The 113,734-nt window shown below is 32.2% G+C and overlaps 6 protein-coding genes across 7 annotated transcripts; 5 read left to right on the top strand and 1 right to left on the bottom strand.

Annotated features, from left to right (window-relative positions):
* The first annotated feature begins 21,880 nt into the window (after nt 1-21,880).
* On the top strand, nt 21,881-28,880 carry LOC109804478 (PLATZ transcription factor family protein). Its single transcript, XM_020366310.3, has 4 exons — nt 21,881-22,414; nt 23,941-24,015; nt 24,248-24,388; nt 28,158-28,880. The coding sequence occupies exons 1-4, from the start codon at nt 22,202-22,204 to the stop codon at nt 28,458-28,460; spliced, it is 732 nt and encodes a 243-aa protein (XP_020221899.1). The 5' UTR covers nt 21,881-22,201; the 3' UTR covers nt 28,461-28,880.
* A 9,713-nt stretch (nt 28,881-38,593) lies between these two features.
* On the bottom strand, nt 38,594-43,363 carry EIF4A-III (eukaryotic initiation factor 4A-III). The gene is made up of 8 exons (XM_020365737.3): nt 42,920-43,363; nt 41,855-42,095; nt 41,678-41,758; nt 40,694-40,801; nt 40,496-40,615; nt 40,191-40,358; nt 39,490-39,576; nt 38,594-39,045 (listed from the first exon to the last, which is right to left on the bottom strand). Exons 1-8 carry the CDS (start codon nt 43,219-43,221, stop codon nt 38,932-38,934), a joined length of 1,221 nt encoding a protein of 406 aa, XP_020221326.1. The 5' UTR covers nt 43,222-43,363; the 3' UTR covers nt 38,594-38,931.
* A 4,531-nt stretch (nt 43,364-47,894) lies between these two features.
* On the top strand, nt 47,895-51,928 carry LOC109804008 (ATP-dependent zinc metalloprotease FTSH 2, chloroplastic). The gene is made up of 5 exons (XM_083062525.1): nt 47,895-48,154; nt 49,042-50,238; nt 50,307-50,620; nt 50,821-51,061; nt 51,363-51,928. Exons 2-5 carry the CDS (start codon nt 49,057-49,059, stop codon nt 51,702-51,704), a joined length of 2,079 nt encoding a protein of 692 aa, XP_082918651.1. The 5' UTR covers nt 47,895-48,154; nt 49,042-49,056; the 3' UTR covers nt 51,705-51,928.
* Nucleotides 51,929-58,497: 6,569 nt separating this feature from the next.
* Nucleotides 58,498-71,903, top strand: LOC109803322 (potassium transporter 10). 2 transcript variants are annotated; one of them, XM_020364842.3, is made up of 9 exons: nt 58,498-58,732; nt 59,420-59,575; nt 60,369-60,594; nt 61,024-61,269; nt 61,937-61,987; nt 62,108-62,368; nt 68,985-69,152; nt 69,892-70,146; nt 70,711-71,903. In XM_020364842.3, the coding sequence occupies exons 2-9, from the start codon at nt 59,453-59,455 to the stop codon at nt 71,757-71,759; spliced, it is 2,379 nt and encodes a 792-aa protein (XP_020220431.1). In that variant the 5' UTR covers nt 58,498-58,732; nt 59,420-59,452; the 3' UTR covers nt 71,760-71,903. The 2 variants fall into 2 exon arrangements, with proteins under 2 accessions (XP_020220431.1, XP_020220430.1); XM_020364841.3 differs by having other exon boundaries at nt 58,499-58,732; nt 59,415-59,575.
* Nucleotides 71,904-78,061: 6,158 nt separating this feature from the next.
* On the top strand, nt 78,062-78,448 carry LOC145955560 (uncharacterized). The gene has a single exon (XM_083070456.1). The coding sequence runs from the start codon at nt 78,062-78,064 to the stop codon at nt 78,446-78,448; it is 387 nt and encodes a 128-aa protein (XP_082926582.1).
* Nucleotides 78,449-98,034: 19,586 nt separating this feature from the next.
* LOC145955557 (uncharacterized) lies at nt 98,035-98,700 on the top strand. Its single transcript, XM_083070446.1, has one exon. The coding sequence runs from the start codon at nt 98,035-98,037 to the stop codon at nt 98,698-98,700; it is 666 nt and encodes a 221-aa protein (XP_082926572.1).
* The last annotated feature ends 15,034 nt before the right edge of the window (nt 98,701-113,734 follow it).

Below are 113,734 nucleotides of genomic sequence, written 5' to 3'. Positions count from 1 at the left end.
TTTTGCAACTGTACCTGGGAACTAAGCATATTAGTGAAAGGCGTAATATAGTTAATAGGTAACTTTGTCTTTTTAAGACTTAATAATTATTGAAAGAGGTTAACCGCTTAAAAATTTGTCTTTAGGAGATAACTTATTTAAAAAAAAAAAACATATTAATCTAGTTTAACATTTTTAATTCTTAGTGAAAGTGAAAACTTTTAAGATACTTAATTAACATTTATAAAGTACTCAATCATTTTAAAATTTTAATTTCTATGGATTCTTGATCCACCTCTAACGGCTTTATATTTAACACACTTTAATACATTATAATTACATATAAGATAAAATGTTAAATGTAAATTTTACAATATGTATTATATTAATACATATATTATAATATATTATTATATAAATTAATATTATATAATATATATTGTTATAAATAATATTATATATCATATATCATATATATATATATATATATAGAGAGAGAGAGAGAGAGAGAGAAGTGATGAATGTTTATTTATTAGTACAATAAATACTGAATTATAACAAGATAAAATAATTATCATATCTATTTTCTAATATTCTACCAAAAACCCTTAGTTTAAAAAAAAAAATGTACATTGTCAGCATTGCCTATCTTTTTAGATATTGTGTTTGTGTGTATGTAAAATGGGCAACTGATTCCTTTGGCGACGACAATTTAAGAAAATGTATAAAATATAACTCTAAATTTGTGGCATCAGTTGTCCACGAGCTCAACTTAAGCGCACTTGACTCAACTTTTATAAAAGTTATTTCTTTTAATATTTTCAAAGGTTGAACAACATAAGTTTTTAGCCGGGGAATTCAATTTATTTTATCTCCTTTATTTAGCATTAATTATATTGAAGTTTCTCTAAATAAAACTTTATGCTAGTTTTTAATTATCGATCTTAAAATAATACGTGTAGATCAATCTATACCATATATTATGAAAAGCATAATAATATACTTACAAATTAAATAAATTACATTTAAAATGTATTCGTAATTTAATTTATGGCAATTATCTATGATGCTTTTTTCTTTGTTTTAAGTTTGTTGAGGTAATTATATATGATGCACATTTTATATGATTAATTTATGTCAATGGAATCATCACTTGAATTCATGAATATCTATATGTTGGTTACTTCCTTAAAGATAGGAGCATACATGTCTTTCTTTTAAGGAGGATATTTTAGTTTGAAAACACTCTTATTTTCATGCGGAAGTTACTTCTAATGTGATCCACTTTTCAGTCTAGGTTCAACCTCCAACCAATGCTATCTACTATGAGCTTAGTTCTATCTTGTGTCAATATTCTCTTTAGAACAGTTTCAAATCCTCACTCTTAATACACAATGTTGTATACTATAGATAAAAGTAGATTCAGTGACTCAAAGGAAGAGTAACACACTCTTTATATAGAGTTTTGATCATCACAAAGCTCAACAAAAAAATCTCCATATATGAGATAGTGAGTATGTCCAAATAGTTGTTGACAAAGATAATGGGTTGAACCTAGATTGATAATAAATCACATTAGAAGTAACTTCCACATGAAAATAGGTGTTTTCAAACTGAAAATATTTTCATTAGAAGAAGGGCACGCCTGCTCCTATCTTTAAGGAAGTAATTAACATTCACTCACTTGGTCCATTAATATTATCTAGTAGAACAAGAAACAAAAATATATGAATCATGGCTACAAGTCCTCTAAAAGTGAGTATTATCTCCCATATATCACAATATATCAAGTCTCATATATTAGCTCTTCAACTTATTGAATAAACCATATGTTTACTCTAGGTCATAAGTAAAGGATATTTTTCAAAAACATATGTGCACAAAATAAATGAGAAAACATCAAACTGAATAAGAGTTTCATCAAAAATAATAAATGTACTTACCATAATGTCACTTCATGGAACCAAGTCCCATACATGCTACATGATCCTTAAAATTCTTTGGTGGCATGCCTTTGGTCAAAGAATCAACAACCATCAACTCAATGTTAATGTGTTCAATGACCACTTTATTTTCTTTAAAATGTTCTCTTACAACTAAATATTTGATGTCGATATACTTACTTCAACTTTCACTCTTGTTGTTCTTAGCCATAAATAGTACAATAGAGTTATCACGATACAACTTCAATGGTATAGAAATAAAACTCGCAACTCTAAGCCTAGATTTAAAACTCTTCAACAATACATCATGTGAGGTAGCCTCAAAATAAGAAACGAACTCAACCTCCATAATAGAATTAGCAATCAAGGTCTGCTTTACACTTCTCCAAGATATAGCTCCATTAGCTAGCATAAAAACGTACCTAAATGTTGATTTCCTAGTATCAATGCAACAAATATAGTCTAAATCAGAGTAGTCAATCACCTCCAAATTATTACTTCATTTGTACATAAGCACGTAATCTTTTGTTCCTTGAAGATATCTCGTTACTTTCTTTATAGTTTTCCAATGGTCAACACCTGGATTACTTTTGTTCCTTGAAGAAACACTTTGAACCCTTCTTAATCACTAGTTAAGCATGAATCTTTCTCTTGTGGTCAACTTGATGCTTCTTTTTCTTCATAAAAGTAGTTAAGTTTACCTTCTCACCCTCTTTCGTTGCCAACCTCTCTCCTCTTGAACACACATGATCAATAAATCATCAATATAGACCACTTATTTTTGTGTGTTATAGGAGATTTTGAATGGGGTGTATTGGTGAGGCAAGATGCATAAAATATAGTGCACACGCACACAAACAAACATACAGACACACATATACCAGCATGACAATGTGTCTTTAACTAAGTTGTTTAGAGTTCACATCCTAATCTATGGTATGAATTTAATACACTATGTTGGGAGGAGAATATAAACACACTTTGTGTATAACTATTATTAACTTGTTAATTTTAGTATTATTATTAACACAATCATTAGGAAAAAAAAAGTATAAGTATTTTATCTTATGCAATTTATTAAGAATACACATATTATAATTTATAATATAATTTGAAAAGGTTCTACCAATTAATTCTTTATTAAATACTTCTTTTTAATCTTTATTATAAGATATTTTTAATCAAATCACACTTGCTAATGTAAGTAGTTATATTAGTTGATCTTATTAGATTTATAAAACAAAATTCATGATATATCAATTTTACTCTTCTTACTTAATATTAAATTATCATGGAAAAGGTGAAAATTTTACTCTATATCAAATATTATGCATCAATAACAATAAAATTGATAAATGTCATTTGGAGAGCTTAAGAAGTAAGAGAGAGAATATTTACTTTTCAAATTCTCTTTTCATTATCCAACAATAAAAAACACATATTTTCATAATATTTAATATATACAACAAATAAAAAATAAAATCACTATTTTATAAAAACTATAAAATATCTTATAAAAAGGATCATCATTTTCTTTTAAATTATGTCTCATAATAAGGACCAAAAGAAATATTTAATTAAATGATTAATCTTTCGATGCCAATTATTTTCTAAAAGTCTAAAATCAAAGTATTTTAAATTTTCTATGTTACTAAAATAATTTATATTATTCTAATAAAATTTTCTTGACTTCAAAACTTTATTCCAGAAGAGTAGTTAGAAGGTTTTTAATTTAATTATTTTATTAAAATTCTAAAATATGTTATTATCACTATCGCCCTAAATTTTCTAAGTGTTTTTGAGGTAAATTTAGCTTTCCGAAACTTACTAGCTAGTTTATTAAGAAAGACTTTTATAAATTTTTAATTACTGAATCTCACTGTATTAATGTTTAATTATAATTTAAAAGTTCTGCAGTCGTCTTTAATTTAAGAATAGAGTACTTGTGTTCTGATGCCATAATGACCTAACGTGCATACAAAGCTAGGGTAGCTTTGTAAGCATGTAAATAAACCACATTATGGAACACAATTTGAAACTAAGCGAAGAACTTATTGCATTTCAGCTAATTAAACCTCATTGAATCAATGTTAACAACCAAAACATTATAATGGCAATCATGCAGCAGCAAAAGCTGAAACAATTTTCTCTTATTCGAAACAAACAAAATGAAAGTAGCCTAAAATGAGATTCTTATTAGAGCCTTACAATGAAATATTCATCGGTCCAAACACATGACATAACTTGACATGCATAAAAGAATTTCCCTCAGACTTGCTTTGCTGATAGAGCTAAACATAATTGTGTCAATATATATATATATATAATTACAAAGAAAAAATAAAATATGGAAAGACAACACAAATGACATTGTTAAAATAATATCTATCAAGTACAGATGCAACTATAATGAAAGCAACATTCTGATACCGATATGAACACAAGTTGATGGCTTTTTATAATCTGTCACAAAAATGCTTTATTAGGAAACACAGGCCTGTGCAACATCATCAATTACTAATAGAGAGTTCCAATACATGTCGCCATCATTTATATAAATTAAAACTATAGCATTGCAATAACTACCTAATTCAAAAGGAAGCAAAACAGCAGATTTTCAAATTATATTTTTCTTTGGACTCTTGTCGTAATTGCAATCATGCAAATGCTAATACTTTTTCTAAATGTATTAAGTTTACTCTAAGTGAGTAGGGTAGTTAGGATAATAAAAATAAAAAAAAACTCACGGCCACATATCACATATTGCTACTTTTTGAATGTAAAATCGATACAATTAGCACAATTCATCGTGGTTAATGATTGATGACTCGATGATTTTTGGAATTAAACAACTGGAGTTTGCAAGTACAAGTATTGCTTGTCACTATCTCCAATCGATTACATGAAAAATGGGTATTCTTGATACAATATTTAATGCATAACCAAATGGTATTCACTGAGATGTAACACAAGTGACCATAGTGAGCCTATCAAAAAGGACTTTTAATTTGGCTCATTTTGACTGAACATAAGATAGCAACAGAGCCTTTTGTACTTTCTGATTTAACTGTATAGTAGAACCAGGGGTTTCCCAAAGTGTTATTGTAGGCTAGCAGGGCTATTTATTCATCAGAAAATAAACCATACACCCACTGCATTGTTGTTTAATTACAACGATCGAGGATTTTTATAATAATTAATTAAAAACTACATTAATTATAATTTTTTATTCAAAAAATTATTTTACATTGCCAATAAATAATCATTAAAGTTTATTTATGTGTTATTTTAATTTTGGTAAAAATTATATAGAAGTAATTCAGAGACATTAAGACAAAACACAAGACAAATCAAACAAGTTAAAGCCTAACAAGGAACCAGTAGACAGCGTCTGCCAAAATAAGATGAAACAATGTTGTAAGAGAAGAATGCAAAAACCAAAGAGAAAAGGAAGACTTTGCTGCAGACTTGGTCAACTAATCTGCACAAGCATTGCCCTTGTCTCGATGTATGCTTAAAGGTAAGATTCCATGAACTCTGAATGAGTGATAAAGAAAAATATACAACAAATAAGAAAATATATGCCATGCAAGAAATTTACTATGACAAATACAAAAAGATAACAGGCAAATGTTATTTATTTTTGTTAACATTTAAGAAAATGAACAAATTTAGTACAATTAGTCAAGTAATTTTTTTTATCCATAATACGCGCGTTGTTATGCAAAAGCAACACAATTGATTAAGAGTATAGTTTTCGTTCATCAAATGTTATTTTATTACATTCAAGAATCGAGTCTGGATTATGTTATAACACAGTATATACGTCGTAACATATAACCCATGACATATGGGAACATCTTAATTGGATAAGTTACAAGGCATTAACTATAATAAATAGGTTAAATTGCTTTTATCTTCTTAAGCGAGATTCCAAATCATCACCATTTAGATATGTCATTTTGGAAAAGTAGCAAATTAATGTATAGTTTGAGTTGCTAAATAATTGGGTTAGCCTGGCCATTTGAGTTGCAAGTTTATTCTGACTCTCTGTGTCTTGGTCCAAATTAATTACTTTAAATATCTGTGCAATTGTAATTCAAAAAATCCCAATTGGTAAATAGTTTATTTGATTAATTGGTATTAAAAAGCTCAATTCTTTTACGTTAAAATATGTAATGTTGTTACTTATTACTTAAACAAGACAAAATTTTCACTTTAGAATGACATCTAGGTTAAATTAGAAGCTAGTAGTTATGGGCTTACAATACAAGTTAGCCTAAACTTTTTGCCAAGGTAGGCCCAATTGGGATAGACCATGCTGGGGGATTATTTTTGTGTTTTTTTAAAAATAAATTAGTTTAAAAGTCTGTTTGGATAAATTCTTTTAAAAATATTTTTTAAAAATGTAAAATATTTTTCATAAATTAAAATTAATTTATATGTAAACTACAATTAATAATTTATGTACAATTATTATAGAAGTTATCCTCAATTAGTTTCTCCTACCTAACATACAAATCAAATAGAGAGGAGAAAGAGAATAAGATATGCCCATATGTATATATATAGTCATTTGATCTTTTCTATTTTTATTTTAGTTCATATTTTATATTTAGACCGAAGTATAGCTTGCTTTGAATTATTAGGATATTTTAGTAGTGAGGAGTTGGTATAATATATACATAAAATCTTAGATTTAAATTTTGATGTCATTATAATTATTATAGATAAAAAAATTGTTCTCATATTTTTGGCAAGGAAATGTGCTTGACACTATTATATTTATTTTAAGTTGATCCATTCATGACTAGCAGCAACTTGTTCATGTTGTGGTGGTTATCAATCTTTCATCTCTTTCGCTTTCAATATTTTCCTCTCTTGAAAGATGTGGAACATTTTTTCAGGCTTGTGTCTTGGGTGCTTCACAAATTATTATTATTTTATTTAACAAAAACAAAATCCTACCAATTATGTGATAGATGTAATTCTCTTAATTCACGCTACGTTTTGTGTTAGAGTGTTGATTAACGTACATCTTTGAGTTTATATTCGGTGAACTCTTCTTAATGAAGGTGATTAATTGAGTGTAAATATAATTAACTTTATTTTATAAGTGATTAAAAGTAAATAACTGTTACAATATACGATTATTGACGCGGTAAGTATTAATCATGTTTAGGACATTGCTAATCATTATGAAACATTTTAACAATTTTGTGATACTAATAATAAAATAACTATAAAATAAATATTTCAATAACTCATAGTTAACCACATTATTGATAGGAGTATTTTTTAAGTTCATAAATATAATTCATACAATAAATGAAAGTTTCATCTTTAACTCGAAAATGAAATTATGGTCAGAGGCATCAATTTAACCTATAACTGCTTTGATGATAAAGAGTTATATCATCTTATTAAAAAAAATATAATAATAACTGACCTTAATTTTTATTTTTTAGAGAGGAAAAGAAGACAGTAACTTTTTCATTTGTTCATCAAACTTAAATTAATTATTGTCTCGGAACAGACAATACTTGTTGTTAGGTAGGTATCTGCAATAATTTGCACATATGCATGAAACGTAAGTGTTGGGCTAATGGCGTCAACTATTAAACTACGTACAGTAGTAGTTTTTGTGCTTAAATCTTGAAACCAACATTCCAATTTCCAACCAACGGTTTTATGCAATTTACACATAAAATGATTAATAAGTGAACCACGTGTTAACGTGGCATGACATACAAAAGCATTATAATAAGCACTTTGAAAACTCACCGTCAAAGGCAAATTTTCTAGTCAGCATCGGATTCTTGCAATCCATTACTCTTTTGTCACATTCCTCTGTGGCCCTGCTTGATCAACATTACAAAACCTCACTATAATTAATTTTTTCTAAGCTCGACACTCGCATTAGTTTAGCGAATGTTCTCCACCTGAAACTCTGCCATATGCAAATTTCACAATTGTCAGCAGCATTAAGACGAATTTGGAAATTGAAAATGAGACACAGCTCCCAAAATTAGTAGACAGCAAGACTACAATTGGGTGTTTTGAGACATTCGATAAATACAATATTACCCATTTCAGCATCTCGATGAAATTAGAAAACAAAAGCAAGTATACATAGCTCCAGCATTTGCAATTATATATGTGTCTTCTCTACTGAAGATCCACAATAAACAAATGGAGGGGTGAGGAACACACCATGCATACTACTGTTCTGGATAGATACAAATGAAGGAGGCTTTGGTCATATGACCAGCCTAGAAACCGAGGTGCAGCATTCACGTACAGACAAACACAACCCTAACCTCCAACACTGTTTATGTGTCTTCATGATGCCATTCCTTACAATAATAAAGATTTTTATAAATAAAAAAATGTGTGATTTTCAGTTGTTTGGCCATCTACATAATCTGGGCAATCCTAAGTTTGTAATCTAATGTAATATCTACAATTTTAGTGAAATCATGAATTTGTAGTATGTCTAAATATATTTGAGCAAATTAATAGTTGTACTCGCACACATATATAAAGAAATAAACAGCATTCGTACATATAGCAGTTGTATTTTGTTGAATAAATGGGTATGTAATTCTCCAAGATATTTTTAGAAAATCAAAATAATGCATTACTATTTAGTATAAATGGGTTTCTTGTAATTAGGGCATGTTATGCTATGTGATGAGCGATGACCAACAACTGTCAAATTTACCATGTGTTTGGAATGAGAGAAAAGTTTAAAATTTGAATCGGAAAGAAAGTGAGAAGAAAGATAATTTTATAATTTTGTTTTTTAAAGTCAATATTTTTTATTTATTTTCCCTTTAACCAAATAAAAGCATATATGATATATGTGTTATCTTTTTTCTGTATTTTTCCCATAGTTAACATACTATAGTGTATCAATAAAGTATATGACATCAAAGGTAAATAATTTTGTCACTTAAGTATATAGTTAATAATTTAATTTTCTTAATTAAAAAGTATATAGAAAAATAATTTAAGAGAAATCAATTTCTTAAATAAATTTCATTATTATTCTAAGAAATTAATCATTCACGCATATAGTAAAATTAGTTAGATTTATTGCGCAATTTTTATAGGATAGTTTATACATAATACTATTTGTGCTTTGGATTCTTGAATATTAGTAATAAAAAAAATTAATTCTCAAGAAAATTAATTCATGTTGTTTAATTCTATTAATTTATTTTAAAATAAGTTAAACAAGATAAAAAAAATTAATTAAATAAAAAATTAAAATAATAATATTAAATAAATGAAAATTTACATATATTTAAAATAAAAAAGACGTTAACTTTTTAACCAGAAAAAATAAGAATGATGAATATTTTTCTTTAAATTCTAAGTGTGTAGTTCAGCGATAGGGTTGATTCACGCTTAAACAAGGTTAGAGATTCGAATCTTACTTTATGTATACAGCTGTGTTAAATCTTGGAATCAGCTATCTTATTTTTTAAGATGTCTTTTTTATAGCGAGAAAATTAGTTACTGCATTAATATTATTAGAAAAAAAGATGAATATTTTTCTTGAACTTTACATGAAAAGCATTAACTATTGTTATTCCCCACGTATACCCATTGGTATGATTTTTTGAATGATATAGAACTACTGTTGCATGATAACAGCGGAGAGGAATGAGAACTTTTGACGGAAGTGAATAAATATGATTTAAATTTGACCAACATGATTGATTGGACAGTACAGGCCATATTTTTCGAAGAGCTTTTGAAAGATCGAACACAATTTTACTGTATATTGGTAAAAAAGAAACTGTACTTGTTTCTTTTCTATTTTCTAAATTCAATTCAGTCTCAAAACCCAATCATTACAATACTGCTCAATAAGGTTTTCACTGTTTGGTTTGCATTGTTTCAGTTATACCATTTCACTTTTGAAACCCATTGCTTCTGTCAAAGGACAACTCAATTTCTTTTAATATGTTCAGATTTTACTTCTTGATTGAATAAAATGTAAGAATTTATTCAATAGAACGAGTTATTATAATCTCTTTAATACTAATTTTTATTTTTATAAATAAATAAAATATCAAATTTTTTTAGGTTTAAAATAAATTTTTTATTTTATTATATATGTTTTTCTTAATTATTCAAAAATGTTGATTTGAATTTCTTAAATATTACATTAATGTTTCTTATTTATTTAAAAATATTACAATATGTCCTATAAGAAATTAATATAATTATAAAAGTTAAAAAGAAAAAGAATTATATTGTTAACGATAATGAAATAGTAATTTACTCCTTAGAATATCAAAATCATGCAATTTTGCTGCACCACAGAAGTAATGTTATTAACGAGGAATTATATTGATATAATTAATTTATATACTTTTCATGCAATTAATAGAAAAATAACTAGAGAAAAAGACAAATATCAAATTTTAAAAGATGTATAAAGTAAAATAAATAAATAATAATGTTATATATTTTTATGAATTTTTATTAAATGGAAACTATTGAATAAAAATATTTAATATACCAAAAATATAAAAATAAATTAATACTTATCGTAAAAATTAAAATAATGTTATATAAAAATTTAGATTTACTCCTTTCGATGTCGGTTCATGATAATTAAATTCATTCTTAACGGTCAATTTTAAAACCGACTTCCACACATCTCAGGTCTACAGATATAATAAATTCACTTATTAATTTATGCATGATATACTGTATGTTAAAATATTTTAATATATTTATTAAAAAAATTTGAACATCTTATATTTGAATTAGAAAATTAAACGGCAAGGTATCTTATTATAAATTTTAGCGTCTTTTTACGATAAAATATTTGTCAAGAAAAATTATGAAAATATGTGTACTATAAATTATAATAAATATTTAAATATTATAAAAAAATCATTCAAATTATCTAACCAAAATTTATATCCTTTTAAAGAATAGATAAACAATTTATTTTTCTTCAAAATTAAATAATAATTTAATTAAATGTTCTTTAATCAAATTGTTTAGATTTTAAATTGACATTGTGAATGGAATAGACTATAATGAGATGTATCACTTACCTTTACGTGTCCTTATAGTTTCTAACAAGGACAAGTTACTATTTTTGTTGATGAATATTTTTTATTATGACGATCTAGCAAGTTATTACACTTTATAGGTCAATCAACTAAGTAATGAAAATTAATAAATAAGTTAATTACATTAGGGTGATCATGCAACAATACTTGAACATTTATGAGTAGTTTAGGGTAATAAAATGGTCATCGCAGTCTAATAATAAAGAAAAATAAGAATAAACTTGTAAACAAGAAAACAACATAATATAAAAGTAATAAACTAACTATACAAACAACTTCAACCACAACTTAAATTCAACTCAACAACACATATCATCATTTCAGTATAACTATACAACTTGACAACATGATAACTTCCCAACTTACAACACATGTTATCAACACAATTCATTATCAACCCAACAACTAAACATCACTACAACAATACAACACAATTATCATAACACAACAATAATATGTGTTGTCACATATTTCAACCAAGAAATCTCTTACAATACAGATGAGTAATTTAAGTGACTTAACCATATGAAACTAACTTAACAATGCGATCTTTTTGGCTTGCTAGATCAACAAAAAAATTTGGATATCAATTAATAATACAACATGATTTCTTAGATTTTTCCATTTAAACTAAGAAAGATCATTATCCTTATAAGGAATAAAAAAACTTGGGTATGAATCTATCACAACATTAGTATGCATCAACTAAGCATATATGGAATTAACTCATTGACTACCCTCTATATATTACACACCTTTCCAATAATTAGTTAAGAATTTTATCCTTCGATTTCATAGCTTACTCAATTGGCCGCTTCTAAACCAGTATGGCTCGACTTGGCCCCGTACAATATCAACTAAGGACTTAGATGAGACTTAACACTCCACTTTAAAAGACAATTATACTCAAAAAGGATTTTCAACAATTGGCTCTTAGAGCACCATAACACATATATACAATGAGATATTTCATAACACAACTACAAACATCATGCATCTCACAAACATAATTCAACACTATAACATGTCTCATGCTTATCACAGCACAATACTACATAACAACACACTTCTCATACATTCACAACACAACACACAACTACACATTACTCATATTCATTTTAGCATACTCATGCCTTTCATGATCAGCTTGTGCCCAACGTCAACGCTCGATGTCATTCACCTTGCGCCATGTGCCAATAAGGCATAAAGCCTCTAGCTCACTCATGTTGACACCAATCCTTTTGTACTCAATGAAAATGAGACAAAAAAGTCTTTGTGTAATCCACGTTTGAAGTCAAAAATCCCACACTAGGCGTCATTCATCTTGCTCCCAACATTACCAAGTTAGAGAGCTCCTAATGCAATCATGTATGACACCTCTTATTCCACTCCTTGTATAACCAAGTCGGATAGCTCCTAACTAACTCACCAAGGTTTTCACTTCTCAATTCAACAATAAAGTCACAATTTGGTGAATCTAGGGAAGATACAACACATGCAACACAATAAGATTAAACTACAAGCTTCCCTTACCTTGAATCTATGATTCTTAGCTCCAAAGTCTCGAATCTCAACTCAACTCCTACTAATGATGCTCCAAGGAAGGATTAAAACAAATTTGTGAAGTCAAAAGGAAGAACGGTTTTCCTTTGGCTCTAAAGTTTATTTCTCTAACTTCTCTCTAAGATTCTTTAAGGAAATGTATTTATGAAATTCAAGTCTTAAGAAAATCTTATTTATATTTTTCCTAAACTTGGTCAATTTTGATCTCAACTCAAAATAATTCCCTAACAACTATAAGGATTCATTAACTCTTAAAGTTTTTAAGAAATAAAACAACATATCAACAATTATTTAATTAAATAAACAACAAATTACAACACAATGTTACACTTACCAATATTACAATTACCCAATAAATCTAATAAACGTGTGGGTTAAGGAAAAAAAAAACTGACATTTAAAGTACTCGCACTTCACTATGTAAAATTTATCAATATTATAATTAGCAAAAAAAATCTAATAAACATGTGGATTAAGGAAAAAAAAAATAGCATCACTTTTTTTTAAAGTACTTGTACCTCACTATGTAAAATTAAATCAATTAGTCAATTTTTTTTCTTCATAATTGACACTAAGGGAATAACTTTAGCATAGTACATATTATTTCAACCTCAGTACTAAGTTGCCTCTAGTGATTATAATTAGTAAGTGATACACTAAATATATATATGTATGTTATTATCATGCTTTGATTTTAGTATAGTTATGGAGGCCACACTAACTGGCATTTGACCTTACTTACAAAACTACAATTAGCCCAGTTTTACATACAAAAATATTACAATAATTGGCACCTGACACCTGACACAGGCATAACGTAAGAAACTTTCTTTGTAGAATGTCTTTATATACAAGGAAAACTATTTCACTAAGGTACGCATCCAATGTCATTCTTACATACACATAAAAAAGGTACTCACTTAAGCATGTGCCACCACCAAAGCTTGAGACTAACACTGTAGAAGGCGCCACTTCATCGCTAGAAACCTATTTCTTCGCTCAACCTCACAATAGAAATCAAGAAAAGCATTAAGCAAAAATCTAACAACTCAACATGTAAAGAGAAGAAATTTAGATAATTAATATATATATATACATACATATATATATATATACAAAAGGTTTACATGAATTTCATTTTAATCTAACCCAAGAAAACTATAAATTTATGAGAAGAGATAGAAAAACAAAATAAAGAGGGGATAAATGGATGGAAAAAAAAGTCATTGAATATCTTTAACAATTGTTTCAATTGCCTTGAATCTTCAATAATGGTGAGTGTTTCATGTAATCTTCTTCACTTCTATTAAATAGAGTTAAAAGAACTCCTTATTAGTAATTTTTTTATATTGGACTTTGAAACTCATGAAAATAAGTCAAGGTTGTTGATGTTTTTAGTGCAACCATTAATATTTTTTAGTAAAGTGCATCTCTCTTATTTGATCTAGTAGGCTACTTATGATCATGTCTTTCTAAAATGAGCATAACAGAAGTAATGGCAATGCAGAGCAATTCTTTACAGAGCCTTTTTCCTACTTTTTCGTGATATCCATGATTTTGCCTTTTGCTTCTGATGAATAATTTAATTTTTCATTTTTTAACAGATTTTGAGAGTTTCAAGACATCTTTCTTGTTCAATTTGTTAAGGAATAAATCATTTAATTTGTTAGTCTCACTTAAAAGTATACATTTAATGCATAATGAGACAGGCTTATGCTTCATTTAATTTTTTTCATCTTACAAACGATATATATATTTTACACTTCGTCTGATATAAAATACTTTGTAGTTAATCCATTTTTGTTTAAAAGAAAATCTTTTGTTTGCTATCATTAAAACTTGAGGGACCCAAGATCATTTTTTGACTTAACATACACTATATTGGTCATACCACTAGTCCATGTGAGATCCCTAACACACACCCACACGTTGAGGACTAAACATCTTGAGTATGAAGTTTATAAAATTAAACATTTCTAGTTGGTCCAATAACAAACTGATAGCAGGTTACCTGATAAGCCTAACAATACTCACTAAGAAAAAAAGGGAACTCATAAGAAGATATATACCAAGATACATTGGGATAATGGTGTTGGATAAGTTACACCCTATGCACACAATTGGCAGAATTAGGGTTTCCAAACCTAGTTATCCTCAAAGTCATGAATCTCTACGCATATTCATACTCGACACATTCATCATAAAATACTCAGTTTTAAACAACACAACAATGCAAGTACAACCAGCTAGGCAATCTTGCCTAGACTTTCACACGCCTAAGTTAAAGTTAGACTTCATATTGTATGACCATCATATGGTTTGAACACAATACATCACATGTTCAATAACATCATCAACAAATTAATCTTAGAGATGAATTCATTCAAGTAATATTACTCAATACATTTGTTCGATTATCATATTCTTCATCAATAGGGCATGGGCACCTTACGTCCGATGCAATTTAGGCAGAGAGCACACTTCACTCTCTATAAAGGTCTCGTTAGGTGCACCCCATTAACGCCTAGCAAATTTACAACATGGAGCCCTTGGAGCTCTCATGCCTAACGTAACACTATCCACACTTGGCGTAAACATCACAAGGAGCAACCTATGCTCTCTGCCACGTTCGCACCTATCGGCCACTCATGGCACCTAAAGTTGAGTCAATGCAGACGCATCTGCATAAAATGTGAATTTTGCACATCTCAACCAATATACATTTTAACAAATCTAATTAGTAAAATTACACATCAAACACAAATAAACAATTCTAATCAATTAATTTACTACTCATGTTCTTTACTTTTATTAATTTAGTTTACTTCATTTTTAAGGTTCTTCAAGAATCCACGTGTACTTATAGATTCACAAATATAGACAATTATATCAATTATAAACATGACTACTCATCAATTATTATAACTAAAGCACATAAGAATGACATAGAATACAAAATCATGAAGTGCAATTAAAAATTGAGATTTCTCCCTTAAACATCATACACAAATAAAACTAGATTAGGGTTAATCTCGTTACCTCATAGATAACTCACATCCTAAAATGAGATTACTCACTCTTTCCTTATCTTGATAGATACCAAACATATGTTGAATTTTCTAAAGTCATCTCTAGCTACCTCCGATTCTCTAAGGTTTTTAGAGAATAAAAGCATGTATTAAAATTATGAGACACGTACGACAACCTTAGCATAACTTTTCTTTATATAGGATACTCTAAAACTCTAATCCACGTTTAACTCATTGATAAAAATAAATTAATCATAATTAATTATGCTTCTCTCATAATTTAAATTATAACAAACAATTTAAAGTATTTTTCATTGAATAACACTCATGATTATAGAATAGTCTAATTAATTATTTAAAACTCTTATTAATTTATTTCAAAAATTTGGAGTGTTATAATTATTTTTTATTCACACATCTCAACTTATATAAATTATCCATGTAGGTGACATCATAATAGATATTATTATGTGAAGAGTTTTAATACTGATATGATATATATATATATATATATATATATATATATATTCTTTATTATTGATTAAAATTTATTAATAATTTTTAGTTATAAGTAAAATTTATTGACTAAGAAAGCCAAATTTATAGAATTTTATATTTTTAATAAAATTTAATTAATAATACTAAATGTAATTAAAAATATATTATTGAGTTATTAGAGTGTGTTATTAACAATTCTTTTTTTTTGTTGCAATAAATACGTGATTGATACGTGAAATTTTTTTTATAATTTTAATGGATCTTTTGTTTGAAAGACCATTTAACATGGATTAAGAAGTTCATAAATAAAATTGCAACTTTATGGTTTAAAAACACAAGTGTTAAATGCCTAAATCAACTATCATTATAAAAAAAGAAATCATGTAGCGACACATGATATAATATTTGTAACTAAAAATTATTTTTATCTATATTATATATATATATATATATATATATATATATATATATATTATATGTCACTGTAGTCTATAATTATAATTTTTAACAATATACCATCATATATATATATATATATATATATATATATATATTTGAATCTTATTAAAAATAAACACTAAATTTATGTATAAATATATGTGAAATAGATTTATACATACATATATTATATTTATAATGACACTTTTTGTATGTCATTATAGTTTATATGTAACATTTCTTAATGAGTATTGTCACTCCAAATAATACCATCAGTTATATTCGCATAACGTTTTTTTATTCAATAAAGGTATAATACATCAAATTCCTAAACTTTTTTTTATAAAAATAATAATTAAGTTGATCTCTTAAATTTAAAAAAATGTATTAGATACTACATCTATTATATTTTTATAATTTAATCTTTAGGGTTTGAGATTTGTTTATAATTTATGAAATTTTACAAAATATTCTTAATAATTACATATATAGATAAACATATTAGACTATTACTCAGAATCATAATTTATATATAACAATAATATTTTGTGAAATTTTATAAATTGTAAATAAATTTTTACCTTTAGAGATTAAATTACAAAAATATAAAAGATGAATGACTGAATTATAATTTTTTTAGTTAAATGACCAGCTTAAAAATTTATAAAAATGTTAGTAATCAAATAATATATTAGACCTTAAATATAAGAGTTAAACTACTATATAGTATTCTATTTTCAGTTTTTCACTATTAAACTAATTTTGAAATTTGCGATTAATAAATATAAGAGTTGATTCTGATTATAAAAGTCATATGCTAATTAATACACTACAATAAATATTACATATAGTGACATACAAAAAGTGTCACTATAAGTATAATATATGTAGGTATATATCTATTTGGTATATAGTTATACACAATTTTAGTGTTGATTTTGAATGAGATTTAACAATATATTTGTGTGTCACCATAGCTTATACACACATTTTTTTAACAATATACCAACATATATATTATATTTATTGTGTAGGTAAAAATAATTTTTAGTGACGTTTATTGTATCACTATAGGATGTGTGTCACTATACGACAATTTCCTTGTAGTGACGGTACTATTTATTATATTTTATATTTTAGGATTCAAGGTCATTTACAAAAAAAAAAAAAAAACTAAGCAGCTTAAAATATTAGCTAACAAAATAACAATTAGAATTAAATAATGTACCCGTTCATCTCACGAGTAAATAAATTGACCTATAAACGATTATATAAAATAGTATAATAATTGGTTATTAGTATAATACTTTTGGTAATGAAAAGAAAACTTGTTTGAACTATTGTATCATTGCATATTCTCAAATCAAACAAATCAATTAATGAAATTATTTAAGAGAAAATTGTCAAAGAGACTTCACAAATCAATAAATTTATTAAAGATATTCCTTCCATTTTTATTTCATAGTCATTTTGCACGAACTTAAGGAAATAATTGATATTTTAGTTTTTAAAAATATTTATTACTTATTTTCCTGTTATACCTTTTTTTTTGTATATATTCAAGTCTTGAAATTGTTGATTTGTGTATACTTATTATTGTTATGCACCTCTTGAGAAATCCATGAATTAATGCATTGATTATTAGAATACACATGTGAACTACAACCTACTCCATTTAATCACATTTGTCCATGAATTAATGCATTAATTATTAGAATACACATGTGAACAGTAACCTATTTCATTTAATCACATAGGTGGTTGGAGAAAAAATAGGTAGACATTATAAATAAATAGACACATTGTTTAGTAAACATACATTAATTATCAACGGTAAAAATGAGAAAAAAATTTTAATAAGTCATTAATTTTAGTAAAATGACAATGAAAAATAAAATAAAATACTAACAAAACAATTATAAAAAATAAATGAAAAGAGTACTATTAAGAGAAAGTTATTAATGAGACTTTACAAATTCTAAAAACTACACAAAACTATGTTACTAATTATTATAATTCTTGAACAAATCTGCCTTTACAAATTCTTAACCAATAAATTCATTAATGAGATTATACAAGAGAAAATTATTAATGATACTTTATAAATTTTGAACAACAAATTACACAAAATCATGTTACTAATTATTATATAATTAATGAACAAATGTCTTTCGGAATTTTCAAGTCAATAAACTCATTAAAAAGATTATTAAAAAAAAGTCATTAATGAGACTTTACAAATTTCAAACTATAAATTATAAAATGAAACCACATGCTACTAATTCTATATATAGTTCATAAGTAAATGTGTCTTTACAATTTCCTAAATCAATCAACTTAATTTTGGAGTAGTATAAGACTATTTGTAACTCTTTTTTTATTTCTCAACATTTTTGTATTTGGGTTTGGCACCCCTAATGCCTCCTTAATACATTTCTTTTAACTGATAAAAAAAATCAACTTATCAAATAGAATTTTTAAGAAAAAGAAATTAATGATACTTTACAAATCCTAAACAATAAGTTACATAAATAAGTGTTTAGGGTAGTGTGCTAGTTTATAATGCAGTATTAATGTTTTCTTTTCATTCATACTTATTATAATATTCTTTAGAATTTGGTAAAAAATATTAATTATTAATATAAGATTAATTTTATAAAATTATTACTCTTTTTGTTCTCTATTATAAGAAGAAAATTTTTTTGACTCTACACATATTAAAAAAATTAATAATCTACATTAAATTTTACTAATTCTATAACATTTTTTGTTAAATTGTCTTTATTATAAATGTTAAAAGAAGTAGTGTAACAAAAAATTCATACATTAAATAAGATATATTTTAAGTATAGTATTATTAAATGAAATAAAAATAGTTGAAATTTATTTATATTTAAGAAAAAATTTGTTTCTTTTTTGTTTAGATTAAAATACTATTTTAGTCCTTGACGTTATTTTTATTTTTATTATAATCTCTTTTGTGTTGACGTGACATAAATATATTATTAATTCAACTGTGCTTGATGTCAAGTTTATTCTAATGTAGTTACTTTAAATTAGGTCTTTTAACGTTTTATGTCTCTTTTATATTTTCACCCATGATGCCCATTATTGAGATACATTTTTCTATCATTGCGAACTCGAAGACCTACCACATTAACACAAAATAGACAATGTTACCAAAAAATTAACGTTAAGGGCTAAAAAATTAAAAAAAATTGCAAGTATAAAAACTAAAAAGGTGTATATTAAATTATATGGACTAAAAAGGATTAAAAAGATAAGTATAATGAGTAAAAATATTTCTTTTAGACTATAGAGACTAAAAGGTAAAATAATTGAAACTATAAATACTAAAAAATATTTTAACCTTTTGTTTATAATAGTGAACAGAGGAAGTATTTTCTTTCATCTATTTATTGATTTTCCATGATATATGTAAAATAACCTAAAATGACACTTATTATGAGATTGAAGGAAATAATCGTTATGTTTTATGGATAAAGGTATTTTTACATATTCCCAATTCAATATATTTATTACCAAACTATTTATATAATGACCTGTCATGATCTTTACACTTAATGGCAAACAAATAGCAGCAAAAAAAATAACCAATAACTTAGAATTGTATACATACAAACATGTAAATATGTACACTATATCATACATATTAAGGTAAAACAACTATACAAATATATACTATATAGATATAGTAATTCAGTAAAAGCAAATTATACAACTTAGATTGCGGATCGATCAAACAACTCTTATACAAAGTACTACAGTGTAGTAGCACCAAAGTATAAACAACATCGTCATACTCGATCTTGTTAGTCACCTCAATATAACACCTCATACCTAATCGTATTCTACTATCATATCATGTATGATCATCGCAATTCAAGCCACATGAAAATATGTAATGGTAAGTTAGAGTTCAAAGAAACAACATATACAACAAGGAATATTAGCAGCATGATACATCATCATGTCTTATTATTAACAACATTAACATCACCACACATTCAACACTATCGACATACACCATTACAACACAATCAACACCAAAACATGAACAACTCAGTCTACTACAATGCAAACTCAACTTGAACATCATTATGACAATAACTAAGATTTTTTAACACAAAAACACAATATATACAACACAACAACTACATGTGTCGTCACGTATTTTAACTAGGAGATCTGCTACTACACAACAACTAACATGGTTTGTTGATTTGATGAATTGTTTGTTGTTGTTTTCATCAAATGTGAACATCTATATAGCTAAAATCGAGTTGAATGGTGAAGGATAAGAGTTTTTGGTATTCATGGTGAGGTTGAGGGAAATTGATGACATTGGAGTGTGTTGGTGTTGCATGCTTCAATTGCTTTGATTTCTGAGTTGATGTTTGTCCATAAAAGCTTGATTCCCAGTTGCATGTGCAATTGGTTGAGTGGTATGGGTGGATTCTTGAAAGGATTGAGATGTTGAGATGCAATGTTCATTCTTGAACTCGTGCATGTTTACTGGCTTGCTTGCTTAGAGCGCCCATAGGGGTCGCTCAAAGTGAGTGAGTGAGACCATTTTAGGGAGAATCTCTAACTTGGCTTGGTTAGAGAAAATTATGATTGCTCAAAGCGAATTTTGATCGCTAAGAGCGAGGACAACATAACTTAAAGTGACCGGATCGAAGCTCCCAAGGGTGCTCTTTATTTGGGCTTACTCCAAGCGAATTTCTCAATGCTCAGAGCAAATTGTTATCCCTCAATGCGAGATCATGGACACTTTCCTTCTTTATTGTATAAGTTTTTATATGATTTGAACTACAATAATCATGAATTTCATAAGAATAGAGCATGATTAGCTAGAATAGATTTATGGAACTGTTATAGAACCATATTGTTAATGATATTTAGTTGTTATACACACACATACACATACATACATACATATATATATATATATATATATATATATATATATATATATATATATATATATATATATATATATATATATCTAAGTTACATAAACATATTAATCTCAAGTATTTATTTATTTGTATGATGATCAAAACAGATCATTATAATTATTATTGGACTGATTCTAATAACTTTACTTATTTTAGTAATAATTAAATTAATAAAAAAAAAAAACTAGTAACATTTATTTGAATGCATGAAAAAATTTGTATTTTATGGAAACATGCTATTTAGTATTTAGTTGTAAAGTGGTAAGGACATTTGGTCAAATATAAAAGTGGGAGAGCTTAATAAATGAGGAGAAAAATTGTTAGTATGCAGAGACAGTACAGACTGGTGGGCTGTCTTCCCGCCATTAAAACCACTCTGCTCTTTCCACCACACCATTCATTTCTGTCACTGTTTCCTTCTCTCTCCTTTCATTTTTCTTTTGGATTCTTCTCCTCTCTTCTATAAATAGACAGAATAATATGTGTAATTGTTGTGTATGTGTTTAGGCTAGGGTTTAAAAAATAATACTAAAAAAAAAAAAGAAAATCAACATCAAGCAGTTGACATATGCAATAGGCAGAGAGGCTTCTCAACTCATAAATAACATCATCATCATCCATCAGAGTAGAGAGAGAGAGAAGGTAGTAAGTAGCTAAGAAAAAAGAAAATGGTGAGAGACATGATGGGCACATACTCATCATCAGGAGACATGAATGAGAAACCTGCATGGCTAGAGAGGTTGATGGCTGAGACATTCTTTGGTGGTTGTGGGGTCCACGAGGATCGCAGGAAGAACGAGAAGAACGTCTTTTGCTTGCACTGTTGCCTTAGCATCTGCCCCCACTGCCTCTCTTCTCACCGTTCTCACCCTCTCCTCCAGGTACTATATGCTATGCACAATTCCATCCAAAGCTCACATTTTTACTCATGCCCTCTTCTCAAATCTCAAAAGGGCATGTCAAAATTCAATTCACATGTTTCCTTGCACCTTCTTTTTGGCTACTTCAATTGTTTTTTGGGTATTTCCAAACCACCTGGACTTTTCATTGTTCCTACCTAGCTACTTTCTCCTTTTTCTAGAGCTTGCTTTCGCTGCTTATTCTTTCTTTACTCTTTCCTATTTTTGGATTTTCTTTTGCTTTTCAACTTTTTCAATTCAGATGCAGCTCAGCTTGCTGGATCTCTCAGGATTTCTATCAAAATTCTCTTTTTCAAGATCACTCTCTTGTCACCTTATTTCTTTGTGTTTTCTCTCACATGCAACTTTGGAGGACATGTTTGTACACACCTAGCAGCTTCTAGTCTTCTTTTCTTCCTTTTTTTCTTTGAACAGCGCTGAAGTTGGTTCAATCAGCTGCTCATTTCAGATTACCAATTTCCCATGAAATATGTCCCTATGGGCTATGTATTTTCTTCTTCTTCACATAGTTGATACCTGTCAACACTGAAATCCCTTTTCAGGAATCTTGTAACAATGATCTGAGAAAAAAAAAAAAAGAGTGAGCTTAAATTTTCTTTCCCACAGATGAGGGGTATGAAGGAGTCGTACTAAAAAAAATATCAAATTGATGAAATTGTTAGTTTAACCTTGTTCATGCAATTTCTCTTTTGAAAGTCTTCCAAAATTTGGTCAATGGGGTTTCAGGGTTCTTCCTGCTAGATTCTTTTCCCTATTTTCACAAGTTAAAAACAAATAATTGAGTTTTGTTTTGTAAACTTAAAGAAGCCTAGGCTTGTGTATGGTTGAGTAATTGCCTGGTTGAACTCACCAATATTGTCTCATTGTATTTGGTGTTTCTCCATATCTATGTTTATGCATATTTATATATGGTTTCCGAAAGGGTTCACCATGTCTTCCTTGATTCCCCTTTTTTGTTTTGGTTTCTTTCCCATTAATGGAAGATCTCTTTTTTATCCATTTCTCCCTGCAAAGGTTTATCAGCTGTTCCTTTCATTGAAAGCGAAAAGTTTGACCCACTGCTTCCCAATCCATGCTATGTCCTTTTATTTAATTATTTGCACAGGAACCCACCACTTCTCCTAAATTATTCCCCACTTCACACTTCATTTAATTTCCCTAACCCCCCTTGAATTGATGGAAGCTTTACACCACCAAGGTTGGTTTGGTTGCCTACCTCTTCTTACAATAAGACTCATTTAACTCCCCACAATTTACCCTTCTCCTCCCAAAAAATATCACATTTCATTAATTGTGCTATTAACTGATGACAGTTATGTTTACCCCCCTCAGAAAAAAAAAGGATGAGACTAGAAACTTGAGCTTACTTTGTTGATACATATATGGAAAGAAGTAGCTTTTTTTCTTTCTTTCTTTCTTCTTAATTTTAATTTTTACTTGTTCAAGTTATACTAACCTCATTTCTTATACCATCTCATCACACACAGGTGCGAAGGTATGTTTACCACGACGTGATTCGATTAGATGATCTGGAAAAACTCATTGATTGTTCCAATATTCAGGTCAGACAAAATTCTGCCCAGGAACACCATGAAAATTTTTGCAGATTTTACACATATTTGAGTTGTCCAATATGTTTTAATTATTTAATTTTCATCGAGAAAGTAAATGGTAGTATTAAATTAGTATGGTAATAATTCCAGGTTATAATAACTAGATCGGAAAAATGATAATTTATTTTCATAGTTATGAGACTGAAATGGACATTCCTTGTTTGTATTGGATACATGGCAGCCCTATACTATAAACAGCGCCAAGGTAATATTCTTAAATCAGAGGCCACAATCAAGGACATGCAAAGGTCCTGCCAACGCTTGCTTCACTTGTGACAGGATTCTTCAGGAGCCATTTCATTTCTGCTCTCTATCATGCAAGGTTTTTTCTCTCATTTCTCAGTCTTTATCTTTGTTGTTTTGGTCTTAATTAATTTACAGGTCAATATATAATTAAGTAATACTTTTTTTGACAACATTGATTTTGGTGAAATGTTTCGGTACTAATCATGCTAAGTTTAAAGGTTAATAATACGTAGGTTTTATGAGGGAATCTATAAGTGTTTTAAGGGTTCAAATCTTACATTCTCTCTTTGTCCTCTATTTTGTTTCACAGTTAATATCAATTATTAGTAGTTGACAGTTTTATGGTAAAAAGGAAACACAAGTTTAATTCTATTTGTTGAGTGCTAACAATTTAGAATATTGTCTTTGGGAAATGAAAAGGATATTTCATTTTAATTTTTTCTTGGCAAAGAAACATCAATTGGGGGGACATGGATCATTTGATGTGAAGGAAAAAAAGTATGAAAGAGAAAAAAATATAGTAGAAAACTATTGACAGGATATAATGTATATGAAATTTGCAAGTTTACTTATTTGGGTAGATGAAGTTACCCTATTCGTTATTGGTATTTATGAAACTGATAAATAAAAGTATTTTCTTTCCAAATATTCAGCTCACTTTTTAGGTATTTTATTTTGCTGGTATTAATTAGAAAAAGGATTTTGATTTTCTCGCACTCGCATTTCCTTACTTCTGTATTGCTTCTTTTTATTACTTTATTTTTTTTTATTACTACATCATCATCATCATTAGATACATTTTTCATTTTCCTTCCCTTTTTCCTTTTTTTCCTTCCTCACTTTTCTCACACTGCATCACCAACATTATTAGGGTATTCAAAACTGAAATAACCTAAATAAAATATTGCAAACTAATTAAAAAACTGAAAAATGATAAAAAAATAATTTATAATGGTTTGGTTTGATTTTTAAAATTTTAAAATCATGTGATTTGGTTTGATTATTTTATTTGTAAATATTTTCTTACCAAATGCATTATATATGTATTCTAAATTGAGATATAACATAAAAGATGTTTTATAAAATTATAAATTAAAAGATATTTTTCTCTTCAAATATTTTATAATATTTAAAAGTATTTTATAAAACTGTAAGTATTAAATTGAATTTTAGAATAAAAATTAGTTCGAAAATGCTTTTTTACATGATAAATTATATATGTGAAAAAAATTAATATGATATTTAAAATTGTATTAAAGAAATATTTACTTAAATAAACTAATAGAATAAAAAGTATTAAATACATTAATTAACCAAAATATTTTAATATTTGTATATTTTTTAATTTCATTTTTGATGTGTAATCTTAAATAAATAAAATGGTATTATATATTTTTAATTAGTTTTTAAATAAAAAATAAAAAATTACAAAATTTGAATCAAATCAAATTTCAAAAAATTGATTTAATTTGATTTAAATTTTATTTCATTCAAATTGGAATGCACTTAAATTTTTTGATTAGATTCAAATGACTTTTATGACAAAAATCAAATTAACCTACACCACCAACATCCCTGAACATTACCCTTAGAAGAAAACGAGGTAATTTAAGCTCCCCTATGCAAGACTAAATTATGCTTCATTTGATGTTTTTATAAAGTTTAATTACTTAATGTAATTCATTAATATATAAAAAATAATTAACTTAATTTATATTTTTATGAAATTATTTTTAAGATTAATTAATGATACTTTTATTCTATTAATTACTTCTTAAATAAAAAAAATTAATTAAAATGTATTTTTTGAATAGATTTAATCAATACTTTTTTCTTTCTAGTTAATGTAATTTTACATCAATATTTTTTAATTTAATTATTTTTTTACATAAATGAAATAGTTTTTTTAATCCAAAAATCAAATGAGGAAAATATACTAAAATTATGTTATCTAATAGTGATATTGTATTATATTATATTAGCCTTCGTGGAAACTTGATGTAGCATTTATCTAATAAAATTAGACTATTAATATATGATTAAAAAATTATATTTTAGTGACACATTTATCGCGATATATACTCTATAATTATACAATACTATAATTAAAAATTATTTTTATTTATATTATAAGTATAATATATATTAATATATTATTAAAAAATATAAGTATAAATTATAGTAACACAATATATTGAATATTATTCAAATTTCACATTAAAGCTATATGAATATATATATATATATATATATATATTCAATAAAATTATTTTTACATATATTTGTAAAAATATATTACTATATAATATTTTTTTAAAAGATAAATGTTGTTAATTTATACTAATTTAAACTATTAATATAAATGTTATCGGTCTATATTAATATAATATAGTGTAGATATACTCATATTAAGTAATAATGTTATAATATATTAATAAAAATATATTTTTATAGAGGATTAATATATATCTGATCGGTATGTCAAGAGTTGGTATAATTTTAAAATATTATATTAATTTTTTTTTGTTTAATTAGTAAATGAATCATTTTTTAGTAAAATAATAAAGCCCGCCGTTATCATAAAAAAAAAAAAAAAATAAAGCCCGCCGTACCTGGTGCAAAATATATATATCCTTAATTAGTAGCTGAAGTTCATCCAATATTGAACTAATTTCATATAACTACTTTGAACATTATTTTTCATATAATTTACTTTAATTAATAAGGTGTATCATAATCCATACATCAATCACAATTCTTTATAACGTCAATACGGATCCTAGGATTGATTAACCAATGAACAAAAGAAGAAAAAAAAGAACACTTGACTCTACTCTATAACAATAACCCATGTGTAATAAGTTCCAAGACCTTTTTCCCATCCCTGATAACATTATGAAAAATCATTTTGTGTCCAAACCCAAACAAAGCATAACACTATCCTAAAATCCTAGCCCTACCTCTCTAGTCCTATGCTTGCCTCCAATATAGCTTGCATGTTGCAGAAAGTGTTTCTCAGCTATCTTCTGACAGAGAAATGTCAAACCATTAGTATATAACATTACATGCATGTCAATACACGATTATAAAACACTATATGACATTTAAATTCATCATTTAATCATCCAAGCACATGATTGAAATAACTTATTTATGACTTACTTTGTTCATATTCATAATAAAAGTAAAGTGAAACTTAAAAAATAACATAATACATATATAGAAAGGAAGGATTTAATGATTATATACTTTTTTTATATGGTAAACTAATCAAAAATTAATGTTATTATAATTTAAAGTAATCATAAAAATTAATAAATTTATCATATATGATGAATTATGATTAGATAACGATATAAAATTATTATTTTTTAGATTAAATTTTTATTTAAAAAATGTTTACGTATTTTAAGTAATATTAATTACTTTTATATATTAATTTAAAAATTATTATTCATATTTCATGATTGTTCTTATTTCACATATTTCAAAATGTTTCTTAAAATGTGTGCAAAAATTTTAAATATCTGAATTTATGTTCTGAATGAAACACTTTACACTGATAGTGCATAACTTTTTTCTTCTCGGGAATGTTGATGGTATTTTTTCAAAAAAAAAATTTTTGATTGGTTAAAATTTATTGAAATTACAAATTTTGTGGACCTCACATTTCATCTTCATTTAATGAATCTCTTATTAAAAATTTATAAACTAATTAAAAATAAAAGAATAATATTGGAAATGTGTTTAGTATTTCTCCTACATATTATAATTTCTTGAATGTGTGTGTATTTAAGGTATTATTAGATAAAATGTTTGTTTGATGTAAGTACAAAAAAGTGCAGGTGGATTACATGGTGTATGGGGGTCAAAGCTTGTCGAGCATTTTGCATCGATTTGATGAATCTGATTTTGCAATTTCGCAATTCGAGGGCCTAAGAGTGGATGGGTCAGAGGTAACCGATGAAGATACCCAAATTGCCCCTAGCTCTTCTTACTCCAACACTGAGGCCACCAGCAATTCGGTAATTTCACGTGAACCAAATAGCAGCGTGAAGAAGGGCAAGACCAATAGGTTCCTCCCTGGTATCGTCCTATCTCTTGGCAGCAGAAGAAAGGGTGCCCCTCACAGGGCTCCTCTCTCCTAGATCCATCCATATCATTATTATTATTATTATTATTATTATTATTATTATTATTATTATTATTATTATTATTATTATTATTATAATAATAATAAAAATGCTATATTTTAATTAATTATTAATGTTGTTAATTATGGTCAAAATAAAAATATTTTAGTTTTAATTATTATTTATGTCATATATGTGTATGAGAAAAAACTATGTGTTTTCCTTTTAGGTCTTATTTAAGGGTTTGGTTAGTTTTAAGATTGGCTCTTTTATGATGGAGTTATGATATGCATAGTTAGGATTTTTCCATTGGCGTCTTGGGCGGTTCTTCTAACCACCGATTTTGTATTGGATGCTATGGAAATTTGGCCTATGCATTGTTTCTGACATGTGTTGTTGTGTAAATGGAAAATACAATTTTCCCCTTATCTTTTATGCTGTGTTTAGTTTCCAGTCTTGGAATTTGGATCAAATTATAAGAGATAAGCTTTTGCTCAATTTTATTATTCATGTTTAAATATATTTTTTATTATTATTTACAATGCTTAAAACTAGATCCTACCTATATACTTGAGTGGGTGACTTAACTTGTAAAGAAATCCTATTGCATCTATAAGGTAAAAGGATGTTTAGAAGGAATTGATGTAGTGTATGTGTGTTCTAAATTTGATTTTTTTTTTTGGTGAAATTAATCTTAAATTATTGAATATAATTGAAATGCAAATATGTTTGAATTGATTTTATTCACATATTTTATAATAATATATGTATGAAACTGAATTTGCTCGTGAAGTAAACATGCCTATGAGATAATCACAACAAAATGTTTTTTTTTTCTTTGACAAACAAACAAAACTTTGTTTTAACTTATACATAAAATAACTTTTATGAAAACAATATTTTTGGGGAAGAGTTATTTTAGAATAGGATCTCAGGCTCGAACGTTCTAGGTCACAGTTACATACCTCTACCTTTTTGTTATTTTACCTCGTGATTCCTAGAAAAAAGACAATAATAATATAAAAAAGAAGCCGTAAAACTAAATCCTCAAGACCAAAAGATTGACCTATAGAAGTGTTAAAAAACACCTAAATAAATGATAGATCAAACTCAAGTATATAAAAATGTTAGATGATGTTTTATCCTAATGAAATAATTCATATTTCTTTCATAAACATCTCTGGAATGTTCTTCACAATTACTTGTGCACTAACAGACCCTCCCGAAGTTCACTTCATATTTCATAGACTAAACTATTATGTTACAAGTATTTTATATTTAAACAATTTTTTTTTACAAGATTCAATTTACATAATACAAAGATCATCTTAAATTTAAGTTTCGTATTTTATATAACACGCCATACTCTGAATAAAAAATTACTTTTACATCATTAACTTTTATTTGTTAAGAATCAAATTAAAAAAAAACAGTAAATCACTATCATAATAAATATATATAATAGAATTATAAATAAAAGAAATAATTTTTTTAATGAATTTTTTTACTATTTTTAATTATATAATGTTATTAATTTATCATTGTTTTTAACTATGATAAAAATTAATTAATATTTTAAAATATTCATATTATTTAATTTTTTTATATAATTTAATTAAAATATTTTAATTTCGTACAAAATTAAGTACGAGTAAACAAATATTTAAAAAATATGAATATCTTAAGGATTGTATAAAATTTTTATCATTGGAATAAAGATATAATAAATGTCTTATTTTTGCTTAGAAGTGATGAAACAATGTGGGATTTAGTAAAGGAAAATATTTAAGATACATCGTTAAATATCACTTGTATTGTAATTGTTTAATTATTTTATATGACTTCCATATTCCCACTTTTTTTCTTATTATATAATAACTATCATCTTAGCTTATTTTAAATAAATATAAACAATTAATAAATATATGAAATAAAGTAGTAATTTTATAAATTTAATTTTATGATTAACCATTTTCTATAAAAAAAATTAGGATATAAATAAAAAAGAATTAATTAATACTATATTAAAAACTAACATGACACTTAATTTGCGTCTTATTTTTCATTCTAACACAATACTTATTATGAGATAGGGGGATTACTATCTACTCCCTCCATTCTATTTTGTTGGACATTTAAAGTTTTGACAAAGCTTAAAAAATGTAATTAATGTGCTTGATTTTACAAAATAAATTATCTAACTTTCCGATATACACTTAAACATTTGAATTCATGTCTACTAATAATAAGTAAAGAATATATTAATAATGATTAAGTTTCTAATGAAAAAAAAACATATTTAATATTACATTGACATTAAAGAACAATAATCAAATTGAAATCGATAAAAATGCAAAAACATAAATAAAGAAAAAAAATGAATCGGGTGGAGTATTATTTATAGCTTTAAGATTGAAAGGCCATTGAAGAGGCGTATTATATGAGTTAGTTATGAACATTCATTATTCATTAAGATGTTGAACTTGTGAAATAACTGTTCAATTTGTGCTTCTCCTCAAGTGACAAGAGTTGGTTTTCAAGTGCATAGTCCTATGCATAGAGATGAAAGTAGGTTTGGGTAGTCGTAAGAAATGTATGGCTTGATCTATTAGGCTTAGGTTAAGTTTTGGGGCATGAAGAAAATCTTAGACCTAACAAGTCACTTTATTTAAATAAAACAAATCACGTAATAGAGACAATTAAAAAACCCTTGAATGTTCTAGCCTTTTAGGTATACATTTATATTGGTGAAGAGTATATAAAGAAATAAAAGAAAATGAGAAAAATGAAATGAATGAATGAAGCTTTTAATGGAGACGTGTTGGTATGGTGCATGGAGGATTGAGTGCAAGGTATGTGTAGAAGAATCTTCTCGAGAGAGAAATATAGAATAGAAAAAAGTACTAATGAATAAGAAGATTTAAATTCCTTCATGCTAGGATCGTACGTACATATGCTAGGTAGTTATGCACTTATGCTATAACGTCATAACAATTCCACCTAGCTTTTACTCATCTTATGAAATTTACTGTGCAATGCTATAGTAGGGTATTATTCATGACCAAGTAATAGAACCGCAACATGCACATTATTTAATATATATGACATTATTTTATATGTATCAAAAAATGACATGTTTCCTCTTTTGCATGCATGTAATTTACTAACCGATCACCATAAAGATGGTAACTTTAAAATAATCATTTATAGTTAACTTTGATTATTTAAGTTTACACATTGGTTTTTCATATTAAAATAAAAATATTATGTCATAAATTTAATTTTTCAACAATCACTATTTTTCATTTTAGTTCCTACTTAAAAAAAATTCTAATTTTAACCTCTAAATCAAAAACTATTTACAAAACGATACTAATTGTCCATTAAAATTATAACGGTGTCATATTTTTTTTATATAGACAAAAAAAAAGGTCAAGTGTACGTAGGGATTAAAAATATAGTTATTTTTTTAACGACCAAATGCGGTGTTAAATTATTTCATGTAGGGATCAAAATGTTAAAAAAAAACATATACGGACTAAAACAATAATTAATGTGTCAAAAGTTAAACTGAATAGAAATAATAGTATTCATGTTATTTATTTTAACGCACTACATAAAATGTCATATACTAAAAAAAAATTGTTAGCATATGTTAGTTGATGATTTTTTTCCCTCCATAATTAAATTATTAAAAAGTTTAATTGGAGAAGATTGATTATGCAACTGTCATTGAATGACACAACACAGGGAGATTGTGTGTAGCCCGATCTTGTATGGATTTTGGGGTGGGATTTATATTAAAATGAAACTATTGTGTAAGCTACATTCTAGAAAACCTTGTGCTAGGCTTAGCTTTCAATTATTCAATAGGCACTACAATGAAAAATTAAATTGTAGTATCAGACCAAAACTGTTACTACAAGTTATAAATTTGTAAGTATATGTTAATTAGATATTATTGTCTAAAAGACATATAACGACAATTTTTTGACTATCATATAAGAATTTTAGTTGTTACTATAATCTTTAAGTATCACTATATAATGTTTTAATTATCACTATAACCTTATTTGTAATTTAGTTCAACATGTCTTTAGGTAAAAGTTATTGACTTGTAACTATGATTCCTAGTCATAAAAGTATATATTAATAATAAATAAATAAATCTTATATTAGGGTAATCATTTTTTAATTAATTATATTTTTTTTAATTTTTAATACATTTTAATATTATTATTAATGTATTTTACTTTTAATGAAATTTAATATCATTTTAATTTAATTTAAATTTAAACCTTGTTCTATATAATTAACTATTTGGAATACATAACAATGTGTTACATCATAGTACAAACTGTATTATATATATAAACATTTATACTTCTAATCAAATCAAACATTCCCTCCAAATACAAGGATTGACTAATCCAAATTCACAAAGAGAAGAGGTATTTAATTAAAAATATAAGGGTCAACAAATTATATTGTGCACACAAGCAAATGAAATTCCGATAAATGAAAATTATTACAACAATAATTACATTGACCACAAATAAAAAAAAAAAAAAAAACTAGACCAAAATTAAGAGAAAGTTGAATTACTCTCAATTAGAAAGAAACTTCATCACCATTTCCTTTTCCTGTAAACAAATTTAAAATATAAATCAATAATGTGTGAAACCAATAAAAGAAACAAATAATGAATATTTATATCACCATAGAAACCAACACTAGAAGCCAACTTCAAAAGCATTATCACCAAGAAGTTGCAATGATGTATAGACTAGCACCCTCAAAAAATTCCTAATTAATATTTGTTTGGTATTTATACATCATGACAAATATTGTACATTAATCCATAAAATTACTTTTAATCTTAAATTTTTTCTCCCATTAACATTTTGATCATTGACGTCATTTTTTTTACAAAAAAAATTCTTAGAGACAAATCAAATAAACACTACAAAAAAGTGGTATTTAGCAATAAAAAATCAAATTGCAACTCAAAAAATATATTTGCGATCAATTTAGCAACTAAAAAATGATATCTAAACCACAAGTCATTAATTAATTAGCAACCAAATTAGTGTGTAAGTTGAGAAATGAAATTATTTAGCAATTGAATATATTGGTTGCTAAGCTAGGTTCATTATGTGAAGAAGGCAAATGCATTATTTAGTTGCTAAAGTTAAAATATAGTGACTAATTTTTGTGGTTGCTAAGTAGTAGATTTGATATATGGTCACTAATTTAGTGGTAAACTTGAGTTTTAAATAGCAACTTTTTTATTTGTAAAACTAGATCTCATAATTTGGGTTCCTAAATTGGTGGCTAAATTGACAAAACAAATTTGAAGTTATTGTTTGTAGATGATGATTTAGCGATCAATATATATTATAACCATTTTAGTCAAAAAAAATTCGATTACTAAATTAGTTGTACAATGCATAATTTTTATTTTTTTTGCATTTATATATTTCAATTCTATAAATCATGTTTATATTATATTCAATTACAACCACCAATAACATAATCATCAAGCATACATCAACAAAAATTTAATAGATGACATCAAAGCCTTAAAAATACAATGAAAGTTAACCAAAAGTTTATCCATAAGATTAAAGTATTCAAAATCTTCAAAATAAAACTAAATAAATCTAAAAGATGAAAGTACTTAAAGTCTTAAAAATACAAGTAAATTAATGTATCAACAATATCACATCCTAAATCAAGTTGGTGAGTTAGTGGATGGATGGTGAGACTCACCATGATCATCAATGGAAGGACAAATGTCATCATTACCATCTTGAGGTGACAATCCCAAGTGACAAACAACTTGTTGAAGAATGTTTTAGGTCATAGCTAAATCTAATTGAATGGACTGTATTGTTGTATTATTTTGTGCCAACTTTGCATTGAGGTTAACAATTACCTCATGATAGTTAAAGTTAGAATTAAGACCAGATTGAGTGCATTGAGTTCATTCCAATAACTTATCACCTTTTCCCAATCCATACACATTACACTTTTTGCTTCTTTTAACAACATCAAAATAAAATGACATTGTCGTAAGCCATAGACTATTCACCAAAACCATCTTGTGGGTCATCGATCGGATAGGTGTCTACTTAACAACGAATAAACTCATCTTACACAATATAACTAAACATGAGTATTTACAATTACTAGAAATAATGCAAAATTCTTCACGTTAAATTAAGGTTGAAAGGCATATATTTACTTACAGCCATCTCCTTTGCCTTATCATTTACCCATTGTCCGTCCTTATGTTTTTTCGTCCCTACCATTAGATCAAATGTTGTGGGATCTTAGTTAAGTTCATGAACTTGCATGTATAAATTACAAGTTAAAGAGTTTATATTTAAAATTGAAAAAGGTAAGATGAACTACAATTTTATTTACCATTCTTTTACCATATACAATAATAGAAACAAACCCACTTGTATGTATATAATAAGACTCCACTATCAATAACCCAATTTTTCTTGCTAGTAACGAGAATTCACACCTTTCCCAATTGACTACCAGGCTTGTGTATTATATATGTCAATTTTCACGAGAAAGAGTAAATGTCACCGGGGATTCTTATAGTTCCAATCCATGTATGCTTCTTGCTATCATTTGGCATGTGTCCACCCATAATATTCATTTGTATAAGTATATACAAAGGAGTATTTTGTTATCATTAAAACATAAATTTTGAGAAGTCTTAAATCATCCTCTGATCTTACATGTACCTTAATTATAAACTCCATTTGACATAATCAAGTTTGTAATGAGGATCTAGAACAACACATAACTATGCATTGATTTTTTTTTTAACATTTACCTGATACTTATTAAGCTTTTTTGACAATTAAACATGTGATAAACCCTAGTAGTTCATAATGGTTGTGACTCTATGTTTTCAACTTATATTGTATTGTTGTCATTTCATAGAAGTATTTATCTGCTGACACATTTAAAGAATTGGATATGGTCAAAGTCACTTCATAGAAAATTTTCAAAAACTAAATAAATAACATAGCATGTATGTTGTTAGTCAATGCCAATAGGTGGAACATCCCTTCCTCCCTTTCTTTTCACAAAACCATTTCTAAAAGTCTAGTCCATATCATATAGTCAGTCAAATAGTTTGTCATACTTTTCACAATGTTTTAACATAATATATGTTGAATTTCAATTGGTTGGAAAATGTAGGCGTACAAGATTTTGATAACTAATCAATGCATTATTTAAAATTCTTAAGCCTTTGAGGACAAGACCTAATGAAGTACACAACATTTCTAATGCTTTTAATGAATAATTATTGTTCCTTTGTATCTTCATCTACAATCAAATTTAGAATATAAATACAATCTCTCAAGTGCAAATATTTCGTCATCACACACTAGTTCACCCCTTGTATTTATTTTTTTAATGTATGAAATTGTCCTATCATTAGAACTAATATTATCAACAATGATTATAAACACACTTTTAATTGGTCATTCTCTTAAATATTTTTTAAATTTCATTCCATGATTTCACTTTTATAGATTTTAATTGGTCTAAAATTAAGGATGTCTTTTTTTTTTTTTTAATCTCTACTCATCATCAATGAAATGTGTAGTTAAACACATGTCGAACAAATTTTGGTTTGAAGTCCAACATTTAGTTGACATAAAAACATGAATGCTGGATTTCCTAATCCAAGATTTTAGCCTTTTCCTTTCATCTAAAAACATTAAGTTACAATCCATTGCAATTGTGATCCTAGATGGCACTATTAAACTAGTTCCAATCATATCCTATACATCTAGGTTTTTGTAATCCTTATTCTAACTTTTTGATATTATGAGCTACTAAATTATTGATCAAAATTTAATATTTTTTTAACATCTTTCTCTACTAAATTCCTCATAGATTACTCAAACATATCAATATATTAAGACTTGAAGAGAAAGACGTTAAAAATACTATATTTAAAATTTTTATCGATAATGAATACCAAAACCTTAGGATAAGGATTTATAAGTTAAATTACACGAACCCTCAAATATAATTTTTTTCTTTAAATTAAACCTTGAACTTCAAAACATGAAACTACTTGCATGCAGTTACCATCTTGCGGAAAAGAAAATCCATTCCATAATGGATGTACAACATACAAAACTCGACATAGTTTGTATTTGATGCATTGCTTATGATTGTCAGATTTTCTCCTGAAATTAAATGATTTCTTTTCTACTCACGGGATGCTTGCTTAAGGATGATAATGATGTTTGATCCAATCTAACAGGATTATTTAGGTTGTTGACAGATCCAAAATCCTGCATCAATCAAGCTCAGAGATATCAAAAGAATGTTTTATTAGAAAAAAAATATTTTTATTTTTTTTCATAATTAAAGAATGCCACTTTATTTTCATTTTTAAAAACTCGTATAGAAAACAAAAAAAAAATGCTAAATACTTGGATAAACATAAAATAAAATATTTATATTAGTGGTGAAAAATATTTTGTCAAACTTGTAATAACACTCTAATGCAATGTCCCTTTGTTTAGAGGGCTGGGGAGAAGGTAACAACGGTTTGGGGATGGTGGGCCTGTCAATTGTCATGCTTTTGGGGCTTAGTTGGCCTGTCTATGTTAAGTGAGCAATTAGTTATTCGACCCAAAAATTCCTATTTGAGAATAGAAGTTCTGAAGTTGTTGCTTCTTTCTTCGACTCCATTACTTATTATGGAAGAACAAAATAGAAAGTATTATCTTATATTTTTTAGTTTAGACATAGGTCAATCCCAAAAATTATTTCATAAGGTGAACATTATCTCTCTACATACAATACAATTGGGTTTGAACGTAGTTGGCCGTCAATGAATGTAGTATTGTTGAATATCAAAAACTTATTACACGAAATCCTATTTTTTCAGAACGGGTTGAGGGAATAGGTGTTGTTGATGGAAAGGAAGTAATAAATTGGAATTTGTCGAGACCGATGCTTCAAGCTTCTGGAATATAATGGGATCTGCGTAAAGTTAATAATAAAGTTAATTCAAGATGAGAATTGTTCATATTTATATATACTAATTTATTCCTATCAGTAATCTATGTCAGACTTAAGTTTGTTTCATTATATAAAATTAAACATTTTTGTGGTTCTAATATGCTAAATATTTTTGTATTCATTTATTACTTTTCATTCCCAATTGGTAATTAATATCTTAAAGCACTCGTTGACAATTTTTCTCTATATATATGGGCACTTACACTTGCAAGTCTCATGATAGAAAAGAAATTTAAAGATGGGAAAAGGATAGACTAGTCAAGCATTTGCTCACTTTATTTCAAAATAATTGTCACTTGTAAATCTGCTTATTTTCAACAATTTGGAAGCTGCTCTTAAGCTGGGGTATAATACGATGTTGAAGTATCAACGGCCATGTTCTTACGGTAATTAAAACCAGGCCTGGAAGTGAAACTCGTACGTTGAAGAACATTTGAAACACCTGAAAATATTCCCTTACAGTTACAGCCTACTTTTGTCTCGACCTTGTTGGGTCTTATGTTGAATGATCCATGATCATTTTCTTATATTTTAGATAAATGTTTGCATGCTTGGTAGATCATTAAAATATTGATTTTAAGTTATAATAACTTTATATAACTTTTATGTTGAATAAAAAAATAATGCTAAATTTTATTACCAGCTTTAGAATAAAAATATTTTTTAAACATAACCCACATCAATTTTAACCATTTTTAAAAAATAAAAAAAAATTCATTCAAAATCAATTTTGAGGGCGATGATGAAGAAATAGGGATTGCGGGGAATAAAACTAATGAACTTATTATAACAACATGATAAGTACGCTAGTTCGATATGATTGTTACATGGGCAAGGTAGAGGGGAAGGATATCACTTTGTGAAACCAGGTGCAAGGGAAATATCTAAAGGCTCTCGAAAATCCAAAAACTCACCTCATAAATACATAGCTGATAAATTCTATTCTAAACATTGCTTTATTCATGCAACTGACAACTGAGATCATTCAGTACGAAATTCAGCACTTTCAGGCATACAAAATGTGTCCAAGGTTTCCTTGAACCCCCAGTTCTTACCGGCTAGAATAAGACAACTGCAGCAAAACCGTATGTGCCCATTAATTAGTTAAATAAACAAACCAAGTCAAGATATCACCCGTCATTTGAAGCATAAAATTACATATTCAATAAAGAGTGATACATTTGGAAAAATAAACACAATTTACACATTAATCGCAATTCTCAACCTCATCAGCAACGAAAAACACTACCTCTGGTACAGTCAATCAGTATGGTAAAAAATCTAGTTTGACCAATTGTCAAAGTTAACAAGAGCATCACGAATGTATTCCATAGCAAGAAACAACATTCAAACACTACTCCCTACTTCAAGGTATGACAAACCCACTCCACCCAGCAAACCACGCGACATTTTATATAAGATCAGCAACATTCATTGGCATTTCATCAATCTGCGTACTGTAGTATTGCTCAATGTCTCTCAATATTTTGATATCGTCACTCTTCACAAAATTTATTGCAACACCCTGCAAACAATGATTTGGCCCATAAGTAAAAGAAAAATAATGGTGACACTCACTTTGACACTCTTAAACGCTACTATTGGTTGAAAATCACAAATTTTATGAAATCCTATACTAAATCATGAGAGACTCGCTAAATGAGATGAGACCCACAAAATTTGTGATTTCTAATAAGCATCAACCAATGATAAAGAGATTGTTATAAAGAAAGCATTAGAGAAAATGTCCCTAGCATTCCAAGTAAAATATAATACAGCTAATAGTCAACAGCCAACAGAGCATGAAACCAAGTGGAAGCATGGGAGTACTACTAGAATAGAAGGATGATGAATCAGCAGAAAATATCTCAAAATTGTCCTAAAGAGCAAAGCCAGGTTACCGATATGAAAATCAGTGATTCCTCTCTTCAATAAACATTAGTTCAACTAGTTTAGACATTCCCAATACCTTTCGTCCAAAACGTCCAGAACGGCCAATTCGATGAATGTAAAGCTCACGATTGTTTGGAAGGTCATAATTGATAACTAGAGAAACCTGGTAACAAAATCAAATCCATAATCAAAACCAGCTATTAACAGAAGAATTTCTAAATAAATTTTACTTGATATCCAAGTCAAATGATTTACAAAAAAGTCCATTAGTTTGCGTTGCTTAAGAACCAAAAACAAATTGCTATTATATTATAACTAGTAGGAAAAGAGGCACTCTGCCTCCACTGAAAAATAAAATTAAAAAGTAAAATAATGGGTGGTTATTATATTCACTTATTTCTTATTTCCTGCATTAAAAAACAAAAAAAAAACAATTATTATTTTCACGAGCAGTTATATTTCAGTTCTACAGTAAAATGAAAAAAATTATATAAATAAAGGGTTAAAAAGTCTATTAAAATGGAAACCAAAAGGCGGGCGGTTACCAATAGAAGTATCCTCTTAAATGGTGATGATGCGGTATAGATTAGCACATACTTTTGCTTCCTATATTTTCAACTAAGCAGAAACACAAACTAAACCACTAAGAGCAGAGTTATGATGCATGACATTATCACATACTCAACATTGTATGGGATATTAAAGATGCAAATTCATCATAATCTACAGGTACAATTAAAAGCAAAGTAAAAGACACAGACTGGTGCCACAACTTGCCTGCTGTACATCAAGACCACGGGCCCAAACATCAGTTGTGATTAGTACACGGGTCGTTCCAGCACGAAATTCTCCCATAATAGCATCCCTTTCTTTCTGAGGCATGTCACCATGCATAGATGAGACAGTGAAATTATTGTTACGCATTTTTTCAGTTAACCAATCCACCTGTACCAAGAGGATATAAATATCAACATGACTGAAATGATCAGAATGAACTATCATTAATCAACTATTTACCATGTTCAAAGTGAGATGAAATCGATGGCCTACCCTACTAGGAATATTTGATAGTTTTAATTTACCTTTCGCTTGGTGTTACAGAATATAACAGCCTGAGTGATAGTGAGAGTATCATAAAGATCACAGAGGGTATCAAACTTCCATTCTTCCCTTTCAACAGCAACAAAAAATTGCTTGATGCCCTGTCATTGGAGGGTGGAGCAACTGCATTAATATACATTTAAAAATTAACCAATAAGAATATGAAAACAATACCTTACCTCCAATGTCAATTCATCACGTTTTACAAGGATCCTTACAGGATCTGTCATAAACTTGTTTGTCATCTCCAGTATTTCATGAGGAAGGGTAGCAGAAATCAAGACAACCTACACAGTAAAAATTAATGATTCAGAGACTACAATATGGTTCATAATATTAATCAGGCTTCAAAAGAATACAAACAAGATTGATCCACAAGTCTGCAACAAGAGCATTATGAATACACATCACTTCATTAACCTGAACTAGGGATCCTGAAGATGCATCCAGTTAACTTACAAAATAAACCTCAAGAAAATTTGAGTAATTGGGTCAAAATGTTGCAACAGCTCCTCACCTAGATACTTCATTTAAGAAAGGTGAATCAATCAAATGATTAGTGCTGGCCACCAATTGTGATGAAATGCAGCAGCTCCATTATTTGATCATTTATGTCACTCGTTTTACACCCTTAGTTTTTAATGATTGAAAATTTGAACCTACCAAAAATCTTAAACAAACAAAAACATCAAAGACCTTGAAGAGGCTTTGAAACCCCATTCTCCTTGAATTTTGGCTTTTTTCATTGCAACAGTTCCTCTCCCCCATCATTGTCACACCATCAGACAATGTCAAGCCATTAATTTCAGTTTTCAAACAGGCATGCACCCTCACTCTTCCCTACTTGTTAGCAACGTTCTTCTGAACTGGAATTCTAGTTTTTGGTTTCAATGTCATTTTTGTTTATTCTCAATGTCATTCCTTGAGCTACAGTCAAGCCACTTAGGCCATGTGTTTGAGTAAACATATGCTCTTCTTCAAGTTTTATAACATTAGAGCTTATATGATAAATTTTATCATGAACTCATAATCAGTAGTCTTTATTCTTGGCCAAACTTAATTTACTATCAATATACACCTTAACATACAAGTTCTCAAATTGCAAAATTCATTCCAACATTCAAACACATTTACAGCAATGAGGACAACAACAGAAATGGTACCTGAAGGTCGGGTGGGAGATATCTATACACATCATAAATTTGATCTTTAAACCCTCTGCTCAACATTTCATCAGATTCGTCCTGTTATCAAAAAGAAAAATATAAGCCAGTCCTAACACATGAAAATAAAACAGAAAAATGCAATCAACTATTGGCAAGTGGAAGCAATGAACTCACAAGAACTAGCATCTTAATAGCTCTAGTCCGCAATGTCCTCCTTTTGATCATGTCACAGACCCGACCAGGAGTTCCAGAGACCACATGGACTCCATACTCAAGTTTCCTTATATCTTCACCCACACTTTTACCTCCAATGCATGCATGTGCTTGTATGTTAATGAAATCCCCAATAGCCAATATAACCTTCTCAGTCTGTGAGGCCAGTTCTCTTGTTGGGGACAAGATCAAAACCTGGACCCTGTCAAAATTTACAAAACAAACACCCCGAGTAAACACCTAGACAACAAAACATGAAAGATAGACAATGCACTCAGAAGCAAAACACACACACACCATTAACAATACATCCTTACATTCTTAAGTATGCTTAGGTAAAGGGTTCCCAAGGGAAATTGCAAAAACAATAAAGTATTCACTTTCAAAATTAGAGTTATTCAAGGCTTTCAAAAATGAACAATCCAAAAGTTCCTTGATAATATATTATTTCATCCCTTTCATGCTTAAAAACATATCTTAATTTACAGAATATTCACTTAAAATACAAATTAACCCTCTCTCAACACAGGTTTGCCACCCCAATCTCAGCTACAGCGTCAAGACTTTTGAGGTCAATGACCACAATTGTGGCCACATACCCCCCATTTGTCTACAATATCAAGGAACTAAACAGTAACCACAGTTTAAAACCTCGGGCCCCGAGTTTCTTAAATCCACCCAGTACATCTGAAAAAACCTAACCTAGAAATCCAGCCAAAAACAAAGTCATTCAATGCACTCAATAACGACTAATCCAAACGCTACCTGATAATCCATCACTTCATTAATTCAACTCTCAAAAACAAATCCTAATCTCCAAAATATCCACTCAAAATAAAAAATTTAAATTTAAAATTTAAAATTAACCCTCTGAACACCTTACTAAAATTTCTCGTTTGCCCTATGCAACGCTTCGAGGAATCTCACGGAACACAACCGCACCATACCGTCAAAAAAAACCCTAACCTAGAACCTCAACATCTCCGAAAACCGAATAAGAGAAAAGAAACAAACGAAGCTACTCACTCTCTGACGGAGGTATCAACGACCTGGCAAACCGTCAGGGCAATCATGGAGGTCTTGCCGGTGCCAGATTGGGCCTGGGCTATGACGTCACGGCCCTGAATAATGGGCGTGACGGCCCGTTGCTGAATCGCAGAGGGTTTCTCGAAGCCGTATTGGTAGATTCCTCGGAGCAGATCGTCCTTTATTCCCATCTCCTCGAAGCTGGCGATCGCCTTCACGCCCTCCGTCGTCTCGAAGTCCATCTCCTCCGCCGCGTTCGGCGCCCTCCGCCGGTTCGCCGGCACCACCGAGGTTGCCGCCATCGCCGCGCTCAGATTAGGGTGAAAGAGCTGAAGGAGGGGTTTCGATTTGGGAGGCGAAGGTTACAGTGGTGCGAGATACGATACAAGCCCTAGAAAAGGTGACAGCGTCATAATATAGGCGTGAGGACGTGATGTAACATTTTTTGTGTTAGCACTTAGCACCATCCTCACTTCGAGATTTTAACCTAATCCTTTCTTACGCCAATTTAGAACTGTGTTTGGGTAAATTTAAATTTGGAGGGATAGTTTCTTATTTTTCAAATATTTTTTATGTGTAAATTATGTGCTTATTTTTAACGTAATTAAATTCAATGGGTACTTTTTTCAAAATTAAATTAAAAAATTCTTTAATATAAATTCTTTAATTTTTACCATGTGAATCGATAAAAATTAATTTTATATAATTTTTAAGATGACTATTATAAAAACTAATAAAATTAACATTTATCATAAATAGCTTGATTATAATTGAATGAAAGTACAAAAAAATGGCTCATAGATATTTAAGAACAGGTGATTTAGATTTTAAAATAAAATATAATGTAATAAAGATAATTTGTATTTATTCATGTGATAAAAGAAAATAATCTTATCTAAAAATATTTTATATTTTAATTAAAATATTATAAATAATTAATCATGAAATTAATATAAAAGGATGGATAAAGATATAGTTATTACACTTTTTATCTTCTATTTCTTGATTTCATATGAAAAGAATATACATCATTTAAGTGTAGTTCAAATATAAAAAATAGTGATTTAATTTTTGTATTACAAATTTATTTAATTAATTATATTTTTAATAAGTTAATATGTATATTTTTTTTGTTTGAATATGTTTTGAATTTCTCAAATTTAAGGTAAATTTTTTTTTTTAATTTTAAAAAATCTCATTTTAGTTATTATATTTAAATTTTGTTACAAAATTTATCAAATATTATTACATAAAATCTACCTACTAGTATCTTATTAGTGAAAATATTACAGTAAATTCAACTAATTCTGCATAATTGTCTCAATCGACCACTTTTAGATATATCCCTAGTGATTTGAGAGACTAAAACAAGATTTTTGAAAATTATAGAGACTTAAAATAATAATTTTAAATTTTAGAGATAAAAACAAATTTATCCTAAATTTAAGGCCTTACTTTTTAATTGTATTTTTAGATAAATAGACTAGTCTATTAGCCTTTTTATTAAACTTAAATTCAACATTTATAAAAAAAATAGAATTTTTTTTTAAATTTTAAAGTATAAACCAAACCTATTTTTTAATAAATTGGTCAATAATACAAACTAAACTTGAAAGTAGGTTAGGTCACACGCCTAGTTTAAGGTTTGGATTATTATCACATTTTATAAGTAGCTTTTGAAAATGATAGTTGCAAATATTTCAAGGTGTATTTACATAGTTACTTCATTTTTTTATTATTATTTACAATAAATTTCTGTTGGTATCATAAATGTTTACATTAAATAAGTTTTCACTTTTTTATTTTTATTTTAATGAAGTGGTGTTTATCAATTTTTTTGTTCAAGAAAATGGAACATTTCATGTGTCTTTCTAAAACAACTTTTGTGTTGAACATAGCCTTCCCAATCAGTATTTTTTTTCATTTGAAAAACAAAATGTTGCCTTAAAGGTGTTTGTTGTCTAAGAAGATTGTTTATTTTGTTAAAAAAGATAATAAAGACATAAAGGAATGTCCAAAAACATTTAAAATAGTCTTATTAAGAGAAATGATGGGTGTTATTTTTTTTTGTTTCTTGTATAAAACATAATATTTATATATTGAGGAGAGATTCATTTATTCTAGGAGTAACTCTATTTAAACTTACTTCATTTAATAACTTATGTTTTACATCAAATTTCAACGATCTAACCATTGAATTTAAAATTATTAATACATAAATTAAGTTTGAAATTTTTTTTAAAATTTTGAAAATCATTTAATATTTCGTTTTATTAATTCAAATTGACAGATAATCATAAAAATATTTTATACGTTGATTTGAATTAATGAAATGAAGTATTAAATAGTTTTCAACTTTTTTAAAAAAAATTCAGATTCTATAAATTAATAACTTTAAATTCAATGATTGGATTGTTAAGATTTGATGTAGAATATGAATTATTGAATGGAGTAAGTTTAGGTAGACTTACTCCTAGAATAAACGAATTCATCCTCTTATATATTTGTGATAAAATAGTGAAGTTTCTTCTAGGAAGGTTTGGTCTATCTTTTTTCAAAAAGATGTTTAAAAATAACCATTGAAAGGGTTTTAATTCTTCCTTTATTCTAGCATGATATTTAACCCAAATTAAAAATCCTTCACTACACCATTGTGAACCTTCTATTTTTTTTCCTTCAACTAGAAAATGCTTGTCATTTAACAATAATAATGTTGGCAACATGTTGCATTCTTCTATGTGACATGTTGTGACAGTTACCATAGAAAAAAATCATTTTTGTTGTGGCATGATCGAGCGAATAAGGAGAAGAAAGAAAATGTCATGATGTCTCTCCTCCCTATCCTTTAGAAAGCTTCAAAAAACATTTATCAATTTCTTGTGACTTTACAATTGAAAGATGATAGATTTAATTATAATTAACATCAATGGAAATGTAGAGAACTTTGTCACCCTTACATTCGTCGTGATGGGTACTTGGATTTTGTAGAAGAAAATAGCAAAGTAGGACACAAGCAAAGGCATAACTAGGGATGGAACTAGACTTGGAATTAGGCGGGGGTGGGGGGAAATTGTAAGAAAAAAAATTGGCTAAAAACACCACTTAAGTCCTTGTAAGTGTATGACACTAACACTTAAACCCTAAAAGTTAAAAATTCAAAAAAAAAAATTCAATCTTCAAAGTAGGACAAAATTGAGAAACAAAAGTCCAATCTTCTGTAGAAATTATCCTATAACATGAAACCAAATAAGGAATAAGAAGGAGAACATTATAAGGAAAATAAAATCTATCTACAGTATACCCTCAGACAAAAATATGAGTAAAACTTATTATAATAACTTTTCAAAATTCAGATACCCCATAAAAGCATAAGAAGAAAGATTAACTACAAATATTTTTCTTCGTCCATGGTAAAAGTATAACCTTTTCATAACATGCAACCCTTTTTTGTACTATTCTTTAGTGAAAATGTAATAAAAGGATGAAAAATAAAATTAAAGGTTGAGAAAAATGACTTTACCTTTTCAATCTATAACCATATAGAATTGTAACACCACTAAGACCCAATTTGCAAAAAGAAACATTTTGTTTTATTTGTTTACATAAATCTAGTAAAATTGAAGGGGGATGAATATTTGATGGCCAGGAGAAGAGATGAACAAAATTGTCCGAGATTAAGAATGAGAGTAAAAAATAAAAATAATATTGATCGATAGAAATAAAAGGGAAATGATTGAGCCACAAAGACTAGAGAAAACAATAAATTTAGGGTTTGTTTATGTGAAACAACAAAAGACTAGAAAATAATAAGAGATATTTATATTTCTTTATGAACATAAGTAATGAATGAGCATGTGTCATTTTTGTTTAATGGACTTGTGTTAGACGATTAAATCTTTAAGCAACTACTAATATCTAACTTATAATTTAATTAGACTCAATTTTTGATAATTTAAAATGGTCAAAATTGAACATGATCGAGATAACTCATTCTAACATAATTTTACAACTTGGCATACCAGTAAACCCATTTGAATCCACCTAAATGTCATTTTTTTTGCTTGTTTGCTTTCGAGATAGATTCGACTTGTCTACTCACCCCTACTTTAGATTATGTTTGCCTTGGTTAATGTGATAATTTTTATGATTAGAATGGTAAGAGTAAACAAATGGTGAAATGAGAACACAAAATATTTACAACAATAGTGATGAATGATTTTTTTTTAATTTTAATTTGGTTTAAATAGTTTTTAGTTCTTATATTTTTGATATTTTACTTTTTAGTTTTCATAAAATTATTTTATTTAGACTTAAATCCATTTTTGATTTTTATAGTTTCTCAAACATGCAAATTTTGTCTCCTAAAATTTTTTATTACAAATTTAATCCCTTTAATTTTTAAAATTAAACAATTTTAATTTATTATAAACATGTGATCCAAAATTAAATAGAGAATTAATGTTGATGTGAGACGTGTTGAATAGTTAGCAATGTAAGAAAATGATAATATCAACAATAAAATTATTTGAATAGATTATAGATTTTAATTAAAATAAAAGAAATAATATATTTATAGTAAAAAAATAATATTTCTCCTTATGTAAAAAATAATATTATTCTTTATTGTAGTAAAAAATAATTTTATACTAATTTTTTTGTTTAATTTTTGATAATATATCGATGATGGACTAACATTATTTAATTTTAAAAATTAGAGAGATCAAATTTATAATAAAAATATTTTAAAATTAATATTCAATATTCGTAAAATTATAAGAACAAAAATATATACTTAAGCTTGACTGTACTACATGTACGACAGGCGAAGTGGTGAGTTGCGTCTTATAATATAGTTTCTCTAACGACGGAAATTAAAAAAAAAACGTTTGAAGAACTAAAATAAGTAAACAACTAGAGTTCTTGGTTGTCGATTTATCACACTACGTAGATCTTCTCTATGTAGATCATCTCTATTGAAAATAGAAATTTTACCCGAGTCATAGGAAAAAAAATAATATTTAAGCCTAATAAATTTTGATAAGGAACAAAAATCCAAGTTCTCCCCTGAAAGAATCAAGCTAAGATCACGCAAATAGTAACATTTCCCAGTCAGTCACATCCCACGCAGCCATCCCAAACACGTCTCTTGCAACTCATAGCTTCTTCTACTGTCTCACTTCTCTTTTTCTTCTTCTCTCTCACTTCATATCCTTCTCTAAGATTCTTTGTTTTCAGGTATGTCGGTTCTTCTTCTGCCCTCCACTTTTCATGGGTCTGTGCCATCATTCCAGTTGCTGGGCTCTTCTTGTCTAATTAACAATTTTATTTACTTGTTAGTTTTGTTAATTTCTCTTTTTCGTTGCGACAATTTGATTGTTGGAGTTGTTAATGGTGGACCCTTTGAGCCAAAGTGTTCATATTTGAAGTTCTATCTTTCCACCGATTGATCAGAGACTTGCTTATGATTTCAGAAATGGTCGGAAAAAGCTTGTGCCGATCGCGTATTTGTTCTTGTACATGTGTGTTATGTGCGGTTACTTCACTCTTGTAGATATATTAATGAATGGTTTTATAGAAGAATAATTGACAAAGGATAGTATGTTTAAGTCATTAGATACCATTAGATTAAAGGTTGCCTTTAAGGTTATTAATAAAGCGGTAAATAGATATTTCTTAGCAATAACATAGTTAGAAAAAAAAAATTGATTAATTAGTATATATTTGATTCACCAGGAAAGCAGAAAAGCAAAGAATTTATAGTTTAAAACATAACTTTCAACTTGTTGTATATATACTCTTATGAATATATTCATGTCAAATTTTGTAGTGTAAGAACTTAGACTGACATTGGCTTCCTGCGTGATTTGTTCATCTGATCATTCTGCTGAAATTTTCTTCTTTTGTAGCTTGTTACTTTTCATGTCTAGAATTTTCCAAGGGCACAATTTATGTAGATGAGATTATTTATTTATTTTTTGTTTCTCTCTGGGTATGTAGAGTGAATTTACTGTTCTGGTGTTACGTAAGAAGAAATTACATGACAATCCCGAATGGTATTCATGTAATATGGCTTTTTCCTGCTAATCATGGAAATAATCAGTGTTTAATAACCCATATTTTAGGTACTCTTGATACAAATGGCAGCATCATTGGCATGTCTTGTTGGGAGTAGTTTATCTACAAAGAGTAACAAAATAACTCTAGGCAAGGACGTCAATGGAAGATGTTTCTTCTCATTTCAGAGGCTTTCATCATTGAGTAAGAAATCAAAGTCAATATCTGTAAAGGCATCATTGGATCAAAGAAAGCATGAAGGGAGAAGAGGATTTCTGAAATTGTTGAATGTGGGAGTTGGCTTACCTGTATTATTAGGAAGTGGGAAAGCTTATGCTGATGAACAAGGGGCTTCCTCCTCAAGAATGTCTTATTCTAGGTTTCTTGAGTACTTGGACAAGGATAGAGTTAAAAAAGTGGATCTGTATGAGAATGGAACAACTGCTATTGTGGAGGCTGTTTCTCCTGAGTTGGGTAATAGGGTGCAGCGAGTACGTGTGCAACTTCCTGGACTTAGCCAAGAGCTCCTTCAGAAATTCAGGGAAAAGGACATTGACTTTGCAGCTCATAATGGCCAAGAAGAGTCGGGTTCTCCGTTAGCTAACCTGATTGGGAACCTGGCTTTCCCTGTAATTTTGATTGGAGGATTATTCCTTCTCTCAAGACGATCATCAGGAGGAATGGGAGGTCCTGGTGGGTCAGGCTTTCCTCTTGCTTTTGGTCAATCTAAAGCCAAGTTTCAAATGGAGCCTAATACTGGAGTGACATTTGATGATGTTGCTGGAGTGGATGAAGCCAAGCAGGATTTTATGGAGGTGGTGGAGTTTCTAAAGAAGCCTGAGAGGTACACTGCTGTTGGGGCACGTATACCAAAAGGTGTTCTTCTTGTTGGTCCTCCTGGAACTGGGAAGACACTTTTAGCAAAGGCTATTGCAGGTGAAGCAGGTGTCCCGTTTTTCTCAATCTCAGGTTCTGAGTTTGTTGAGATGTTTGTTGGTATTGGTGCTTCTCGAGTCCGTGATTTATTCAAGAAGGCCAAAGAGAATGCTCCGTGCATTATTTTTGTGGATGAAATTGATGCTGTTGGAAGGCAAAGAGGTACTGGAATTGGTGGAGGGAATGATGAAAGAGAACAGACCCTCAACCAACTTTTGACAGAAATGGATGGATTTGAGGGTAATACCGGTATCATTGTCGTTGCAGCTACTAACAGGGCTGACATTCTTGATTCTGCATTGTTGAGGCCAGGACGGTTTGATAGACAGGTAAAATTACATTAGCAAATGCTTGATGCATTTATAATGAGCAAGTCTCTGACATAGTGCTTTTGCAGGTAACAGTTGATGTTCCAGATATACGTGGAAGGACTGAAATTCTAAAGGTTCATGGTAGCAATAAGAAGTTTGATGCTGATGTTTCACTTGAGGTAATTGCGATGAGAACACCTGGTTTTAGTGGGGCTGATCTTGCAAACCTCTTGAATGAAGCTGCTATATTAGCTGGTCGACGTGGAAAGACAGCAATATCATCCAAAGAGATTGATGATTCTATTGATAGAATTGTGGCTGGAATGGAAGGAACAGTGATGACAGATGGGAAGAGCAAAAGCTTAGTGGCATATCATGAAGTTGGGCATGCAATCTGTGGGTAAGCCAGAAATAAGGGTGTAGTTTTGTGTTTTGGGTAAATGTGTATGATTGTTATGGAAGCAAGGTTTTACTACCTATATAAATTCATGTTACACTTGTATATAAGCCCAATACAGAAAAAATAATGGTTCTCCTACAGAAGCTGGTTTTGCAAACAATTCCAAAAAGTTGTACTTAAATATCTATCTGTACTTGCAGAACTTTGACTCCTGGTCATGATCCTGTACAAAAAGTAACTTTAGTTCCTCGCGGGCAAGCTCGGGGTCTTACTTGGTTCATTCCTGCTGATGACCCAACTCTGATCTCCAAACAACAACTCTTTGCAAGAATTGTTGGTGGACTGGGTGGCAGAGCAGCAGAGGAGATTATTTTTGGTGAGCCTGAGGTTACAACTGGAGCAGCTAGTGATTTGCAGCAAATAACCGGTTTGGCCAAACAGGTTGGTGTTCTCCTATTCTCTTTCTTTCTATTCTATTTTTGGTGGAGATGAATGTGAGTAATTTAGACTCTAGAGAATTGGGTTATTTTATCAGTATTTTTAGAATTTTATTGGTTAGCTCTAGTTAATTGGAGAGCCTGAAGTGAGGTTATTTCAAAAGATTTATTTAATACTTAAAACTATAAATTTTTGGCTTTAACCGAAAGAATGATATTTTCTCTCATTTTGAAGGATGAACTTCTAATACTTATTTTCCAGCCTTATCCTTCTGATTACAGCTTTGTCAATGATACTCTTGCAGATGGTAACCACATTGGGAATGTCTGATATTGGTCCTTGGTCACTCACGGACTCATCAGCTCAAAGTGCAGATGTCATCATGAGAATGATGGCAAGAAACTCAATGTCAGAAAAGCTTGCTGAAGACATTGATGCTGCTGTCAAGAGGATCTCAGATGAAGCATATGAAATTGCATTGAGCCAAATACGGAACAACCGTGAGGCGATTGACAAGATTGTGGAAGTTCTACTGGAGAAGGAGACAATGCCTGGAGATGAATTCCGGGCTCTCCTGTCCGAATTTGTTGAAATTCCTGCTGAAAACCGGGTTCCTCCTTCAACTCCCTCGCCACTGGCTGTTTGAATAGCCTATATAACATGCCACTGCAATGTAGTGTAGCATTTTTCAGGAATTTGTGAAATATTTGTAATACACCCTGTACTTCTATTTTTCTAATGACAAAACATCCTAGCTTGCTTCTTTATTTCTTTTTTCTTGCGTTGGCAACAGAAAATGTATGTCTCTTCACAATTAGTACATAATGTAACCATAGTGAATAGCAATGATATTAATACCCTTTTTATCAATCTATCATTGTAACCGATGTGATGTAATGAGTTCTCTCGTTTTGGGTCCACAATGAACAACGGCATACTTGCTAATCTTGTTGGATATCCATGTCACGAAATGGTAGTAAAAATAAACTTGGGTACCATGATGGTATTTCAAGTGATCAGGATTTAATCAAGCAAATAAGTGAATGATTGTCATCTAAGTAAAGTGTGGTGTAGCTGTTGTTTTTTAATCAAGTAAATGGTCCTTTTGGTCTTTAAAGTGGTGAGTATCGTCGGATTAGTATCTAAAATCAAGAAAATATTAAATAAAAATTTAAATTTAATTTCTTATTTTTATTTTAATCTCTAAATATATATTATTATGAGTTAATCACCTATACACTATTAGTGTAAAAAAATTTTACATTGGCAACCAATCATATTTTTTAATAGTGACATGTCAGTTGCTTATTTAATGAAATAATAATAAAATAAACAATTTTAAAATATATGATTGGTTGCCAGTGTAAAAAATTTTACACTGGCAGTGTAGGGATGATTAACTCTATTAATATTATCATTTTATTTATATATTTTTTAATTTTGAACAAAATGATTGTTAATTTATACTTTTAAAAACTTATTAATTTTAAGGATTGATATGATAGTGTCATTTTTTTTTTAAATTTTAAGGACTAATATAATAGTATTTTGTATTTTTGAGAACAAAATAGTCATTTATTCGTTTTTTTTTGTCCCCTCCATAATCTTGTTGGATATCCATGTCATGAAATGGTGGTAAACATAAGGTTGGGTACCATCTCGATATTTCAAGCAATCAAGGTTTAGTCAATAAAATAATTGAATGGTTTTCATCAAAGTCAAATGTGTGGTGTAGCTGTGATTTTTTTGGCTCCCTCCATAACACTTGGATTGATACAGTTAATATTTCATGAATGGACAAGAACAAGGACAATGTTAAGTGTTGTACAAGTTTTGGACTGATCCCACATTGATGTTTCATGATTGGACCAAAGGCAGAGCAATGTTGGGTGATAGATAAAGTTTTTTTTAGAGAGTTAACAAATTTTATAAAGGCGTCTAGTTAGTCAAGGGACTCACTCATTGGGATGAATAACACTTAGAAGGTGGTATGGCAAGGCATCATATAGGATTTTGACAATTAGCACACCTTTTGAGCTGTGTAGGGTGTGGGAGAATTGGTTGTTAGGGTGAATGAACACTGAAGCCTAGATCACAATTTTAACACTGAAATCTCAACTCTAATGATTAATTAATTGAATGAGAAATGATACAACAACACATAGAATATAATTATTGATGAAAATTTATTAGAAATTATAATTTTTTTTTGTGGGTTTCACTTCTTATTTAGTGAGATCTAATTATGATTTTGTAATTTTTTTTTGATAAATTTTAACTAATAATAAAATATATATAATTCATATAGGTTATTTTTGAAAAAAGTAGTTGAAAAGTTAGCTGAATGCTGAAAAGCTAATTAGAAAGTTAGAAGCTAGTTGATAATAAAAAAATCTTAAGCTGGTTTATTAAATTAAAAGTGTTTAACAAAATTAACTTTTAAACTACAGATAAATATAAAACGACAAATGAATATGTTTATTAGTTAATGTGGATTTTTAAATAAATTTTATTTTTTTATTGATAAATTGTATTTTGATATATTTATAGTTTTACTTTTTTAATTAGTTTTAAACTCAACTTTTTTTTATCAGTTGTTTTAATTATATTTTTTTTATATTAGGCATCCCACCTTAATCTTATATTATATATCTTAAAATATTTTGAACTGTATTTAAAATAAATTAAATTAATTGATGCATTGCATTTTGTAGATATTTAGGAAATATTTCTACTTTAATTTATTTTCATAAATGTTTGTCTTTGTTCTCTTTGTTGCTTATTTTTATTTATTTGTTGAACTTATTACACTGGAGTAGTTTTTATAAATACAAGGGTTAAAATGTTTGGATCTAATGGAAAAAGAGGAATTCCATAATTACATGGATTATTGAATCATGATTAATCATCACGAATCGAAGATGAGCAAATTTGAGAGGTTTTAACTCTTTACCTAATGTTGAATCACGAGGCAACAAATGACATTTGCAAACCATCTTATATTACAAAAATTCATGGGGCAACAAATGGCATGCCTATATAGTATTTTGCACGCCCGTGCAACTAGAGCCAAAATGAGACCCCTTGCAGAAAAACAATTGGCATGAGTATGCAACAAATTGCACGCTTGTGCAAACGTTCATGATTTCTTTAGGATTAATTTCTTTTTTTTTTTGGCTTTGATTTATTTATTTATTTTTTTTGAAAAAAGGTAGATATGCTAAGGTATTATTAATTAAGAATAAGATAAGATTAATATTTCAATTTTAAAATACTAGAAATCTATTTATACATGGTCTATTAATTAATATAAAAAATATAGAATATATAATTAATATAAAAATTTAAAATTTATAAAATTCAATTTATTATTAATTAGAACTTTTTTCTTAAAAAAGTAAATAAAAATATTCTATATATATTATAGAATCATAATTTTAATTCGATTTTATAGATATATAAAAAATAGAATATATAATAATAATAGAAATCGGAATTCTTAATTACTAATCATATATGAAAGACAAGTACAAAAGATATCCACAACTCACCCTATGAGAATCTAAAGTGTGGAACCACACCTTTCCTTAGAGAAAGAAATACAATATAAGAGGGAATAATAGTTCACCAAGAAGAATTGGGATGTCTAAGACCAATGCCTGCTAAGCTATCAACATAACCATTTCCCTCCCTATATACATAAGAGAAACAAAATCTCATACTCCTAATAGAATCAAGCATGTTCAGCCACTTAACACTAAGATGTCAGGGCACTAACAAAGGATCATAGAAAGCTTTGCTGACAAGCAAAGCGTCGAACTCTAGACAGAAAGACATCCAACCATGATCACGAGCAAGTTGATATGCATGAATGACTTCCAAAACTTCTGTTTCCAAAGCTTATCTGACCATAACTGACTCAACTAAACATCCAAGTAAATTTGTTGAGCTATCTTTGAATATAATCCCACAAGCACTTGAAGCAATGTATGCAAAGAAAAGCTCCATCTATATTGCACTTGATCTAGCAAAGAGAGGGAGGGATCCAACGAACTTCTACAATGGACACAACTTTTCTTGACCTACAAGACAATTAGAAAACTTTCAAAAGATTAAATTCCTTAATGTTAGATTTCATAGAAAAAGAAGTAAAGGAAACACTGAGAAATAACTAAAGTTAAAATCTTATTTTTCAGAAAATCAATTTTGAAAATAGTTTTAAAATTTTATTTGATTTTGGCTATACCAAATTTTAGCAACAATAAAAGTAACAACAGTTAAAAGTACAAAATTAGCTAATTTACTCCATGATTTATTAAGAATATCCAAAATATTTGAAATATTCAATCTATTATCAACTATCTTTTATAACCAGTCCCAAAAGACTTAGGGCAAAAGGACATTCAAAAAATAAATGAGTAGTAGTTTCATGCATTATAGCAATGTGAACATATAGAGGTGATAACAACCCTTTTTTTTTACGAAGAAGGTCCTCATAGGGAAGTTTATCATGCATAAGCCTCCATAGAATAAAAGATTTGGAAGGGGGAGATGATGATTCCAAATCTGTTCAGCCCAGTTAAGCTTAGGCTTAGGTTGTCTAATAAAAGAAAAAGTCCCTTTAAAAGATAAATCTCCATTAGAGGAGAGAGACAACTTAAGAGAGTCTTCATGCTCAAAGGAAGGAAGGACAATGCTAGTGATTTGGTTACCAATCCTACTTTAAAGAAAGGAAGGAAGATGCCAAGATTGGTTATGAATGAAACAATCGACAATGGATGTCAACTTGGAGCGTAAGAAGGCATCAACATTAAGAATATCAACAATAGGCATTGAAAACCACCTATCTGTCTATAAACTAACCTTCTTACCATTTCCAATAAGCCATGTAGAATTAACCTTAACAAATGGATACATATCTCATATAATAGCCAAATACTGGATGCCAAATAGTGAACAACTTCACCATTTCTCTTATAAACTCTACTGGCTAGGACAGAAGCTGAATCCTTATTTTTTTTTTTGACAAAATTCCAATATAGTTTTAACATATATGCATTATTGATATCAGCAAGGGATATGATACCAAGGCCGCCTTCATCTATATTAGAACAAACAATGTGTCATGGTACAATTTTTTTTTTTGGCTTTTAAATAGAATGTGAGTTGAGAGAGTAAACATCTTTAGCTCTACTACCTTCTAGAATTGAAGATTCTAAGTCTTGATCTATTAACCTTTAAGCTTGTTTTTATGTTTTTTTGATTATTTTCTTAGGGAGAACTATTATGAAATGTGTGAATAATCCTTTTTTTTTTTTTTTTTTTTTTAGAATTGGATATTGATGTTCATCAAGCCATACTGTTGGCGTATAGCTCAGTGCTACTTTTGGAGGAATCTTGTTAAATGTCGCTTGACCAATAATCTATTCTTAATCTTTTATAGTTTTTGAATTACCGTATAACTCATATATATATATATATATATATATATATATATATATTATTGAGTTATATTTATGTGAGGTTTAGTAACTTTTATTTTTATTTATTTTAATTTTTTTTAATGAAGTCAACACGAAATAATTAAGTTCTCAACAATGAAAAGTTTGTAATTTTTTTATACTAACTTGTACTAAGTACATGATTGATTATTTAATGATATGAGATTAAATATCTCACCAATACCTTAAACTCGTTTTTTTTCTTCATCTTTATATATAAGATTAAGATTACCAGAATAAGTACTTTATCATAATTATTTTTCCTAGACATCTAAATTAATATTATTATTGATAAAATAAGTTTAATAAAATAATTGTTAACTAACTCTTCCTTTTTCTTATAGTATATTCCCTTCATTTTAAATTGATCGATATTTAAGAGTTTTTCATACATATTAAGAAAAAAAAAAGATAATTTAACTATTGAAACAATTATATTAAAATATTATTATTATTTTTCTCAATTTTTATATGTACATTATTAATTATTAGCTAAAAGACAATAGTATTTATTTGGTGTCAAAATTAAGATAATTGATTTTAGAATTTCTTTAAAAATTAAAAACGTCACTCAATAAAAATTTTAAAATATTAAAACGTGTATCAATTTAAAATGGAGAAAATGTTGATAATAATATAAAATAAAATTATGTCAAAGATCGCAAAAAGTCAATAGAACAAGTATTCAATTCATTTAACCTAAAACAGTTTTTAAAAAATTAACAGAGAATCTGTCCAAAACTAATAATGAACCAAATTGACTATTATTCTATTGTTTTATTTTTAATTAAACAAAAAAAGTAAGAAAGAAATTCTAAAGTCAAGTTGTAAAAGTCTACGTACGAGATTTACGTGTAAATTATTATTATTGTTATTTAACATCTTATCATTAATTTTTTTTTAATTTTACAAAGCATATGCCGAGAAAAAGAGCATTGTGTAAAAAAAAGAAGAGAATATGCTGTTATTATTTTACTTAATTTAATTCGTATAATTAATTAATTAGTTATATATATTAAATACAAACAAAAGAGCATTTTTAATTTTTTTTTATTGAAAACATTTTAAAATTTCTCTTAACTTAAAAAAATTTAATTTTAATTTATTATACTTATTTATGAGTTAAATTATAATATTTTAAAAATAAATTATTAATAAATAAAATAATCTTATGTTACAATATATTATTTATAATAAATTCAAAATATAATTTATATATTTTAAAAAAATTATTTTTACAAATTTTAAATATAATTTATATATTCGAACAAAATATTTATTTGTATGTATAATTTATTGTAAAATTTAATTACATAATAAATATTTTACAAACTAAAATACTAATTTTATATATACTTGTAATTAATAAATTACCCAATAAAAAATATATTAAATTATTAACAAGTCAACTCTATCTAAATTAATGAATGATAAATGAATATTAATTTTTAAATATTGGTACCAATGATTTTATAGGAATGTTTCTCTTTTTATACTTTTATTACCATTCATATAACATTATCACTTTTATTAATCAAGCATATACTTTTATTCACAAACAAATACTTAAAAAATAAAATAAAAATAACAATAAATACGTTGAAATGACAACAACACTTGGGGTATGATATCATTGACATGCCACAATATGCTCCAGACAACACTAATTGTTTAATGATTCATATTTATGTTTTTGGTCATATAAGGCGTCATCAATAAAATAGATATACATAGACAATGATAAATCCAGGTTGGAATCGAACTTATCCTATGCAGGTCGTTTTCATTTTCAGGAAATAATATACCACAAGAAATTGCAATAATACGTGAAATTAATAAAAAGTAGAGCCAGTGCATTAAAACACAAACATGTGGTTGAATGGGTCCCACCTCTCTCTCTAACATGTATTTTTCTCTCTCTTTGTCAGATATTACTTTGTCTGTTCTAGCAGTAGTATTTTGTCTGCGCTCCCAAGCATTCATTCAGTGTACAGAATTAACGTTACCCTTTTGGTTTTGTCTTCCTCACCAACTGGATTTGTCTAGTGTTCATGTTTGGATATCTGATGAGCCTATGTTTGGTTTTTGGTTCTGTGGCTGACACCAAACTGATACTTCTGATTCTGCTGAATACACTTTTGGGTGATAAGTACCAGGTTTTGTGACCGTTAAGGTGAGGCTTGGTTTTCAATTTCATTCAGAAGTTCTTGAATTTGTATTTTTCAATTTTAAGTTTGAGATCATTGTATGAGTTGAACATTTTTCTAATCTTATGTGGTACTGGTTTTGCATTCAAATATTGATTTTATGCAAAAGCTTTGCCTTGACCATTTTGAACCATTGTTTGAGTTTGGCTGAAAAGCAATAGGCTCGATTGCATCCGTTAAAGATGGGATGAGATAAGGATGAATGACCATCAAGGTCTAACATAATTGATAATGATTCAATTCGATTCCCCCATTCATGTAGAAGATTTTGTTGGGAGAGACAAAATCTACTTCAGTGATTTATCCTTCACTTTAAAAGGAATTAGTCTCTGAATTGTAAATAGTTGGATTTCTTAAGCACCAAGATGGGATTCGATTCGATTCCCTAGTCATGCAAAAGACTTTGTTGGGAGAGACTAAATCTGCTTCATAAATTTTTGCTACACTTTAAAAGGAATTAGTCTCTGAATTGTAAATATCTGGTTTCTTTAGCATGCTGATAAGGATTCAATTCAATTCCCTAGTTATGCAGAAGACTTTGTTGGGAGTAGGCATGAATTTCATGAGATTTAGTTTCAACTTTTGTGTGTGTTCTGGTAATTACACAATTTCACGTTATGTTGCATGCGTTTCCTGGTGTTTTTCAAGGGTAGAGTAACCGAGGAGGTTATTGAACTGAGCAATAAATGGCTTCAACTGGGTTTGATGAAGATGGTGATAACAGAGTCGGTATTTGGGATTTGGATAAGAAGATTGACCAGCCAATGGATGAAGAAGGTGAAAGGCTCAAAAATATGTTCAGAGAAAAAGTATGATGCAACTCCAAGCACTCTTTCTCATTTCTTGATGAATGCAGTTCTGTTTATTTGGGGAACTGCAATTTGTTATGTATCAATATCATATTCAATTAAAAAGAAATTGTGATTAATGTAGCTATTTCTAGTCTTTTTCTGCAGCCTACTACTCCTTGAATGTAGATATCATATTTTTATCTTGAATAACAAGGCATTCAGTACTCAATTCATTGTTGGAAATTGTGAATGTTGCTTAGAATTTTGAATGTAGAATGTACAATTTTGATTTACCACTTTTTCTGGTCAATTATTTTTCAAGCACTTAATTTATATTCTGAGTTTTAGCAGTAGTGCTGGACCAAGTCTCCCAAATGTTTAAAGCTTAGATGGAAGCAAGTAAAATTGTGAATGGCTTTATATCTTTAACAAAATTCCTTATGTAAGAGCCATTTGAACTTGGTGCGTGGACAAAACTCGGGCTATTAGGTGCACTTGAATGGTTTTACATTTTTAACAACAGTTGTATTTTATTTGCACAAGGAAAACCTTTTACTTTAAGTTACATTCTGGAGCATGGATTTGAAACTGTTAATCTCATTTCAAATTTAAATACTTACAAGAAATTCAAGTCCATATCTAAATGCTGAGTAGACTAAGAAATCCATACTTTTTCATGTCTGTTAAGTCGCTATATTTTGAATTTTCAACTGGGATTTCTTCATTCTCTAATTCTCATATACAGGTTCGAAATATATTATATTAGCTCTTGAATTTGGTGAATAATTTCTTGTTGTTTTGATTTATTCAGAAGCTTTCTACACTGTTGCTTTTGCGGCTTGCATATCAGAGTCTTGGTGTAGTTTATGGAGATTTGGGCACTTCCCCCTTGTACGTTTTCTATAACACGTTTCCTCACCGAGTTAAAGAGCAGGAGGATGTGATCGGAGCTCTTTCTTTGATTATATACTCTCTTACGCTGGTGCCACTGCTCAAATATGTTGTCATTGTATTAAGAGCAAATGACAATGGTCAAGGTATTTACTTTATTTTGGTAATTAAGATATTTATAGTTGGACTGAATATATCCTAAGTAATGATGTATTATAACTTTAAGCTGTCTCAAATAGCTTCATTTACTATCTTAGTGATATTTTCTGGAGATTCCCACACAATACATTCTGTATAGCTCATCCAAATCTGAATAGGGATGTATATCTTAATATCAGAAAATTTCCCCTTCCTTTATGCCTTTCCCGGATAAGTGATAGAATTTTGTTGTGCACAATTACAATATCTTGTTGGTATATCTGTTACATAGTTTAGTCTAGAGTGAATTGTACTTGTACTTGAGATTTTATGAGAAAAGCACCCTGCTATTTCCACATATGGCATAATTGATAGATGTATCTGTTGACACTGTTGAGTTGCTACTGAATTTTACTAGACTAACATCTGTGGTGCAGGTGGAACATTGGCTCTTTATTCCTTGCTCTGTCGACATGCAAACATTAAAACCATTCCCAATCAGCATCATACAGATGAACATCTAACAACATATAGTCGATCAACCTTCCATGAGAAGTCATTTGCTGCTAAAACCAAGAGATGGTTAGAGGAGCAAGCTTATATTAAAAATGTCATTCTTATTCTTGCACTTGTTGGTACCTGCATGGTGATTGGAGATGGTATTCTTACACCAGCTATATCTGGTATGCCTTCTGTCAAAACCTGATCCTGTTCCTATTTATTTTATTTTATTTTTATGTTTCTGTAAGTGTATATTTTTTTTTCTGTTTACTCAAGTACTAGGTCGGTCAACTGATTTATGTGCTTCATTATTTTTATATGCCAAAACGTGCGTTTACCAAACTGTGAAGGGAAACCATAAAATCATTTTATGTGGTGAGATAAAAGGACGGTGATTTTAATATAATTTGATTCGATAGTAATTTGAATGACTTTATTAGATTATCTGGTCGTGAGAATCTAATATAGGTGGTCAGTTAAGTTTTTCAACAGAGATTAAAGTTATTAAATATCTTGTGTCAATAATATGATTAGAAATAGATTACTTGGCCTTGAATGACTTAAGCAACAAAGATGTATTTAAATGAAACTTGGAATGACATAGGATACATGATCTTAGTACATTATTTATTAAGATTGTTTTTTCCTTTCCCTTTGAATTTAGATGGTTAAATGATTTAGAAATTAATTTCATTTAGTTCATATACTTATTAGCTTCATGTATGTTGTATTGCCTATGGCTACAAATAAAATGATTCAGCTTCAATTCACTTTCTTTTGTTGCTTTAGTATCATCTTAAATACACCTCTAAGAATTCAAGATATTAATTACAAGATCTTCTATTGTAGTTTTATCTGCTGTTGGCGGCATCAAGGTTAATCATGCTGATTTGAGTAACGGTATAGTCCTACACCTGTGACAGTGCATTTTTCTACCATTATGTGTTTAAGTAATATAGTTTCCACTTCAACCATTTTATGATCTTGATCTTGAAAAGATTTTTTTCCCCCGAGTTACAGGAGTAGTTGTGCTGGTTGCTGTTGTAATATTAATTGGGTTATTCAGCATGCAACATTATGGCACAGATAGAGTTGGTTGGCTCTTTGCTCCAATTGTACTTCTTTGGTTTCTCCTAATTGGAGGTATAGGTATATTCAACATCTGTAAATATGGCAGCAGCGTTCTGAAAGCTTTTTCACCTGTGTACATATACCGGTATCTAAAACGAGGAGGTAAAGAAGGTTGGACTTCCCTTGGTGGAATTTTGCTCAGCATAACAGGTATCTTTAGTTTTGTAACTGTTTATTTATTCCATGTTTTTCATAATTGTTAATTAATAGAAGTGAAAGTTGGAATCTTAATGATCTTTGATAAAATACCAAATAAGCACAAAACCCATTACATTAGATTATCAAGCTTCATAAGTGTTAAGGAATACTTGGATCAATTGCTGTTAATCAAGAATTGCAGCGTAATTAATCATGAACAATTATCACGAACTATTGGTTTAATAGTTTTCCTCAACCAAATCAATAGAGTTCTCCAAGTAGGATTTAATGTTTCTCTTCCAATGGGGGAGAATGAGAGACATAACAATATCTTAGATTTTAATATATTATGGTTCTCATTATTTCCTATGGAACCACATTGGGTTTCCAATTATTAATCCCATATCAATTTTTTTGTTAACAGTCTAATGAACTCATTAAATCACTTATATTGAGTCCATCTAAATATAAATAAATGGTATAATATGTCACTCTTATTAATTAATTACAAATATAAATTTTTTTAATAATCTCTCCACTTGAACTTAATATTAACGTTGAACACAATTTCTTAAGTGGGCAACAATATAGTATTTACTTTTAGATTTCCATTAAACAACTTGGTCCATCGCATAACTACAGGTAACCATTGCAACTTTCATCAAATTTCAATGTGACTAGACCATAATAATTGCCATAGTAACATATACTTAATAACAAATAAAATATGGATAAATGACGTGAAAATTACATGTAATGTGATTTTAAGCATGCCTATTTCTAATGAGTTCAAACTTTAGTCTTTTTTATAAAGATCAATCTAAAATACTTTGTAAACACTGTGCAAAACAAGCTATAAAATGATAAACATCAACTTTATTTATGTAGAAAATTTAAAATACTATGCAATTATTGCAAAAACAAGCTATAAAATAATAATATACTGCATCTTGAATAATAAATAGCTATGAGGACTTGAACACTATCAATGAAGTAGTCTTTCTCAAAGACAACATTTCTTATATTCTCTTCCTTTCCAAACTCAACTTCGTAAGAAGTCTTGCATTTCTATTTATCTCGAAAAAAAGATCCTCAAGTGAGATTGTAAAGCTTATAGCCTAGAGAGCATTCAACAAGCCAACAATTCTTGAATCCAACTTTCTTTCATGTGGCCTATAAGGTTGTGCCTTGGTTGGACATCCCAAATGTTTAAAGGCTTGAGACTTGACTTCCTATGAGGTTTCGTTAATTGCTTTACTTGTACCCTATTAAAGATGTAATTTACAGTTTTTATAGTTTCTCTCCAAAGTATCTCTGACAAAGAAAAATGACTAATCATATTTTTCACAATATCCTTAAGAGCCCAATTTCTTTGTTCTCCTACACCATATATGTTATAATGTATTGTAGAACAATTTCACACTGAGGTAAAGTGCAAAAAGTCTTGAATGTTATTCTCTTTACCTATCATATCTACCATAGTATTTATCACCATGGTTCAAGTTGATAACCTTAATTTTTTTTTTTCCAAGTTGACGTTCAACCTCAACCTTGAAAAACATAAAAATGTTTAAGGATTGAGGCTTCTCGAGTACCAAATATAGGTACTTGTATCTAGAGGACTCATTTATGAACATAATGAAATATTGTTTTCCATTTCAAGAAACCATATGGAAATGAAACATGTCTATGTATTAGTTTTAAGATGTCTTTAACTCTTTCAGCATCTAATTTCTTTGTGTTTGTTCGTTTTCCCTTAATGCATTTAATATAGAATTTAAAGTTTAGTAAATTTAAGGGTTCAAAATTTCACGCAACACAAGTCTTTGAATTCTTTGTTTAAAGATATGACATAAATGCTTGTGCTTCAAGGTGACTGGACTCTCATTTAATTTTTGGTTTGTACCACGTGAACTTGTGTTTAGTATTTCATTACAGGACCTAACAACATCACACACACACATATAATATATATATATATATATATATATATATATATATATTGTCAATTAAAAAACCAGAATCAACACACACACATATATATATATTGTCAATTAAAAAATTAAAACTAACAACATTTGAATTTTGGTAGAGACTAACTTTATAATTTCTAAATATACAAGAAAACCAAATTTGTCCAAAATAGAAATATAAATTTGTCTAAAAGAAGATACAACAAAAATCTCAAATAAATATAGTTTTATAGTTGGAATCTATAATTCCAATAATCTCCACTATAGCCCTGCACATTTATGTGAGTAGTAGCACCATAAATCATCCACCAAGTGTCCTTAGGTACAAAAGCCAAATTAACTTAAAAACAAACTAGTGCAAGAAATTTACAATGCTTTACGTGCCATTTGGCGTACATGAGACACTATCTTTTCATGTTTGTCGACTTGTGAATTAATTTCTTTGTTCAAAGACCAGAAATTAATGTTCTACTAGGTATCTTGTGATGAGTTTATTATGTTAATTATTTTCACACGTCTTATTATATACTATCTTTGTTCTATTATAATAGTCATTTAAGGTTGTTTTATACAAATCAAGAAACATAATAAATTTTTCTATTTTTCATAGAATGATTTTAATGTTTTCTATTATACCCTCTTTCATTTTTTTAATAATAAATGTATATTAGTTGTCACGTGTAAATTAGTTAAAACTTAAGTGAGATGTAACGGTATAATTAATAACATGACAATTAATGTTGTCTTGAAGTTTGAAAATGATAAGTAGAAACAAAATTTTACTAAAAATTTGACAAATAAAAAAGAATGTAGGAAATACTTGATATAACTTGCTTATTGAAATTTTGAACATAATTTTAATTTTCGTTCTTTTAGTTTCTATTGCTAGTGTTGTAAATAATTATGCTCAAGTAAACAATACCCCAATGGTGAATGAGACAGGTTTTAAGGTTTGGAAGGAAGTCGTAGAAATAATTCTTGGCAGGTCCAACACTTCTCAAACCGAGAAACCCACTCCTAATCTAGGAAACTTTGATTAAGTTAAAATTGAGAAGTAGAAACACTCACTACAACAAAATTTATTATTAACAACAATTATTTAATGGTAATAATTTAATTGCCGTTATATATAAAAATATTAATGGTTAATATATAATAGTCACTAAAAATGTATTTATATTACACTAAAGTTTACTATTAGCGACAATTATTTATTAGAAAAAACTTAAATCTCACATCGATTAGAGATAAGATAATTAAATAGTATATAAGTGAGTAATAACTATCACTTTACAGGTTCATTTTATAGGGTTGACTCCTAATTCACTATTCTAAATTGGTATCAAATTACCCATTATTACCAAATTCAATAGTGTTATAAAATAATTAGATAGCAACTTTCACCTTATAAATCTCACATTCTTAAGAGACAAGACAATTAAAAAAAAAATTAAAAAATATATAAATAAAAGACAATCCTCATCTTATAAATTTCACATCGAATAGAGATAAAAAAAAGTATATAAGTTATGAATTTAGAAAAGGAAAATATAGGAATAAATTATTTAAAGTAAAGGAGACAATTGAAAAAAATAACTTTTAATAGCTTTTAAAATAGCTACTAGAATTGCCACTAAAAAAATAAGTTTTTCCGACAATTTAGTAAATCTTTACCAGCATTTTATATAAATGCCGGTAATGATATTAGCGACACTGGATATACCAGCCTTTATTTAAATGCTGGTAAAAAAAAATAATGACTATTTATATAGCCGGTAAATAATAAATTAATTACCACAAAAAAATAATTTTGGTGTAGTAACTTTAGCCAAATGTATACGATGATCATGAAAAACTATTTTCCAAAAGAGTTTTGGGCCCTATTTTTGAGAGTCTGTGTGGAAATTGAGAACATTAAGCAATACTTTGCCAAAAATGAAAAGGTAGAGACAAGTAACCTCTTTTGCTAAACTCATCTCTCCATGAAGTACAAAGGCAACATAAGAAAGTATATTATGGAGATGTCTAATTTTATGTCAAAACTCAAGTTATTTAAGTTAGAACTTGGTGAGAACTTGCTTCTGCACTTGATTTGATCTCATTTCCTTCACACTTTGGACAAATGACCCCTCAATGAACTTATCTCACTAAGTGCGAGAGAAAGAGAAGCTTCAAAGAGATAAAATTAAAAGTGCTTACTTGGCTTTGATCTCTTAGAATAACAAAAGGAATGAAACCCTTCCTCAAAACGTTATTTTTATTCATTTTCTTATTGTACGAGGCCAAAGCCAAGTAAACACATTCAGTCTTATATCTATGCAACCTTTCTTCCTTTTACTCACAATGAGATATAAGCTCGTTGAGGGACCATTTGTTCTTCTATGTGTTATAACTCACTTTGAATTGTTCAAAGTGTGCAGGAAGTGAGATCAAAACCAAGTGTACGAGTAGGTCTTTACCAAGTTCTAAGTTAAATGACTTGAGTTTTGTTGTAAGAGTAGACATCCCCATAATGTACTTCCTTATGTTCTCTTTGTCTTTGTACTTCATGGAGATGAATTTAGCCAAAAGGTTACCTGTCTCTTTGCCTTTTCATTTTGGGAACATATTGCTCAATTTTCTCAAGAATCCTCCTTGCACGATGACTCTTAGCAATAAAGCCTCGAAACACTTTAGGAAAAGAGTGCTTCATGATCGTCAAGCACATTGAATTAATGTGTTTACACTTTTTTTTATTTTAATTTTGAAAGAATTTTCAAGAGTAATAGTTAGTTTCTCTATCTAAAATGTCAAATTCAAATCCATACAATAAGGAATTATTTATACAACTTCCTTGTAGTCATTAAAATCTGTCCCATTAAATATTGAGATATTGTTCAATTGTGTAGAAACATTGACATCACTATCAATGGAAACTAAAAAGAACATTTGTTCACAAATGAACAAGTAAGTCATATAAAATATATAACGACATGTGCAAATAATTAACATAATAGGCTACTTAGAAGATACCTAACAATAATAATTTTGTCTTTGGGTGAAAATTAGTTTGAAGTGTTACACTGCTCAATAACTTTATATTAAATGTAAATTTTGTAAATCTAACCGTTAGATTGAAAGTTCATATCACTTCATATGTGTATATCAATTTTTTTTAAAATTGAACAACAACTTGAAGGTAATCAAAATATTCATATTTTAGTATATTTTGAAATGAATATATTACGTTAATTTTATTTTATAAGAATGAAATATCAAATCATCTTAAATTAATATAAAATTTTGTATATATGAACTAAGAGTAAAGAACTTTTAATTTAATGGTTGAATTTACAAAATTCATATTTAATATAAAGTTATTGAGCGATATAATACTTGGTAAAAGTTACACTAGTATTATTATAACCTCCTCTATATATAAATATAATACACAATAAAGTAACGCCACGTACATAGTATTATATAAAAAAAAAATCTACTGATTTATATGAAAAGGGATGGCCAATAATTCTTTTACGGGGAAAGAATTAAACCAAAGGTCCTATAAGACAAAAGATATTGAAGGTTAAAAATTCAGAATGCTTTTGTCCTTTTATCAATTCAAGTATAAGAAATTCACTTTCAAAATCGTAGACCATATTCACGAATATTTGCAATCTCCAATAATCAATGTTTAATACACTGGATCTATGTGTATCTAGAGCGATACATAAACGCAAATGACGCAAATCAGAGAAGCAATGTTCAGATCCATAAATCGAATGCAACATGTATTTGAAAGGGAAAAATACAACAAAACTATAAGACTATAATATAAAGGATTACTGGTTTAGTGGGCAAATATTAGTTTATTTATCAATACAATAATTTCCCAAAATTAAATTAAGGTACCAAATTGAAAATATAATCTAAATCGACCCAGACATCATATGAATAAAAAAGTACCACTTTTTAGAATTCGAATGATCTTCAATAAAATATCAAATAAGCACAAAGCCCATTACATCATATTAATATCAGGGTTCATAAGTTATAAGAAATACCTGGATCTAAATGGCAGTAGAATCACAAACAATTGTATATAATGGTCACGGTCATGGTCTTCCTCGTCCAAATCATCGGAATTCCTTAAATAAAACTTGATGTTTCCCTTCCCATGAAGAGAATGAGAGACATAATTCTGATTTAGTGTTTTGGGAACGTAGAAGGTTTCAACCTATTAGATTTCTTGTTATCCTCACAAATACATCACTTATCTGAGCCCATCTAAAATTAAGTATCTACTATATAAATGTTATAATAATATGTAACACACGTTAATAATGATAAAAAAATGGAACCCGTGTGAATTAATTTGGAAGTATAAAATTCGTAACAGTGAATATATAACTTAAACTTAGTGGTCCATCAAGAGTTTCCTATTAGATAAGACCTGAAATCGATTCTGACTTTTCTTGTTTAGTGAATATATAACTTAAACTTAGTGGTCCCACAAGAGTTTCTAATTAGATAAGACCTGAAATTGAATCCGACTTTTCTTATTTTATATTTTTTCATTTGAACTTGTGTCGGAGATTTTACCCTTATCTTAGCTTTTATGTACCAAAAAAAAGAGTTAAACATGGGCAAATGTGATGATTAATGATTTATTACAGGGACAGAGGCTCTTTTTGCGGACCTAGCACACTTTCCAGTCTCTTCTGTACAGCTTGCATTTACTCTGTTAGTGTTTCCTTGCCTTCTTTTAGCATACTCTGGACAGGCTGCTTACCTTATGCATAACTTGGAGCATTCAAGTGATGCCTTTTATCGTTCTATTCCAGGTTTGTTGCATTTGTCACACACTATGTTGAAATTTCCATTTCTGATACATCTGTGGTTTTTTAGAATGTGATCACCAACCATATTGCTATATTCTTATTACAAACTTCGTGGTGGAACTTTCACTTTTCTTCTCTTTTGGATATTTTATGTTGACTAATGTTAAGATGTTATAAGAATATAAAAATTCGCAAAAATTATTTTTTCAGTTCAAATTTCTTGAAGACTTGCTTTGGTCTAGATATACTAAGCTACATGTTATAGGTCTGTTTGAATAAATTATCTAGAAACACTTCTTGGAGAAAAAAATGAGAAAAAAATTTGAAATAAATTTTTCTATAAGTGCTAAAACTAGTTTATACATAAGTTAAAAATAAGATTTTAGAGAAGCTAATAGAAGAAAATTATTACAAATTAGTTTAAGCTTAAGTTAATTTTAATTTATGAAAAATATTAATTATTTTTCTTTTCTATTTTTTTTTTCTCGTAGAAGTCTTTCTAGAAAAGTTTACCAATAATAAATATCTTCATGGCCATTGGGCAAGTTAGGCAAGCCAGTTTTTATTGTAAATTCTTTTATTGGCATACCTTGTACCTTGATCTTGATGCAAAATCTTTCATCGGATCATCATTTGGACTTGTTTGGCTCACTGCTTAATTTTGCATTTCTTAGAATGATTCATTGGTTCTTCATGTAGTAAATTTTTATCCTTTAGATGTTGATAATCCATAGTTCTGCAGACAAAATATACTGGCCAGTATTTGTTGTTGCGACAGCAGCAGCTATAGTTGCAAGCCAGGCCACAATATCCGCAACCTTCTCAATCATTAAGCAGGCCAATGCTCATGGCTGTTTCCCAAGAATAAAAGTTGTACATACATCAAGGAAGTTCCTTGGCCAGATATACATTCCAGATATCAATTGGATCCTTATGATTCTATGCATTGCTGTTACTGCTGGGTTTAAAAACCAAAGTCAGATTGGAAATGCATATGGTAAGTTATTCTTCCCTTGTTGAATGTTTAGGCATGCTTTTTCATGTTTCTTTTATAAGAAAAAGAATTGACTAGAAAGGAGATGGAAAGTACAGCTTCTAGGATGATATATTAATTATTTAGAAAGAGCATAGTACATAGAGTGAAAAGAAATTAATAAATTGCAGCAAAGGATCCAATCAGTACTACATGAAAGGAATTCTCATTCCATACTTTTTTACATCTATCAGAGTTATAGGATATTAGCATTACTAAAATTGATTACATCTATCAGAGTTATAGGATATTAGCATTACTAAAATTGACTATGTATAAATCACATTTGTACTTGTATAATTTGATTTTTCTCATTTGAGTAAATTCAAATTTTAGCTTTATCACTTTTCTCTCTTTTCTTCCCTCTGAACTAAATTCTAACAACATCAAAGGGTGTAAGAAGTACAAGTACTACATATGCAGCTTAGGAAACTATTATTTATGCTTGTTTAATGCTATTCCTCTTATTTGTTATTGCAGTCTTTTTTTAAAGTGTGCTCACAATTATAATTTTCATTGTGATGACAGGTACTGCTGTTGTGCTAGTTATGTTGGTTACAACATTGCTTATGATTTTAATCATGATATTAGTGTGGCGCTGCCATTGGATTCTGGTGGTGGTGTTCACTGGCTTATCACTGATTGTGGAATGCACATACTTCTCTGCTGTACTCTTCAAAGTTGATCAAGGTGGATGGGCTCCTCTTGCAATTGCTGGAGCATTTCTTGTAATTATGTATGTTTGGCATTATGGCACAGTGAAACGCTATGAGTTTGAAATGCATAGTAAGGTCTCAATGGCATGGATTCTTGGGCTAGGACCAAGTTTAGGACTTGTTCGTGTCCCGGGAATTGGATTAGTATACACAGAGCTTGCAAGTGGAGTACCACACATCTTTTCTCACTTCATCACAAACCTACCAGCCATCCATTCTGTTGTTGTATTTGTGTGTGTGAAGTATCTTCCTGTCTACACTGTCCCAGAAGATGAGAGGTTCCTTGTGAAGCGGATTGGACCTAAGAACTTCCACATGTTTCGATGCGTGGCGCGATATGGATACAAAGATTTGCACAAGAAAGATGATGATTTTGAGAAGAAACTTTTTCATAGCCTCTTTGTGTTTGTTAAGCTTGAGTCTATGATGGAGAGTTGCTCAGACTCAGATGACTATAGTTTATATGAAGAGGAAAATGAGCACTCAAGAGTAGGCCTATTGAACAATAATGTGAACACAGCTTCATTGAATATGGATCCAACAGTTTCATCAGCAGATTCAATAGTATCAGTTACATCTCCATCACACATGAATGCTGTTACCACTATTCAATCATATGGCCATGTTAGCAGCCACACTGAGGTGGATGAAGTTGAGTTTTTGAACAACTGTAGGGATGCTGGGGTGGTTCACATACTAGGAAACACAGTTGTCAGGGCCAGGAGGGATTCAAGATTCTACAATAAGATAGCTGTTGATTATATATATGCATTTCTTAGGAAAATATGCAGGGAACATAGTGTGATCTTCAACGTTCCTCATGAGAGTCTCTTAAATGTTGGTCAGGTTTTCTATGTATAGCCTTTCTCTCCCCCTTCTCTTGTGTGAGCATTGAATTATTTGTAGGCACATCAATCGAAAGCATGTAAAAATAGTTAATAATAATAAAATCTGTATTGAAATCTGTTAAAATTAATTTAATGTTATTCAAAGGCTTTAATTTGATTGTTTGAGTTTATAAATATTGTGATCACACAAGAATTGTTTTTCTTTGGCCCTAGATCAGTAAGATTTATCTTTTGTATATGTAATTTTATGCACAGTTGAGTGTAGTGTAGCATACGAAGCACCCCTTATGCTATGTACCCATTAAAAATGAATGTCTTCTGAAAAATGACTTTGGGTAATTTGTGTTGAAACCTGAAATTCATTATTCATTTGATGTTAATGCATCTCTAGATTAGAAATTCTGTTGGTTATGAGAAAGAGAGGGAAGAGATTTTAATTAAGGCAGTTTTTTTTAAAGAGATTTTAAAAATTACTTTACTTTTGTATCACTATAATTTTAAATTAAAAAAATTATAAGTAATAATATTTTAGATATTATACATATTTTGACTTTCTTTCTTATTCTTCAAATCTTTCCATTATCAAAGAGGAGTTGAACTTAAGATGAGAAAGGTCTTTCCCCTTCTATTTCCCTTCCCTTCTAAAATTTTAATCAAATAAAATTTTCTCTCTTATTTTACTTTCAACCAAATATTATGTAAAAGTGAAAGTGAGAAAAGGAGAGGTTCAATAAAATTTTCAACATTAGTGAGAAAATGAGAGGTTCAATAAAATTTTCAACATTAGTTGTATTTAACTTATTTATAAAATCACTTTTTAAGTTGCTTTACACAAAATTATTGTTATTGTACTGGCAAGGCCTTTCGGCCACCATTTGACCGATACCCGATCGGCATCTAAAGGGCCGAACCAGGTTGCCGACATCCAATCGGCACCCAAAGGGCCGAACCAGGTTGCCGACGGCTGATCAGCCATTGGATACCTAGTGAATGTGAATTATCATTAATCAAGGGACAAGAGTCATCCTTAATCAAGGGTTAAGAGTTAATCTCACTAATAAGCCGATTAGAGGCGTATTACCTAATATGGTAATCTTGTGCAGGGCCTATGGGAATCCGGGCCCATAAGGGTCAATATAAATAGCTCATGTCACAAGGTAACGTCACTGTTCATTAATTGCTATCGATATTTGTGCTTTGTCCTGACTTGAGCATCGGAGTGCCTTTTGCAGGTACCTCCCCCTCACCGGAGTATTTAATCGGAGCTCTCGTTCGGCCCTCAGAACACGAGAAGATTATTAGTGTACCCTTCGGCAGGTACATTTTGGCGCCCACCGTGGGGCCGAACCGAGATACTTGTGAAGTTCGACGAACAAGGCAATGACGAAGACAAGGAGAATGAACACAGAAAATCACCAAACCGAGGAGGAGGAACACATAGAAGTTGAAGACGAAACTAATCTCTCCGAGGCCGTGCGTCTGCTCAGGCAAGAGATGGCCGCAATGAAACAATAGCGGGAGAGGGATGCAAAGGAACTTTCGGCCTTGAGAGCTGAGAACGAGGCGTTAAAAAATCAGGATCCCTCATGGAAACCTACCCAGCCCACCAATACTCAAACACAAGGATCCTATCACTCTCATGACTTCCGGACCTCGGCCCTTCATGCTTCGGCTGCTGCACCTGAAAAGTTCCAGTCGGCCCTTCCTACTGTTGGACGTCCAACCGACGTAGCAACAGTGGGATCACACCGACACCCGTTTACACCGTCTATCATGCAGTTACCTTTGATGGATAATTGGAAGTCTTTGCCGATTGATAAATATGACGGTACAACTGACCCTGATGAGCACCTTGATGTTTTTCTCACGCAGGTGACCTTGAGCACCACGGATGATGCGACTTTGTGTCGGATCTTTCCAACGTCTCTCAAAGGCAGGGCTTTGAGTTGGTTCACTCGGCTACCTCCTAACTCAATCGACTCATTCAACACCTTGTCATCACAGTTTACCATCCAGTTCGCAACGAGCCGTCCCCACAGTTTGACCTCTCTTTCATTGGTAAGCCTTCGGCAGGACAAGAAGGAATCCCTTCGGACCTTCATGGATCGTTTTAACAAAACAGCATTGGAAATCAGAGACCTCAACCCTACCGTAGCACTCCATCACCTCACAACGGCACTAAAGCCAGGGCCGTTCGTTAATAGCATTTGTAAAAAACCTCCTTCGGACATGAACGACTTACGAAGGAGAGCCGACAAGTATATGCAAATGGAAGAGTTGGCCGAATACCGCAGTCAGGCCCGTGCCGAATCAGGGGGCAAGGCTAAAAAGCAATCGGAACCACCATTCAGGGAGAAAGGCAAAGAAATAACACTGCGAGACCGATCCACTCGAGGTCTGAAATACTCTCATTACACCCCCCTGAACACCAGCAGGGCAACGGTGTTAGAGCAAGCCCTGACATCTGAAGTGCTAGCAATCCCGAAGAGGGCCTCTACCCCACCACGAGCCGATACCAGCAAGTCTTGCAGATACCACCGTAACCGTGGACACTCTACCGAAGAGTGTGCTGCCCTTAAAGATAAAATAGAAGATTTGATCAAGCAGGGACAGCTTCACAGCTTCGTCAATCGGTCAGGCTCATCTCGACCTCGCTCAGCATATCAGCCGCGACACCAGGATCGGCATCGGCATGATAGCTCAGAAAGGACACGGCAATGCCGAAGCAGGTCTCGCGATAGGAAGGACGATCCCTTGGCCGTTCAAAGGAGGGTGATTAATACAATCGCAGGAGGATTTGCCAGGGGTGGTTCGACCTCCTCAGCACAAAAGAGACACTTGCGCGCTATTCGGTCGGTTCACGCTGTTGAAAGACAGCACTCACAAAGACTACCAACCATAACCTTCACTGATGCCGACTTTCAAGGCATCGACCCCGTGCAAGATGATCCAATGGTGATCAGTGTAGAAATTCACAATTGCATCGTCAAGAAAACACTGATTGACCAGGGCAGTTCGGCGGATATCCTATATTGGAATACCTTCAAACAGTTGGGTATTTCGGAAAAGGAGTTAATCCCTTATGATGATCCACTGGTCGGTTTTGCAGGTGAAAGGGTAAGCACCAAAGGATACATTAAACTTCTCACCCGCTTTTGTTTTGACGAACAGGAAATCAGGGAAATTCAGATAAAATATATCGTGGTTGATGCTAACACCTCCTACAACATCCTCCTCGGACGACCATCGTTGAACATGCTAGGTGCAATTGTCTCGACACCGCACTTGGCAATGAAGTTCCCATCCAACAAGGGGCAGATCCTTACAATCCATGCCGATCAGAAGGCTGCTCGAGAATGCTATTTTGCCAGTCTACGCGTATCTCCCGTAGAAGAAAGGCAACAAAAATCCAAGAGAGTTCATGCTGTAACCCCTTCGGCATCAGGCGAATCTGAAGCATGGGATCTCGATCCAAGAATGAATGACGAAGAGCGCGTCGAACCGATTGATGAGAAAATCCAGCTACAACTCGGCATACTTCCAACCCAAGTCACATACATCGGCGCCGATATGTCCAAGGAAGATCACTCAGCCTTGAGCCTTGTGATCAATCGGAACAAGGACCTGTTTGCATGGACACCATCCGACATGCCTGGCATAGATCCGAATGTTATGTGTCACAAATTGTCAATATGTGCAGAAGCACGACCAGTTGCTCAACGCAAAAAAAAAATGGGAACCGATCGAAAAGTGGCAGTTGAAACCGAAGTGACAAAGTTACTTGAGGCCAGGTTTATCCGGGAAGTTCAGTACACTACGTGGTTGGCAAATGTAGTCATGGTAAAAAAGCCAAACGGCAAGTGGAGAATGTGCACTGACTATACGAATCTCAACAAGGCATGCCCAAAAGATGCTTACCCACTCCCGAACATCGATCGGTTGGTTGATGGTGCATCGGGTCATAAGGTCCTCTCTTTCCTTGACGCCTATTCGGGATATAACCAAATCCGAATGCATCCCTGTGATGAATAAAAGACGGCTTTCATCACTGACACAACTAATTATTGTTATAGAGTAATGCCTTTCGGGTTAAAGAACGCAGGAGCAACTTATCAGAGATTGATGAACAAGATTTTTCGACGCCAGCTCGGCAGGAATATGGAGGTATACATCGATGATATGGTTGTCAAATCCGAAGGCATCACACAGCACATAACTGACCTCTCCGAGGTATTCCAACAACTCGGCAAATTTGACATGCGGCTCAATCCGGATAAGTGTGTGTTTGGCGTATCAGGTGGAAAATTTCTTGGCTTCATGCTCTCGGCGAGGGGCATTGAAGCCAACCCTGATAAGTGTCGGGCGGTCATTGATATGAGAAGTCCCCAAAACCTCAAGGAGGTTCAGAAATTGGCCGGACGGCTCACATCTCTTTCAAGATTTTTACCATGTCTCGCCGAGATTGCCAAGCCTATTATCGGTTTGTTAAAGAAGGTTAAGAAGTTTGATTGGTCCGTCGGTTGTGAAGAGGCCTTCAAGGAGTTGAAGCAACGTCTCGGCTCCCCTCCTGTTCTCTCTAAACCCGATCCGCAGGCGGATATAGTGGTGTACTTGTGTGTATCAAACAAAGCCATTAGTGCCGTTATTGTGCAGGAAAACGGCGAGCAACGACCTGTGTATTTTATCAGCCGGTTGCTACAAGAAGCCGAAACAAGATACCAACTCTTGGAGAAGGTGGCGCTAGGGTTGGTGCACGCGGCACGACGCCTTCGCCAATATTTCCAGTCTCATCGTGTGGTGGTTCGGACTGACTGCCCGATTGCCAAGGTACTGCGCAAGCCAGAGTTGGCCGGCCGAATGATGACTTGGTCAATCGAGCTCTCGGAGTTCGACATCACCTTCGAAGCGCGAGGCCCTATTAAATCTCAATGCTTGGCTGATTTCGTGAACGAGTTGCAGCCGAAAGACCATTTTGTAAGTGACCTATGGACAATGCATGTAGATGGGTCTTCAAATAACCAAGGTTGTGGAGCAGGGGTGATCCTCGAAGGACTATCCAGATTGGTACTCGAACAATCCCTGCGATTTGCATTCAAGGCCTCCAATAATCAGGCTGAATACGAGGCATTACTGGCAGGGTTAAGACTCGCCCAAGAAGTTGGTGCTCGGCGAGTAGTGTGTTGGACAGATTCAAAAATCGTCTCAGAGCAAGTCAATGATCACTTTCAGGTGAAAGACCCTAACTTGTTGAAATATTACCATTTGTTTCGGAATGCACGAAGCGCTTTCGACGAGGTCCAGGTCAAGCATACCCCTAGAGAACACAATGAACGTGCCGATCAGTTAGCTCGGCTAGCTAGCAGTAGCCGAAAACCGGGGCAACTCCGAACTACTCTGCATCTTGACCTCGCAACCCCTAGTGTGAAACCACTTGAATGTATGCCGGTTGATGAACCTCAACAGACCTGGATGACCGAGATAATGGATTATATTGAGTTGGGAAAACAGCCAACCGAACCGTCCGTCGCCAAGAAGCTCCGCACACAGGCAGCCCGATACTCAATCGTAAACGGTGAGTTATACCGAAGAGGCTTCTCCACCCCATTATTAAAATGCATTGATTCAACACAAGAAAATTACGTGCTGAGAGAAATCCATGAAGGGATTTGTGGTTCTCACTCGGGTGGAAGAACACTAGCTGCCAAAGTGTTAAGAGCTGGGTACTATTGGCCAACTCTTAAAACTGATTGTGCCGAATTTGTGAAGCGATGCATACAATGCCAACGCCACGGGAATATTATTCATGCCTCGGCTGAAGAGTTACATAGCATTAGCGCCCCTTGGCCGTTCGCACTGTGGGGAATGGACATCCTCGGTCCGTTCCCCCTTGCCAAAGGCCAATGCAAATTTTTGTTGGTCGCAATCGATTACTTCACAAAGTGGATTGAGGCTGAACCGTTAGCAACAATCACAGCTGGTATGGTGCAGAAGTTTTTGTGGAAGAATATTGTCACGCGTTTCGGCATTCCATACGCCATTGTAACGGACAATGGTCTCCAATTCACAGATCAAAAGTTGAACAAGTTCATCCAAGACTTAGGCATTCGGCACCGATTCACATCGGTTGAACATCCTCAGTCGAACAGACAGGCCGAGGCGGCGAATAAGGTTATCTTAACAGAGTTGAAAAAGCGCTTGGGAGATTCTAAGGGCGCATGGGCCGAAGAACTGTTAGAAGTCTTGTGGGCTTATAGATGTACGCCTCAATCCACAACAAGGGAAACCCCATTCTGATTAACATACGGCACTGATGCCATGATACCTGTGGAAGTAGGTGAACCTTCTTTCCGTCGATTGCATTTCGACGAAGAAAGCAACAACTCGTCCCTTAGAGCAGAAATTGATGTCATAGATGAGGTCCGTGACAAGGCACGTATCATAGCCGAAGCATGCAAGCAAAGGATGACTAAGCGATTCAATTCCACCCTGGCAAAGCGATGTTTCAAGGAAGGAGACCTAGTATGGCGCGTTCAGGGATCAGCCAGGCGTAACCCCCGTGAAGGAAAGTTGGCAGCCAACTGGGACGGCCCGTTCAGAATCCGTCACTCTCTAGATAATGGTGCCTACAAGCTTGAGGAGCTTTCGGGAAATGTCATTCCAAGAACGTGGAACTCGACTCACTTGAAGGCTTATTTTAGTTAGCAATGTTTTGTGTAAAGTTAGTATCTGGTGTATACATACAAAGTGCACTCTTTTCCTTGATCGGTCTTTTCTCCTCTTGTAAAAAAGTGAAAAGAGGTTTTGGCCGACAAGGTTTTTAACGAGGCACATATCAATGAAAGGCAATTCATGTTGTGGTTATTCTTACTCTTCTACTTGTTCAAAAATTTAAAAAGGTTTCCCTCCCGAGTAACCAACTCGGCTAAGGATGTACCTTCAAAGTCTCAACAAAGGTTTCCCTCCCGAGTAACCAACTCGGCTAAGGATGTACCTTCAAGTCTCAACAAAGGTTTCCCTCCCGAGTAACCAACTCGGCTAAGGATGTACCTTCAAGTCTCAACAAAGGTTTCCCTCCCGAGTAACCAACTCGGCTAAGGATGTACCTTCAAGTCTCAACAAAGGTTTCCCTCCCGAGTAACCAACTCGGCTAAGGATGTACCTTCAAGTCTCAACAAAGGTTTCCCTCCCGAGTAACCAACTCGGCTAAGGATGTACCTTCAAAATCTCAAAAAGCATCAAGTCCGAATGACCTCATTCGGTTTTGACTCCAAAAGCATCAAGTCCGAATGACCTCATTCGGTTTTGAATCAAAAAGCATCAAGTCCGAATGACCCCATTCAGTTTTGACTCCAAAAGCATCAAGTCCGAATGACCTCATTCAGTTTTGACTCAAAAAGCGTCAAGTCCGAATGACCTCATTCGGTTTTGACTCCAAAAGCATCAAGTCCGAATGACCTCATTCAGTTTTGACTCAAAAAGCGTCAAGTCTGAATGACCTCATTCGGTTTTGAATCCAAAAAGCATCAAGTCCGAATGACCTCATTCGGTTTTGACTCCAAAAGCATCAAGTCCGAATAACCTCATTTGGTTTTGACTCAAAAAGCATCAAGTCCGAATGACCTCATTCGGTTTTGACTCCAAAAAGCATCAAGTCCGAATGACCTCATTCGGTTTTGACTCCAAAAACGTCAAGTCCGAATGACCCCATTCGGTTTTGACTTAAAAAGCGTCAAGTCCGAATGACCCCATTCGGTTTTGACTCAAACAATCAAAATAAGAGGGCAAGTTACACAATCCAATTTTGAGTTTCTTCAAAAAACGAGTACTTGTCATTAACAAACGTTAAAAGGCTCTATCGGCCAACACTACAATCAACCTACACTAAAATCAAATTAAAAAGGCTCTATCGGCCTGCCATACAACATAATCACTCTTCGGCGTTGTTGCCCGCGTCATCTTGCACCTCGGGCTCTCCCTCTTGATCTTGGTTCGGCTCTTCCTGTTGGGTTTCAGCCTCATCATCCGAAGCATCAAGGGTCTCTTCATCCTCACGGTCATCATTCGGCGCGTTATTGTCAGGGATGGCCCCCTCGGGCATATCTTGGAAAGATATGAAAGACCCTTGATAGAAATCTTTCGACATGTCAAACTCAAATCCCTCCCTAAAACGACCGAAGTATTGTGCTTGCCGAAGAGCATGGCGAAACCCAGCTTCATGCTGAGCAACGATACGCTCCTTGGCTTGCTCTTTTACTCGCTCCAGTTCCGCCTTAGCTTCCTCTAGTCGGCGCTTTTCATCGTTCGCGGCTTTTTGCATGTCCAGTCGAAGAGTATCATTGTTGCGCCGTTGCACATCAAGTTCGGCCGCAAGTTGATGACTTTTCGCTAATGCTTCTTCGGATGCCGCCATAGCCTCGGCTGTGGCCTTATCGGCGTCCTCAACCCTTTGCCTCAGTTGAACCAATTCGCCGATTGACTCCATAGCGAGATGGTGCGCGAGTGCCAACGACCGAGACTGCACCTCGCAGAAATATTTCCATTTCGCCACGGTATCCAACTGGCCTAAGAACTCACGGCCATGATCCGAGACTGAGTTAGACCGAACCACTGATTCGGCAGTGACATCTTCACTCAGAAAGGCCCTCGACATCAGCATGGGGGGCACACAAATAATTGTCCCACCCGGGGAGGACGCCGAGTGCTTGGATCTCTTGGTTTTTTCCGGCCTCTCCTCATTACTTTTTCATTTCGGCCCCTCCCGAATAACCTTTTTCCCCTTCTTCACCTTTCGGCGCTTTCGTTCCGGCGTAGGCAGACTTCGATCATCTTGTGCTGGACGAGGCGTTTGGGCAGGTGCCGAACTACCCACAACCCCCGAGGCCTTAGCTTGTTGAATTCGACCAGCCAAAAGATTGCGGATGTTGAACTCATCGGCACCACTCGTCACCATGATTCCTGCACCAATAACCAAGTAAACATCAATAGAAATTAACTTAAAGGCCGAAACAAGAATGTTACATACCTATCAAATCATTCTCCCATCGGGAAGATTCAACTACGTTTATTAAAGACTTAGTCGGCAAGCGCCTAGGAAGTTGAAGTAAAAATTGTAAAATCCCTTTGCTCTTCGGCTGTGAGCATCTCATTTGGCACTACATCGTACGGCCGAGGGGCACGGGTCCAGAACAGCGGAAAAAAATTCTTGTCGTCGGCTCCAAAGAAGAAACGCCTCCCGTTCGGACGAATGGTCACTTGAAAGAATCCCGCTTTAAAATTCTTATACGAGGACGTAAAGCTATCTAATAGCTGCCGAGAGCCCACTCGGATAAGAGACACCCATTTGGCCAAATCCGAAGGTCGGGAGGAATAGAAAGAAAGAAAAAGTAGGGGTGACGGCCTAATGTTAACACATAGGCACAGATGCTTGAAACCTTGAAGTTGGGCCCAGCTGTTCGGATGCAGTTGTGTCGGCGCAACGTTCAAAACCTTGAGCACTCCCATCGTGAACTCATCGAATGGTAGTTTTACCTTAAGATCTCGCAGAAGGCAATCATAAATATAAAACGAGGCCATCCTATCGGCTTGCTTGTCCAAGCACACCGTATCTGGATCGGGAAATGCGTTGTTTCGGCAAGCACGCACGCCAATCGGATACGGACTCTCGCCAGCATCGAAATTCAAACACTTGGTGTACCCCAATAAATTGGTTATCATCGTGGTATCTCGATAACGAGAATAGTAGGAAGTAACTTCTCCATTGACCCACTCGTACCCAGGTACCTCGGAAGGCCCATACTTTTGCCGATTGGAAACACGTTTCACGCGGATCGGCACCTCCTCACTACCGCTGGTTGAGGCCTCTTCGGAAGTACTCACATCCTCGCTAGACCTGTCCCCGTTCGGCGACGACGTCTCCCTAGACAACGACCCCTCGGACGATGACGACCGAACCCCACTCGCCGAAGAGCTCTCGGAAGCAGTAGCCATCCAATAAAACTTACCAGGAAGTTGAGATTGAAACGATCACTCGGCGTGTGCTGTTGTATCGAATTTGCCCAAATGATGCTATTCGGCTGAAAGCGATACGCGTGAGAGGCCCTACCACGCAATGCTATATATAGCCATGGAAAATGGCGGGAAAATTCAAATCTTTAAAACCCTAAACCAATGAATCCACACGATCCAACGGCAGAGATGACCCTAACCTTTCAACTTCTCCTACATCATAACCGCTATACCCTTGAAGAAGGTACACCTTCCCCAAGGCTGGGGGGCAAGTGTACTGGCAAGGCCTTTCGGCCACCATTTGACCGATACCCGATCGGCACCTAAAGGGCCGAACCAGGTTGCCGACATCCAATCGGCACCCAAAGGGCCGAACCAGGTTGCTGACGGCTGATCGGCCATTGGATACCTAGTGAATGTGAATTATCATTAATCAAGGGACAAGAGTCATCCTTAATCAAGGGTTAAGAGTTAATCACACTAATAAGCCGATTAGAGGCGTATTACCTAATATGGTAATCTTGTGCAGGGCCCATGGGAATCCGGGCCCATAAGGGTCAATATAAATAGCTCATGTCACAAGGTAACGTCACTGTTCATTAATTGCTATCGATATTTGTGCTTTGTCCTGACTTGAGCATCGGAGTGCCTTTTGCAGGTACCTCCCCCTCACCGGAGTATTTGATCGGAGCTCTCGTTCAGCCCTCAGAACACGAGAAGATTACTAGTGTACCCTTCGACAGGTACAGTTATGAAAAATGAATTGAACTGACTTATCGAATAAATTGGAAAATGGTTCAAATATACCATAAGACCAGTGTTATCATTTTCTTGTTTATTCTAAATGCAATTTTTCTTATTATTAATAAATGTTATGTATTATAGAATTTTAGACATAATTATTAAGATATATTTAATTTTAATTTTTATATACTTCAAATATTAAAAATTGATAATTATTTTTATTTTAATTTTTAGATAAAAAATTTAGTATTATAAAGTTATAATAATATGTTTCTTAATATTATTTAATAATAATAAAATTATTATTTTATTAATATAAGTTTCATTATAGTGGCTTGACTAGCTTAATGACCAATTTCATTTTAAAAACATTGTCCAAAATTGTTATAGAAAATATATTTTTTAAAATCTGTTAAAATATAATCTATTTAAAAATTAAGTATGATCAAGAGAATTTCAAAAATTTGAAAAGGCTTTAACATTTTAAATTGGTTGTTAATTAATATGAATGATGATGGATAGAGTCTTAGTATGATAATAGAATTAAGATTCTCTATCATTTTAGAAAATAAAATGAATTTATATCTATATATAATAGTTCAAAACATTAACTAATTTATATTTAAATTTTGAAAATTAAAAATACAATTTATTCTGTTCAAATTAGATAATATGTAAACTTAACTTCTTTATTTTTTGACAGCCACTTAGCTTTTATTTATTTATTTATTTATTTTAATGAATTTTGATCTCATGCAATTTCTAGCTTAATTTCATGAATTTTATTCATTCAATTTATTTTATTATATGATAAATTAAAATTTAAAATTAAATTTTATTAATTTTAATGGTTAAACTAGTATTTCATTCATTGCAATATACATGATAATTTTTTAAATAACATTTTTATTAATTTAAAAATAAATACTCGTGGATATATAAATTATAAATAATTTTTATAAAAAATAAATAATTTTATCATATAAATTTATTTTATATTTGTGATAAATAATTTTTATTATGATATAATTTTTATTTACCAATAATTTATTTTAAAATATTTAAATTTAATTTAGAAATAAAAATAATCACTAGTACAAAAAAGGTGTTCCACGTTGGTTATTTTGAACTTTTTACGTCGAAAAAAATATCGACGTTAATGCTGGAGACGTAAATCTACGTTGGCATTGTAAAACTGACGTAAATTTACGTCGGACATTACCAAGGTCCGACGTAAAAAAGTAGTAGAAAAAAAAAAATAACGCGTGCAAGCAGAACGGCTTGTGCTCCAAGCAGAACGGCCCGTGCTCCAAGCAGAACAGCTCGTTCTCCATTCAAAACGGCCCGTTTTGCATGGAGAACGCCCGTTCTGCTTGGAGAACGGGCCGTTCTGCTTGGAGAACGGGCCGTTCTGCTTGGAGAACGGGCCGTTCTGCAAGCAGAACGGGCCGTTCTATTTCATAGAACAACCCAAAAGAAAGGCCAACAACCCATACAATTAGAACAACCAAAAAATCGAATAAAACAAATAGCTACAATAGCAATGCGAAGCAAAAAGGTGTTAACAAAATCCTGATTCATACCTGATGAGCTGCAACAGTGTGCGAATGAGTAACAAAGAGTTCACCCCACTCTGCAGAAGACAAAAAAATGATTCAGTAACAAAGGAGAGGGAGAGAGTTTACAGAGAAAAAAATGAAAAGTGATGAAGAGTGAATGCGCGCGATGTGCCTCGCACTCTCTTATTCAATTTCGCGTCTTTTTTTTACGTCGGACCTGGTAGGGTCCGACGTAAAATGTCAAATCTACGTCGGACACAACATACATCCGATGTAGATTTGACATTTTACGTTGGACCCTACTAGGTCCGACGTAAAAAAGTTTGCAAAAATTATAAAAATGTCACCGCGTCTTTTTTACATCGGATTTTAGTGTGTCCGACGTTAAAGAGATGACGTAATATACTAATTTTGCACTAGTGAATAATGATAGATTAAAAGATAAGAAATTAAGAAAAATCTCTAAAAATACATTTGTTATAGAAAAAAAATAAAAACATTCTCATTGAAATATGGCCTCTAAAACACTCTTGTTTAAGATAATTATTTTAATGTGTGTTTATATATATATATATATATATATAAAGAAATAGGATTTTTTTTCTAGGTAAGCATGGTATTACATGAAGTATCTACCATTGAAAGTAATGACTAATCTCTGTCAAAGACCTTGAGTGTATATAAGGTGAATATTTATTTCTTAACATAATCTATTACATACTTAGAGAAGACAAGGATGCTTAGTGTGTTTGACTCATATTGGTTCTCGATATTTATAGATGAAAGATATAGACTAATGTACTATAATTAATCACGAGAATTAAAAATAATTAATTTTAAAATGATTGATAATTAGAACTACAACAATCAGGTTCCCATCAAAATCAATATTAATTAGGTTTTAAAACTTGTAATTAATAAAATAATTATTTTGAATTTAAATTTAAATTCAAAATAATTTCATAAATAAATTATCCTTTTGAAATATTTCAAAATATACAACAATTTTCCAAATATTTAAAAAGGTTTAAAAATAAATTTTGAGTTCTCATATACGATATAATACATTGAACTTGGTGTAACAAACTATTGAACTAGACTTATATTGATAAAACTTAATTGTAGTGAGTGTAGCAAGCTATTGAATCCAAAATAATTGGCATATATTAAAGGTTAACCAATCACAATATACCTTCACAATACTTGTCGTTATCATTGTGTTGTGCTTTTAGCGTCATGCACTTGTTCGATATTCTTGAGTGTTCAAGAGATCTTGCTAAAATTTCATGCAAGTGGTCTCACTTGACACTCATAAGTGATTTCATATGCTATAAATTATACACTACTCATAAAAGATATGAAAATCATTAAAATTTTTAAAAGAGGTCAAACTTTCTCAAAATCACATAAGGCTTATAAATTATCTACTCGTTAATGAAACTTTAATATTTTCTCATATCATAGGAAGAGATTAAAAAAAATAAAATTGATTAAAATCGATTTTAGTGTTAATAAAACTAATGAATGACTTTTTTTTTTCTCAATTGAACATATTCCATGGGATCTTTGATCACAAAGGTTTGATTACCATCACTGTTTATTTTAAGTGACTTTAATAAAATTTCATTTTCCTCGATGCTTATAAATAGCTCACCATGTTACCATCACAATGTTTCGTAAATAATATTTTCCTTACGGGTTTAAAGTTAAAGGATCGACCAAGTTTATTATTGACTTCACATAATCATTTTCAATCTTTTTAAGTAATTGTTATATGACATAATTTCTTAATTTTATATTCCCAACAAAATATTTGTTAGGAGGTTTTTAGGCACTAAGGCTCATAATGAACCATTTCTAGAGTAACAAATTTTGATTTAACAATTATATTTGGTTGATTTCAAATTAATTTCATTACAACAAAGTGTAATGACATAACATTAGATTATTTTGTCTCATTGGGATCGAATACCTAATTAATCATCATTGTAATTTTTTAATACAATGAAAAATTCACAATATTAAATAACATAATTTATGATACCTCTCTAACGTATTTTAATATGAAGAATATCACATTTGACAATATAACCAAGTAAAATTACTCAAATTATTAACAATTCACGTTGACTCCATTAATTCATGTCATAAATGACTATAGCTTTTAAGAGTTAAACTCAAAACTCACATTATTAATACCATAAAGGTATCAATATTATAATTACACATTTAATTAGGATTGTAACATCCCGTTTTTCAAAAAATATAATATAAATATTTTATTAATAATTTTGATATTTTTATTTTATTAATAGAGATTGTTAAATATTTGTTATAATTATGTAATATATTTTAGAATATATTATATAATATTTTTATTAAAGAAAAATATAATATTTCATTAAAAAGGGAAGGGATCTTCAAGATAATTAAGGTTAGTATGTTTTAACTAAAGGGTTAAAGAGAGATTAGTTTTTTTTACAGAGGAATTTTTTTTATCAAACCTTTTTTGCATCTCTATTGTCATTACGCGCTTCAAAACTTGGAGAATAGGAGAAGGAAGAAAATCACTCCAGATTCATGCACTCGTCATCTAGAGCTTATCCAGGTAAGGAGGGAGTGAGAAACCTCACTCTAGGTGTGGATTTGTATGTTAGATAGTAAGATTGACCTCCAATTCTGTGTTTGTTGTATGCTCATATATGAGAGATTTTTCCCAATTGTGTTTGTTTCACCTTTTGTTCTTCTTGTATGTAATTAATTATATGAATTGCTTAAATGGATGATTTATTTCATGTTTTAAGATTGTAATTGTATGATTTGTGATCTCTATGGGTTTCTTGGGAAATCCTAAGTGAATGCATTGGTGATTGTACGAGGTGATTATTTAGATATGTATTATATATGTAAATTGTGTCTTTTATAAGTGTAACGTAACCTATAGAGAGTTCTTATCAATTGGATTCTTAGGAAAGAGTTTGGATGTGAGTTGTATTAGATTCTGAAAATTCTAGTATGAACATGCCTCGATATTTATCTTATTTCTCTATGTGTGATTAATAAAATTGAGTTCTGATTGTTGGGTTAGAAAATAGATACTTAGAGCTACAGTTCAGACTTAAGAATCACATAAAAATATTAAGGAATGACTGAGTTATGTGAGTTAAAAGACAAACCTCATATTTTGTGCACGAAATATAATGTGTGTAATTTGTAAGATTTTTGAGTAGACTTAAATGGAAGAATGAGGTTTTGTGACCTTCATAAAAATTGTAGCCTTGGATGCTAGCTTTCAAATTCCATTAAAATAACTTAAAAAAGAGGCTTAGAACTCAAGTTATGATCAAATTAGTGAGCAAATGTCAAACTGTTAGATTTAGGTTGAAACATTGTGATTTTGTATTTATTTAAAATGGTAGATGACATATTTTGCTTTTGAGGTCATAATAGAAGTTGGAGATACTTGTTTTAAATTTCTAATAAAATTAAGATAAACTTAATAACATATATATAGCTTTAGCTAAGATGTTTAGACCACGCGATATTGTAGAAGATTAAGTTAAGAAAATGTAATATGTGAGTGTGTTATTGATATGCTTGTGAGCTTTGTATGAGTTATAGTGATGTGATTCCTTATGCCATTGATTGCTAATATTTAATTGATATAGTTGAAATTTTAATTATTATATTAAGAATGGTTGATGATTTTATGATATGGGATTAGTTATAATGAATTAATCAGTTCATGTGAAATGTTATGCATAGAGTCTGTTTGACATATATCATGTGTATAAAAATGTTTTGTAAGGGCACGATATGAAATACACTACTAAGGAAGGTCCCTTGTGTAAAAACTTGGGAGCTAACCTTGGGAATAGCTCAGTTTGTAAGTGTAAGTCTTACTCTCATGAGCATGAGATGTATCTTGCACGACTTAGTTATCCCGACTAGACTCTGGTAGTATATCCTTCTAGTGAAAGTGTGTAGAAGGCGTGACTCTACATGTACTCCTAGACTACTATAATGTGTTACTAGCGATAATGCACAAGTGTGATATGTGATATTTTTACTGGCGCCACTTGCATGATAACATGTAGTCCGTGTCTATTGCATATATGCATTATAATCTTATCTATTGTTGGTTACTATGCTATGAATGAGTTAAATATAATGATGTGTAACTGTGTATCTTATATAATGTTGATGTATTATTTGTGTTTAACTAGCCAGTTTGCATTCTTACGCTGTGAGTCAGAGTGAGATGTTTTTCACTCGTTTTTCTTTTGTATTTTCTTCTTGTGGTTTTTGTAGGTAATCATCAACATGATGCTAAGGATGCCGATGATGATACTTAGTTCTCAATGTTGGGGTTTGCTTTGATAGGATACATGACATTGGAGAATTAGTTAGGACTAGTTAGGATTTGATTCAGGTAATTTTGTTTTCTTTGTAATTTGTTATTTCCACTAAGTTTAGTTTATGTTAAAATGTGATTCTTTTTACCAGTATGGTTTTGAGTTTATTATTATTTTTTATATATTGAGATATTCAAGTTTATAATATAATATGTTGTTGTGTATGAGGGGCAGAGGGTGTCACAAGGATACTCAAATGATACTAGCTATCTGTCATGTAATGTCATATGGATAACATATTGCCTCAAAAATAAAAAATATATAATCATCAATTATATGGTAACAAAAAAAATGAGGAAATCTAGAAATCAATACCTCTCAAATATAGAGCAAAAAAATGTCCATCACCATATAAATTAATGCACACTAAAATTATCACATTTATGTTAATATAAATTATTTATTATAAACCTAAAATATAATCTATATATGTTTAAATTATCTATTTATACAAATTTTAAATATAATTCATATAATTGAACATAATATTTATTTTTATATAAAATTTAAGCTAAATTATAGTTTTTATCCTTTATTTTATTTCTAAGACTCTTTTAAAATGTTCATTTTAGTTCTTTATCTCCTAAATTTGGGTGGTTTTGACCCTTTTGAAATAATGATTATTTTCACTTTTGAGACACAATCTTAAATCTTTTTTTAATTAATTTAAGACTTGAAACTTGTCTTATGAAATTCACATATATGAAAATGATTGAACATAACTAAAATTCAAATAAAAAAGTTTTATAAACATGGTGAAAATCCCATAAACATAAGTCCAAAAATAATTGAAAATTCAAAAAATCTAAATTCATACTATTTTCTAATTGTTTGTGAAATATATTTTTGATGTGATTTTCACTATGGTTATAGCTTTATTGGATTCAAACGCCAATTGAATTTCTTAATTTTTATATAGATGAATATAATGTTATAAGCTTCACGTTTTGAATTGATTAAAAATTAATTTAAAATTATATAACAAAATTAATAATGATCATTTTTTTAAAAGGACTAAATAAAAGACTAAAATAAATGTTTTAATAGATAAAGGACCAAAACTAAATCTAAAAAATAAGATAAATGACTAAAAGTATAATCTAATATAAAATTTATTAAATTTTAGTCACATATAATATATATTTAGTCTGGGCATTGCAAATGCTAAAATACAAGTTTATTTTATTAGAGACCTTTGTCATTTTGTAATTATTATTATTTTTTTAATTCTAAGTATTCAATTTTTTGTCATTAATGATCTTATTAAGGTAAGTAAAAGAAAATTTAAACTTATTTAGACAAAAAAATGTTAGAGATAAATTTTTCTTCAATTTGGTTATACTATTTTTTAAAATGTGTAATTTGGTCCCACTATTTTTAAAATATTCAATTTGATCATCTAATTTTCAAAAAAATGTTCAATGTTATCATTTTATCTGATTTAATTAATGTTGTTAGTGTCAATTTAAATGGAATGACAATATTGGATATATTTTAAAAATTAAAGAACCAAATTATTAAACCTTTTAGAAATAATGAGATTAAATTAAATCTTAAAAATAAATAAATGAACTAAAAATATAATTAGCAAGACTACTAGGGTTAGCCTAGTAGTTGGGTCATGGGTGGGGAGGGGTGAGGGTAGTTAGAAGCATGAGAACCTAGGTTTAATCCTCATTGCGACCATCTTTATAATCTTTCCTATATTTACAAAAAAAAAATATTTATATTAATTAGTGGTATGATTCAAACATGTAGAGATATTTATGGGTTGGTTTGGATTAAGTTTCTTCAAACTCATTATCCAACCGGAAGAAAATAGTTTGAGTTGGATTTGTGTGATTTTTTTTATTAAACTTCACCGATAAGGGATTAGGTTGAGTTGCTTCATTGGATATGAAAAAAAATATTTTTTTTATCAAAATATTAACATTCAAACAAATATTGAAATCCATACAAAAGCACAATTATTAGGATATGAATAAAAATGAAAAATTAATAAATTAATAATAATTATAAATGTATAAACGAAAATAAAGAATAAGTGAATCATTATTCTTTTAATCATTTTGTCTAAGTTAGAAAATTAAAACAAACATATCAACATTAATATTAAAGTAAGATTTATTGGGTTAAAACTTTTCATCTTTTGAAATTGATCGACTTCGTATATAAACTTGTGCCTACTCCAAGAAATATTATACAAAAAATATCATTATAAATAATATATGTATAAATTTATTTGATATATATACATACAATTATAGTGTTGATTTTTAATATAAAGCCAAATGAATAAGTAAGTCAAGGGAATATATTATTGAAGAGATAAAGTACAAATGACAAATATAGTAGTAGTGACCCGTGAATATGTGCACATTGATGTCTCACATGTGTTATTGATTTATTTATTTTTGAAGTTATTTATAAAAATAAAATTTTCCTTTCATTTTTCAAAAATTTGAAATCATTATTTTTTATTCTTAATAATTATTTTAAGGTAAATATAAAACATTTATTTTAAAAATTTAGAAAAAAATTTAAAATATCACACGTTAACATGCAATATTTGTGAATATCACTAAAACTGTCATTTAACATTCAATTAAACACTTGTGCAGATAATGAGTGTCACATAATAATAAGGCAAAAAATAATCATTTTATAAGGACAAAAAAAAAAGAAAAATCTATTCATTTTATATGGTCTAAAATATATTTAAGTTTAAAAATACATTTTATAAGGTCTAAAATATATTGAAGTATAAAAATATACTTTATAAGTTTAAGTACCAAAACTCAATACCCAATCCAAAGAATAAGTTTGATGTTGTTCCATTGAATTTTACCCAAACATTTTAAAAACTTGAACCATATTATTTGGGTTGGATTGGTTTGAGTTCATGATTATCCATATTTATGAATATCTCTATGAACATGAATATTTTCCTATAAGTGTCAACATAAGTTGAGTAATAAGTTATAGTGAAAATTTTATCAAAATAAGTTAAAAATATCTCATGAAAATTCGTGAAATATTTTATAATTTTTTTTTCCAAACACTTATAATTAAAGTATAAATAAATTGTTCATAACTTAATTTTATAACCTAGAGTAACCTACTTGTTATAGGTACTTCATCAATTATTGAATTAGAAACTTGTTTGTTGAACCGATATAAATAATACTAGCAGGGCCGAGGCACTCGTGCCTTTATATGTATTTTATCTTAGAATTTAAAATAACTCATTTATGAAACTAATTCATTAATTGATATATATTGGTATAAATAATTTCACTATTTATATGATTATTTTGATAATTATTCATTGATGAAGTACATATTAATTGCATTGTAATATTGTAAAACTAAAAATATTTGTCATTTTTTTACTTTATATTATTTTATTTTATATATAACAATGTTTAAAATATATTAAAAAATTTACGCGGAAATATATATATATATGCTTTATGTATAACATGATGTTCCGTAATTATAAAATTTTCATAATAGAAAAACCAAATAATGATTCAACTTCAAAATGATTTTTAGCTTCCTTGCAATTTATAAAAGAAAATAAATGTCATTTTATTATTATTTTTAGTTAACATTAACATGAAAGAACTCATATAGTAGTTAATTAAAAGTATAAACACAATTCAAACATGTATATAATATTTAAATTATACTGATGTAATTTATATTTATATAGTTTCACAATTTATGGACAATTATACACTTATTTATTTATTTTCTTAATAAAATAAGTGTAATAACAACTATCAATCAATTTTAAATAAATCCTCAAAATATTATATTTTTTGTTTATTTTATTTTATAAATATATATGTATATATAATAAAAAAATATACAAATATAAATACTTAAAAAGTAAAAAATAAATAAAATTACATTAAGAAAAAGAGTTGAACACTACAAAAATAAATTAGTAATGGTCGGTTGTTATGTTATTAAAAACATAATTTTTAAAATTAACATGATTTCATAGTAAAAAATGAATAAATTTGAGAAACACATTTAATTTATTATTTTAAAGTTTAATTTATTTTTTATATAAAAAATGAGTAAACATTATTTAGTTAAAAATGAATAAATTTAATATTTATTGTAGAAATTATTAACATAATTTCATGGTAAAAAATGATTCAAGTTGAGAAATACATTTAATTTATTATTTTAAGTTTATTTATTTTTTTAAAAAATGAGTAAACATAATTTAGATTAAAAAAATGACTAAAATTAATAATTTATTGTAGATTTATTTTGAAGAAAAACTCAAAAGAAATCAAATTTCCAAATAATAAATAAAAACAACTTTAATTTAGTTTTTAAAAATATTGATTAAACTTATTTGATTATAAGTTTTAAAATATTTTTTTTTGTAATTTTAAAACTATTAAAAATTAAATAAAATTCAAAATTAGGCATATTTTAAATTTGAATTTTTAATAAAATATGATTATATATTTAAAATTTTAAATCTATTAAGATAATAAGTTTAAAAATGAATTTTTATAATTTTAAAGGAAAAAATGAATTTAGAAAATAGAGATATCTTAAATTTGAATTTTTAGGAAGTTGAATAAATTTAAATTTACTGTAAAAATAATGTAAAAAAAATCATTGTAAAAAATGACTAAATTTACATAATTTAATGTAGAATTTTTTTTAATAAGCGTGAGAAAACAAAATTGAGAAAAGATAATCAACCTGAAAAAATGTGGTTGAGGAATCTGAGCGGAAGTACGAAACTGCCAATCCTTAAACACAATTGCGAAACTGCCAATCCTTGAAATCCTTTCCATGCTCTTAGCCCATCTATTCGTTCTCATTCTACGTCAAAACCCAACGAATAATGATGGTTGTAATGTGTACAATTGGTGAAATGTTTATTTTGGGCAATTAAAGTGGTTTGAAAAATGAAAAGAAAAAGTAGAAAGGTTTGAAGGAAATGAGCCTACAGGGATTGAAGGAAAAATAGAGAGACAAAGACGATAACATGATATGACAGAGAGAAGAAGAATAAAGGTTTGAGGGGTTTGTTGCAAGAAGAAGATAATGAAATAAAGTGGCTAGTGAGGGAGGAAAAATTCTTTTTCTCTCGAATCTCGATTGCCATGAGAAAGGATGTACTGTAAAATGGAGGATATATTATGCAGGGATATGAAGTCACTTTGAGTAAAAAGAGAGGAGGCAAGAAAGACAGGATTGTGAAAGTACGAACAATGAGTGCATTTACTTAGATAATATGGTTAAAAGGAATAAGAGTGAGTAGTTACTTAAATAATGTGTGGTTAAAAGAATACTTGATAAGAAATAAAGGATTCAAAAAATATAGAAATAAAATGACATAATTACTTATATTAATTATTTAATATGTGTACTATCCGTACTGCAAAGCCGAGCTCCCAGCTCGGCATCACAGCGCATGGCGACCTCGGATACGCGCTATGTGACGTCAGCTCGTCACTTAAACAGATCATAACTGATCTCGGGCCCAAGGCCCAACGAAACCCTAATTCACACTAAGGTACGTGCATTACTTATACGAGATTCCTACTCATACAAACCCTAACTTTAGCATCGGAGTCTCTTTTGCAGGTACCACCCCCATCTTGGAGCACAAAACGTACCCGTGAAGGAGGCTCACCAATCTTACTCAGCGGATCATCTCTACAGCAGATCTCCGGTAAGAACATTTGGCGCCCACCGTGGGGCCGATCAAGACAGCTCTTATCGGCCATGCTTATGGTATTCACCAGAAGCCATAGTAGACGCGCAACAGACGATGCAGATCACACAACTACCATGGATAACGAAGCCACATTGAGGAGACTGATCGACCAGGTCAAACAGATGCGGCAACAACACGACACCGATCTGCGAAACATGCGTGCCCAGCACGAAACTGACCTAGCGGCGATGAGGACCGCCAATGAAGCTGACCTAGTAGCACTACGTTCCGAAAACGAGCGAATTCGCGCTCAGCTCCCTCGACGCCCCTCTGATCATCAGCCTCAGGCGAGCAACCTCCACGAGGAAGAAGGACATTCGATCTCCCAATCCCGGACCGCAACTAGGGCACCGACCCCGTGACCTGCCACGCGTCGGTATCATGCACTGACGAACAAGTCGGCCCACGAAGTCAGCAAGGCCCCAACTCAGGCCACGGGGGTCAAGCAACCTTCCGCCGTCATCCTTTCGTGGATGGCATCATGGAGACACCACTCCCTCAAGGATGGAAACCTCTCCACCTCGATTGCTATGACGGCACGACGGACCCCGATGAGCACATCGACCTGTACACAACACAGGTAAACCTCTACACTAACAATGATGCTATTTTGTGTAGGGTTTTTCCGACCTCGCTCAAGGGGGCCGCGCTCAACTGGTACACCCAGCTTCCCGCTAAGTCGATCGACAGTTTCAGCACTCTGGTCAGGCGATTCACGATGCAATATGCAACGAGCCGGCCTCACCACATCACTTCAGCCGCCCCGGCCAGTCTTAGACAGAACGATGACGAGCCACTCCGGGCATTCATGGAGCGATTTGCTGCCACCTTGGTCAAGATCAAAAACCTAAACCCTGAGGTCGCCTTGCATGCCATGCTCATGGCACTCAAGCTTGGGCCATTCATCGACAGCCTATGCCGTGAGGCTCCTCGTGACATGGACGAGCTCCGCGCCCGCGCTGCGGGCTACATCTAGATAGAGGAACACTCTGCCTTCCGTGACCAGGTTCGCGACAAAGGACTAATGAAACCAGCACAGGGTCACAAGGATAAGCTCAAGGTCAACAATGATAGCCAGTTCAAGACGTCGGCTAGAGCAGACAGAGGGGGGAGATACGACTTCTATACTCCCCTGAATACGCCCCGAGTACATATCCTGGAGGAGGCCAGTAACAACAACCTGCTCACCCTGCCTCCGCCAGGTCACACCCCCAACAGTGCCGACAAGTCCAAGCACTGTCGGTACCACAGGAATCACGGTCACACCACTGAGGAGTGCTGCACACTCCGAGACCGTATTGAAGAGCTCATCCAGGCAGGCCACCTCGGCCAATATATCCAGCGACAGCAAGGTCATCGAGGAGGCCATGGTGGACGAGGACGAGGCAGAGGTCGTGGTTCAGGAGCTCGCAAGGACCAACCCTCTGGCTCTCAACAAAATGCCGGCGGAGCGGTGCAAGCCGAGGTAAGTCAGGAACTAGGGTCAGCTCCCCTACGGGGAGTAATAAATACAATTACAGGTGGTTTCACAGGGGGAGGCGCTAGCAGCTCGGCCTGGAAGAGACACCTGCGCAATATCAACAACGTCCATTCCGCTACCTCAGCTTTGCACCAGAGCTCACCGCCGATCACCTTCACCGATAACGACTATGCCGGCGTCAGTCCCAACCAGGATGATCCCATGGTCAAAGCCATAGAGGTAGCCAATTGGGAGGTGCACAAGACACTGATAGACTAGGGGAGCTCGGCAGATGTCCTGTATTGGCTGACCTTCCTCAGGTTAGACATCCCCCACTCTGTCATCCAACCTCACACAGAGCCCCTAATCGGTTTTGCAGGAGAGCGAGTGCACACTCGGGGATACGTGGACCTGCTGACCACCTTCGGAACCTCTCCAGACACAAGGAGAATTATGGTCCGATACCTCCTTGCGGAAGCCAACACCTCCTACAACATTATCATTGGGAGGCCGACGTTGAATCAGCTCGGAGCTATGGTGTCCACTCCACACCTCACCATGAAGTCCCGGGAAGTGACGGTAAAATCATCTCCGTCAAAGCAAATCAGAAGACAGCTCGACAGTGCTACACCGAGAGTCTGAAGATCTCCTCGTCTGGCGAGCAAAGCAAGAAGGATCCCCCCACCGTGGCTCATATCACCCACGTGGAAATTGCTGACCTCGATCCGAGATCCGACTCCCATGACGAGCGGCCAAGCCCCATTGACGAGCTTGACGATCTCCAGTTGGGAAACTTCCCGGGCAGTGCACAAAAATCAGTAGGCAGTTGAGCCCAGATTTGCGACAGCAGCTCGAAGTTGAGATTCTCCAGAATGTCGACCTCTTCGCCTGGTCCAGCGCCGACATGCCAGGTATAGGCGCTGACTTCATCTGTCACAGGTTAGCGATACACAAGGAGGCAAGGCCAGTGGCCCAGAGGAAGAGGAAGGTCGGCGGTGAAAGGCGGGAGGCCATCATCATCGAGACACAGAAGTTGCTGAATGCTGGCTTCATCCGGGAGGTCAGATACACCACATGGCTGGCGAATGTGGTCCTAGTGAAGAAGAGCTCGGGGAAGTGGCGTATGTGCATCGACTACACCGACTTGAACAAAGCATGTCCCAAGGACTCATACCCTTTGCCAAGCATTGACAGGCTGGTCGACGGAGCGTCAGGGCACGCCCTCCTCAGTTTCCTCGACGCATACTCCGGGTACAACCAGATAATGATGTACCCACCCGACGAGGTGCATACGTCCTTCATCACCGACCACGCCAACTATTGCTACCGGGTGATGCCCTTCGGTCTCAAAAATGCAGGGGCAACCTACCAGCGGCTGATGGATAAGGTTTTCCACCAGCAGATCGGGCGGAACATGGAGGTCTACTTCGACGACATGGTAGTCAAGACCACCTCGGCAACAAACCATGCTACCGACCTCACCGAGGTGTTCGCCCAGATCAGGAGGCACAACATGCGCCTCAACCCAGAGAAGTGCGTCTTCGGCGTCCAGGGAGGCAAGTTCCTCGGTTTCATGATCACTAGCCGAGGAATCGAGGCCAACCCCGAGAAATGTAAAGCCATCATCCAGATGTAGAGTCCGCAAACGGTGAAAGAGGTCCAACGCCTAGCCGGACGATTAGTCTCACTGTCCCGTTTCATCCCCAGACTCGCGGAGAAGGTAGGGCACTCTGCTACGGAAGCCAAAAGACTTTCAGTGGACACATTTGTGCGAAGAAGCTTTCCGAAGCTTCAAAACCTTCCTCACGACTCTGCCAATCTTATAGAGGCCGGATCACAAAACCGACCTCCTCCTCTACTTGGTCGTAGCAGAAATCGCCATCAGCGCAATTATAGTACAAGAGCACCAAAAAGTGCAAACACCGATCTACTTCATCAGTCGAGTCCTCCAAGATGCGGAGAAGCGGTACTAAATGATCGAGAAGCTGGCACTGGAACTTGTCATTGCAGCTCGGCGCCTTTGACCCTACTTCCAGAGTCACCAAGTGGTAGTCAAAACCGACTACCCCATCAAGCAAATTCTGCGAAAGCCCGAGCTCGCCGAACGGATGCTTGCGTGGTCAGTAGAATTGTCTGAGTTCGGCATCCAGTACGAAAGTCGCGGACCCCTGAAAGCTCAATGACTGGCCGACTTCGTAGCCGAGCTCACGCCTACTACCGCCGAGGAACCCCAGGTATGGACTTTACACGTTGATGGGTCCTCCAACTCTAAGGCTGGTGGTGCAGGTATCATATTGGAGGGGCCAAACCAAGTCACTTTGGAGCAATCCCTCAAGTTTAGCTTCAAGATGACCAACAACCAGGCGGAGTATGAGGCACTCTTCGCAGGACTAAGGCTAGCCCGCGACCTCGAAGCTCGAAGAGTGAGTTGCAACAACGACTCGAAGTTCATGGTGGAACAACTCAGTAGGACGTACCAGGCAAAAGATACTCTTCTACAGCGGTACTTCCACGTCGCATCCCACCAGATCTCGTCCTTCGAAGAGTTCACCATACAGCATGTGCCGCGAGAACAAAACACCCGAGCTGACCTCCTATCAAAGCTCACCAACACCAAAAGGCCTGGACAACATCGAACTATCATCCAGGAGACCTTGCACTCACCCAGCCTGGACGACAAAGTCGTCAACGTCAATAACAGTGAAGATCAGGGGTGGATGATAGGCATCTGGAGTTACTTGAAAGAAGGGATCTTGCCCGAAGATAAGGACGAATCTCGGAAGATGAGGATGAGATCGGCTAAGTTCGTCATTATTGGGGACGAGCTATTCAAACGTGGCATTTCCACTCCACTGCTCAAGTGCTTGACTGCGCCTCAGTCAGCCTACGTCATCGAGGAAATTCACCGGGGCATATGTGGCTTGCATTCCGGAGCACGCTCAATGGCGACCAGAGTACTCCGAGCTGGATACTATTGGCCCACGCGGAAATCGGATTGCCAGGACTACGTATAAAGATGCAAGGAATGCCAGCAGTTTGGCAACACACACTGGCAGCCGCCCGAAGCTCTCCACCCCATGATGTCGGCATGGCCTTTCTCCCAATGGGGAATGGACATCCTCGGGCCTTTCCCCCCTGCGAAAGGTCAGCTCAAGTTCCTCCTAGTGGCGATCGACTACTTCACCAAGTGGATCGAGGCATGCCCACTCGCCAAAATCACCACTGAAAATGTGCAAAGGTTCACCTGGAGGAATATTATCTGCAGATTCGGAATCCTTCACACCCTCGTTACCGACAACAGCCGACAATTCATCGCACAAGGATTTGAGGACTTCCTCCGCGAGCTCGGTATCAAGCATCTCCCGACCTCGGTGGAACATCCGCAAACTAATGGCCAAGCCGAAGCAGCTAACAAGGTCATCCTCCGGGAACTTAAGAAGTGACTAGCGAACGCCAAAAGACAGTGGGCCGACGAGCTTCCCAGCATCCTCTGGGCGTATCATTGCACCCCCCAGTCAACAATGCAAGAAACGCCTTACAGGCTAACTTACGGGGCTGACGCAATGATCCCAGTGGAAGTCAGAGAGACATCACACCGATGCCAAGCCTTCAACAATGAGCAGAACGCTCAAGAGTTGGCAGCCGACCTCGACCTGGTTGACGAACTCAGAGAAGAAGCTCAAATCCACGAAAAAGCCTGCAAGCTCCGAGCCTCCAGAAGATACAACACGCGAGTGCGACCTCGTTCTTTCCGAGTCAGCGATCTGGTGTGGTGTTTGCTAGGAGAAGCACAGAAAGACACGTCAGATGGAAAGCTCGCACCCACCTTGGGTGGCCCTTTTCGAGTTGTAGAAGACTTGGAAAACGGAGCATACCGACTGGAGGAACTCAGCGGAAAGCCGATATCGCAAACTTGGAATGCCATGCATCTCAAGTCTTACTTCAGTTGAATCTTGTACAAATGAGCTGTACACTCTTTTCCCGCCTCAGTCTTTTATCCCAAAAAATAGAAAAATAGGTTTTGGCTGAGAGAGTTTTTAACGAGTCACATATATCCAATAAAATAACTCATTCTCTTCTATTCACATTCTCTTATCTCCATCATTTTACTCTAATTTTAGGTCGAGTACGAACCTTAATACGCTTATCCGAGGTCGAGTTCGAACCTTGATAAAATTCATTTTACTCTAATTCTAGGTCGAGTACGAACCTTAATACGCTTATCCTAGGTCGAGTTCGAACCTTGATAAAATTCATTTTACTCTAATTTTAGGTCGAGTACGAACCTTAATACGCTTATCCGAGGTCGAGTTCGAACCTTGATAAAATTCATTTTACTCTAATTTTAGGTCGAGTACGAACCTTAATACGCTTATCTGAGGTCGAGTTCGAACCCTGATAAAATTCATTTTACCCTAATCTTAGGTCGAGAACGAACCTTAATACGCTTACCCGAGGTCGAGTTCGAACCTTGATATAATTCATTTTACTTTGAGGTCGAGTACGAACCTTAATACTCTTATCCGAGGTCGAGTTCGAAGCTGGGCACGATCTATTTCACCCTAAAAGCGGAGGTCGAGTTCGAACCATGGTACAATTTATTTCATAATAAGCTACGAGTCGAGTTCGAACCTCAAGACAAAACATACACATCTGGCCAAGTTTGAGCCCCGCAAGAGCGCAAAACACACAAGTCCAAGAGCAGAAGAACCAACGATATATACACAATAATGTATGCTGAGTTCCAAACATGAATTCAAAAGCAATAACCAAACAGGCAAAATAAACTAGGCTATCACAAAAGTGGCCTAAGCGGAGGCATTTTCACTGGAGCTGTCCTCAAGGTCATCCTCCGCCACCAGCTTCCCAAAGTGGACCACTTTCTCCACATGCATAGCAAAGAAGTCGAACCCCGGGGCGAGAAACCTCGCCTGGCGAGCTGCCTTCAGAAATCCCCTCTTATGCTCAAAAATAACAAATCGCTCGGTCTCCTCGAGCTTCCTCTCCAGTCCCGCCTTCGCCTCCTCCAGCTTCGCGAGGTCCACCCTCAGAGAGGCATTCTCCTTGCTTGGCCACCAAGGAGCACCTCATCGCAAAGGCACTTCTCGGCCGCCGCCACCAGCTCCACCTTCTGTGCGGTGACCTTGTCCTCCAAGGAGCGCACCCGAGCCCGGGAAGAAATGGCCTGCTCCCGCAACTCGCCCACCTGAGCAGCAGAGGTCTCATTAGACCTCAAAGTAATGTCCAAGGACTTCTGGACCCTGACTAACTCCCTCCGGGTGGCCTGGAGCTCGGCCTCGCCCTACAGCTTAGCCTCCCCGAGAGCAACCGCCATAGACCTGTTCTCCTCCCTCAGGACCTTGTTCTCGTCCCTCAAAGGTTGAACTCGGTTCCTCAGCTTAACCAGATCCTCCTGCTGTTTGGACCACCTATGCTTCTAGTGGTCCACAATCGCCATGGTCCTCTATAGAAAGACCTGGGCAACGTCAAGGCCCTCCACGGGTCCAGCCTCGTCTATCAGCCCCTGGTCGCCCGAGGTCAGCGAACCTTGGGGGAAGAACTTCTCGGCAGTCACCCCAGCGCTCCACAGTGAGTTCATGTCAGCCGAGGCACTCACGTGGTCCAATCGCACCTGGGTGAGGCCCTTCTTGAAGCGGTGAGCTATGTATTGGCTCTAGGAAGCCCCCTGCAATGAACCTAACGGCGCCGCCGAGGTTACAGGCGTAGCTGTGGGGACCTCGAGACTCGGCCCCTTGCCGCGAGCCTCAACAGAGGCAGAAACTAGCGTCCCCTGCTCAGCAATAGGAGGGTCCACGCCTGGCACCTCCGACCTTAGAGGCACTTGGACCTCGGCAACGTCCCCTGCCTGCAAAAACTAATGCCATGTCGAAAAAGGAAAAAAACAACATACAAGATAGAGGAAAAAAATTAAAAGCGAGGTACTCACCACGGCGGCCTGGGCAACTTGTTCAGCAACCGGGGCCTCCACCTCGGCAGCTATCCCTGCCTGCAAAGAGCAATAGCGCATCAATAAACAAAAGAAAACTGACATAGAAGAAAAGTTAAAGAAAACAAGACACTTACCTCGGCAGAAGGAGCAACTTGCTCAGCAGTCGCCGCAGCGGCCATTTGGGAAGCCTCCCCAGGCGGAGGGCTCATAGTGAGGTCGACTGCATCGACATCAGCGGCCTTGGAGGTCACCTCCTCCGCTCCATGAGGGGCAGAGGTCCCCCGGACCTCTTTCTCGCCCCTCTTTCTTTTTCGGTTGACCTTCAGGGGGGAAATCTCCTCCTCTTGAGGCTCGGGGACCTCAGTTTCAGCAACATTGTAGCGATGCTTCAGCTCACGCCACTTATTTTTGCCCATTATGCCTACAAGCACAAAAAACAAAGCACATCAGAAAAAGAAGTTTTCACAAACCCTAATAGTCTAGAGAGGACGAAATACTCACTCTCCAGGCCCTCTCCTTGTACGCCGAATTCGCAAGCGACAGAACGAGCTTGCAATCCAGTGGGCGAGGAAGCACGATAAGGTTATCAATGGTGGTCGTATCCGAAGCCGTCAACTTCAATTGGCCCACCCCGTGAAACCTAGACGGTTTGGGGCACCAATAGAAAGGGAACTTTGGCAACCCGCCGAAATAGAACGCCCCATCCTCCAAGGGATCGACATCCACAAGGGCAACCTGGAAGAACTCTTGTTTATAATTTTTGTATGACTGGGAGTAGAGAGTAAATAAACCCCCATCCCTACTCCCACTCAGGGATAGCCAGCCATAAGGCGGAACGCCTATTTTTAGTTGGTAGAAATGAAGAAAGATAGGAAGAGACACCTCTATTCCTAGGGTCGAACATAGGACTTGAAAAGCCCTAAAAAATCCCAACTGTTTGGGTGCAATTGGCAAGGAGCCGAGTTGATAAAATTCAAAAAGTCACACTCGAATTGTGTGAAGGGAAGACAAATGCCCAAATCCCTGAAGAAGCATTAGTAAACATAGAAATGGGGAGGGTCAGTAGACTTCCCCATATACACGCCCTCACCGGCCTGACAAGGTTCAAGCCAGATCATTCGGGAAATGGAAGGGTCACAAACCCTGTACGATCTCAAAATCGCATTAACTTTAAGAAAGGACCGGAACACGCTTTGGGCCTCCCCCTTCTCGCGCCGAACCCAGTCGTAGCCAGGAATGCCTGGAACGAGGTTCGTAGGCGGCTCCACCACCTTCTTTTTCCTGACGGCGGCCGTCCCGGTAGCCACCGCCTTGCCCCGTGCCTTGCCCTTGCCCTTGGAAGGCGCGGAGGATCCAACACCACTTCTTCCAGCCATGGAGAAAACAAGAAAGACTCGAAGAAAGATTTGGGAAGAAGAAAAAAGAAAACTGTAGAAAGGAAGTACCTGGTACTCTTCCTTAAAAAATAACCCTAACAATGACTGGGTTACCGGAAACGACGGCGAAAACGGAGAAAATGGAGACGGAGGATAAACAGAAACGAGAGAAACAGCGTGTGCAAGAAGCTGAAAGAGTGAAAAATGAGTAAAGTGAAAAGGGAAGAGGCGCGAGGAAGAGAAAAGGGTTTCTCCCAAATTCAAAACGGTCACGGCACGTGTCAGCCAAGGGACACGTCTGACGACACATTAATTGAGAACCATTATGACAAACGCAATCCATCATTACATAACCGTCACTCCTATTAACGCGCCACTTGCACGTTTTCGGAAATGACCAGTTATGACACATGGCATCTCAACAGGCAGGCGTACGCGAAGGGTCACAGCCACTTGATGAGCTCGGTCTTAACTCCTCGACCCACGGTCTTCGGAGCTCGGGGGGCTAGTGTACTATCCGTACTGCAAAGCCGAGCTCCCAACTCGGCATCACAGTGCATGGCGACCTCGGATACGCACTATGTGACGTCAGCTCATCACTTAAACAGATCATAACTGATCTCGGGCCCAAGGCCCAACGAAACCCTAATTCACACTAAGGTACGTGCATTACTTATACGAGATTCCTACTCATACAAACCCTAACTTTAGCATCGGAGTCTCTTTTGCAGGTACCACCCCCATCTTGGAGCACAAAACGTACCCGTAAAGGAGGCTCACCAATCTTACTCGGCGGATCATCTCTACAGCAAATCTCCGGTAAGAACAATATGTAATATTATTAAGGGTAAAAAAGTCATAGTAAAAGTGAAGACCAAATAGTAGTTATAAGCATTTATATAATATATATATATATATATATATATGAGGACAGATATAATAACATCAGTGTAATTTTTACTAAGTATTATATTACTCAATAACTTTATATTAAATGTGAATTTTGTAAATCCAACTGTTAGATTCAAAGTTCTTTACTCTTAGATCATATATACAAAATTTTATATTAATCCAAGATGATTTGATACTTCATTCTTATAAAACAAAATTGACGTAATATATACATTTCAAAATATACTAAAATATGAACATTTTGATTACCTTCAAGTTATTGTTCAATTTTAACAAAATTTGATATAAACATATAAAGTGATATGAACTTTCAATCTAACGGTTAGATTTACAAAATTCACATTTAATATAAAAATATTAAACAATGTAATATTTAATAAAAATTATACCGATGTTATTATAATTATTTTCTATATATATTTTGTATGATTTAGCAGTCAATCAAGTTGTCTTGAATCAACAAAATCGTGGCATTCCATCCAACAACCATTTTTTATTATTTATATTACTAAAAAATATACCTTTTATGGCCTACACCATCCCAAGCATGAAAATCAAATAGGAGTGGGGGAAAACACATTTTTAAAATTATGACTCATAAACTCTTCTAAATGAAATATATTTGATAAGTATATATTACAATATATAAATATGTATAGATTAATTTAAAAGTTATATCAATAAATTTTTTTTATTAATTAATGATATAAAAAATTTATCCTAACAATTTATAAAAATTAAACTCTTTATTTTACTTTTTATCACAATGATGCATGACCATTAATAATAAAAAAAATGTTAATCGATCAAAAACCCATTCTCTCCCAACTCTAACGCTCTCGTCTCCTTTCTCTGTCGCTATTCCCCAGGTAAACCTTACACATTCTTCAATTTGAGATGTATTTTTCTTCCCCTTTTAAACATCATGGTTGATGTGGGTTTCATGGTGGGTCTATGTTAATTATGTTGGAATCTTCAACTCTTAAAGTGCTTTCACTTCGTTCAATTTGTTTAAAAGTGTTCCAAAATCATATACTATAATTAAGAGCCATCCTCTTGTTTCATGTCAATCTTTTGCCAATTAAGACCAATCTTATGAGAACAATATATATATGATCCAATTAAGCATTGTGTTAAAAGTGTAACATCACGTCGGTTTCAAACGGCTTCACCGGTTGAACTTGAACCCTTCAATTCTCAGCAAGGCATGTTGTTTCTGCTTCATCAATTGACCATTTGCACATCAAAATTGACTGGTTTTGATGAAGCAAATCAAGGGGATCGAAGGAAAGAAGCCACACCCAACATCTATCTATTGTGTTAGTGTTTTTTTGACCAATTGGGCATGCATGATCTCGACGTTCTTCTCGGCGTCGGCAAAATTGACGGGTCGGAAGAGAAAATAACGTTTGGCTTTGGCTTCGTATAGGGAGAACGGTGATAACTGTTGTGGTGGTTTTGCAGATTGACACGAAAAAGAGATTTGAATGAGGTATATATATCTCAAAGAGAAAACGACCAACAGGACAAGCCCTTTCAACTAGCACTTTTAAGTTTTAACCTAACAAGAACTGTCTTGGAAATTTTAAATTTCAGCAGTTGACGAATTTCCTCATCCTTAATGCTCCGAACCACCCGATTCAATTAAATTTTTTTTTTCATAAATAGATATATTTTTCTTAAAATGAGCAGATCCGATGAGAGAATAGTGTACCTTTTAAACAAAGTCAGGGGTTCAAATCCTGCTTTATGTATGTAGTCCCGTTAAATGTTAGGGCTAGTTATCCCACCCTTTGAGTTTCGTAGCGAGGAAATTAGTCACTGTTATCGGTCCTGGATACTCCAAGAAGAAACAAAAAAAATATATATATATATATATATATATATATCATCAATCAATATAGATTTTTTCAAGGACATGTCAATCTTTGGGTGAGTTTGGTTTCTTACCTAAATTTCTAAGTCTCTTCCCATCTCTTACTAGTGAATCAAAAATCAAATTTGTTATCAATTTTTTATTTTCTTTACAAATTTTTTCTATAAAATTATTTTTATTAATGGATTTGGTTATCATTCATTACTTTCTTTATCAATATCAATTTTCAAAATTCTTTTCCAAATGTGCCATAAGTACCAACAATAACTTTTTGGATTCTTCTATTCCTCCTTATTTTTCATCTCCATTTTTTTTTACGTCTCTTTCTCCTAGGGCTCTCATTTGAAAGTTCATTTTGGCTTCTTTTCCCATATGATATTTGTTTCTTCAATGTTTTATTTTTCTTATTCTTTAATTTAAAATCTGAAATCGTTATTTATGATTCTATTGCAATAATTTTTTTTTCTTTCGCTCATTTTCCCCATTCATCTTTACATTATTTTTTTCTCGTTATTCTCGCATGGATTCGTGTTTTGGTCGCATCAGCTTCTGATCCCTTTCTAATTGAAGTCTTTTTATCATCTGGTTTGATTTGCTGTTTTTAATTATTTTTTTTTGTTAATGTATCTGATTATTCTTCATGTTTATGATTTGATTTTTTTTTATTGTATTGGTTTTTTTTTGTCATTCTGACTTTTATTATATTTACTTTACCTGCAAAGGTTCATGGATTCAAGGATTTTATTGGCATAACCCCATATTTTTCGTCCTATTCGTGCTAATATCCGCCCAGGCTAAGAAAATCTTACATTATCTCTACATATTTTTGGTTAATTGTGTATCTGATTACTTATGTTATTAATTTCTATATTATGTAGGATAAATTAAGGGGATGTATTGGATTAGGATTTTAAAGGACTTTTTTAATTAAAAAAAATACTGCGGATTTTAAAAGATTTTTCAGAATTTTCATGACTTTTAAGATTTTGCAGGATTCTACAAGACTTAAAATCAGGATTTTAATGGATTCTGCAAGACTTTTAAATCAGTATTTTAATGGATTATGTGGAATTTTGTAGAATTTTTGTGAACTTTTTACATTTGATAAGATTTCAAAAAAAAATTTCATACATTCAAATTTAAAAAGAGTCAAAGACAAAAATAATAAAAAAAATAATGTCTAGATAAATAATAATAATAATAATTTTTCATAATATTTTATCCTCTTAAATAGCATTCACCCACATATCCATAGTTATAATAGGCTCAAAAGTATGATCTTCATTAAGTGGTAACATTGAAGATGAAGGTTCATCCACCACTTCAATTGAAAATTCATCAGAATGACATTCTTTACGTAGAAAGTTATGTAGTGCTGCACATACTAACACAAGTTCTACTTGTGTCTTAAATAAAAATGGAGGTGCTGATTTAAAAATTGTGAACCTTGATTTAAAAATACCAAATATTCTCTCGATCACATTCCTTAAAGACGTTTGATGAAGATTGAACAATTCTTTCTCATTTTCAGGGTCATTATCCTGACCTGCAAAATCTTGTAGATGATATCTTGCACCTCAAAATGGAGCTAAAAATTGGCGTCGATTAGGAAATTCACAATCCACAAAAAAATATTTACCTAATTACATATGCAATATATATAATATTAGTATAATAATAATTATAATAATAATAATTATTATTATTTACAGAATAAGAATTTATATATAGAGAATATATATATATATATACATTATTTTAGTTATATATTTTTAACGATATTTATAAATGTAAATTATTCTAACAAATATTTTAACAATATTTCCTTTTTAAAAAAAATAAGCTAATGAAGGCATAAATCCTAAACCCTAAAAAATTAGATATTGCAATATCTTATGTTAATTTTCTTTTTTTAAAATATAAAAAGTCCTAATTTCACAATATAAAAATAAAAAGAAAAATTCATAGTAAAAAAAATAAAATAATTGTTGAGTCATAAAAGGAGGAGGGGTAAGAGTAACAAACTTAAGGGACGAAGAAAGATCGCAGTTTTTATGCTGAGAGGGTTCTTCCGCCACCTAAGATCTATTTTCATCTCATTCTACTCACAGAAACCTTAACAAATTGATCTTATATATATATATATATACACACACACACATATATATATATATATTGTAGAGATTATGATATCAATTTCATCTTTCACCTTTTTCTTTTCTTTACGTGTGTTATAAAAAAAATTACCACTTAAAAGTTAAAATTTCAAGCATTTTTTGTGTTATATGAAGGAACAAATTCAACTACATAGAATAAAATAAAGCAAGTCAATTAAAGAGAACGAACAAAAAAATAGAGCAAGTCAATGACACTATCATTTACATATCGGAGTTTCACAAAATAGGGGAATAGGATGAGAACAGTATTACGATATTATATATAAGCAATGAACAATAGTGCAGTATTATCAGCAGAGAAAAAATGGAGAAGACAAAAACATAGAAAAAAAAGATGAAAAACTCACTTGAAAATTCTTGAAAAGTCACTTCAAACAATCCTTCAAAATTCGATGGGTTTGGATGAGATTGTTTTATGAATTTGGTATTTATAGATAACACTAGAAAGTTCTTCAAAATCCCTCTCACACAACAATCCTTTAAAATCCTTATATTTTTGAATACCAATAGATTGTTTTTAAGTTGTAAAAAATCTCAAATGAATACCAATGGATTTTAATGGACTCTTTAAAAAATCTTGAAAATCCAGATTGAATACCACTGGATTGTTTTTAAGTGACATAAAATCCTGATTGATGTTGGTGGTGATTGTGGGGTTGGATGTGTTGCTAATGATGTGAGTGTGCCAGAGGATGGTGTTGGTGATGAATGTGGGATAAGGTTAAGAGTGTGCCTAAGTTTGGGACTGTTGGTGCTATGAGAGTGTGCCCGAGGCTATTGTGGGTAATGAAAGTGAGGCTACAAAGGGTGATGATTTTTGTGATGACAATCAAAGTGAGGATAGTTATTGCAGTTATCCTTTAGTACATTTGGGTGATACGAATGAAGAAGAAATTTCAAATATTGATTTATTTGAGATACCTGTTAAACCTAGACATAATGCTAATGTTGATAGGTTTGAAAGACCTTTGGAAGTAAATAAGGTTACTAATAGTGATGAGTTAGATATATTGAATGATTTTGAAATACTTGTGCCTGAACAAGTACTTGAAGAACAACTTAGTTGTAGTAGGAAGAAGAGAGGTAAGCGTAGGAAGACTGTTGAGCCTACTATAGATCCTACAGTTGAGTCTACTGATGCTTATGATAATGAATATTCAGATGATGACTTGTTCAAAGGTGATAAGTTTGGAGGAGGAAAAAAATGCATTCCATGGGTAGGGGTATTTCTGATGAAGAATATGAATAAGAAGAATTACTAAGTGGGCTGGATGACATTGGTGATGAAGAGGATACTGGAGGTTCAAGTATGTTTCCAAGTTTTAAGATGCCCAGCAATATGGAAGATTATAAGTGGGAAGTGGGGTTGTACTTTTTGAGTAGAGAAGAATTTAAAAAGGCAATTACAACATATGTTGTTCATTCAGGGAGAAATTTAAAATTTACTATGCAAAGAAGGATATCAATGGGTAGCATACTGTGGCAAAGTACCTTATGAAGAAAGTTGGCAATTAAGGAAGATTGTTGATAGACATACATGCAATAGGGACCACAAGGTGACTTTGTTGAGTTCAAAGTGGTTAAGTGGAAAACTTAAAACTTCAATTAGGGAGAATCCAAAACTGAAATTGAATGATATTAGAGAAAGAGTGCAGAGGAAGTGGAATGCTAGGATCTCTAAGGCCATGACATGTAGGGCTAGGAAATATGCAAAAGGTTATGTTGAAGGGTCTTTTATAAAACAATTCAAGAGGATCTATGACTACAGTCATGAGATAATAAGATTTAATCCAGGTTCTATAGTGAATGTGAAGGTTGAGGGCAATGAAGAACATGAAAATAATACTGAAAATAATGTTGAAGGGCCTAGTAGAGTACTTTTAACCTTTTAAAGAATTTATATATGTTTTAAAGGTTGCAAAGAAAGTTTTTTGAAGTGTAGACCCATAATAGGGTTAGATGGATGTTTTCTTAAGGGTTATTTTGGTGGTCAAATATTGGCAACAGTTGGAAGAGATCCAAATGAGCAAATGCTGCCAATATGTTTTGCAGTTGTTGAAGGTGAGACTAGAGACTCATGAGAGTGGTTTTTACAACTCCTAATTGCTGATCTTAAAGGATTTTCATCTTGAGCCAGTTACACATTTATTTCTGATTAGCAAAAGGTATAATTGTTTTGTAATAACTATTTAAGTTGACAATTATTATATCTATTCATTCAGTGTGTTCTGTTTATTTTGTAGGGGTTACTACCGGCAATCAATGAATTGTTGCCTGGTGTAGATTAGAGGTTTTTGTCAGACACCTGTACAATAATTTTAGGAAGAAATTTTCTGGGTAAAAATTAAAGGATTTGATGTGAAAAACAGCTACAGCCACATATCCTCAAGCATCGGAAAAAGAAATGCAGGAAATAAAAAAAGTGAATGTTGAAGCATTCAAACATTTAATTAAAATTCCTCCTAGGTATGCTCTATATGTTTCATCGTTGAATTTTATGCCTTAATTCAAATAATTGTTTATGTTTTATAACTTTAAGGTATTGAAGTAAGTCAAGGTTCAAATCAAATCCAAAATGTGATATGTTGGTTAACAACATGAGTGAATGTTTTAACTTAGTTATTGTTGAGGCAAGAGGAAAGCCTATTGTTACCATGTTAGGAGGACATCCGATTGTACTTGATGGAGAGATGGGCTAAAAATAGGAACAACATCCTATTACATCAAGGAGACATTCTTCTGAAGATATTTAAGAAGCTTGAAAAGGAAAGAAATTTTAGCAAATGGTGGATACTAAGATATATTTGTCAAAATTTTAATTGCTTAAATTAACCAAATTTTTTGTTTATAATTAATTAAGATATTGGTTTCATTTGGGTTGGAAAGCAAGTTTTTGAGGTCAAGAATGTCAACCTCATAGGAGATAAATATATTATAAACTTGCAAACTCAAGAATGCAGTTATAGAAAGTGGATGTTGACAGGGCTACCATACTGCCATGCTATATCATGTATGAGGTACATGAATTTGGATCCAAATTAAGGAATTTGTGTCAGACTGTTACAAGAGGGCGACATATGAGGTTGTATATCAATCAATGATATATCCAGTAAATGGACAACAACTATGGATAAAGACATGGTGCATTGATGTTCTTCCACCGCCATCAAAGAAAATGCCAGGACGCCCTAAGAAAAGAAGAAATTTGGAGCCCTGGAAACTAAAAAAGGATGAAACTCAATTGAAAAGAAGTGGATATAGGAGAAAGTGCAACAAGTGCAAAAGTTTTGGCCATAACATATCTACTTGCAAGGAAACACCTCAGCCTACCCAACGATCTCAGCCAACCCAACCACCTGAGGCCACCCAACCAACTGAGTCCACCCAACCAATTCATCCCACCCAACCAACTCATCACACGCAACCAACTCATCCAACCCAACCAACTCAGTCAACCCAACCAACCCAGCCCACCCAACCATCTTAGGGATCTCAAGCAGGCCACCAACATCTAACATCTAAGGGAAAGAAAATGACAACAACATCTGAGGCAAAGAATAATTTCAGGGAGAAGTTGAAGCCTAGGAAACCACAATGGAAACCATGACAAAGTTGAAGACTAGGGTTTAGGTTGAAATAGACAATATTTTTTGTTTAAGATAAATTGATGATATATGTAGTAATTTCCTTTTATGACAGTGTTGTGTATGACTATTTGAAGTATTACTTATCAAACATTATTGGAGTTTATGTGAAATCAGAATTTTAACTCATGTTATAATTGCATACTTAATTTTTGTTGCCTTTAACTTAAATTAACAATTAATTGCATCTAATCAAGAAGTGGTTTGCATCTGATCAAGAAGTGATTTGCATCTTGGCTCACTCAAAATTGATTTGGCAATGGGTAGAGGTAGAGAAAAAGGGAAGAAGCAATATGTTATTGCTAAGGATCACAGTCTGATTAAGATGAAAATGTACATACAAATGACCACTAGAATCACGCCCGTGATTCCAGATCAAGACCGTGATTCTCACATCTTGGAAAACCAACCAAAACAATTGATGTAGAGGGCTGCGAGAATCACGCATGTGATTCTAGATCACACCCGTGATTCTCACGGCCTGGGAACCAACCAAAAAATTGATGTAAAGGGCCACGAGAATCACGACCGTAATTCCATATCACGATCGTGATTCTCACATCCAGGAAAACCAACCAAAAAATTCATGTAAAGGGTCGTGAGAATCACGCCCGTGATTTCAGATCATGCCTGTGAGTCTCACGACCTAGGAACCAACCAAATAATTCATGCAGAGGGCACGAGAATTGCGCCCGTGATTCTAGATCACACCCGTGATTCTCGTGTCCTGGAAACGAACCAAAAGTTGACAAGTGGATCATGGGAATCATGCCCGTGATTTTAAATCACGATCTTGAATCTCTTGGCTTACCTGACAGCCATTATATCTTATGATGGGACGCGAGAATCACGGGTGTGATTCTAAATCACGACTGTGAATTGTGCAAGGCACAAAAAACCCTAGGTACCTCCTATAAATACAGACCCTGTGATTTTTAAACTTCACTCTCCCCCCTTGTAACCTCTTCTCACGTCATCTTCTATCCAAACCCTAACCCACTAAACTCAAACCCTTGTAATGGCCCCAAAGCGAACCTATACATCTCATGGGTCCTTTTATGCCAATCTCGCACCTGAGTTCGAAGACATGGAAGTACCTGCTTTTCTGCCTCTATTGTTTAGAGATGATGAGCAACGAGATAGGTATCAGACTCTTAGTACCCGTTCAATAACCGCAACAAGGTATCTTGATTTTCAATTTTTGCGCCAATTAGGGTTATGTTCTGACATCAATTTTATGCTGACAAACATTGGTTAGAGTAATTTTGCAACCATCCATTTGGAAAAGGTTTATCCAAGGATTGTTCTTGAGTTTCTTAGTTATCTCCACACTGAAATTTTGAGTGGGGCAAATTGTGAACCAAGATTGATTTCCTTTAGACTTTTTAATATAGAGCATCGTCTCAATTTGGAGGAATTCAATTACATCTTTGGATTTCAAACCGGAGGGCAAATAAGAAACCCAAGATCATTTAATCCATACATGTTTTGGGGGGGGCTGTAACATGTCATACACAATGGCAGGCTGGTAAATGCAATTCGTCTACATTTCATCTCCCTGCCATTAGAATTATGCACAGGTTTATTGCATCTACTATTCTAGGTCGTGGTGACTTAGAGGGTAAAGTACGCCTAACTAATTTATTGTTTATATGGGCAATGATGAAAAATAAGGATGAAAAGATCAACTCTGGTGCTTATTTGGTTAGACAACTGCAAAACATTTCAAACACTGGATTTGGTAATATTGTCAATAGGGGATTAATAACTTCAATTGCTAAACATTTGGGTTATACCCCATTTCTGGACCAATTGCAGGATATAGGAGCTCCTAGAAGTATTAATTTTAATACTTGTTATGTAATGTAGTGTATCACTAGGAATAATGATGACAAATTTTATTTCTTTTTAGCCAAACTGGAGCGAACCACTTACTACCAAACCGACACTATATAATCAAGGATGAAACTACGTACATGACGTTTTCCCTTAGAGTCATTGACTGATGTACCCCAACAACAATAACCTATTCTTAAGGAGGTACAACCTGAAGTAGAGGAAGATGAGACACAAGACCAAGATTTCACCACACAATCGCATCTACAGGTAGACA

The sequence above is a fragment of the Cajanus cajan genome, chromosome 1, assembly GCF_000230855.2.
Source record: "Cajanus cajan strain Asha chromosome 1, NIPB_CcT2T_4, whole genome shotgun sequence".
NCBI lineage: Eukaryota > Viridiplantae > Streptophyta > Magnoliopsida > Fabales > Fabaceae > Cajanus > Cajanus cajan.
The sequence above is the reverse complement of the archived record's forward strand: the minus strand, read 5'-3'. Positions and strand labels throughout refer to the sequence as shown.

Coding starts and splice junctions, on each gene's coding strand:
- LOC145955557 (XM_083070446.1), top strand. CDS start 98,035: ATGACCAACAACCAGGCGGAGTATGAGGCACTCTTCGCAGGACTAAGG.
- LOC109804478 (XM_020366310.3), top strand. CDS start 22,202: ATGGTGAGAGACATGATGGGCACATACTCATCATCAGGAGACATGAAT. Junction 22,415..23,940: donor GTTCTCACCCTCTCCTCCAG/GTACTATATGCT, acceptor CATCACACACAG/GTGCGAAGGTATGTTTACCA. Junction 24,389..28,157: donor TCTGCTCTCTATCATGCAAG/GTTTTTTCTCTC, acceptor AAAAAAGTGCAG/GTGGATTACATGGTGTATGG.
- LOC109804008 (XM_083062525.1), top strand. CDS start 49,057: ATGGCAGCATCATTGGCATGTCTTGTTGGGAGTAGTTTATCTACAAAG. Junction 50,239..50,306: donor CAGGACGGTTTGATAGACAG/GTAAAATTACAT, acceptor GTGCTTTTGCAG/GTAACAGTTGATGTTCCAGA. Junction 50,621..50,820: donor GTTGGGCATGCAATCTGTGG/GTAAGCCAGAAA, acceptor CTGTACTTGCAG/AACTTTGACTCCTGGTCATG.
- LOC109803322 (XM_020364842.3), top strand. CDS start 59,453: ATGGCTTCAACTGGGTTTGATGAAGATGGTGATAACAGAGTCGGTATT. Junction 60,595..61,023: donor AGCAAATGACAATGGTCAAG/GTATTTACTTTA, acceptor TCTGTGGTGCAG/GTGGAACATTGGCTCTTTAT. Junction 69,153..69,891: donor CTTTTATCGTTCTATTCCAG/GTTTGTTGCATT, acceptor ATAGTTCTGCAG/ACAAAATATACTGGCCAGTA.
- LOC145955560 (XM_083070456.1), top strand. CDS start 78,062: ATGATACCTGTGGAAGTAGGTGAACCTTCTTTCCGTCGATTGCATTTC.
- EIF4A-III (XM_020365737.3), bottom strand. CDS start 43,221: ATGGCGGCAACCTCGGTGGTGCCGGCGAACCGGCGGAGGGCGCCGAAC. Junction 41,759..41,854: donor CTATTAAGATGCTAGTTCTT/GTGAGTTCATTG, acceptor TTTTGATAACAG/GACGAATCTGATGAAATGTT. Junction 39,046..39,489: donor CTGGACGTTTTGGACGAAAG/GTATTGGGAATG, acceptor CATTGTTTGCAG/GGTGTTGCAATAAATTTTGT.